We start from the raw sequence: 144,179 nt of genomic DNA, 5'->3' as shown, positions 1-144,179 counted from the left end.
GATTTCACAGTCTTGTCTTAGCAAAGAACTGGAAAAACCTGTTACCATTATGTCTGAAGGACTCCAAAGCAGGAAGGTGACATAAGTGATCTGTGGTTTCAGAGTGTAAAATCATTTATGTATCCAGAACCTCGAGACCAGTGGAACTTGAAGCAGACAGTCAAATGCCTTTGACTCCAGGGACCTCGACAAATGTGCATAAAGTCAGGGTGCAGGTCAGCATGTCCGTTCACCCACAGCATGGGCACATTTGTGCAGGGCATGGCAGGTCGTGGGCTCCTCTCTTCTCCCATACCTCCCACCCAGGAGCTCAAACATGCTGCAGATGCCCCTAATAAAGGCCAAACTGGTGGGCAGGGCTCCCCGGACTATGCTGGGTGAAAGGATGATGGGATAGTTATGGGCACACAGCAAAGCTGAGACTGGACCAAAATCACTGGCACATCTGTCTCCTGAATGAATCCTCTTTCACAAGAGACTACCCCACAGCCCACCGCCAACCTGAGGTAGCCAGGTCTCTGCAGAAGCAGGACACTGAACCCCCCTGAACAAGCAATGAGAACTGGATAGACAGGGTGTGTCTGAAATACTCTCCCAAAGGGCGTGCGCCGCTGCAGCACAGCATGGAGTGAGCTTCGCCTGGGGATGCAGAATGTTTACAAAGTGCTTCATTGGCCGCCCCAGCCCTGATACAAAAATAAGAATCCAGGGCCCCAACATCAAGGCCTCTCTTAGATGAAGTCACCAGGGACCAAAACCTCCTGTGGTGAACACAATTGTTCTGTTTTCTTTTATTTCCATCACTTTTCTGGATTCACAGTCCGTATTCACTATGATAAGAAGGAGCTGTCACTCAGAAGTTAGGTGGGCTGCATCCAGACACAGACAGAGCTGGTGGCTGAAGTGCATCTGCCCTCATCCAAGGAATCTGGCCCAGAAACCATGAGGCATGGAGATCCCCTCACACCTCATGAGGGACATGGAAGACAGAATGGCAGTCTCCAGGCATTGGCCATCAGGGTACCTCTGGGCTTTATAACTACTTGTGAGGTATGAGGCACTAAATCCCAATGAAGGGTGTTGAAACTCAGCCTCAGCCTAACTCGCCCAAAGTCACGTGGTAAATGGTTAGGCTGCTGGGATGAAAGCCAGCTCTTTCTGGGTCCAGTGCTACCGTGAGGCCCCTCTGTGTACCATGAAGGACATCCTCCAATGAGAGAGAAAAACAAAGTCCAGAGTAAGCAAGAAGAAGAATAGAGCAGAGAAAACACATGCACCCCAAAACTCACACCCACCCACCCCATCTGCCAACCAGGTCTATAACCCTGCGCAGGTCACTCAACCACTCTGGGATTTAATTAACTTCCTCTGGAAATTCTGCACACCGATTCTCAGTGGGGCTCAGACATCTCACATTTTTAATGAATGTCCTTGAATGATTCTTACCATGAAGTGAGTTTGAAAAACACAACCATAAAGTGTCTAAAATTCTAGAGATTATAATTAAATATTCATAGTGCCCCATAGCTCCAAGTGCAAATAGACCCCAATTAGCTATTGTGATAAGACTTTGCACCACATTTTTGGGGACTGTCTGCACAGGACCGTCCCATGCCCCAGTGAGTCTCCCCCTTTAATGAACTCAGAGATTACCCAGGGATCTTATAAATGCAGATTCTGATTCAGAGGGTCTGGTGGGATGGAGGTTCTGCATTACTGATCTGCCAAGCCCTGGGAAAATGTGGTCACACTGTGGGTGGACAACATGCTCCCAGGTACTGTCAATCCTGCTGGTCCAGGGACCCCACACTGAGCAGCAAGGATGTGGAGCACCTCTTCCAAACTGCCTGCGAGGCATGGGGCAGTGGGCCCAAGCATGGATCCCCTTTGTCCTTGGGGCATTGGAGCAGCCAGGCTCAGGGGGCCAGAGCAACATCCTTTGATTACTCCCGGTCATCACAAATATTTGTCTCATAAATATTTATTTTTTGTGTATCCTGGCATGAAGGTTGGAAGTTCTGCATACACCTATCATTCTTAACATTTACTGGGGCACAGACTCCAATGAAAGCAATGGGTTCCCTTACCCTAAAGAAAACTCACATATATAGAAAGCTTTGCCTTCACATCCATCATTGTGGCCCACAGTGTCCCAGGCGGGAGTCTGAGAATGCGTTTCTAATTATAATCCCCTTGGCATCAGAACTTTGACCCTCATCACGTCTCCACCAAACAGCAGTGGAAATGCTCGCATGAACTCTGAAAGCAGTGTTGACGCAACCTCCATGTTGTCAGAGACAAAGTTGTTTCAGCAAAACACACCCACTGCAAGAAACTGTAAATGCTGAATTTAAATCGTATCGGGTTTATTTATATTTAATTTATAAATGTGGGTTGGTTTCACAGTTGTCTAAGGCCTGTACACCAAGGATTTACATCTACTTTGAGGTCTGTACAGATTTATATAAATTACAATAAAATAAGTCAACACCAAAAAGGAACAAAAATTCATTTCCCATTTAAAAGGAATTTGCACAACTCCAAATTTGAAAAACAATGCCCCATGAGTCCCAGGGTATGCCAGAAACTCAAACCCCCTCTCCCTGAGGATTTGCTGCAGAGCAGCCTCAGCTCAGCAGGCTCCACACCTACCTAACCTGAGGTGCTGGGTCCGCACCATGGTGAAGTGGACGGGGTGCTTATGAAGCTTAGAGGCTTATAAAGTGGATTTTGCCTGCCACTCATTCCCCATGTTTTGGCGTGGGAGGCTGGCCCTGTGATGTTGTCTGAGGGCCTCCAGCTGTCCTGATGCCCCTACGCCTCTCCCGTTCACCTCTCAGCCCACCAGGTATTTCCACCATGGGGGTCTCTTCTGTAGGAAACAGAGATCACCACCTTTGACAGAAAGGCAAAGGCAGCAAAGGAGAGGAAAGGAGTGGAATTCACTCTGCATCCCAGCCTCAGGACAGATACTTAATCTACACACATACACTAGCAGAGACTGGTTTATGAAGTTTAAGGAAAGAAGCCATTTCCATAATGTAAAAGCATAAGAAACTGAAGCAAGTTATCAAGATCCAGCTAACATAATTAATGATGGTGGCTAAACTAAACAGATTTTCATAGATGAAACAGCCTTCTATTGAAAGAAGATGCCAGCTAGAACTTTCATAGCTAGAGAGCAGAAGTCAATGCCTGGCTTCAAAGCTTCAAAAGACAAGCTGACTTCTGTTAGGGGCTAATGCAGCTGGTGACTTTAAAGTGAAGCCAATGTTCATTTTCCATTCCCAAAGTCCTAGGGCCCTTAAGAATTATACTAACTCTACTCTGCCTGTGCTCTATAGTTGGAAAAACAAAGCCTGGATAACAGCTCATCTGTTTACAGCATGGCTTCCTGAATATTTGAAGCCCAATGTTGATAGCTACTGCTCACACACACAAAAGATTTATTTCAAAATATGACTGCTCATTGACGATGCAGCTGGTCATCCAAAAGCTTTGATGGAGATGTACGAGATTAATGTTGTTTTCATACCTGCTGACACACTATCTGTTCTTCAGGCCATAGATCAAGGAGTAATATCAAATTTTAAGTCTTATTATTGGACTGGGAGCGGTGGCTCACACCTATAATCCCAGCACTTTGGGAGGCGGAGGTGGGTGGATCACGAGGTCAAGAGATCGAGACCATCCTGGTCAACATAGTGAAATCCCGTCTCTACTAAAAATACAAAAATTAGCTGGGCATGGTGGCGCATGTCTGTAGTCCCAGCTACTTGGGAGGCTGAGGCAGGAGAATTGCTTGAACCCAGGAGGTGGAGGTTGCGGTGAGCCGAGATCACACCATTGCACTCCAGCCTGGGTAACAAGAGTGAAACTCCATCTCAAAAAAAGAAAAAAAAAAGTCTTGTTATTTAGGAACTACATTTTACAAGGCTGTATCTGCCACAGATAGTGTTGCTTCTATGGAACTGGGCAAAGTAAATTGAAAACCTGTAAAGCATTCATTTTCTAGGTGCCATTAAGAACATTCATGATTCATGGGAGAAGGTCAGAATATCAACATTCACTGGAGGGTGAAAGTTGATTCCAAGCCTCATGTATGACTTGGAGGGATGCAGGACTTCAGTGGAGGAGAAACTGCAGATGTGGTGGAAACAACAAACTAGAATTAGAAGCTGAGCCTGAAGATGTAACTGAATTGCTGCAATCTCATGATAAAATTTAAACAGCTACAGGGCTGATTTTTATGAATGAGCAAAAAAAAAAAAAAATAGTTTCTTGAGATGGAATCTATTCCTGGTGAAGATGCTATTGAAGATTGTCGAAATGACAGAAAAGGATTTAGAATGTCACATGAACTTAGTTGATAAACCAGTGACTCCAATTTTGGGTTTGAAAGCATTGACTCCAATTCTGTTTTTTGTTTGTTTGTTTGTTTTTTGATCTTGTATCATAGTGTTTTTTTTAAATTTTGGAAATAAATTAAACTTAGAGTAAATTGCAAAATAGTACAAACAACATTCATATATCTTTTGTGCAAATTTACTATAGTCAACATTTTACCTTATTTGCATGTGCCTGTGTTCTTTCTCTCTCTGTATATATGTATACACACATTTATACATGTTCACACACATATATACACATATATTATTATTTTGTAAACATTTGAGAGGAAGTTGTAAACATTATAGCTCTTCGCTCCTAAATATGTCTTTTTTTTTTTAACTTGTCATACACAGCATCTTCATCAGGAATAGATTCCATCTCAACAAACAAATCTTTATGCTTATTAATAAGAAGCAACTCTTTATCTGTTTAGGTTTTATCATGATATTGCACTACTATATGAAAATAAAGATTAAAAAATGTATAAAGGAAAAAATAAGATCATGCGTAACAGTCCACTCAGAGACTGTTAGTATTCTCGTTTAGTCATCTAGTTATTTCTCTGGATGTTTTAATGTATATATTTAGGAGATACAGGTTCTTACATGTATATGTTGCGGGGCAGTGATGACTCCAATTTTGAGAGAAGTTCTACCGTGGGTAAAATACTATCAAACATCACGTGCTACAGAAAAATATTTTGTGAAAGGAAGAGCCAATTGATGAAACAAACTTTATTGCTGTCTTATTTTAAGAAATTGTAACAGTCACCCCAACCTTCAGCAACCACCACCCTGTTGGTGCCTCAGCCACCAACACTGAGGCAGATCCTCCACCAGCAAAAAGATTATGCAGAAGGCTCAGATGATTATTACTCGGATGCTGAGACCCGCTGGCCAGCAAAGCCAAAAAGACTTACTACTCGGCTTTTTAAGAAACAGTTAGCTGGACACAGTGGCTCACTTTCAGTTGGCCTGTGATTCCAACACTTTGGGAGGTCAAGGCAGGTGGATTGCTTGAGGACAGGAATTCAAGACCAGCCTGGGCAACATAAGGAGACCCCTGTGTCTACAAAAAGTTAAAAAATTAGCCAGAGGCCATGCACGGTGGCTCATACCTGTGATTGTAGCACTCTGGGAGGTGGATGCAGGCAGATTGCTTGAGCCCAGGAGTTCGAGACCAGCCTGGACAGCATGGTGAAACCTCATCTCTACAAAAAATGCCAAAAAATTAGTTGAGTGTGGTGACACCTGTAGTCTCAGCTACTTGGGAGGCTGAGGTGGGAGGATTATCTGAGCCCAGGGAGGTCAAGGCTGCAGTGAGCCATGATTGTACCACTGTACTCCAGCCTGGGCAACAGAGTGAGACCCTATATCAAAAAAAAAAAAAAAAAAAAAGCCAGATGTGGTGGCATGTGCCTGTAGTCCTAGCTACTCAGAAAGCTGAAGCAGAAGGATCACTTGAGCCTTGAAATTCAAGGCTGCCATGAGCTATGATGGTGCCACTGCACTCCAGCCTGGGTGACAGAGTGAGACTCTGTCTAAAAAAAGAAACAGCTGACCCCAGCTCTGAGTTTATACAGTGTGAGCTAGTGGATGGGCAAGCTGCATTTTGGGAACATTGTAAAAATTTCATCTATTTATAATTCGGGTGTCTATGATAAATTCAATTCTAATGGAACATACAACTCTTTGTTGAAAATTAGTGTTAAAAGTTGTTAGAATTGCCTTTTGTAGTCCAAAAGTATGTTTCCGTCAAAGCCTGTCAAATGCAATCATAATTCAATTACTGGATTATCATTGTTAGAAAGTGTCAGATCCTGTGTAGACTCTAGCTCACCTTGAGCATGTTTGAGTTCATTTTTCACTACGTTTTTGGTAACAGGAAAGAGAACTGACATTTAGTGGCCCTTCCCACATGGTGGGACTTGACCTACCAGGGTACACATATATTCTTCCATGTCATCTGATTTGTTTTGTTTTGAAGTTGAGTGGTCCAAGTTAATCTGGGTTTTCCCTATAAAGGAGCATAACCCTTTAGATTATATTACTGGTGCAATGAGATTCTAGAATGGGTTTTGTATGAATGGAGGAACATGTCTGGAAGCTTCTCCTAGGCCTCTTCCCAGACAAAAGCACTGGAATTAGCCAACACAGATCCTTCATCCAAGAAGATCAGGAACCTTCATGCCAGCAGGTTCTTTGATAGCAGCTTGTCTACCTTCACAGATAGAGAGCAGTCAGGTTGCTGTTGATACTCCCAGCTTCTACCTGGGCTCAACAAGTGTTTCCAGAAACTCAGAGAAGGAAGGAAAAGGCAAAGAGGAGGCCCTGCTTCAGTTCCCTTGCCCAGCTTGAAGGGAAAGTAATTTGGGCTGGGAAAGGAGGGCCATTGACACATAATCTTCTAAAACAATCAGTTCCAAAAAGTCCTTGGCAGGAGACAGCACAGAGCTCTGCTGCGAACTATTGTTTAGCTAAAGAAGTCATCTGTTCCTAAGGCCGGGGAACGGGCGCTGACGTGAAAGTAAGTGATAGCCCCTCCAAACAATCTGGGGCTCTCTGGAAACACACTGCTGTTAGCCCAGCCACTTGACCTCCTGTCTGAATGATGGGAGGGAAATGCTCATCATGATCTTTTACTGCATCTTCAGCACATTTCTCCTCTGTGGAACTGTTCCCAACCAAGAGTTAGAGTTAGCTATGATTTACCAAAAAAAGTTGGGCGGCTCTTTGGCCAATGTCCAGGGAGTATGGGATAAGAGGAATAGACAGTGTCCAAGGAGTAAAGCAGCCCAGGGCACTGTGCCCTGCCGTCCCGTCCATGCTGGGTTTGAGGCCTGCTCGGGCCTCATTCAGGTGCCTTCCAGCAGCTCAGACTCACCAGATGGGGCGGGACCTGACTCCTCCCCATCCCACTACTGCACCTGCCCTACAATCACCTACACCTCAGTGAATGGCAACTGCATCTTTGCTGAAGCTTGGAGCTGTCCGACTCTTCTTTCTCTGGAGTCCCACACCTGACACCTTCAACAACCCCACCCTCACCTGCCGGGGCTCTCAGTGCCTCCCGACTGGTCCCTCACCTGAGAAGTCCAGTTCCTCCCAGCCGCCTGGACGATCCTCTTACACTGCAGTCAGATCCTGTTACTCCCCACTCAGAGCCTGCAAGAGTGCCATTTGTCCCTCCAAGGAGAAGCCTCAGCCCTTGCCGAAAGATGTAACCCTCAGCCTCACCTCCCTGCTGTCTCCGTCCCCCTCCAATCCCATATCAGCCTGTGCTGGTTCTCAGATCATGCTTGGCACAATTCTACCTCGGGGTCTTTGCCTGGCTGCAATGATCTTCAGGGTGGGACTACCCCACTTCTTCAGGCTCTCAAACGTCACCCTCTCCAGGAGGCCTTTCCTCTTGTCAAACAGCAGCCACCAAATCCTCTATGGCTCCTGCCAGTACTTTCTCCACAGCCCTCGCCACGAGCAGGCATGGTGGAGATCCACGCATGTGCTGCCGTCTCTCCACCCCACCTCCACTAACATGGAAGCTCCGAGAGGGAGGCCCTGCCACAGCTTTGGTCACCACTGTATCCCTGAGGCCTGGCGTGGTGCCTGGCAGATGTGAGTGTCTGTGAATGAACGTAGAGAGCAACATTCAACAACATATTCTCCCCATGATGTCAAAGGGTATAACCTCTCTGCTAAGGAGGGCTGCACCACAGGGGCTTACAGGCACTCTGAACTTATGCACAGAGTCCACGAAAGGGGCATGATTTGCCTTTTTAAATGTCACTTCTTTAAAACAAACAAAAAGCTGCCTCATCTGAAATTGAGGCCAATATCAGGTTTAAGGGGATTCCACACCTGTTGATGAAATGCTGTTGACTATGTGTTATGTGTCCTGTGCTGTGAGTACAGGCCAGTAAAGGAGGGTTTCTGAAACTCTCTCCTCCTGGCCTCAGGGCTGCTTGACTCTCTTACGCCCAGATCCTTCGATGCAGAGAAGGCTGATATGTTTATTTTCTTTTAAATTTTATTTTGTGTATGTTTTAATAAGTGTTACATTTAGATGTCATAACACTCAAAAAATTCAAAAAGCTACACAGTACAAACTAAGTCTCCCTCCAGCTCGCCAGCCGCCCAATTAGCTCCCTCGAGGGGAAAACGGCAACCTGTTCCTTGTCTATCCTTCCAGATACTTCTATCAAAATGCAAGCCAATACATATTCTTTCTTTTTTTAAAAGTCTGTAAGTCTGATTTCAACCCCCATATCATTTAGCTGGCACAAAAGCCAATGTCATTGTTCCCCCTGCTCACCCGCCACCCTGCAGTCCCAGGGGAACCTGGGAGGCTGGCGCTGGCCAGAGGGTGGGGGGCTCCAGCCTCCTCATCACCTAGACTCTCACTGGCACCCTGATGGCACCCCCACAGCCTCTTTGCCAGCTGGGGCACATCCACCTCTCCCCACCCTGTGACACGGTACCCAAGGCAGCCTCTCCAGGGATGGCAGACCTACCATTTCTCTCTGAGTAGGGTGCCCATATCATTTTTCTTCCAAAGTGGGAAAAGTTTTGAGAGCAATTAAGAGTGCTCTTAATTACCGTCGGGGTCAGGACCAGGATGGGGCAAGAGAGGCGCCTCCAGCGCAACACTGAAGGAGGCACCAGGTGGCACAAATACAAGGTGGGCATTTGCATCACCCAAAGAATAGGTGCCTCCCTAAATTCTGTGCCCTGGGGTCTCTTGATGCACCCCAGTCCCGCCCTGATGACTGGCATGGCAGGAATGAAGTTGACCTGCCCTGGAGAAACCTGGGGGTAAGCCCCTTCCATCTCTGAGACCCTTGACAGAAACAAGACCTGCTCTTCGCACCTCAAGAACCCTTTCCGGACAGGTGAGAGCGACCACTGCCCTCTACCTAGCCACCGCTGCCTCTGCCTGTCTCCTCCCTGGCAGAAGTCCTTCTGGGATTTCCAACCAGAAAAGAGATGGGCTTCAATCCCGCTATAAATTCTCCTGATCTGATGGGGCAAAAATCCTGTCCTCACTATTGTTCTGGGGAAAGGAACATCAGGAACAGGCACAAAAATGAGTAGCTGTGTGAATTAGCTGCCCTGTTCACCCTGGGGGGCTCTAGGATCTTTGCACCATGAAGATGGCAGATGCCAACCCCAGCACAAAGTCTGTAACATCTTGGGTGCCAAAGGCACTCACATGCCAACCAACAGGAAGGAGATGTGGCACTGGTGCAGCCCCCCACTGCCCCCCTCCGGAGTGCCGGCAGTGCTCAGCCAATTTCCCCACCTGCTGCAATCCCAGCACCTGGAATTTCCAATGCACACCTGACCACGTCCTGAGCCAACAGCCTGCTCTTCACTCCCAAACCACAATGGGTGGGAGCTGCCCTGCAGGTGGGGAGGTAGAATGGGAGCTGCCACCTCCCTCCCTTGTGAATTCTCCTGTCTGTATTTCCTCCAGAGCCAGAGCTAACACTTCTCTGCTGAAGATACTCCACATCTGGAGCAGAAACAAGGTTTTCTGGAAGAGCTCAGAAAGGGGAAGTGCAGATATGGCGGGCCAGTGCTGCCTGGGTTGTGCCCTTTCCTGGAGTCCTGGCCCTCGTCAAAGCCCCCTGTCTAGTTGAAGATCAGGTACACCTTCTTGTATCTCTCACCAAAATCTGGTCCTCTGGATTGCCAACTCGATGTCTGTCCACGTGGAGTGGCATCGCCCAGTTCTGTCACCTGGCGTGGCAAGTGTTCCTGTGAAGCAGGTCACCGGGCACCAGGTTGTCTGAGTCCAGTGAGGCAGAGCACACTTACAGGTAACTAGTCACACGAAGCGGATTTACTACCAACAGACAGGCAGCGAGGGACAGTGGAGGCCGGGTTCATCATGAGAGGGTCCCCCAAGGCTCAGGACACTTGCTCAGGGCACATGGAGTCTGACTGTGTGCCCCATGTGCACCACAGCTAAGAGACCCCCAAAAGCAGCCCATCATGGGTGGTATACCTTAGAGATCACATGACTCAGAGGCTAAAACATTGAAGGACACCAATTTCTAGGGGGGACTAGAACCAAGCCTGGGCTGTTCCCACCCACTGTCCTCTATCTCAGGATAGTCCCTGCACATTCCACAGTTATTCTGAGAACTACAAGCGAGGAAGAGAGAAGAACCAGGCAGGTGCAGGTCACCCAGAGGACTGTCCTGCAATTACCCCCATCACTTTGCCCAAAGGAGTTGTGATTCTTCTCCAAAGATGGAGAAAAGAGAAAGCTTTGCGTGGTTTCTGTTGGTTAACAGTGGCAGGAGCAATACCCTACACTGTCTCACACTCATGGCCTAATTCCTTGGGTTTTCTGCAGATACAGAGGGGTGTAAAGGGCTAAGGGCCCTCGGTGGCCTGGCCTACTGGAAAGCATCACTTCTCCATGGCCTGACATACCTGGGAGCCCCGCATTCATCCTGCTCATGCTCTCCCCTGGAGAAATGGCTGCTCCTCTGTGGCAGAGCTCCTCCCTCCATGGACACACCCTCACTTTATGGTTTCCCACTCACTCCCATTTACCTTCTGCACTCAGCGTGGACCTCCTCTGCCAAGCAGGCTTTTCTGATGCCCATGCTATGCAGGGCCCTGCCTTCCGTGCTGTCTCTGTTGCAGCTGCCCTTTCCCATGCCTCGTCCCCCGTCTTGACACCCTCTCGCTTGTCTGTCTCCTGTGACTTCCATAGCTGCACTCACACCCCGAGCCCCAGGGGACAGGAGTGTGCGCCCACCATTTCAGTGCCAGCGCCCATGTGCTCAGCACAAGGGATATTTTTTAAATGTTGGATCAACTAACAAAACCCTCCGGACCCAGCTCCCAGATGGTCCCATGTGAATACCTGGCCCAGGCTGCTGCAGCCTGCAGAGGGCTGGTTTCTCCTGACTGGGAACTGGCTCCTTCATCAGGAGGGCCTGAGTGTCCTCCAAGGACCAGACTCAGACGTTCATGCGCCTCCTCCCAGGCCTGGCTACACTCAACAGTGGCCGTGGCTGACATTATGCAAAACAGTGTTTTCCTTAGGGGTCACTGGAGCCTTTATTCAATTCTCTAAGGAATTGTGTATTGGTGACACATGACTTAAAACACAAAATGGCTCATCCAGACACAGTGGCGAGGGTGTGGTGGTGCTGTGCCACCAGGCACCAAGTGTGCACAGCAGAGCCCCGGTGTCAGCATTGAGGCGAGTGCCTCTCCCAGATCTGAGAACATCGAGGCTAGCTGCAGACCAAAGCACTCCTTGAGTGCCTTGAGGTAAAGCCACCACAAATGTGAAGAGTTCTTTTGCGTGTGGTGGCCAGCATCCTGCCATGCTTCGGCATCCACTTTGAATGCAGGCTTAGCTTCCTCCTGCTAGAGGCAGGGCAGTCACCCTAGACAGTTTCTGGTTCTATACCACACCCAGATGGCTCAAGCCAGCGGCCAGAGCTAAGAACTTAGAGACATGTCTTCTGCCTAACAGATGGGGCTCCAGCTTTTCTGCTGCTCCCTCTAAACCGACCATTTAGCCATTTTCCCATAAACTCACAGTGACCCACACCCTATCCCCCAGTATGTTCCCAGTGACTTCTCCTCTTCACCCTCCCTGCCTGTGCTCCCTGATCCCCATATGTGTGTTCCCCAGGAGGGCCGTGTATGCCCAGGGCCCATAAGTAATAAAACTTAGAGGCCGGGCACAGTGGCTCATGCCTGTAATCCCAGCATTTTGAGAGGCTGAGATGGGTGGATCACTTGAGGTCAGGAATTCAAGACCAGTCTGGCACAAATGGTGAACCTCCTCTCTACTAAAAATACAAAAATTAGCTATGCATGGTGGCGCATGCCTGTAATTCTAGCTACTTGGGAGGCTGAGGCACAAGAATCATTTGAACCCAGGAGGTGGATGTTGCAGTGAGTGGAGACTGTGCCATTGCTCTCCAGCCTGGGCAACAAGAGCAAAACTCCATCTCAAAAAAAAAAAGTAATAAAACGTTTATTTCTGTCTGTGTCTCTTCTAATGATTAGGGGTGCTCTCCATGTTAAAGGTTCTAAATCAAAGCATGCACCGTGTCCCTCTCTGGGGTCTGCAGCTATGCCAGGATCTGTAGCCGAACTCTGCTGTCTTTATTAACGACATGGAGCCCCCTGTGCTTACGCATTCCCAGGTGAAGGGTGGAACTGGTTTTTGTTGAAGGCACCTGTGGAGGCTGATCTTTCCCGAGGACTGTGCAAGACATCTGTGCAGACAACTTCCATCTGCATGGAAATGCTATACTCTCCAGCTAGCATAGAACAAGAGAAGTGTGGGGAAGGAATAAACTGTGGGAAGCCAGGGTCAGGGGGATAAATGTGTCCACTCACCTAGAGTGCAAGCTGAGCGCCTCAGACCATCCCCGCGCTGGCTCAGTGGAAGGCACCCCCTCAGACCACCAGGCCTGGTTTCATCTGCAGCGTCATTTACGTTCTTGCTTCTGTTTATCTTTAGCTGACAGTTAATCAAGTGTTTACTGATCCAATGGCAGAGAACCTCAGAGGAAAAACTCAAGAGAACGAAGCGTCCACCAGACAAGGGAATGCCAAGGAGAACAAACACACAGGACGGAGTAGCCTACGTGGACCTGCCACATCTGTGTTTCATGAATGCCTTTTCCTGCTGTGAACAAACATAGATGGCTTAGAGGGTTTAAGTCAGGGACTACTGACCTGGCGTCTTGTAAGTGCTCAGACGCCCACTGAACTAAGCAGAGGGGAGACCATGCAAGATGCACACTCCCCCCTCACCATCGCAGACAGACTTGGGGATGATGGCTGGGGGAGGTGGGCCACCCATGTGGAAGGATTCCAGCACCGAATGCTTGTGCCTTTGACATCACCCCTAGAGAATCTTGGAAAGGTCATGATGCTTGCAGAGAAGGGACACGAAGTAGCTGAAATGCCTTCTCCACTTGGAGAGGTTACCTGACTCTAAGGTGAACTGGAGAGAAGCTGGTATGAGCTGAGAACACAGACAACAGCAAGGTCTACAAGCCTGTGTCAGAGCCTACCAGAAAGACAGAGCCATTTCCCCAGTGCTGGGCTGGGAAGACTGGGAAGCCAGCTCGGCATGGCCAAAGACACGTTCCACAGGGGCCTGTCACTTGTCACGGCTCATCTGTAGTCACGGAGGCTGCACCGTGCAGGGGACCATAGCACACAGAGAAAACAAAGCTGGCTGAACTGTGACTTCTGTCCTCAAGGCAGTCTGACTCTGATTAGGGAGAGAGCCTCATACACACACACACACAGGCACACACGTGGGCAAACACAGGCACACGCACACACATACACATGCACATATGCACCCCTACACACAAGCTAGAATCAAAAGATGCTACATGCTAGAAGAAAACACAGGAGAAAATGGAAGATTTCAAAGGACACAAAAAACAAAAACCATTTTTAAAAATTGACAGTTTAGACTTCATCATCACTAAAAACATCTACTCCTTGAAAGACACGGTTAAGAAAATAAAAAGACAAGCCACAGACTGGGAGAAGATATTTTTAGAACTCATAACTGGTAAAAGACTAGTAGACAGGCTATAGAAAGTTCTCAAACTCCATAATAATCCAATATAAAAGTGGGCAAAAGATTTGAATGAGCCCTTCAACAAAGAAGAAATATAGATGGCAAATAAGCAGATTTAAAAGATGCTTAGTGTCATTAGTTATTAGGGAAATGCAAGTTGAAAACAACTCTATATACTGGTGTCTGGGCCTGTCTCTAGATGCAAATTACACCTCAGTTTTGGTATAATTGTTGCAGCCGTCCTTGGGGCACGTGGCGTCATTGACTCTCACTGAAACCTCAGATTTCATGTGCTGCCTGCGGAGATGAAGCGACTCTTCCTGTGTCTGGCTGTTCCTACAGCCTTTGGAGGCCTTGGGGAAGTTGCTGTGCCAGAGCACCCAGGACCAGAGGTTACCCTGCACCTCCCCCACCTCCCAGATGCCTTCCTTCACCTAGAGGCCTTAGATCCAGCAGGCCCTGAGCCATGATGGGAGGGGTCATCAGGCCACCCCTCCGCATCCTCCACTCCAGCTGGGTGCTTCCAAACTCCCTGGGATCCAGGCCTCACTAGAAGAGTCAGAGCAGCCACTTGGGGTGTAGTCAGAGGAACGCTAGAGCAAGCACAGGGTGCTGGGGCCAGGAACCTCAAGGATGGGGGCCCTGGAGAGCCCAGACTGCCACTCTGCACCATCACTGTGGGCTGTGCCCAGAATACAGTCAGGCTTCTTCCCTTCTAGGAGCCCTCCCTGAGCTGCCCTGGAGGCTCTGGCCTGAACCCATCTGCAGCTCTGCACTGAGGTGCTGCTTACTGGGACTCTGTGTGGAGCCATCATGGTGCTGGCCCAAAGGGTTCCACTACTCCCCTCTACGTGGCCATCACCGTGGTAGAGCATTATCACCCCCCCTGCCTGATGCCCCACAGCTCCCACCCTGCAGATAAACTTGCTGCACAGACTCCAGGGGTCAGTGCTCAGGGCAGGTGCCGGGCGTGGTGGACGATGACACCAGGAAGTGATGGTACCGAAAGGAAGGGAAGGGTGCTCCGTTTGGGGAATGTGGATCTTGGAAGCAGAAAGAGAGCCCAGAGCCAACATATCCCAGAGGGCAGGCTGGCCACACCCAGACCTTAGCCCCAGTGGCTTCCAGCCAAGAGACAGAGCCTCCCAGGGGCGGCAGGCAGGGAGTGCTGGGCTCCCACAGCAAAGCCTAGGAAGGAGTGGCTCCCTGGATCTTGCAGGGATTCAGATGTTGGGGCCACAGACACAGAAGTGAGTCCCTTGGTACCAGATTGATTCAGTGGTAGCAGCATCCAGAGCCAGTCAGGCTCTAGAGAAAGAACAATTTCTTCCTTTATGAGCAGGTGGCTTTGGAAGCACATGCCAGGAAAAAGACAGTAATAACAGTCTGCAGGGGAACTCACTTGATAACTCCCTGAGAAACGAGATGTGTGCACATGCAATGCCGAGAACTCTAAGGAGCTGTCAGACGTGCAGGCTCCAAGCAGGCAGCTGACCGCACCTGTGTGTGCTGCGCCTGCCAGGACGACATACGCCCTGGAAACTACCAAGCTAGAGATCAGGTGTTCTGTGAGCAGGAAGCAGCTCAGCAGGCATTCTCCAGGGTGATTCCTGCTCTCCTCTCTGTGAGAAGGCCCATGCCCTGCCCCGTGCTTCCCTCTCTCATGACAACCAGGCACCCACTGACAACCTGGAGTAGGGGGGTGGTTGGTCCCTCCCACTGTGTCTTTCCTTCTGTGTAAGCCATAGTTCTCAGAATCAAAAATGCCTGCCCAAGCACTGTTTCAAATGGTTTCTGTCACTTTCTCAGACACATGTTCACGACAAGAGCCGTGTCTCGAATGCCAACTGCCTTTCATTCAACTGATGTAAGTATATAAGTCATCCCTACATTATACATGATGCTTAAAATGTACTTAAACATACAACCTACTGGAGGCATAAAAACCAGTCTTGATAATTCACAGAATCTCCAGCCCTAGCTACCTAGGCTTTGTGATCAGAGAGGTGGAATGAACGCAGGAACAGAACGCCTCCAACAGCTATGTTTGCAATTTGGAATCCACTGATTCCAAATAACAGATCCTCCGGCCCCCACCGGCCCCAGCAGGATTTCCAGGAGGAAGCCCCATGCCCTGAATGTTCAACAGCAACCCGGGAGACCATTATCATCAGAGAAGTTAGGAGGACATAGCCCCATGTTCCACCCCTCAGTGCCCTTCCCCTCGGCCCATCCTGCTTTGTTTCTGATTCAGGATTGCTGGCCCCACGTGCAGGTGAGGCTGGTCCAAATCCCAGGTGTCCTGCCCACTGGCTGTGTGGTCTCAGTCACACTCAACCCCAGTGAGACTCAGCCTCTGTATCTGTGAGGCAGAAAGGGCAAGCCGCCCCTCAGCCTGGCTTGATGGCCCAGGCAGAACCTGGCTGCACTGCCCATGGTGAGCAGCAAATAGACAGTAAGGCTGCTGCTGATGATGTTGGGAGTGGTGGTGTCAGAATCAATAGGCTAAGAAGAGCAGAAGTCAAATCGCACCACAAGGCCATGCCTGGGATCACGTCTGCTTGACTGCAGGACACATGGGATCTCACTTGCAGCACAGGAGCTGGCTGGCTGTCGGGTGATAAAAGAAAGAAGCCACCAGAGCTGCCAGCCACGTGCACGGTGCTGCTGTTGTTAGAAATAACAGCACCCGGCCGGGCGCGGTGGCTCAAGCCTGTAATCCCAGCACTTTCGGAGGCCAAGGCGGGTGGATCACGAGGTCAAGAGATTGAGACCATCCTGGTCAACATGGTGAAACCCCATCTCTACTAATACAAAAAATTAGCTGGGCATGGTGACGCGTGCCTGTAATCCCAGCTACTCAGGAGGCTGAGGCAGGAGAATTGCCTGAACCCAGGAGGCGGAGGTTGCGGTGAGCCAGATCGTGCCATTGCACTCCAGCCTGGGTAACGAGCGAAACTCCGTCTCAAAAAAAAAAAAAAGAAATAACAGCACCCAGTGACATAACTGGCTGCTCACAGGAATTTTGTTTTAAATCTTGCACAATCAGACACTGTCAAGTGTCACTGTTAAAATGTATGGGAATTGACCCACACTGGACCTGGCATCCTAAAAAACTCAGAATTGATGTCCCCAGCCTGATATTCAATTGTTCTCTGAAAACCAGGGAAGGTCACAGTCATCTGTGGCAATGTAAACACCACCCCAAAGTCAGTGGTTAAAATCAACTCCTGCAGCTCTGGGGTGACCGGGCTCAGCTGGGCAGTTCTCCCTCAGGGGCTTTCAGGAGACCTCCGTCAGATCGTCAGATGGTGTCTGGAGCTGGAGTTGTCTGGAAGCACCACTAGGCTGAACACCCATGATGGCTGTTATGGGTCGAAGTGTGGCCACCACCCAAAAAGTCATATGTTGAAGTCTTACCCCCAGTGTTTGAGAATGTGAGCTTATTTGGAAATTGGGCTGTTGCAGATGTAATTAGTTAAGATGGAGTCACACTTAAATAGGGTGGGCCCTGACCCAATACATTGGTGTTCTAATAAAAAGGTGAATTGTGGTTTTTATTAGGAGTGGAGGTTTAACGGGCAGTAGAGAAGAGAAAGAGAAACAGCTCTCTCTAGGGAGAGAGGGGTCTCTGAGGGGAAGAGACTGCTGGCAGATGTGCCAGATTTTATAGTCCAGCTTGAGGAGGCGGTGTCTGATTCACATAGGGCTCACGGATTGGTTCCATCACGTGTGACATTTATACAGCATGCGGGGAAGGCTGGTAACCCCCCACAATCTTAGGACCTTCTATTCCTAGAAACTCACAAAGACCACTTCCCTTGAGCTACACCCCCGCTTACTACAACATTTGCTGATTTTCCCAAACCAGATCACTTCCCTGAACTGTAAAACTTCCCACACACTGAATACGCAGAGGAGATAAGAGACATGACAGCCGCAGACGGGAAAGGAGGAAATTGTGACAGAAAAGTTGGAAATCCTGTTGCCAAACCCTATTGAGTGGTCAGAGGCTGCAGTCAGTCCAGAAGCCTTTGGATAACATGGGGAGGAGGTATTGTCAGCCAGAAATCCTCAGTTACCCCAGGACTTCTTCCAGCCCCATGCAATGGTTAAGTCCTCTGTGAAAGAAAGCTGGTTCAAACATGGCCAATATGACCAGCAACCCATGGGTGCTGGGGGATTCTCCATGTTCTCTCCAGTAAGTCTGTCCCCAAGTCTTAAAAGGCTGGCAGCCATGTTAATCATTTTTAAATGTCCGAAGGGGGCTCTGTATTTGGTTTGATTTGGTTCTAAAATGGAGGCTGAGAGCCTTGAAATGAAAGGACAGAGTTGGAGTCCGCTCCTCTACTCACTGTTTCGATTAATGTTATACCTTGGTATCCTGGACGAGGTCCCCACTATGAAGCAGATACATTGTCTGGGGTATATACCTTGGGGTTCGTTGTCTTGCACCAGGAAAATTTCGGATACGGACATACGCGAGGAATTTAGAAATGGAGGTTTAACAGGCAGAAGAGAAGAGGAAGAGAAACAGCTCTCTCTCTCTTCAAAGGGAGGGGTCTCTGAGCAGAAAAGATCTTAAAAAGGGGAAAGCCAATACAGACACACACAGCAGAATGCCATGTGAGGATGAAGGCAGAGGCTGGAGTCACGTGGTGTCTAGAAACCAAGGAACACCAAAGATGGCGGCAAACACCAGAAGCCAGGGAGGTGCAAGGAGCAGCCTCTCTCTCCAAGCCCTCAGGTGGAGCCAGCTCCATGGCAACTGGACCTCGGACTTCCCGTCTCCGTAACTGTGAGATTATATGTTTCTATTGTCTAAACCACCCAGGGCAGGTAGCGTTTAGGGCAGCCCTAGTGGATTGGCACAGTGGCTTTCTCACATGGCTCACCCTGGGAGCTCAGCCAGGGCTGCCGAAGCAAGGGCCTGCATGTGGCCTCCCCGTGGGACTGAGCGACTCACTGTGTGGTGGGCAGGTGGCAAGAGTGAATGTCCCAAGAGGGAACATCTGGAGAGAGAGCGGGGTGGAGACAGGCTTCTCGGCCGCCTCGGCAGTCCTGCAGCGTCTCTCTGCTGCAGTCTGCTGGTCAAGTGGGTCCCTGAGGCCAGCCCAGGCTCAAGGGGAGGGGACTGAGGCACCACCTCTCAGTGGACAGAGCAGCAAAGGGTTTTCAGCCCTCTTTTATCAGCCACAAGCAGCTGCTAACAAATGGATGTGACATCAACCTGTGCATCTGTGCCGGGAAGTGTCCAGTTGGCAGGAATCATGGAGGGAGGTGAGGTCAGAGGGGACCCAAGGGATCTACTCCCACCACAAGGAGAATCTTCGCACTTGAGACCCATGTGAGGCTGTCCCCAGGGGGACAGAGAAACGGGGGTGGCTATTTTAAGAGAAAGGTCCAGTGACATGAACTGCAATAGAATAACCGCCATGAACTAAAATGCAGCCACAAGGAAACATCATTAAATAACAATAGGCCACAGAACCAGGATTGGTGGCCCATACCTGTGGTCCCAGATACCTGGGAGGCCAAGGTGGGAGGATCACTTGAGTCCAGGAAGTCAAGGCTGCAGTGAGCCATGATCATGCTACTGCACTCCAGTCTGAGTGACAGAGAGCAACCTCATTTCCAAAAAAAAAAAAAAAATGTGCCACAGAGACCAAGCGTTTGTCTCAAAAGTATGAGCATGCATCAAGGACTTCCATACAAAACAGCACAATGTGAGGGCACCTCCTGAGTCTGAAGTCTCATGCTGCATCCACAAGCACAGGTGCTCTGCATGCTGCCTTCCGTGGGGAGCAGGGAGGTGGGCTCACCTCCTCCCTCCCTGTCCCTGCTCCCCACCATCATTCCCCCGCCTACTCCAGCCGCTCCACCTGAACCAGTGCATCACAGTCGCAGGCAGTGCTGCCTCACCAGGGCCTATCTGTCTTGGAGCCAAAGTGCTGGGGCGAGGACTTGCTGGGCCAGAGCCTCTGTGATGCGCTAGGGAGGACGTGGCTCGCGGCTCAGTCTTCCAGTGGACATCAAAGCCCCGCTTCTCCCTGCTGACGGGGTTGTGGAGAAAGCACCCTCCAGAGAGCTGAACAGCTACGGGGGTGGCAGCCAACAGCAGAAAGACAAAATTCCTGCAGCACTTCTGATGCTTCCTCCCACCTCTCTTCCTAGGAGTCTTTAAAAAGGAAAGTAGTGTGTACAGTGTGGCTGATGATGGACAGGTTGAAGGAGAAGGGACTAATGATAAGGTCTCAGGATGCTTCAGCAAGTCTGAACAGGAGTCGCTGCTAAGACTCCAGAATCCCCCACAAGGGCCCTCTCTTCTGGCTGCTGCAACACAAGCTGAAGCCCAGCAGCTGAGCATCTGCGTTTCCAAACAACTTTCCGGGTGCTGACTTGTGGCTGCATTCTCAAAATTATACACTGCTTGTGCCAGGCTGCCTGCACATCTAACTTGTTTCCAAATGACAAAGCATTCAGTGACCGATCAGGAACCTATTGTCCTTCTCCAGGGAGCAGGTGGGGCCCTCATCTTCTAGTGCACCTGGTGCGGGAATGATTGATGATAGGAAAGCTGATCTGGACAAGTTTGACCCAGGAGGGCAGTGATGAGAGCAGCCCCCACCTGGCCTAACGAGTTCAGACACACACACACACACACACACACACACACACACACACACGCAGGGCTGGGAGGTCAACTTGTCTAGGCTCCCTCCAAGGCATTGCCAAAATGTGATGGCTATGGAGGCATGCCACTCAGATCTCTCCAGCAGAGCGGTGAGAGGCCAGCAGTCCCTTCAGCTCCAATGAGGCTTCCCACTGAAGCCCCACTCACCCAATATGACTGAGCATGGCGGGGGACTACAGCCAGGCCACCTGCCCAAGGCAGCACCCCCTACCCCCACCCAGTGAGCAGCCTGTGCACCAGGACTCCCCACGGGGCTGGCTGAGGATCTCTCACCATTTCTTCCCCATCCCTCCTCCTTCACCCTCTCCTTGCCCTGGTATCAGGAGACGACACAGTTTCTCTGCAGACCTTCCACAAGTCACATTTCATGTTGGCATCTGCCTCTTGAACCAATGCATCATCCAAGTTCACCTTGAGTTTCTCCAATGATAAGAAACTCACTAGGGAGCCTGTTCTGCTTTGACGTGATTTAAAGTTTTTTGTTTTGTTTTGTTTTGTTTTGAGACAGAATCTTGCTTTGTCACCCAGGCTGGAGTGCAGTGCCGTGATCTCAACTCACTGCAAACTCCGCCTCCTAGGTTCAAGCGATTCTTGTTACTCAGCCTCCCAAGTAGCTGGGATTTTAGGCACACACCACCATGCCAGGCTAATTTTTGCTTTTTAATAGAGATGGGGTTTCACGATGTTGGCCAGGCTGGTCTCAAACTCCTGACCTCAAGTGATCCGCCTCTTCAGCCTCCCAAAGTGCCAGGATTACACATGATGTGAGTCATCATGCCCAGCCTAAAGTTCTTTTTTACTGTATCATTGTGATGCTGGCAGAAAACAGATTTCTACTCAGAGGGTTCAGATAGGAACCTTTAATGGAAGGGCACTTATCCAGGTGTGAAAGAGCCAATCAGAATGATGAGCACCTGGGATTGGCAATGTCTGGGAGCTGTTAAAGCCTGGCGCTGAAAGACAGAACTACTTGGCATTACTGCAGCCCAGAAAAGCAAGGCCACACAGGTGCAGCTGCTGTCCCCCAGGGTCTGAGGCAGAAAAAGAAGGGCCACACCATCTTCTCTCCCTGCTGACCTGCTCCCCGTGTTCTTCCCACTGACAGCCTCTTGGGGAAGGCAGCCTGCAGGAACACGGAGCAGAGACAATGCCCTGGTGTACAGGGACAGCCAGAGCAAGAACAGCACCCCATCTCCCCAACAGCCTCCCGCCTCCCCAACGGCACCCGCCTCCCCAACGGCCTCCCCCGTCCCCAACGGCACCCGCCTCCCGAACGGCACCTGCCTCCCCAGTGGCACCCCCCTCCCCAACAGCACCCACCTCCCCAACGGCACCCCCTCCCCAATGGCCTCCTGCCTCCCCAACGGCACCCCCTCCAACGACCTCCCTCTTCCCCAACATCCTCCCTCCTCCCCAACAGTACCCACCTGCCCAACAGCCTCCTGCCTCCCCAACAGCACCCCGCCTCCCCAACAGCATCCCATCTCCCTTCTTTGAGACCATGGGTGTGATCCTGGGCATCTCCTTTGCTGCTGTTCTTACCTGGAGGCTTACCTGTGATTCCCCTAGAATTCACTTTCAGATTTCAGCCTCAAGATTCCCTCCATCTCTCTCTGGGCTCACACTACAGGCATCATGTTAAAGCATCTGTCTCCCTCTGACACTCTCCTCCCAAGACACACTAACTGCTGCCAAAACCAGCTGTTACTGAGGGTGTGCCACCAACAGGGCCGTGAGGTCATCGCTGTCTGCTCTCTACTCACGGTGTCTAGTGTGGAAACACTTGGCCAACTGAAAATGTTTACCAAACCACAGAACTCTATGAACTTCTTGTTCACAGCCACTCATTCCAGCAGGCAGGGACGGCCAGAGCCTACCTCCTTCCACGCACTGTGTGGCTGAGATGAGATTCCAGCCTTCTTTATGCCAAGTTTGCAGACCTCTGGCAAGCATGCACACAGCACTGCACACCCAACTCAGTACTTTCAAACCAGAACCAGATCCCAGGGAAAGTCACTGTCATTGAGTTATAATATACAAAAAATGAAATATATAAAAATCCAAATTTACCCAAGGAGTCTCAAGGGAGCCAATTGCTTAACCACTGTGTTTTTAATGGAATCTTCATGTGATGTACAAGGCCTGGATTTTTATCCGCAATAGCAGCTTAACTGATGCACTGGTCCAAACATAATGTTGTCGCTTGCTCATGTAAAAGCCAGGGAGCCCCTAACAGGGAAAGGAATGAGGATCCCTTTTATCAGCACTGCCTCAGGTCAGAAGTGCAGTGCCCCAGACTGTGTGACTGTTACGCAGGAGAATAAGGGGATTACATTACAGCAAGTTTTTTATTCCAACGCTATATCACAGCATGAAATAAAGTCTCAAACATGACAACAGGCTTTGATTTTTAATGAAATTCTCAGACACTCGTTTTCCAGACATACATCTGCCGCCGAAGGAAAATGCACATCTCCTCAGTTACTGACTCCCACCTGAGAGTAACATTGAATTCCTAGGGGTTGATGACCAGAAGCGAAGAGGAGCTCAAGCCTTCCCCACTCCGGCCTGGGACGCTGCAGGGAGAGACAGCCGACCTGGAGACTTCAGGGAGCCCAGAGCTCCTGGCAACAGCTGGACCTTTAAGCCACAGGCGTTCATACAGATTGCCCAGCCCGAGCTGAATGCCTGCAGGGGCAAAACCCACTCCCCATGATGCTGAGTGCTGGGCAGGCAGGCTCCACTCGCCACCACATTCTCAGGCCCGGCCTTGCTCTAAGTGTGTGTAAAGGCAGTATCTCACACACGCCTGTCCTTTGGAACCACACAACAAGGCTAAACTTCACAGGAGCCCTGCGATCTTAGAAAACAGTGAAGGTTAAGAAATCGTCCCACTTTTATGTTCTGAGAACACTGTAAAAATCCCCTCATATGATTTAGATACACGTCACGGCTGCCCCTCGCTGTTTACCTATGATAAGGTCAGACGCAGACCCTCCAAACTCCCATTCCTTGAGTCATAAGTGATGCACTGAACTTCCTGTCCCACTGATCAATTGGAAGAAAATGCTTGCTAACCACACTTTGGCAGAGCGTCTCTCCTTCTCAGCCAGTGTACAGCCCCTCCTGAGAACACTCCTCTGCTTTCAATCAGGCCACCTCCGCTCCTTCAAGCCGCTTTCCCCACCTGGTTCTTTCTGGCCTTGTTTGCTCCGCTTCACAAAAGAAACACCCTCTTTGCCTCACCCTTGTGATGCTGGCAGACCCTACAGTTGGAGTGGTGATCTCCTTCCCTGTGGCAATAGCCCTCCTCCCCTTGCAAGAATCTTTTCCAATGACGTCTCTCCTTACTAAGGCCGGGTTAGTTTCATTTGGTGTGTAACAGCAGTGATAGTGACAGTAGTCAGCCCCATCCCCATGACTGCACACACACACACACACCTGCCATGCCCATGCATTGCCTGCGTGATCTAATTCTGCACAGCATTACTATTACCAATGAGCCAGAAAGAGAGAGTGAATGGCAGAGAGAGAAACTAAGGCGCCAGGGCACGGGAAAGTCAATAAGGAAGTGCAGAAGCCATCCCAACTCTGTCTGAGCCAAAATCTCCTCACTCCTCTGGCCGTGCACAATCCATCGTTTCTTGAGTTTTGCAGAGTGTTCCTCAGTGTCACAACACCCCAACACCCTCCCCTGCAAGATCTCAGAGGTCTTTCCTCTGTGGGTGAATGACGAGCATCTACGATGCTTGTGAAAGATTCTGCTCAGTCTCCCAGAAGATCTGAGATTCCCAGATTCTGAGAATGAACTGGGCCAACAAACGAAGTCAAACAGTGTGCGGCTCCAAAGAGTTGAGAGGGTGTGACAGAGAACTTGTTCCAACGGTGGCCATGGCAGTCCTGTCCTGAAGCTCTTCTCCTAATGTGACTGATGCTCCTCCCACCCAAGGTGGGTCTACACTCTCACCCCTGAAAATGCAGGCTCTTGATGCCCCCCCAGAATGGACACAACCCTGTGTGACTTCTCAAATGAGCAAGACAACAAAAGGAGTCAGCAGCCACCAGTGTCTTCCTCCCTTTCGCCCTCCTCCTCCTCTTCTCCCAATCCCTCCTGTCTCCCTCTCTCTCCCACCCTCCTCCTCCCCTCCCCCCACTCCCTCCTCTTTGTCTCCCTCCCTCTCACTTTCCTCCTCCCCTGCCTTCCTCCCTCTCTTCATCTCTCTCTCTCCCGCTGTCTCCCTCTGCCTGCTCCTCCACCTCCCTTTCTATCTCTTCCATGCTTGCCCATGGAACCAGCCACCATGTTGTGAGGAAGCCCAGTCCACATGAAGAGGCTCATGTGGTGTCCCAGCTGAGAGCCAGCACCCTGCAGGCTTGTGGCTAGATGAGTCTTCAGAGATTCCAGTCTATGGCCTTCACAGCTTCCAGCTGAGGCCCATGGTGGAGCAAAAGCAACCCATCCCACTGTGCCATGTCTGAACTTCTGACCCAGAGAAACTGTGGGAGATAGTAAAATGATCACTGTAGCTGGAAGCCCCCACCCTTAGAGGTCATGTGTTATGCAGTAAAGAACAACCAATCCAGGTGGATATGGAGATGATATGCCAGTGGGTCAAAGCTCCACACCCTCCTTCTCCTGCCTCCTCACCTCTTCCTCTGCCCAGGCCGCCTGCCGGCTTCTCCTGCTCCACCTGTCTCTCCTGCTCACTCTCTCACGAAAGGCCCCACTGCTCAAGCTGGTAAAGTTGCTCTCTTGTTTCTGGTGCCAGCTCTTGTGGACCCATTTGCAGTCATCACTGCCAGGTGTTCCTGCTTCAGCTGTCTCTGCAAGGCCACAGATCCAGCAGCCAGGAGCCAGGTACGGCTTGGCCATCTATGAGAGACACGTCACTGGTGAGCTGAGGGCTCTGCTGGCCTCAGGAACTCTCACCTGCACACATCCTCTCTGGGGCTGTGCCCCTTCCTTGGCCCTGGCCATCCCATCAGAGCTTGGCCTGCTCTGCACTTCTGTCCCACCCTGAGTGCTCTTTTCTTACCCCTGGAAGTTCTCACTATAGACACGTTCACCCATTCTTGTAAACTCAAATAACCCTATTAGCCTGGTGACTCCCAGCTATAAATCCAGACCCATTTCTCCCCTCAGCTCCAGTTTGGATTTCCCAGGGGCCGCCCCATGCAGATGCCTCATGAACTTCACACACAGAAGGGCTCACATGCACTCTGGCTTCCTTCACTCACGGTAGGTCAAGGCAGGAAAGGCGGAAATCATGGTTCCTCCCTTTCCTCACCCCCAACAGCAATGTCAGTTTATGCAACCCCCAAAATGCATCTCATCCCCGGCCCCTTTGCTCCATTTTTTACTCCTGTCACCTTCCCTTACCACTGTGATCTCTCTTCAAGTGCTTCAGATAGCCCCCATCCATTCCTACCCACCACCACCCCTCCCGCCCCTGTCTCCTCCCACCGCAGCCCTCCAACCCATTTCCCACAGAGCAGGGTGCAGGGGGAGGTGCCCTTTAATGTGCATGCATTACATCATGCTGCACCTGCAACTTTTCTGTCGGTTCCCATTAGGTACAAACAGCATTCCTCCCTGTGCCTTGACACACGAGGCCAGGCATGACCTGTCTCCAGAGGCTCCTCCAGCCTCATCCTATCTGTGGTGGGATTACCTTCCCGCCATGGGGTCCTCCTTCTGCTCCTCGAACACTCCCAAATCTAGCCCATCTCAGGGCCTTTGCACTAGCTGTTCTCTGCCTACGATGATCTTTCCCTGTTTATCTTCAAGGACTCGGCTAAAAGCCCACTCTCGAGAGGGCTTCTGTTGGCAGTGCTGTCTACAGGCAGTCTTCCCTTTCTTACTTGCTACTCGCTCCTTCTTTACAATTCCTTTATCTATAAATGGGTCATGCAGGTTCTAGGTTCTGTTTGCTTCATAACATACAATGTGTCCCAAATTTCTTTATCATCTCTGTCTCTGTGTGTGTGTGTGTGTGTGTGTGTTCTGTTTTTAGCACCCAGGGCCATGACTCTTGTTTATTGCTGTATTTCACATGAAAAAGTACACATCTGGCAGTAAGTCAATGCCCAGTTAATATCTGTTGAACAAGCAGGTGAGTGAATGTGTGTATATCATGAGCAACACCAAGGACACTGCAGGATTTTCCTTTATAATCCTGAATCCCAGAAGATTAAAAAAAAAAAAAAAAAAAAAAAAAGATGCCAAGTGCTGTCATCAGTAATATTTCCTGTTTTATGTGACTCTCAGGGACATTGATAAACAGGACAAAAATTTAGAGACTTGTTAATCACAGGAAAAGGGCTGCCCCTTCTCCAGGGACTCAAGGGAGGAGGCGTCACTCTGACTTGTGCACTCTGTCTACAACCTTCTGATAAACAGCTGACAAATCAGATCAACTCAGATGGCTATCATCTTGTGCATTAGGAGTCTGAGTTGACAGCTGTCTTTATTCCTAGGAGAGATGGGCAAGAAGGAGCTGTCAGTATTTCCCACACTGGAGGCTGCCTCAAATAAAAGCACTCCTGGGTTAGAACTGCCATAGATGTTACTGCACTAACAGCAACCTGGTAACCTTTGTCACCAGGCTTCTGAGCTAACAACATCCTGGTTCACTGCTTCTACTGATGAACCTCAGGAAACCTAGGTGGTATTTTCTGTTTGTCCTGGACGAGGAGGCAAGCAGAGAAAGATAAATCAAAAGTTCTTTCTAAAACATTATCAGGTTCCCAAAATGATCCTTGGAAAAAAGGATATAGGCTTATCCGTCTTTAATTTTTAGAAATAAAATTCATGACAGACACAGGCTATTTTAGTGTTTTAGTTTTTTAGGGAATCAGATTGTTCTCCCAAAGAGTACCCTGTTCATTTATTTTAAAAACATCTTGAGCACCCATCTTGAGTCAAACACTAAACCAGAGCTCAAGAAACAGAAATGACCAAGACACAATCCTGATCTCCCAAGAATTTGCCGGCAAGTGAAGAAGGCAGAGAAATAAGCAAACAATTCCAAAATGGCAGGATAGGACTGTGATGGAGGTGTCCCCAGGCTTCACCAGATACCCATGATGGAGGAGTGAGTGAGGGCAGCAATAGAAGAGGCAGAGAGAGCTCCAGGGAGGACAGATGACTGGAGGAGCTTCATTCTGGGCAGAGGTCAAGAATGTCAGCGCTGGAAGGTGATGGGATTCAGCAGACTGGCCTACACTCTTTGTCCAAGTCTTAGCATCTAACATGATTAAATGCAGAGCTCTGCCCATAGGAAGCCAGGCAAGGGAATGGCTAGAGGTGGAAATATACCCTTTATAGGAACTCGGTAGCCATAGTGTACAGCACCTTCTCTTTGTAGAGCACTCAATGAAGACATGCTTTGATTTTGTTATGTTCCATCTTCCCAAAGACCTGGAAAGCTCTTTCCTTCACCACCACCCCCACCACCAAACGTCTTTTGGAAACAATCCTAGCCCAGGCCCAGGGCCAGGTGTTGAGGGCACAAAGATGAGGAAGATACCATCATGGCCCCTCATGTACAACAATCAAGCAGATGTTGAAGGCCAGGACTTCCTTTATCTCCTTAAACTCCCACTCCATGTGTAAAGTGAAACGGGAACCTTACAAATCATTGTCGGCTGAGTTCCTTCCCCAACTCTGTCTTTCCCTTCCTCCCTCCTGAATTCCACCCAATGGGCAGATTCACAGGGAACACACTTCCAGAAAGCAGAGAGCACAGGGCAGGGGAGTGGGCAAAAAACAGCAATGCTAAAACTTTCACCATGTTTGGTGGATGTCACAAACACTTAAAAAATGATTATACCGATTGTGAAAACATTGGAATATGGAATAAAGAATTTTTGTAATTGTTAAATATATAAAGCATACTCCAGACACCATGATACATCACCCCTAAATACTTGGCATGAGGATATTTTAAAAATTGACTCTGGTAGATGCAGGGCCATGTCTCCAGAAAAAATAACAATAATAATCTTGGACACAGAAAGAACATGTAGAAGGAATTAGATTTTTGGTGTAGAGCTAAGCAGTTTAAATATATCTATATATCTATATATATAGATATATATCCTTCAAGTTTTTACATAGAGAGTGAATTCCATGGAGTGGTTAATTGCAGCTCTATTTATTTATTATTTTATTTTATTTTATTTTCTGAGACAAGCTCTCATTTTGTCACCCAGGCTGGAGTACAGTGGTGTAATCATAACTCATTGCAGCCTCGAACTCCTGGGCTCAAGTGATTCTCCTGCCCCAGCCTCCCAAGTAGCGAGGACTACAGGTACACAACATTGCTCCCAGATAAGATTTTTTTTAGAGACAGGATCTGGTTATGTTGCCCAAGCTGGTTTGAGACCTCAAGAGATCCTCCTGCCTCAGCCTCTCAAATTGCTAAAATTATAGATGTGAGTCACTGTGTCTGGGCAATAGCAGTTACATTTAGATTGTCATTTATTTACTTACTCTCAATATAGAGTAGTTGCTGCTGCTGTCAAAGTAGAAGAAATGGTTCCGGAGAACCTTTCAGCCACTCTCAGTAAGTTGGTCCAGTGTGTGTCTCTTTCAGTTGTCTATTGCTGCATAACAAACCAACCCAATGCTTGTGGCTTAAATAACAATGTACTATTTCTCACAGTTCTATGGGTTCCCTAGGCAATTCTCTGGTACTCATCAGAGCTTGCTCCTGTGGCTGTCTTCAGCTGATGGCTGGGCTGGGCTGAGCTGGACAGCCCAGCATAGCCTTGCGCCCACATCTGGCTAGCTGCTGGCTGGGATGTCTGTCTTCCCACAGGCTGCACCAGACTTCCACCTGTCATGGAGGTCTCAGGCTCCAAGAGAGTGAGAATGGGCGTTCTTGAGACCAGAACTAGAATGTCATTATTCCAGTCTGCCGGTCAAAGCAATTCCCAGGGCTAATCCAAATTGGAGGGGTAGAAAAGCCGGCTTCACTTCTTGCTGGGAGGAGCAGCAACATCACGTTGCAGAGAGGTGTGGCCATAAGAGGCTTCGCTTGGGACCATTCCACTATAAGCATCTGTCACAGTGCCAGGCAAAGCACAAATGAACCTCAGGATGTGCAACACTTTGACCTCTGCTAAAAGTTGAAAGGAAGGCAGATATTCCCCAAGAGATTCTCTGATGCTCAAGGGGACAGGCTGCTACACGTAGGAGGGGCACCTGGCCCCAGTGTCAAAGCTGCACATTTGCTGTGTCTCATTAAGGTATTTCCTTCAAACTCCTGGGGAAATGACCATCAGCATGTCTCTCTATGACCTTCACTAGAAACACTTTTTTACTCAGAAATACAATTGCAAACAAGCGTGCATCCAGGGGGTAGAACCCCAGCGGGCATGTGTCAATGCGTCAGCCGCCAGTTCAGTGAACAGGACTATGAGAAAATGTGTTTTTCTGGTCTCACTTTCGGCTGAAGGTCAATTTCATTCCTATTCAAAGAGAGCATTGGGTCACCCAAGGTTCCTCCACACCCTGGCTGACCCAAAGAAACATGCTGTTCTTGGCAGACCAAAAACTCCTGTCTCTGCAGGACTGCTCTCTGGAATTCAGCATTTTCATGCTCCATCTCCAGACTGGAGCCACAAGGGAAATTGCTCAAGACACAGAGTTCTGATCAGCACAAAATATCCCCCTCCTAAGAAGGTGAGCACACCTGGAGAGGCTTGTACACCAGGTGAGAAGCAGTTTCAGTCCCACCTCTGTGCCCTTTCCCATCAACCAGCCCTACCTGAGCAGGGACACTAGCCCCACTTTCTAAACAAGCACACTGAATTCAAGAATATCCAAGCAAGTCACGAAGAGCAAGTGTCTCATTCATTTTGGTCCACCATCACCTGGCAAGGCTTCAATGCGCTCTGGCTGCAGGACCCCCCCCACCCCCCACCACACTGAGATCATTCCTGTGTATCCCCCACACATCCACCCTCATTCATTTCCCCTGTCCTCACAGACAAACCCAGGCTACATGGAACAGTCAGGGACCTTGTTTGCAAGCAACAGGGTCTGAAGCCGGTTAATGCAGGCCAAAAGGGAAATTTCAGTAGAAAGCTGTCCAAGAGCTCACAAAATCAATGCATAGTTTGACAGCCAGTCTTACATGCTCCTCTAATATCGTGCACCCCTAACGTGGCTGAGAGGTTCCAAGAAGCCTCTGCTGTTTAATGACATCTACACTGAGACCTGAGAGATAAATGAGACCCACCAGTGCGAGAGATCAGGAAGATCCAGCAGAGCCACTCCCTGCCAGTCTCCCTCAGTTCCCGTCAGCTCGTTTGCACCAAACTTCACTAGACTTTCAGACCTGACACCACCTAGGGATGTCCTAGCCTGGTCTAGGGGAAAAGAACACTCCTTTGGGAGTCAGGAGATGGAAATGTTTTTTCCTGCCCCAGGATCCAGGGAATGACACTTCTCAGCTATGGGCTTAGTTCCTTCCAGTTATGGAAGCACGTGGACTTCATGACTCTGAAGGTTCACTCAGTCTTATGTTCCATCTAGCAGCAGAGAATCCCAGCTTTTCTATGTTTACCTCCAGCTTTATATAATCGTGGCGTGTTTTGCAGAGTAGTCGCTGTGACTACTACTGCTTACTGAGCACATAGTCAACCTCAGGCTGTGTCCTAATGAAAGTATCACTGAGGTTCCTAAGCTTCACAGCAACCCTGAGCCAGAAGTTCCCGGACTCCTGTTTACCTGTCTCCCAAATGTCTCTGGGATTCTAAACTCTCATGGTACAAATTATCCCAAAGGGCCAATAAAATGGCTCCAATCCCCACTCCGCTCCCAGATGACAACCATATCTGGGTCCACAGGCCATTCAGCAGCCAGCGCAGAGTGTCCACCATGTTCTCTGTCCCCTCGGTGGCTGTTTCTTGTTAATTCTGCTATCCACAAACCGCCTGCCACTTATGCCTGTCTCAGGCACACCACACTCCACATCCTGAGCTCTCCCAGCTATTTGGATGTCAAGCCAGGGCTGGGATCTGTGCAGGGGGAGGGGTTCTTCTATCATGTATGTGGTCCCTTGGGCCCAAGGCAGCTCGGCCTTCATCCAGATGTCCCAAGGGTTCTTTTCTCAAGACCAATTCTTCTACCTCTGCCTTGACCAGACCTCGTCCACAGCACTGAGTTCAAATGTCATGCCATCTTCTCTAAGAGCCACCATGCTCAGCCACATTGCCCCTTCCTCCTCTGATTAAAAAACCAAAGTCTTAGCAGAACAAGTCACATAATCTGCAGGGCCCAGTGCAAAATGAAAATGCAGTTTCCCTTGTTCAAAGCTAACTAAAAATGTCAAGATGATGACCACGAAGCATTAACCTAGCATGGGGCCCTTCTGAGCCCGGTGCGTCTGCACATACCATGTGCTGGGAAGTTAGTCCTGGAGCCAGGCACCTGGGTGGCCATGCACGGGTGGTGAGGAGGATCTCATGAGCATGTCAGAGGCCAAAAGGTCCTGTGACACATGTGCAAGGAAGCCAAGATGCTCTATGTTTGTGCAACTTTCCATGGCTTTCTTCCACTCCACCCCTCCAAAGTGCTCAGCAAATGAGTTTAACAACTGAATGAAGGCAGGAAGGAAGAAACCTACAAGTTGGCAGGAGTCAGGACTGGTGCTTGGGTTTTCTGGCTTCTTCTTCATTCTTTCCACGCTTTGCAACTGCCAGTCCTGTGCTGTAGGAGTTGTTTGCCTTAAGGGAAAGGTATCATTTTTAGTTTATAACTAGGTCAGAGTAACCCAGAAACTTTTTCTACCCTTACTAGGGAGCTCGTGCCCCACCCTCTTGACTGACCTTCTCAAAATATTTTGCAAACATTCTCTCCCATTTCTAGACTTGTCTGTGTCAACTCAAGATTGGCAAATTACCCAGGAAATATAGGACCCAAACTCAGACGCTCAGATTTGAGGTCCCTGCTTGAAAATGAAAACTCAAGCACCTTCAAAAGAGTCATAAAGCAAAATCAGCCAGCTGTCCTTCCACCTCCATGGGGGAAGATATTTTTGGAAGGGTTTTGATAATTTCCCTACAATATTTTTGCCTGTGTCACTACAGGACTCTGTCCTAAGCCCAAGCAGAAGCCCTTGTGAGAAGCTGCAGGAGCAAAACTACACTGGTATAGAGGAAGCCACTCGCTGACAGACTCGTTTTGCAAACTAGTTGTATTAATTTTATTTATGTATTTATTCATTCATTTATTTATTTTTGAGATGGAGTCTCATTCTGTCGCCTGGCTGGAGTGCAATGGTGAGATCTCCAGTCACTGCAACCTTCGCCTTCTGGGTTCAAGCGATTCTCCAGCCTCAGCCTCCCAAGTAGCTGGGATTACAGGTGCCCACCACCACGCCCAGCTAATTTTTGTATTTTTAGTAGAGATGGGGTTCCACCATGTTGGCCAGGCTGGTCTTGAACTCCTGACCTCAGGTGATTTACCCTCCTCGGCCTCCTAAAGTGCTGGGATTAGAGGTGTGAGCCACTGTACTCAGTCCTTTTTTATTTTTGTCTGCACTATTCCTCTAAATAAACAACAATTAAGCTAACAGCAGTGAGAGGATAAAATCAACATAATCTTTTCTGTGTTCTTGTTGCATCCCGACCTTACAGGCACTGTCCACCCTGAATCATGCTGCTTCATCCACCCCTTACCCTTGCCAACTGAACACATTATATTCCAAGGTGAGATGCAATGTTGTAAATGGGTCCTAGAGTGACGAGTGGCTGGGCTCTGCAAGAGAAGCCCACACAGAGAGCTGTGCACAGGGTGGGGCCGGTGCTGGAGGAATTCTGGTTTTCATTAAGTTTAGGCAAAGTTAACCACATGGACGTATTCTTTTCTGCTAATTTCAGACATTCTGAGTGTTAAAGTGTGAACATCTTAGATGCATTACATATCTAGAAGCTGTTGGAAGAAGGAAGAAGGGATGAAATAGTCTGTAGTGGAAATCCAGTAGTGGATTCCTCAAAGGGCACGTGGCAATGCAATTATGTCAAAGCATGGCTGCTGGAGGCTGAGCTCTTTAAAGCAGTCCCACTAATCTTGCTGTGCCTATATGGATCCTCATCTGCCTTCTTTCCCTGCCCCAGCCCTGCCAGGTGTATTTTTGTAAATCTTGATTTTTTCATGTGAAGAAAGACCCTGTTAATTAGAATAGCAGCAGCAACAATTTTCAAACAATATGTCTTTTGATTATTCATCTATCAGAAAGAAGAGAAGTTGATATCTGGGATTAACTGAGAACAATTTAGGTTTGGGTTTTCCCCATAAAATGGAAGAATAGAGCTTCAGTTAAATAAACTATCATGGAATGGGAAAGGCCATGGTGGGTGCTATGTTCTGGCCCCCCAGACACCCCCTCATCCCCTGACAGACCATGATGGTGGCTGCCAAAGTCTCCCTGCTAAGCCCCTCTCTGGGAAATTCCCTTGGCCCAAAGACAGCCACATGGCCCAAGGCCCAACCCTCCACCTGAGTTCCATGTTGTCTTCCTTCTTACATGAATTTATTTTATTCATTCTTAAAAGAGTTTCCATGGTACAGTAAGACTACAAAAGTCCAGTGACAAGGCCCAGAGGTGGGGTGTAGAGGGGAGCAGAGGTGGAGAGAGAAAGAAATAAGAATGCAATAAACCAGTATGCCACACACATGGGATATTCAATAAATGTTTGTTGGGTTATTGATCTATTTATGGAAACACTTGTAAATACCTAAGGACTGATGATCCTGAAACAAAATACAGTCTTCCTCACACTTCTTCTGAACTTGAAGAATCTCACAGAATTCTGTAGCCATACTGGCAGCATATAACATGATTTCAATGCTGTTATTTCATGAGCTGTGTTTAAATCAGACTTTCTCAATCTTGACATGATTGACATTCAGGGCTTGGTAATTCTTTGTTGTGGGGCACTGTCCTGTGCATCAAAGTATTTTCTAAGTAATGCCCCTGACCTCTACCCACTCAATGCCAGTAGCACCCCCAGTCCCAGTGTGACCACTTGTCTCCAGACACTGTCAAATGTCCTCTGGGAGCAAAATGTTCCCCCTTGAGAACCACTGATTTAGAGCAGTGACCCAGAAGAACTAAATATTTATTCAAGGAAAGAACCCTGAATTATTTAATTATTTTGACTCTGCTCTGCAAGACCCCTTTTTTCTTTCTTTTCTCTTTTTTTTTTTTTTTGGACAGGGTGCCACTCTGTCACCCAGATTAGAAAGCAGTGTCATGATCTTGGCTTACAACAACCTCTGCCTCCCAGGCTCGAGTGATTTTCCTGCCTAAGCCTCCTGAGTAGTGGGATTACAGGCACATGCCACTAGCTAATTTTTATATTTTTAGTAGAGATGGGGTTTCTCCGTGTTGGCCAGCCTGGTCTTGAACTCCTGACCTCAAATGATCCACCAGCCTCGCCTCCCAAAGTGCTGGGATTACAGGCCTAAGCCACCGCGCCCGGCCTACAAGACCCTTTTTCAATAACAATTGGCCAGCCAGAAATAAGACCCCAGACTCCACAGTGATCTATTCCAGGCATTCTAGTTCTCCATTGTTGTTGTGACCTCCTCCCCCTAAAAAGCTAGAAGCCCCTCCCAAACAGCTTATTTGTTCCTGCATTCATTTAGCTGAACGCCTGTTGCACACCAGGCACTGCTCTAAGTAATGAGGATAAAGCTTCACACAAGCCGAGGCAAGCTGAGGCAAGCCCAGCCTCAAAGAACCTTCCCTCTAGTGGAGAGGAAGGGGACAGCACACAAGGAAGTGAATATACAAGTATTCAGTTGTGTATTCACAAGAGAAATGGGAAGTGAAGTGGGAAGTTCATGTGAAATGGAAGTGTACCCTGGCCCCCCTCACATGATGTGCAACATGGGTGTGGCTCATCTCTTTGGCCATCTCACCTGCTCTAACCCCATACAGGAAGGGGAGCATGCAGATGAGCAGGTGCAGGAGCCAAGGCGAGCACCAGCCACATGGTAGCTTCTAGGAGTGGGTGCCTGCAACTCCCAAAGCCCAAGTAGGCATGTGTTACAGTGTGTTCTTTTAGCTTTGCTATCTGCAGATGGCTTAAGTGTTAACCAGCTCAATGCCCTCTTGGTACCTAGGTCTTTGTCCAGCATCCAGGAAAAATTAGGTCGCACACAGACTTGAGGATGGTGAATGCAGGGGTTTTATTGTGTTGAGTGGTGGAGGTAGCTCTCAGTGGGATGAATGGGGAGCTGGAAAGGGGATGGAGTGGGAAGATAATCTTCCCCTGGAGCTTGGCAGTCCTGCCTTCAATCTCCTCTCCAACCACCCCCAGCTGAATCTCTTGGCATTCAGATGCTCCTTCTTTTCTCTCTGCCATGCCATTCTGCTGTTCTTCTGTTCTACTGCTCATTCCCTCTTCTGCTTCTGGAGCCTAGGGTCTGGGGTTTATATGGGTACAGGATAGGGAGCATGGCAAGCCAAAAGGCAACTTTGGGGCTTGAAAACAGAAATGCCAGTTCCCATCTAGGGCCAGGTGTTTCCAGGCTTGAGGGTGGGGTCTTTGCTGGGGAACCACCCTCTTCTACCCAGTATTTCCCTGTCTACTGTACTTATCACATGTAGAGAAACAAGGCACCTGGCTAGAGAGGGATGGGGAAGGTGTGAGCTGTTTTAGGTAGGAGGGTCAGGGAAGGTCTCTCAGATGAGGTGATATTTGAGCAGAGACTCGGATGAAAAGAGAAAGCCTGCCCTGTCAGTGTCAGCTGCAAAAACAGCTAACCCCTAACCCTGAGCCCTGGGAAAGGAGCAAACACAGCTTGCTCTGAGAACAGCAAACAAGGCACTGGAGCTGAATTGGGGTCAACAAGGGTACAAGGGGGAGATGAGGTGGGGAGATGGAGGGGTACATGCTATACAGTAACTTGGCTTTGATTCGATTTTGGCTGATAGTCAGAGTGAGAGAGAAGTCATAGGAGGGTTTGAGCAGAGGGGGACCGACAAGTCTCTAAAGAACAACTGTGGTTGCTATGTTGGAAATAAATAGTGAGGGAGTTGGGTAAGGGCAGGGGCAGGAAACTGTATCAGAGATGTGGCTAATTAGGATCAGCTGCATGGGGCCAAAATTCCCAAATAACTATGACTTCAGTAACACAGATGCTTCCCTCTCTAATGTAAACCAAGTACAGAGATAGACTGATCGAGGCTAGTAATGCAGACCTTAAATTTTCTTTTAGCCTGCCTCCCTACCATCCAACATTACTACCTCACAGTCCCAGAGGGCACTTCAGCTCCAGCCAGCATACCTGTATCCCAGCCAGCTGCTGTAAGGAAAGGCCAAAGAGGAACCCACTCTGTCCTTTTAAGTGTGTTTCCTGGAAGTTGTATAGGACACTTCTGCTTATTTCCTATTGGCCAGAGCTCCAGAGGAGGCTAGCAAATGCAGGTCTGCATTCTGAGCTACCATGTGCCCTCCCACTTCAAAATAATCAGGAGTTCTGTTCCTAAGGAAAAAGGGAGGATGAATTTGAGGGAAACCATTAGCCATCTTTACCTTGGAGGGGACCGCACCAGTCCAGGCAAGAGATGATGAAGGCTCTACCGGGATGGGGATAGTGGGGGTGGGAGTGAAAAAAGAAAAAAGCTTCTCTGAGGAATATGAGTCTTTTTAAATGTCAAGACCACAACAAGCATATTTTAAAAAATGGTAAACATTACTAATTATCAGGGAAATTCATATTAAAACTGCAATGAGATACCAGCTTACCTCTGCAAGAATAGCATTAAAAAGTCAAAAAACAATAGATGTTTGTGTGGATGTGAGTGAAAAGGGAATGCTTATATTCTGGGGGTGGGATGTAAATTGGTACAACCTCTATGGAAAACAGCATGGAGATTTCTTAAAGAACTAAAAGTAGATCTACCATTTGATCCAGCAATCTCACTCCTGTGCTACCTATCCAAAGCAAAATAAATCATTATATCAAAAAGACACCAGCACGTGTATGTTGACTGCAGCACAATTCACAATTGCAAAGATACGGAGCCAACCTAAGTGCCCATTGACCAACAAGTGGATAAAGAAAAGATGGAATGCATGTACCATGGAATATACTACTCAGCCATTAAAAGGAACAAAATAATGTCTTTTGCAGCAACTTGGATGGAGATGGAGGCCATAATTCTAAGTAAAGTAACTCAGGAATGGAAAAACCAAACACTACATGTTCTTACTTATAAGTGAGAGCTAAGTTGCAGGTACGCAGAGGCACACAGAGTGGTGTAATGAACATTGGAGACTCAGAAGTGGGACTGTGAGAGGGGGATGAGGGATAAAAAACTACATATTGGGTACAATGTACACTACTCAGGGGACAGGTGCACTGAAACCTCTGACTTCACCACTATACAATTCACATATGTAACCAAAAATCACTTGTACCCAAGAGCTATTGAAATTTTAAAGATTTTTTTTAAATAATAAGTTGAGGGGAAGGGAGTACATGGATCTCACTGTACTTTCTGCACAGTTTTGCTGTGAACCTAAAACTGCTCTATATAAAAGAATAAAGTCTATATAAAAGAATTTTAAAAATATAAATAAAAATAAAAAATAGAAATAAATAAACATCAGGCCCAGAGAGATATTAAATGATATATTAAATCACATACGACTTCTGCCTCAAACTATCAATTCATCTCTTGAAACTGCTGGCTATTGCCACAAGTAGCTATAATGTCTTATGTAGCTAATTAACATAATGCTTCACCAGACACTAACCCACGCCCTATAGCTTAACAACGTGTAGCCAATCAATCACTAACCAATGTTATTGCTGTTAAACCAATGAGAATTCCTGACAAACAACTCTGTACTGACCCACTCTTTGTCCCTATTTTCTGCCTTTGAAAATCCCCTTGTAAGTGCTGCTAACTAGAGTATATGTATTCAGGCCAAATTGAATCCATGCTCCCGGGCTGCAATCCTCAAGCTTGGCCTGCATCAAATCTCTACTTATATTAATTGTGCCCCAGCTTCTTCTTTTTAGATTGACAGTGGATATTTAGAAGTGGTCAAGTTCTGGAAATATTCAAGAGGCAGAGCTGACCTGTTTTGCTGATGGCTTAGGTATGGATGTGAGTGACAGAGGAGAGCCAGGAACCAAAATTGTATTCGGTTTCTATAGCTGCACAACAAATTACCACAAACCAGTGGCTTGAACCAACACAGATTTAGTAAACAGCCCTCTAGAAGTCTGGTGCAGGTCTCACTGGGCTGAATTCTTTGGGCTCTAGAGGAGAATCCTTGGCTTGCCACTTCCAATTCTAGAGGCTGCCTGCATTCCTTGGCTCATGGCCACCTAACTCCAGCCTCTACTTCTGCAGTCACCTCCCCTTCTCTGACTCTGACCTTTCTGCCTTCCTCCTATTAGAACATCAGGCTCACCTGATGGGCAAGCCAGAATCATCGCCCCATCGCAAGAGCCTCAACTGAACCACACGAGAGGTCCCGTTTGCCATATAAGGTCACATAGTCACAGGTCCCTTGGATTAGGACATGGTCATCATTAGGGAGGGTTATTCTGCCACTGCAGAAGTTTTAGCGAAATAACCAGGAGACTAGACTTGTCATTTAGTAAGATGGAGAAGGTTTGTGGGGAGGGGTCAAGAGTCAAGCCCTGGTTTTGGCAGTGTTGATTTGGGACATCTTACCAGACGCCCAATGAAGAGAAGTGGAGCTGGTGGTGGGAGGTTAAACCTGAAATTCAGGGATCTGAGCAGGAAATGTAAGTTGCAGGGACAGCGACGATTGGATAGGATGTGTGAACCCAGGACGGGCTCTGTTTATATTGTGCATGGAAAGAAAGAGGTATGGGAACTGAACTCTGAATGCCAGTGCTTAGAAGACTGGGCCATGAGGAAAAACCAGCACAGGAGACTGAGAAGGAGCTTCTGATGGGGAGAGAGAGACCCAGAGTGTTTCTTGCTCCTTTTATGAATTACACTGAGAACAGTAAGAAACAGGACTTCCTCTCTGGCATTTGCCCAACACCCCTGCCACCACACCCCCTGCTCAGGAAGAAATGCAGTAGGTTGAGGCAGCGGAAACAGGACAGAGGGCAGCTGGGAGGTTGAATCCATCTTAGGAGCCAGCAGGGGTAGCAAGGTCCTTTCGGACTGACAGCTCCTGCCTTTTAGGTGGGGGCAGCAACTTCCCTGGCACCAAGTCCCATCCTTCCCTGCAAAATAGCTCTTTCTGTTGGATGTTACCTTTCCTGCAACAGTGGATCTATCTCAGCTGTGCAGCTTTGAAAAATGCTAATGCTTGGGAACCACCGAATGAATTTTGGATTTAATTAATCTAGGGTGAGGCCCAGACAGAACAAGCTTGAATGGCTCTCCTGCTGATTCCAGCATGCAGCCTGCTCTCCAGCTACAGCAACCCTCCATTCACTGCAGTCCCTGCAGGAGGCTGTTTTGCTAGCTGATACCTCAGATAAAGTCCTTTGTGTTTTAACTGTTCTTATGAAGTCCTGGTGAGGATGTGGAAGAACAAGAGCTCTTATGCTGTGTTGGTGGGATGTAAGATGGTACAAGTGCTTTGGAAAACTGGCCGTACACTTTGCCACAAGACAGCACTTCTACTCCTAGATACTTACCCAGGGGAAATAAAGGTCAGGTGTGGTGGCTCGCATCTGTAATCCCAGCACTTTCTGAGGCCAAGGCAGGTGGATCATTTGAGGTCAGGAGTTCGAGACCAGCTTGGTCAATATGGCAAAATCCCATCTCTAATAAAAATATAAAAATTAGTTGGGCATGATGATGGGCACCTGTAATCCCAGCTACTGGGGAGACTGAGACAGGAGAATTGCTTGAATACAGGAGGGCAAGGTTGCAGTGAGCCAAGATCATTCCACTGCACTCCAGCCTGGGCGACAGACTGAGATTCCGTTTCAAAGAAAAGAAAAGGGAAATACAAAGATAACATCGCAAAAGGCTTCTAGACAAATAACCCCTAGAAGCTCTATTTGTCATAACCCAAAACTGGAAACAGCCCAGAGGTAAATAAATATAGAGATTGTGGAACAGTCAAACATGGAGCACTACTCAGTGATGAAAAGGGACAGACCATCAATGCGTCATACATGGATGAGTCTTGAAGATGTTGTATTGAACAAAAGAAACCAAGTGCAAAGGACCACATACAAGTGCAATTCCACTCATGGGAAGCTCTAGAAGAGGCATACCCAATCCACAGTGACAGATGCAGGCTGTCTATCAAGGAAGAAAATGGTCCCTCAATATCCATTTCCTCCTTCTTCCCCAATATTCCTCTGAGCACATGGCCACTCAGCATAAAAGCCACATTCCTCAGCATCCTTTGCAGCTGTGGAGAGCCACGTGTCTAATTTCCAGCCAGCAGGAAGAAGTGTACAACTTCTTGGTCTTGTCCTTAAAAAGAAGAGTTAACGATTTTGCTGTCCGAGTGATGGTGAGGACGTTTCCAGCCACCAAGATTGCTGATGGCGAAAAAGAAGAGTTGTCTCCCATTTCCTTCCCTTCTTGGACAGAATATACAATCTTGATTGAGTCAAGAAGATACAGAATAGGACAAAAAAGTACCAGACACCGTGGACCATACAACCTGGACTTGCTAAACCTGCACTATTACATGGAGAGAATGCAAGTTATTTCTCATGAAACTTGTCTTACTTGGGGTCACTATCACAGCAGACAAATCTAGGTCATAACCACTTCAGGTTCAGGGGATGAAGGGCGTAGAAAGCACAGGTTCTCAGGAGGTTATCAAATGCAATTCCTTATGTCAGAGGACAAGAAGAATTGGCAAACAAGCTGTGGGGAAGGAACAGAGCCTCCCTGTCCACCAGGGCAGCCACTGGAAACCCAGGGCTTGGCATATCCCACATGTAAGAGAAACACACAGTGTCCTCCCTCCCGAGCCAGGCCTCTCTTGCACCCTGATGACAGCAGCAGCCGTACTGCTCTCAGGACCAAGGAAACTGTCCCACAGCTGCTGGGAGGTACTCTCAGTATCAGCCAAAACTCTCAGCTGTCAGCTCTCCCCAGGAGCCACCTCAGCCCAGCTGAGTCCACATGGAGCCTTGTCCCTCCTGGGAGCAGCTGCACCCAGTACTGATCTGCCTGCAGGGTGGAGGTCTTCCCCTGAGCTGACCTGCTCTGAAGAGCCATTATAGCCTGACTGGTCCCCAGGAGCTGGCTGAGGCCTCTGTGGAAACACCTGCAGCCTTGCTTCCCCTACCTGAACCTCCTGCACTCCAGTCTCAACAGAGCTGCTCCCCCTATGGAACCAGCCAGTGACAGGCAGACAGCTATGTGTAGAACACAAGAAGCGCTTGTAAACATTCTCTCCACACATACCCACAAGACCCCACAGACCACTGCTGCTGAGGTCAACAGGGAGTTCTACCAGTTTTTAAAAATTAGATGAGGTGGGCTGCAGTGGCTCACGCCTGTAATCCCAGCACTTTGGTAAGTCAAGGTGGGCAGATTGCCTGAGGTTGGGAGTTTGAGACCAGCCAGTCATGACAAAACCTACTTCTGTCTCTACTAAAAATACAAAAATTAGCTGGTTGTGGTGGTGGGTGCCTGTAATCCCAGCTACTTGGGAGACAGAAGGAGGAGAATCACTTGAACCTGGGAGGTGGAGGTCACAGTGAGCTGAGAACACACCACTGCACTCCAGCCTGGGTGACAGAGCGAGACTCCTTCTTAAAAATAAAATAATAAAAATAATAAATAATGAATTTTAAAATTAGATGAAAAATAATTTTAAAAATTAGATGAAATGAGGAAGAGCCAGTGTCCTGGGTTGGATGTCATCCATATACCAGATGAGGCACAAGGGGCACGTCACAAACTTACCCATCATCTTTGCCTAAGTTACAAGAGGGCTGTAAAGAGAGCTGGGTAGAGCCCCAGGCACGCAAAGGAGGCTGCAGGCTGGGAAAGCTTGAGGGGAGACCCTTAACCAGGGCCACAGGGGAGGATCTGGGGGAGGAGCCACCTCTGGTGGGGATGGCTTAGATGGCTACAACTTCCTGAATGACAGAAACACCCTTGTTTTCCCAGATGGTCTCAAGAAGATATCATTTCTCAACACTGCTGTAGCAAGGAATTTTTTCTGGGAATTAAGCAGTGCAGGGCAAGGAAAGAGGCAGCCACAGGAGGCCACAGGATCCCAGCAGAAGCCTAGGGATTCCAGTGTCACATGCATCTGGAAGGGCGAGGACCTCAAAGCTCTATACCACTCTGGTGCTGGCCACCATCCGAAGGTCTCACCAGCAGCTTGCTGGTGAACAGGGCTCATGGGAGGCTCAGTGTCTGCATAACACAGACTGCAGTGGGAACAGAGGGACACTACACTGGCAGCAGCTTCTGGGCCTCAGTGGGCCCCTGGAGATTAGGTTTCTCCCTTTTGGCAGAAGAGCAAAGTGGCTGTCTCAAGCTGCAGGTCAAAGAGTTCTATGTAATTGCCCACTTCTTACATTTAAGAACTCAAGGGAAAAACAAATTCTGCTCTAATTGGCAGTCGGACCTTGAACTGCCTGATGTTCATAGTTCCCAAGCCTGAGCCACTGCTGGGCAGCAGGGGTGGTGGTCAGGACAGGCTGGACCTGAGCAAAGGAGAGCCATGCCACACCAGGACCTGCCAAACATCTCTGCACCTGTCCATCACCATATCCTACCTAGACGATGCTTGAGAGTGATAACTGTCACCTTACTGCAGCTTCCTGGATCTTCAGGCAAGTTTTTCTCTGGCCAACTGTAACCTGGAGCCATGCAAGGAAGGGGTTCAGGTCACAGTTTGACCAGGTCAACAGGCATCATCCAGCCAGAGGCCTGAGGTGTAGCTGGCTGGTTCTTCAGGCATGTGCAGCCCCTCCCTGGAGCCCTGCTCCAACAAAGAGCATGACCTGCTCCTCACAGTGCCCCAACCTCACCTCTCAGACTCGATTTCCTCAAATCTGTACAATGGAGACAGTCATAAAACCCACTTGACAGGACCATTGTGAAGATCTTCCAAAACTACAAAGCCATACCCATATGGAAGCAGTCATTGCTATTTAAGATGAGAAAAGGAGCAATTAACTCAGAATCTTGAAGAACAATGTTCAGTTTGGAGCACCAGTTTGCTTTTTCCTCCCGTCCAAAAAACTCCACAATTTCAAAGCTGCTGCCAATCATGAATCCTGACAGTGCATAATGATAATTTTGTTTTACAGAAGTTATTTAAAATAAAATATCTGATCTAATTTCCAAATTACAGGGCTTGTTCCTAAGCAACAGCCCAGGCTTTAAGAAATACATACAAAAACAGAGAGAATCCAGGGCTATGTTTTAGCAGCAGCTGTGCTGGGTGAGGGTAAGCCATGGCCAAAGGTGTCTGCCTTTCCCTCACCATTGCCCTCTGCATTGGGGATCTTAAGAATAAAGTGGCCTTCCTTTCTTCTTTGTGGAAGCAGTTGACGCCGGTCGCATTGGCCTGGTGGGCCATTGGCTTCTACCTGAGTCCCTGGCTGCCCTGTTGCTCTCAGCCATTGGTCCTGCTTCAAACCCCCAAGGTTCGTGCACCACATTCTTATTCAGGGCTGGGAGTGCATCTCTGCAGGTCCCTGTACCTACAAAGTGCAGGTGGCTGACTTCTGGCTTGTTGGGGCCCCTGCTCTACACACCTGTGGGCTGAACTGCCCTCCTGAGACCTCTTGGTTTTCATGGGCCATGGTACCACCGAGGCATTTCTCAAGGCTTTAGAACCCCACCTCTTCCTCTTGCCTGTAGTTGCCCAGCAGGCTCCCATTTAGTCCTTGCCCATCCCTTCTTTGTGGGCCCGGACCTATCTCTTCAGTCTTCTTCCTTCATGGTACAGCTCATAACACATGGAGTCAACCAGAACCCCCACTGCGGCTTGCTGTTGCTGTGGTTAACAGTGGGTTCTATCAGTTTTTAAAAGTTAGATAAAATGAGGAAGGCTCAGTGTCCCTGGTTTGGATGGATACCATCTCTTTTGTTGCCCTGCTACCTACACAGATGTCTTTATTTGCCATCTGCTAAAAAGATGAGGTCCTTGAGAGCTGAAACGACTACCCTAGCTGAAGAATTGTATTTGGTAAAGTGAGATGCTCTTCTTGGCTCCAAAGTGCATATTGTATTCATTCTTTGTTGCCACAACCCAATGTTTGAGATGGAGAGAATTTCTCCAACAAGCATAATTTGTGGAACTCAGTCTGCTTTTGCATGGCTGTACCCTATTCTCAACAGTCCAGCACACACAAGTCAAGGTTATAATAAAACTTCACCAAGTGTGATGGCTGTTTTGTGTGTCAACTGGACTGGGTCATGGGGAGTTTCTGGTGTATTTGTGAGGCTGTTTCCAGGAGAGACCAGCATCTGAATTGGTGGACTGAGAAAAGCAGATGGCTTTCCCCAGTGTGGATGGGCATCATTCAATCTATTGAGTGCAGAGGAAGGGCAAACTCTTTCTCTTCTGGAATTGGACTATCCATCTACTCCCATCCTCAGACACCAAAGGTCTTAGTTCTCGGGTCTTCAGGCTCAGCCAGGTCTTAGAACATTGTCTCCTGAGTTCTTGGGTTGAAGAACTGCCTGACCACTTGAGCTGGGACATGGATCTTCTGCCCTGTGTGCTTTTGGTCCTCAGGTTTTCAGACTGGACTGGAATTCACACCATTGGCTCTCCAGCTCTCAGGCGTTTGAACTACAGCACCAGCCTTTCTGAATCTCCAGCTTGCAGATGGCACATGGTAGGACTCCTCAGCCCCCATGATCATGTGAGACAATGCCTTATAATAAATCTCCTTTTTCTAGATATTTATCTAGAAATACATTTATTCATATAATTTTTTTTTTTGAAGCGGAGTTTCACTCGTTACCCAGGCTGGAGTGCAATGGCGCGATCTCGGCTCACCGCAACCTCCGCCTCCTGGGTTCAGGCAATTCTCCTGCCTCAGCCTCCTAAGTAGCTGGGATTACAGGCACGCGCCACCATGCCCAGCTAATCCTTTGTATTTTTTTTAGTAGAGACAGGGTTTCACCATGTTGACCAGGATGGTCTCAATCTCTTGACCTCGTGATCCACCCGCCTCGGCCTCCCAAAGTGCTGGGATTACAGGCGTGAGCCACCGCGCCCAGCCCATTCATATAATTCTTATATTCGTAATTTATATTTATATAATTTATTATATTTTTAAATATATATTATATATAACAGCACCAATTGAAGATATATGTATTTGTATCTCCACTATCCTATTGGTTCTGTTTCTCTGGAGAACGCTGACTACTGTATCAAGTGTAGTAGCATTCTGAGTAGCCCGCAGTATCCCAGGGTGATCACCGACATATATACTACCACTGCTCCTTTACTGGCCTTACTTTTTTCTCTCTTTTCTTCCTTATCAAATATTTATGACATGGGATTACTTATACTTAGAGATAGGGCCAAGCTCGTCTCCCAGAAAGATGAAAGAGTCACACATATTCGCCTCAAAGATGCTTCTGAAAGGAAACCAAAACAGGTTCAGAACTTGAATAGGAAACAGGAAAGAATCAGTGTTAAAGTATATTTCTCAAAATACAAATCACCTAGGGTGGGAGTGGGGGCTTGTGGAATTGCAGATTGCCAGGTCCTGCCAAGACGGACTGAATCAAAACATTAGAGATAGGTCTTGAGTTCAACATTTTAACCAAACTTGCATGTTTTTTTTGCTTGTGGTTGCACATAAGTTTGAGAACCAATGCCATAGATATTTAGGAACAAGGACACATGCAGGAGCTGAATTTTAGGAAGCTCAGTCCAGCAGTTTATGTAATATGCACTAAGGGGAGGGAGTGCTGGACACCTGGAGAAGATAAAAGAAGGATGGAGGCACTTGCAATAATCCAGTGTGAGGGCAGAGCCTGGAGATAGGTCTTGTAGAAGCAAAGCCTGAGACAGGGCTGTGGATGCTCATGATTAGAGGGAGGACTCAGTAGGAAGAGAGGGAGGGAAGCAGAACAGGTCAGGGAAGGAGTGAGACGGCCTCATACCTGCTGCAGTCACACCTCAGCCTGGCCCCACTGGGGGCTCTGGAGCAGGGGCTGCGCTGTAGCATTGATCCACTTTGACTCACAGGCACCATGTTGGCAAAATGGCTATTTCCAGCCAGCACACACAACAGCTAGGAGTGCAACACTCAGTAACATGAATTGGGCAGGACATTTGCAGAGTTATAATACATCAGCCCTGGAACAACACATACCCCATCAAATTTACTGACAGGCCAAGTTTCGAGCCAAAAATACAATCCCCAAAAGGGTGTCAGTGGCTGGTCAAGGGAGGTATTGTTTGCATTAGAAGGAGAAAAGGAATCAGTCCCTAGAGAAGATGCTACTTCTTCAGGATGTGGTGATTTTGTTTGCAAGGATTTTTATTGGTGTTTTTTCTAAGCAAAGTTTACTGGAAATTTCTGCAAGAGACCCATGGCAGGGACTGTGAAAAGGAAGAAGGAAGAATTGACTAATGCTGATATTTTACACGTGACTGACTGGAAAGATAACGGTATCAGTACCGGAAATGGACCACATTCAAGTCTTCTTTTCTGTTTCTCAAATGTTCCCTAGAGCCATATCTAAGCAACCAAGGTCCTTCACAACCTGGACAACTTGCAGTCAAGACCAAGACCCTCCTCTGGTAACACAGTCAGATACTTCACAGCCTGCTACCGAGGGATGCTGTGGAGGTTCCTGGGGCCAGGGTCCTTGTTGGATCCACAACTTTCCAAGTGGCCCCCAGCACTCTGTGACCCTCCACGTGGCAGCTTCCTCCCAGGAGAGACTTGTAGACTGTATTAGCTTCATGACAGCCCTCCTGTGTGTCTGCTCATACAGCATGATGGCTGTGTTCCTTACCCAAAGCCTCTGCTCCCCATGGGCACGAATGCCCTTGGAAGAGAAGTACCAGCGGGCCCCAGGTCAAACACAGGGCAGCAACCTCATTAATCTCATCCTCAAGGTCTTTGCTTTCTCTCTTTTGGGACTTCTTCCACCCAAATCTAGCCTCACTGCTAGATCCTGAGAAGACACCATTTTTACACTCCACAGAGCCCTTTCCAGCACGTTATTCTTCCTCCAAACCCCTGGGGTAGCTTTGGTTTGGCCGGCTTACCCAGCACTCTATCCTTTACCTGGGATCTGACTTAACTCCACTAGTCACAGAGTGGTTGCAAGAATGGGTCTCACCAATTAAGTTACTTCATGCACTGTCACAGCTTAGTGCTTGCTGCAGCTCTGGCTGCATAATAAATATGCATTTGAAAAGGGCACAGCGGAGCCAGCTGAACACTCATCCATTGCACATATGACAACTGATGTTTGCTGTCACTGGGGCCTCACTCAGCTCCTCCCAGAATAAGCCTGTCTATATCCTCTTTCCAGCTGGCCTAGCCCAGGTTCCTCACAGCATGGTAGCTGCTTTCAAGGGTGAGCAGAAAGAGAGAGAGACAGAGGTGTGGGGGGTTGGGGGAAGAGAGAAAGAGGAAAAAAAAAAGGAGAGGGGTTGAGCACAGCCGAGCTGGGTGGAAGCCACATCACTTTCTATGACCCAGCCTGGGAACTCCTGTCTGCCCAGATTCAAGGGGAGGAACATAGACACCACCTGTCAGTGAGAGCAACGTCAGTCATGTTGTTAGAGCAGGAGGTCGGGGAGATCTAAAACTGTGCAGACACCCTTGGGCAATGGAATCTGCCACCAGGGACCTGCACCCAGTGCCTACCTGAAGGTAGGTACCGCGGGTGCATCAGGTCATAGCAACTCTTTGATCTTGACAAAGCCTTGAGGCAGGGTAACTAACTTGCCCAAGATCATGCAGCTGGTAAGTGGCAGAGCCAGGATTTGAACCGAGGATGCTCAGCTCCAGAGGTTTCCATGGACTTGGGCCTGTTCTCATAAATTTTGAGAGGTAACTGCATTCCTTACGTATAAAAGGCAATGAGCCAAAAAGGACAATAGAACAGAATACTAGAAAAAAGGACCAGTGAGGAACATGAGATCATGAAAGTAACCTTAGAAAATAAAGCTATAATTGGCAAGATAAGATAAATAATAAGTCAGTAGAAAGGATACAAAATAAAGTTGTTTGTTTGTTTTTAATTCCCAGGGCACAGGCAAAACAAAAAGAAAAGAAAATGAGAGAGAGGGGCCAAAATTGCAAGAACGAAAGAAAGAGAAGAGAAAGTAAATGGGAGAAAGCCATCCAAAAAAAATAAACTAACGTTTCCAGAGGGTGAAGGAAATTCAAACAGACTGGAAAGGAAGGATTGTTAGGGAATGACTCCAGGGGTAAAGGGCCTTTCAAGCAATGAGGGGTGCTTTGGAAAGGCGGGCCCACCAGACGACGTGATTAAGGCACATTATTTTGTCAACAGCAAAAGCAACAAAGATAAAAACAATTAGGAACTCCAAGAAAAATAAGATCCTGTTCCATAAAGATATAGCCGAATAGGAAGTAAACTAAAATAAGCATGGCATAAGGAGAGTTGAAAAAGAGAAGGCTGTATACTGGACTTTGAATCTGGGAATGTCACCCTTTAGGGGGTACAGATATTGTGGGAGAGAACAGAGCGAATCCTACACACGTGTGGTTCTGTAGTAATCAACAGTTAGGCCTAATAGTGAAAATGCTGCTTATTTCTTTTCAATGCTTAGAGTCAATCTAGACAAAGAATAAATCTAATCATTGCTGTAGAACAGAAGGTAAATGTAGTCATCCTTGATGCTGTAAATGTGAAGACAGTTCTTACTATATTAATTAGAATTAGTTTTGATGGCATCTAACTAATGAGCTCAAAATGATATAAACAAAATAAACTCATAGTTCTGACTTGCCTAAAAGAGAACTTATAGTACCTCTATGAAGTAAAGGAAGCCAAGTCCTTCTACCCTCCTCCCCACCATCCCTAGGATATGGCCCACATCTGCATGGTCCAAAACAGCAGCCAAAGCGCCAGCCATGACGTCTGCATTTCAGGCAGTTGAATGAAGACATGAGAGATGACCCAGCCTCCCTAGTTTTAGGAAGTCTCACACAACACTTGAAACTACATCTCATCAACCAGATGACGCACAGCTAGGGGGAGAGAAACTAGGAAACATGGTCTTCAGGCTGAGTGGCCACACGCAAGTCAGGGTTCTATTTCCACAGGTGAAGGAGAGCATGGAGGTGATGGCGGCTCACGTGTTAGTCACAGAGATGGAACTCAGGAAGAGATGGTTGAGAGAACTGTTATCCTCATCCCAGAGAGCAGAGTTAGACAACAGTCTCTGTCACCGATGGAATAAGAAGCAGAGAAGAATTATGTATTTAAAGTAGGGAAGAATTATGTCTTTAGCCACCTCTAGAACTAAATCTAATGAAATTAGCTAAGAGACTGTTTTGTAAGATTCCACTGTAGTAGAGTCATTGAAGATTGTCCAAAGTTGGTAAGTCAAGCAATTGAATTACAAGCACATTATTTAGAATTACAGAGGTAATTGTCAAAAGAACAAAAAAACAGGAACAGTTCCAAGTGTTTACCCCACGAGCCTGAATGGGAGGGAAAGCAAGGGGAAGGACAAGAGGCACCTGCTCTCCTTAGAAACCTTCTATGTTCTTGGATCACTTTGGTTTAAATTTTTAAATTAAATTAATGCAGCCTCTGCTTCCACCCAAGGTTGGGGACAGAAGATTTGCCAGCAAGAGGAGAGAAGCACTTGGCCAGTTGCTAACAGCTGCCCTCCCCAATCTCCATGAAGCCAGGGCCCCCAAGGAATGTGGAGGGCAAGGCTGGGGAGGCTTGGGGAATGGTCAGCTCTCCTGTCAGTGGGCCCCTTTCAAACCCAGCAGGAATGAGAATCCTCACCACCCTGAGTGCCCTCCAGGGGCCCACAGCTGGGAGCAGGAGTGGAAACTGGGGATGTTCCACCTGGGATGACCCTCTGATGTCACAGGAGAAGGGGAGGGCCCGTGGGGAGAGGCAGAATCTTCTCAATGACCCCAGCCCTCGCTGGTCCTAGGCATTGGCTGCCAAGAAAGGGCTGCCCGGGGCCCTGTGCTGGCACCCTGAGCTGATCCCCCACCCTCTATCAGGCTCGTCCCATCATACACTGTGCATTCATCGCCTCGGAACCATCCCGGGACAAAGTGCCAAAGCCAGCCATTAGTCCATAATGCTCACCAGGAAGCATTTTTGAGACAGCATCTCAGAAATTTGAAATAGCACCAAACTAAAAGCTGTGCCGCTTTAGAGAGGCAGAGACTTCTATTTTCCTGAGCGGTTTCTAAAATCTCCTAGGGAAAAACAAAAAGTCTCTCAAAACAACCACCTGTCAAGACAAAGGAGATTTCCTTGGACTTTTTAACATATCAAATTGTTTGATAGAGGGAAAAACACTGGTTTCTTGATCAGAAAAGAGGCAGCAGAGCGGCTCATGTCAAAGGCTAGATCACCCTCGTGTGGCTGCTTCTGTGAATGGCAATTCAGAATTGAAGAGTAAGATCAGACAACTTCAAAAACAGGAAAACTGGCTAGGCGTGGTGGCTCACGCCTGTAATCCCAGCATTTTGGGAGGCCGAAGCAGGCAGATCATCTGAGATCAGGAGTTTGAGACCAGCCTGGCCAACACGGTGAAACCCCATCTCCACTAAAAATACAAAAATTAGCCGGGCATGGCAGCACATGCCAGTAGTCTCAGCTACTCAGAGGCTTAGGCACGAGAACTGCTTGAATCCAGGAAGTGGTTGCAGTGAACCTAGATCTTGCCACTGCACTCCAGCCTGGGTGACAAAGCAAGACTCTGTCCAAAAAAAAAAAAAAAAAAAAAAAAAAAACTAAGCTCAACAGTCAAGCCTGAACTAATTGCAGAAGAGTGTAAAAATAATAATTGATTTCATTAAATAAGCTGCAGAGCACTATTCAACCCAGGCTCTTTTATTCTCTAGTTAAGAGCAGTTGTTTTCAAAGTGTGGTCACCAGGCATCCTGGATGCCTGGAAATTGGTTAGAAATGCAAATTCTGGCCTTGCCTGGGTCCTGCTGCAACTGAAACTTAGAAGCTAAGGCTCTGGCACCCTTGTGTTAGCAAGGATTCTGATGCTCTCTCACTTTGAGAACTGCAGTTAGCATTAGATTTGTTACTGTCTGGCAGCAAAAGAGAGCTGATAGCCAAGGCGTTGACCCTTCAAGGGACTAGGAAAACCCATCTGGACATTCTTCAGGAGTTTTAATAGTGAGAGAAAGTCCTTTCTTTGCTCCCTGGCTTAGGCAGAGTCCCCAGTGGCAGCCCCTGAGACAATAATTGCACTGCAAGCCATTTGAGATATGATCCCAGGGGCACCTGATGGGGTGCAGGGATGTGAGGCAGGCGGGGAGAAGAGAAGCCATCACGGGGCAGCACTGCAGGTGCCTGGGCTCAGTCTCTAGGGAGCTCCAAGATGGTGCAGGGTGTGCCTCAGAGATGTCCTGCCTGAGGAGTTGGAAGATGGGGTATTTATCCTCCAGTTCCCATCTGTCCTTATTGAGGGACACTCTTGGGTGTTAACTCTGGGCATTCCTGCCCTGACCTTGGTAAGGTCCAAGACTGTGGCCAGAAAACCCTGGTCTGGAAAGGAGTGAAGAGGGCCCCTCACTGCCTGCTCCACTCAGCTTTCCCAGGCTGTGCGGGAGAGGGAAAGTGCTTGCCATCCACTTCTGAGTCCCAAGACTCTAATTCCTTATTCAAAGCCCACTCATCAATCAAGGCCTCTCTCAAGTCCCATCTTTGCCAAGCACCTCAGCGCCTCCCAGTTGGGAGTGGCCTCTCTTTGCACACAGAGCAGCCCTCAGATCCATACATCATTCAAATGATTCTGCTGATGCTGGACAAACCAGGGCCTGGCCCTGAGCCCACATGTCCTGGCCTGCCCCCACCTCAAGACGTTTCCACTAATGATGAACACTGGGGAGAGAGTGAGAAATGAATGCCACAAAAGGGGTACAGGAATGTTCAGAGAGGAGGAACACCACAGACCTTTCCAGAAAGTGGGGATGGCTGTAAAGAGAAGGTGGCATCTGAGTCAGTCCCTGAAGGATGGGGGGAATGTGTGCAGAAATGGGGCAAGGTACTCAAGGCAGAGAGGGCAGCCTGAGGGCTGGAGCAAACACCACGGATTCCACGTGGCTGAAACATGGGACAGATGGAGAATGGTGGAAACCCAGCTCATGTCTCATTATGAAGGGCCTGGGGCCTGGGACCCTAGTCTAGGACACACTGCGGAATGACAGTTGTGCCCAGGCAAGTCCCTTTGAGGAGCATGTGTGGATTCAGGATCAGAAAAGCCAGTACCCCATTAAGAGAGAAAGAGAAGATGGGAGTGGAGTTGGGGTAATCGTGCCACAAGACAGGAGCTGCGCCCACTACTCAGGCATTGCTCAGCTATCCACATGCCAGCATTAGGAAGCGGGTACCCTGATCTTACAGACTCAGAGGGTTATATCTTTCATAGGAGGTCACGCAAGTCTATCTGGATCCAAGTTCACATGATCTTTCTGCTCTATCCACCTGGATTTTTCAAATGGCCCCAGAGAAAGACAGCTGAGCCCAGACTTCAGACCCACAGTAGGAGCTGCAGGGGTATGAGCGACTCAGCAAGGCTGAAGTAAGTGTGAGCCTCAGAGCATGAGAGGAATGGCTGGCTCCTGCCCTCAGTCCTGAGTCAGGAGGAAAGGACACAGACACTGGCCCCAGCACTCAGCACTCAGAGTCAGGAGAAAGGAACATATAGCAGCTGGGAGACAAAGCAACTAGAAGCAGAGGAACCCAGTGGCCATGAGGTCACAAAAGTCACCTCCAGCCACCTGGACCACAGGACATGCCTTTGGGCAGTTGGCATGTCAACTGAGCCTCGAGGAAAGATAACATTTTTTCTGTTTAATAATTTATTGAGGTGAAGTTCAACATAAAATGGACTATTTTAAAGCAAACAATTCAGTGGTATTTAGTAGTTTCACAATATTGTCCAACCTCTATCAGTTCCAGAACATTTCCATGATTCAAAAGCGTGGTACCCATGAAGATGCTTCTCCCCATTCCTCCTTGCCCACAGCCCCTGGCAAACACCAATTGGCATTCTCTCTCTGCAGATTCACCTACTCTAGATATTCCACAGAAATGGAATCTTATAACAGGTGACTTTTGTGTCTGGTTTCTTTTACTCAGTATGTTTCCGAGGTTCATCTACATTGCAATATGTATCGGTACTTCTTATTTATATATTTATTCATTTTAGAAATGGGGTCTCTGTTGCCCAGGCTGCAATACAGTGGCATGATCATTGCTCACTTCAGCCTTGAACTCCTGAGCTCTAGGGATCCTCCTGCATTATCTTCCCAAATAGCTAGTACTATAGGTGTGACCCACCACACCTGGCAATTATTTTATTTATTTATTTTTAATTTATTTTTATTTTTATTTATTTTTTTCTTTAAGGATGTTGAATATTGGCCCCTACTCCCTTCTAGCTTGTAGGGTTTCTGCAGAGAGATATTTTTTTATTTTTAGTTTTGTGGAGCCTAGGTCTCATGATGTTGCCCAGGCTAGTGTGGAACTCCTGGCCTCAAGTGATCCTCCTGCCTCAGCCTCTCAAAGCACTGGGATTAAAGGGATGAGCCACCACACCTGGCCAGTGTTTCATTTTTCATGGCTGAATAGTATTCCATTGTATGGATATACCACATTTTGTTTTTTCATTCATCCATTGGACATTTGAATTGTTTCAATTGTTGGCTATAATGAACAATCATGAATACGCCTCTTTTACACCTATTTTCAATTCTTTTGGGTATTTACCTAGAAGTAGAATTGCTAGGTCATATGGCAGTTCTTTGCTGAATGTTTTTTGGAATTATTTTTCACAGTGACTGAACGATTTTGCATTCCCACCAGCAATGCACAAGGGTTCCAATTTCCTCACATCCTCACCAACATTTGTTATTTTCCATTTTTTGATTCTAGGCATCTTAAGATTGCAGAGTTGGCACCTTATTGGGGTTTTGGTTTGCAAGCCCAGAGAAGCGCATTCCTGGTAAACAAAGCAGCACAGGCCATTTTACAAGGCCGTCGTTCCCTGAGGTTCTTGTGTTTTAAGTGCCATGCCTTCAGCTCAAAGCTCAACTCATTGAAAGCAAGGATCACACATCTGACCTTTTCTTCGTGTCATCAGCTCTGAGCACCCATGGCTTAATGAGGTTCACAGCCCCTTTCCACTCAGATTTACAGTTGGCTTGCATGGTTGGGTCAATAGGAATAGCCACCTCCAAGGCTATGCCCAAGGTCACCATGGTGTTGCTTGTGAAGGACACTGAATGTGCCAGGTCCTCCAGAGGTTGCTTGTGCAGCCTCTCACAATGACTGCTATGACTGACACTTCAGTGCCTGTCTGAGGCTTGGTACTTCCCTTCTCAGAGGGCTCCAGCTGATTTCCAAATGCCTAAGGGGTTTTTTCTAGGTCCTTGGAAGAAAAGATCCTCTGCCCCTCTTGCCAGACAAGAAAATGACACCCTCCCCGGCAGCCCTCAAGTCTCAAGAGTTGTGTGTAAATTCCCCAGTTCCGACCCCCTCCCTGCCCTCCAGGGGGAAGAATTCTGAAGCATGTGTTCTATGCTGTTCTATGAGGAGCTACAGAGCATGATTAGGATCTAGTCACCCACAGTGGCGGCAGCCTGGGTAATCTTCTCCTTATCTATCCCAATTCCCCACACCCTTATGCCTAGCAAATCAATGACTTGCACCAAATACCTGCTCTGTATCTGCTTCTTGGGGAATACAAACTAAGGCATGTGCCATGTGCTGGGTACCTCCTACACAGTAATTTATAAAACCTGCCTAGAAGCAGAGAAATAACACTGTCCCTGAGAGTTAAAAGTCAGTAAGACTTGGAACATACCTATGTAATGTAACCTTTAGAAGAAAAGAGGCTCCCAGCACATGAGGTGAACAAATTAAAATGTTCATCACCAGAATGTGGAAACACCCCAAAAAAAGGGTGGGGTAACTTACAGGGGCAAATGTGGGCAGGGCTGGTGGGAAGGGACTGTGGTCACCAGACTCATGTGGGGTATCTGGTCTCCCTGGTGGCCACGTTCCTTCCTGGGAACATAGACCTTTCAGGCCCTGTCAGCTTGTGCCCTTGGTCACTGGGATCATGCCATCGACTGTGTTTCCTTGTTCTGACCCATGCTCTTATAGCCACTTGCACCAGCTCACACAGAGAACACATGCCGCTTAGTCCCTGGGAAGTTGGCTCTGGCTGTAGGTGAACTGACTGACACCCCCTCTGGAGTGCAGCCTTGTGAGCTTATTCCTATGACTGTCCCTGGCCAATGGATCCATTTTTAGAAAGCCAGCCTCAGGACTGTGGTGAGTTCTTTAAGGTGGCATCACTATATAAGGCCTTGAGGTGCCCTATTTTCTTTCTCTTTTCCTTTTGTTTCTGAGATAGTGTCTTGCCTTGCTGACCAGGCTGGAGTGCAATGACATGATCTCAGCTCACTGTAACCTCTGCCTCCCAAGTTCAAGCAATTCTCCTGCCTCAGCCTCCTGAGTAGCTGGGATTACAGGTGCCTGCCACCATGCCTGGCTAATTTTTATATTTTTAGTAGAGATGGGGTTTCATCATGTTGGCCAGGCTGGTCTCTAACTCCTGAGCTCATGATCCGCCCACTTCGGCCTCCTAAAGTGCTGGGATTACAGGCATGAGCCATCACATCCAGCCAAGGGGCCCTATTTTCAAGTTTCCATTAGCAGCAAGTGGCAAACCCAAGTCACACATAAATTAAAAAGGAGTTATTGCCGGTACTAGGCTATTCCCTGGAGCCTTGGTGCAGGACCACAACGAGGACTTGGAGAAGGAAAGTAATGAGTAAGAACTCTGGCTGTCTTGCGGAATAGCAGAGCACTACAAAACTCAGTGGGTTAACATGACAACCATTATTTTGCTGACAAATCTGCAATTTGGGTGTGGTGTGGCAGGGTAGGCTCATTTCTCTCCAAGCCATGCCAGCTGGGTACCCAACCTGGGACCAAGGTGGCTCACACAAGTCACTCACACAACTGTTTACTGGGCACGCGTTGCTGCTGGGTGGCTGAACTGGAGCTGGGCTTTGCTTGCAGCACAACGCTGGGCTCCAAGGACATGTATAGCTAGAGAGCAGCACCGGCTGTATCTCCTTTTATAGGCCAACCTTGACAGCCACGTAACACCATTTAGCCCGAGCTGACACAGTCACAAAGCCCTGCCTGATCAAGGGAGGGACTCAACACTATCTCCTGATGGGGGGTGGCAAGCTAAGGTTCTAGATGAGCACATGGGACCAGAAACTTTTCTGCGGCCATTTTCAGAATATATGATCTGTCACAGTAAGGCATCAAGGCAATCATTCTCTATAGCTCATGTGTGTGCATGTAAGTGTGCATGTGAGTATCCATGTATGCATCTGTGTGTGCACGCATGTCCTACTCCAGCTCTGCCCTCTCTCTCTGGTCACACAGCCTTCACCTCTGCTTCATCCTCTGTCTGTGCTCATGGCCTCAGTTCTTCCTGACTTCTCAGACTCCCCACTCCTTCCTTTGGGAACAGCTCCTCCACTTTACTTCTTTTGAGAAACTTCCTCCCTAGGTGGTTTTGGTGGGACTGTCCCTCAGGCCACTCATCCCTTCTGGGCAGCAGAGGGGTGGCATGTGACTGAAGTTGGGCCAATCCAAGTCTCTCCTGAGAATCTGACTTTAGCGGAGATTCCCAGGTGCTGGACACTGGTCACAGTTCAACTCAGCACCTGAAGTATCCATTGCCCAGCTCTTGTTCCCAGACCCAAGGGGCCACCTTACTAGTGACTTCTGTAGACTCTGCAAGCATCCTGCAGTCTTCCATTAAACACTGATAAATATGCATAGTTAGTTCCAACCCCACACAGAGGCTTTGCAGCCATCTGACCTTTCCCACAATTTTAGATGGCTGGTGGCTAAGCTGGGAAGAGCGCTGAGATCCAAACCAGAAATGATCCCTACAACCTTCTCAGACAAATGGCATAATTGCAGGCTGGGCAAATGCTCCAGATGGTGCCTCTTTGATGCACTGCCATTTAATGTCTATAGTGCTCACATCCCCATTTTACAGAGGTAGTAACTGAGGGGCAGAGAAGGCAGAGCTCAGATTTTGCAAAACATTATCTTACCTCATAGAGTTTGCTCCTTCAGTGATCCTCAGAATCTCTTCAAAAGTCAGGTCCCCAGCTGATCTCCCAGAAATGCAGCCCCAGCTCACTCTGAACTGGCAGTGGCTCAGACGATCCTGTTAAGGCTGAGAGACAGAGGGAAAAAAAAAGTGTCTTTAGTGGCAGTGCATTAGAGTCACAACTGCTTTTCTGTCACTATAGATCACCTGGCTCCAAGTCACGCAGCCTTTCATGGCAAGCAAATGCTATTAAGATCCTGCTCCAGAGAACAACATTGACAATGAAGGAAAAGATCAATCCTGTGTTTACAGACTTAAAGATCCTTAAGTCAAGCTTGTCATCAGAGCTGCCAAGGACTCTGCATGTGTGACCAGATGTGCCCTTCCTCCCTGGATGGGCTCCACGCTGCACATGGGACCGCTGGCTCCATGGCTGCTTAAGCCACTGGGCTCATCTTCAGAAGGTGCCCATGCGATTTGGTGACAAATCCCACCAATTTGTCAATACACTTCTTCCAAGTTTAAAAGCCAGTCATTGGAGGGATTCTTGGCAAATAAGGAAGCTGCAGTAGAGGCAAAATGTCAAAGCATGATTCTGCTTTCCTAACGCTTTCTGGATGCTGCTTCTTGCTCACCCCGTATGAAGCACTTAGCATGCATTGTTTCCTTTGCTCCTCACATCAGCCTGAGGAGATGGGTACGATCACTGCCCCCATTTTACAGAGGAGGCAGCTGAGCCCCAGAAAGGCTCACTTGCCACAGCCACCCTGCTAATGCTTAAGCCACACTAGTCAAGTTGCAAATAACTTTATGTTTATGCCCAATTTTAAATAGTATAAACGATAAAAGGGATTTCCTGGCTCTTGAAACAGAAAAGTCCAAACTCGAGGGACGATTTGACTCCCAACATAGTCATCAAGAGCCTGACTTCTTCCCAGCTTTCCTGTCTGCCTCATTACCATCAAGGGTCTACCACTCAGGACAGCATGATGGCTGCAGCAGGGCTATCCACACATTACGGGTCCAGAAGGGAAGGGAGAAAAATCTCTTTTCCCAGAATCCCTCAGCAAACACCTCCAGGGTCAGTGTTCATAACTGGGCCTCCCACCACCCTCAGCTGGGCTCAGCGCATACAGTGCCAGTCTTGTGCCCCTTGGAGCCAGGGATGTCTCTGACCCCCAAACTCCAGGATCATAGGGAAATAAAAGAAAGGGTCGCTTCCAAAGAGAGCAGGGAGTGAGTGTTGAGGATTGATCATCTCAACTATGCAGTTGAGAAGCAATGATTTGAACCCAGGCTTGTCTGTTCATTCAAACAGTATTTATTGAGCCCTTGCTATGGGTCAGGCACAATTTTATATGCTGGAGACACAAACCTAAAAGGACTCTCACATAAAGGCAGACCCCACAAACCTAAAAGGCAGAACAGCTGCCTCTCAGGACTAAAGTCTCATATTTTTAAAAGGTCTTGGAGCTGGATTAATGTTTTTCTTTTCTAGCTATGAATCGACACTGTGACACCAGGATGGTTCTTTGTCTTTCAGCCTCCTTATCTATAAAATCAGAAATAATGGTACCTCCCCCAGTAAGTTATGTGAAAGAAATGAAAGGAGCTTATTATGTAGGAAACTTAAAAGCAGCACAACATCCAAACTGCTGAGCGTGCAATAAATCAACTCTTTCCCACTTCCATTCCATCCATGCTGATTTAGATCAAGTATAACTGCCCTGGAGTTTATAAAGCCGTTTTAGTCCATAAAGCCCGGAAGATGCTCCTTCACCCTCTCTGCTCAGCCTCCAACATGTCTTTTAAATAATCCAAACTTTCTACCTACTCAACTTAAGTGTGTGTGTGTTTGGGTGGGGGGAGCATACTAATAGCCCAACTGTTTTCAACTTGTCCTGAAATCTGAGACCAAGATTCTCTTAGGAATGCAAGCAAAGGAAGCCGACAGGACACCAAGAAAGCACAGCTTATTTCACTTCATCTAGCCACATCCAGTCCTCTCCTGGCTTTGCAATTAATTATTCAGCCTCAGACCAGCAGATGGAGCTGAGAATTTTCCGTCTGAAGAAAGGAGGTTTTTCTTTTACTTTACAAGCTAAGTTTCTCAAGCCTCCACAGTGGTTACATCTTGTTGAGCCTGTTTGTATAATTCTGTAAAATCCAGTCCTCATTCCAGAGCAGTTGAAATGTAGCTAAGGACCCGGAAGAACAGCATCTCAACCCCAGCCGGACCCGGGTTTCCCGGGGCTCCTCATGCCTCAGGGCAGTGGGGAGCCACCGTCACCCCCCTCACTCACGTCCTCCCCTCGCCCCAGTCCCCTCCCACTTTTAGCTACGTCTCCCATCTGACTAAAACTGGCTTCCTCGGTATCCACCAAGACGTCGCCTCTAAGTGGACTAAACTCCCAAGGAGCGTGATCGGCTCAGGAACTCAGACACGCGGATTCCACCGGGCGCGACCGGCGTTGCCCTCGCCATGGCCTCAAGCATCGCGGTGCCTCACACGCTGCCGGACAGAAGGTCTCGGTGGGGTCAGGCGGCTGCTGCTGGCCGTGACTGGAAGCGGCGACGTTTCACGAACCTTTTACCTGAAATCACTCCAACACAGGCGCATGCGGGACAAGGGGAAAGCGCCTCACCAGATCCCGCCCACCTTCCCCTCCCTCTCCCGCCAAGCGTTCACCGCGCCGCAGAAAGAAAAGCGAACGCCCCTCCCAGCTCCAAGGGCGAGACCTGAGAGGTTTAGCCCAATCAGAGATTCCACCTAACCAGACGGGCCGGAGTCTGTGACCCGGTTGGACCAATGAAAATTCGAGGGCGGATTCGCCAGGTTCTTCTGGAAAAGTGATGCTCCCGGAAACTACCGCCTCCTTTACGCCACACCTGGGCGGAGTTAGCCTGCCAGCCCGCAGTCCCACTGGCTTACTTCGCTGCCAGTCACGGGAAGGAGGGAGAGGGCGGGCCGGGACGCTCGCGTCTGCGCGGAGCCGGGCTGGCCGCGCGCGGGAAGCCGCGGAACTGCGCCGGAAAGTCCCCCGGTTCTTGGGCCCGGGTGACCCAGACTAAGCCTCCAAGAAGAAAGAAGAGAGAAAGGCAGCTCTTCCCGTGCCCCTGCCCTAGGCTTCGGTGGGCCCACCCTGTGACCTCCGCGACTGGCCCCTCCGTGGAGCTGCGGCCCGCGCGGGGGGCGTCCCGACCGTGGGCGCCGCTGCCGGCGCTGACCCGGGACGTCGCGGCGCAGGTAGGTTGCCGTCCGCTGGTGGTCTGACCCCCAAGTCAGCCCGTCGTGCGTACCCCACGCTCTTCTCCATTGGCGAGAATGAGACACGGCTGTGCCTTTGTCCACGTGGTAGAGTTGCCGCCGGCGTGAGGTTCTCGCCTGTGCAAAACGCGTGGCAGCGAATTCGCTTTGCAATGAGGAAAGGCGCGTCCCCGCACGGAGCAGCTCTCGGGTGTGAGGAGGGCGGGGCAGGGCGCGCGTCCGTCTAGTTTTGAATTAAAGGCGACTCGAGGGAAGTAAGGCCGTGCCACTGTGGCAGCTTCTCCCGTCCAGCTCTGGACACTCGACGGTGCGGGCCGTGGGAGGAGGCGCCAGTCTTCACAGTTTCTTACTCCAGTTCTCACGGTCTGGTTCTTTTTCTGATTAGACAGGCAGCGGGGCTGACGGCCCCATAGGTAACTGAGAACCAAAAAGTGGAGATGATCCTTCTATGGGGTGTGGGGGCGTGGCCGATCGTTAGATTGTGTTTGGAAAGATAGCCAGGGGCACAGCTGGAGAAGAGGGGCATCTCTGAGATGATGGGGGTACTGGTGCCATGGAGGGAGGAGGAGTGAGGTGGAGGTCGGGAATTCCAGCCAGAGAGAAATGGGGTCCCTGGGAGAAAATTTCCACGCCAGCAGTCCTGGAGTTGTGTTCATGGAGACTTGTTTACATAAGTAAAAGGATAGCATCGTCTTGACAAAATTTCAGCCCTCAGTCTGGTCTTGTGAATGATAGATCAGGAGTGTACTTACCGTCATTTCCTTGATACAGCCCTAGTTTTCCCTTTTCTCATTTGTAAAACTGTTAGATTAATACCTTTCTCATCCTTTTGTGGGGACATTTAAATGAGGTAATGTATGTGAAGCCCTTTACAAACACAGCGCTTCTTCTTCGTGGGTTGCTTGTGGGGTGGATTCAACTAACCTCAAATCAAAAATATTCTTCAGAAAAAGAAAAATGCGTTTGTACTGAACACGTGGAGACTTTTTTTTCTTGTGATTATTTTCTAAACGATACAGCATAACAACTATGTACATCGCATCTACATTATATTAGGTATTACACATTACCTAGAGATGATTAAGGTATATAGGAGGATGTGCATCGGTTATATGCAAACAGTACAAATTTTATCAGGGACTTAAGCATCTGCACATGTTGGTATCCTCGGGGTTCCTGAATCCAGTTCCTCACAGATACCGTGGGATCGGTGTACTCAGTTCAGAGTACAGTTGAGGCTTCACTTTGAGGTCTGTGGAGGGAGTGGAAATACCCACGACTGAAATTGGCTCTTAACTGCTCATTTTTAGAACAGCTTCCCTCCCAGCCAGGGCTTTACCAGAGGCAATGCACCACCACCTTTGTCAGCTGTTACAAGTACCTGGCTCTTTCCAGCTCTATGTGGAATGTGTTATCTATTTCATAAACTAATCGTTAAAAAAAAAAAGTTAAGGTCTTTGAAATAAATAAGTCATTATTTAAGTTTGTAAATATGAACTATTTTGGTAATGTCCTATATTTTAGTAATCCACTATTTTAGTAATGTTCTCTATTTGTTTTTTAAGTGAAATATTTCAGTTATGGAGAAAAGAACATAACAGTTGTGCCTGTACCCCAAAAAAAGTAAATATGATTTTTTTTTTATGGTTTAGGACTTTTTTATTGGAGGTGGCAATTCGACATTTCAGCTACAGTTCAAATTCTGTGCCCACACTCCAGGAACTTTGAATTCTAACATGTCTTTCTGTTGAGGCACTGGTGGATATTAGTACCCGTGTAAGCTGAGTGTCCTCCCTTCTAATCCCCACTCACCCAAGAGGTTTGCTTCTTCCAGCTTGTCGTGGGGATTATGGCTGCCATTTTGGTTCTGTCCTCATGTCACATGTGTTTCTACCCTCTTAAGAAACCTGCCTTCTCTGCCCTCCCGGTTCCTCTCGGGTGAGCTCATGATGGGCTTTCCCAGACTCAGCATCTGAGGAGCATTTCATTGGTGTGGTTGGCCTTTATGGGGCAAGTGACCATTCTTCCCTTCAACATGGTCCTCTATCTTTGCCCAGGGGCAGTCGTGTCTGTTGCAAGCATTCAGGAAAAAGTGGCCTTCCATAGTCAAAATAACTCCATTTTATAAAATGGGATTTTAAAAACTCCTGGTCTAGTCAGCCCTTCTTATCCTCTGGGAATTGATTCCAGCAACAGACCAAATCTGCTGATGCTCCAAGTCCTTGATATAAAATGGCATTAAGGCTGGGGGTGGCTCGTGCCTATAATCTTCAGCACTCTGGGAGGCCGAGGTGGGCAGATCACCTGAGATTAGGAGTTCAATTTCAAGACCAGACTGGCCAACATGACAAAACCCTGTGTCTACTGAAAATACGAAAATTAGCCAGGTATGGTGGCAGGCGCCTGTAGTCCCAGCTACTTGGGAGGCTGAGGCAAGAGAATTGCTTGAACCTGGGATGGGGGGTTGCAGTGAACAGAGATTGCACCACTGCACTCCAGCCTGGGTAAGTTAGACTCCATCTCTAAAACAAAATGGCGTAGCACAGTCATCCCAACATATTCGCAGTTTTCGGCCTGAGGTTGGCTAAATCTGTGGATGCAAAACCCTCAGATATGGAGTGTTGACTGTAACTAAATGTTTTTAACTAAACACTTAATGTATATTACTCATTTAATTCTCATATTACAGTTATGCCACAGTGGCAATCCCATTTTAACAATGGGCAAACGGAAGTTTAGTAAGATTAGGCATTTAGGCGTTGTATACTATTTGAGCCTCCAGTCATTGTTCTGCAGTTTGTAACTATTTTGCAGGTAGTAGGAAAGGAGGACTGTTGCATTGTTAGAGCAGAATGAACTTTGGCATTCACATGGGTTCTCTTCAACCTTACTTCCCTGCAGCCCTTGGTACCCCAAGGCCGAGGAAACACCCTGGTGGAGCCCTCCTTCCGTAGAACCAGAGATGGCATCTGTGGATTTCAAGACCTATGTGGATCAGGCCTGCAGAGCTGCTGAGGAGTTTGTCAATGTCTACTACACCACCATGGATAAGCGGCGGCGTTTGCTCTCCCGCCTGTACATGGGCACAGCCACCCTGGTCTGGAATGGCAATGCTGTTTCAGGACAAGAATCCTTGAGTGAGTTTTTTGAAATGTTGCCTTCCAGCGAGTTCCAAATCAACGTGGTAGACTGCCAGCCTGTTCATGATGAAGCCACACCGAGCCAGACCACAGTCCTTGTTGTGATCTGTGGATCAGTGAAATTTGAGGGCAACAAACAACGGGACTTCAACCAGAACTTCATTCTGACTGCCCAGGCCTCACCCAGCAACACAGTGTGGAAGATCGCAAGTGATTGCTTCCGCTTCCAGGACTGGGCCAGCTAGTGCGGGTGGTAGAGGCTCTGCTTCATTCAGCCTTAGCTCTGTAGAGAAATGCAAATCTCAACGCTCAAGGATGTGAGGAACACAAGTTCATTTCTGTTGTTGCGGAGACTCTGCAGACGCCACTGTGGTGATGCTGAACTCTTTGTTGCTCGAGTTCTAGGAGCCCCTTTCCTGAATATGTATTTGTTTGTCATAGTTTCCTTTTCAAAGTAGTAAACTTTTCTATTTTTCTACTTGCTCAGTAGAGACTCTGATTCTGGAAATTCTGACAAATAATTTAATACACATGTTGCTTCTTTCCCCTTACCTGATGTGTTTGACCAGGTTTTGAGGGGGGAGGAGGAGGGCTAAAGGTGGAAAGCATAATAGGAAGCACCCACACAGGGGTGACGATCAAGGCTGAGTACCTTCCCCAGGCACCAGTATGCACACAGGTGACCCACCTGAAGCTGTGATTCACAGCCCCCTGCATACTAGAATCCTTTGGAACACTGAAAATCTGCCAAGGCCATACTCCAGACCCAACGATGCCTGAGTCTGTGTATGTGTGTGGTGGTGGGTGGGGTGGTGGTTTTTGTTTTTTTTTTTTTTTTTTTTTTTGAGACAGAGTCTTGCTCTGTCACCCAGGCTGGAGTGCAGTGGCATAATCTCCACTCGCTGCAAACTTCACCTCCCAGGTCAAACAGTTCTTGTGCCTCAGCCTCCTGAGTAGCTGGGATTGCAGGCACACGCCACCATGCCCGGCTAATTATATGTCTGAATCTTTGAGGGTAGAGCTGGGCATGGGCAGTTTTTAAAAGCACCTAGGCCCTACCTTAGCACCTTAGCTGAGAACCAAATGATGAGAAAAGATGAAATACTAGAGTTAGCTAATAACTGCTTACAAATGAAGCCACCATATTAAACTCATTCATAAAGACAAAGTGAGACAAAGGGGCACTGAAACTGGGATGGAGGACATCAGAACTAGAAGCTGCTTTCACTGATCTTAAAGGCCAACCCCAATTGCATTTCTCCAAATTTCTTCTCCAAAGAAAGAATAGCAAACCCCGTAGAAGTTGGACCAATAGATGGTGTGCCATGCTGCGGCTTCCCCAGTTAAGTTGTCTTTGTTGAGAGTGTGCTAGGTTTGGGATAGGGTAGTCAGGATATTGGAATGGGAAATTTTGAGAAGGGTAAGAGTCCTGATGAGCACGATGGCACTGGTGGCCATTTCTTGATACCCTTCCCTTCCCTATTATCTGAAGCCCAGTGTTTTGAGGGACAAGGGACCCATCTGAAAGATGACTTTCTCGTTCAATTTGTAGCTAGGCCTGATGTGATTAATTTCTGGCCAGTGAAGTAGGAGGACTGAACTTGTGGGAATTTTGCTTCAACAGACCCTTCTTCCCTCCCTCTATCCTGCTGCTTGGAAAGGTTATGATGGCCTGACCACTGGCTCTGGCTCTGTCTTGGCCAAGAGAACAGTTCAGCTATACCCTAGAGGTAGGATTGTGCTGAGCTAAAAGGAACCTGGGTCCCTGGTGACCATGTGGAAACACAAAATAGCCCCAGCTCTGTCACCCTAAGACTTCTTTTTAAATGAGAAATAAATCCCATCTTAAGCCATTATCAATTTGGGGTGTGTGACACTGACACTGCAATAATCCTAAGTTAGGAAAAGGATTTGAATGGGGCAGACTGTTCACTATAGGACGCGTGGATGGCCCCGCCTACCGCCCCTCAGGTCCAGGCCAGACCCCCACATGGGCTGGGCCGATAGGGTACAGGGCGCTGCATCCCCACCCACACTAGCCTGGTTGCAGGTGGCATCCCGGGAAACTCCGCCCTCAACACACCCCCACCACCAGGAAGGCAAAACAAGTGTGCCTGTCTCCCTCCTAGGGTTCTGGGACACATCACCCAGCGGCGGTGCAGCAGATACACCCAGATTCATCCCTGCAGGTGGGGTTTCCCACTGAAGGAAAGCCCAAGGCCCTCCCATTCTATCCTGCACGCTGCCCGATGCCTTAATTATAAGGCAGATGAAGGTGAAGAGTTTACTGTCTTCTTATTTTTACAACTTTTTGTAAATTTTAAATTATGAAAAGTTGTTTTTAAGAAATTAATTGTGCTGTGGAGTGTAATCAGCACGAAATGCGAGTTCTTATAGTGAACATGTCCACAAACCACGTGGTGTGGAAGAACAGAAGGTGTTCTGCTTTCTCTGTGTTTCACCGTCTCTCCACTTCATCTTCCAGGGCCTGGAGTAGTGGTCACAGGCAAGGTCTGTTGGTTTCTTTAGTTTGGGTTTGATGAAAGGCCACTCCAGTGGGGTAGGGGGTGGGAAGGGAGAACAGGGGCTGGGGTGGGAGAGGCAGGAGCTGGGGCCTGGGGAGTGGTGGAGATGAAGGGGAGGGTGGCTTGGAGAATTCTGGAAGAAGAGACATTGGAAGGCCTCGGAAGGTGAAATGGACACTGAGCGAAGCTGAGGGGTCCTAGTGAACCACGTTTCCTCTGATCCAGATATTCCCAGAACACCAGGAAATCAAGAAGCTTCTGAATGTGGTCTGTTGCAAGCTTGGAAGGTGCACACCTGTTGCTGCTAATTTGAACAATTTAGGGGAAGAGCAGAGATTTAGATGCTGCTTTGGTTGACCTTAAACACCAGCCCTGCCTCCCCTACCACCTTGCCAAATTAGAGCCCAGTCTCTGCTTTGTAAAGAGCTAACAGAAAACTGCAGAAAGTTGCTTTGTCCTGTAGACAAAGGACTGGGACTAGGTAAGAGGAGGGACCCGGGATGCAAAACTTAAGATCAGCCTGGCCAACAGGGTGAAACACCGTCTCTGGGCGTGGTGGCAGGCACCTGTAATCCCAGCTACTTGGGAGGCTGAGGCGGGAGAATAGCTTGAACCTAGGAGAAGGAGGTTCCAGTAAGCCGAGATCGCGCCACTCTGCACTCCAGCCTGGGCGACAGAGCGAGACTCCTTCTAAAAAAAAAAAAAAAAAAAAAAAAAAACTTAAACATCACCAACGAACCTTGTGAGAAATGGTTTATCTTAACATTGTGACAACTTGCCTAATTTTAAGGCAGGTAAAAGGCGTGTATTAAAACTCAACTCTTGAACCCCAGCTGCCCTTTTGGTCATGCTTAATTTGATGTGGATTGTAACCTATTTTGCAGCATTGTAGAGCCCCCACGAGGCGGTGGCGTTCTTTCTCAATCGGAGCCCACACCCCTCCTGGGGCGCCGTCTCCTAACCTGGGATACCGTTGGCGCGGCCGCCGCCCCTCTGCGGGCTGCTCTTCCCTCGCTTGGGAGCCGAGGCCCCCGCGATACGAACGCCACGCCCAGAGCAGTTCTCGGAACTCAGAGCGCCCATGGGCAGTTCTCTCCAGGACTGACTGACCGAGGGTGGGCTGCCCAGCCGAGTGGGGCTGTTGGGGAATGGACAGCAGCTCCGCAAAGGAGCTGGGGGAAACCACAGCTCAGATCCCGCTGGCCACCAGCCAGAGACCAAGACGCAGGGGGTCGCGCCAGTTTCGCCCTCAACTGCAGGTTCTAGCATCATGGACTCGGCCGACAACATTACCCTGCGACCGCTCAGGACCCTTCGGAGGACTCTTTGTCAGCTAGAAATCGCTGTAGCGCGCTCCACGTGACTCCGGCGCCCTAGCCCCGCCCTCCGTCACCAAAGAGCCCTGGAACGACCGATCCCAGCAGCTCCAGAGGGCGGGAGGGGCGGGGCCGGACTCTGAGATAGCCAATGGGCGGGGAGTGCCGCCCAGCCTGAGCCAAGGCCGCGCCCCCACGAGCCTGTGGGCGGGCGCATAGTGGGCGGGGCGCTGGGGTTGCGCCTGCTTCAGCGTTCTTCTTAGTGGGGTTTAGAATTTGATCATTTCTTTCCAGTCTATTTCTATAGATTTGTTTTCAAATCAGATCAGACCCTGTGTAAAATAGTATAGCCGTCTTTACTCATTATAACATGGTGAGCATTTCCCCAGGCTGTTACACATATTTTTTAACGTTGTTTTGATGACCTCATAATAATGTAGTGCTTGCATACATCATCAATTATTCGGCCATCTCCTTATAGGTGAATAGATTGTTTCCAAAGTTTCACTAAGTGCACTGCAGTGAACGCCCTTCCATAAAAATTGTTCACTTCCGTGTACTTTTCTCATGCAGAGTTCTGCAGCATGAAACACTGTATTTGTCAGTTTGACGTTTATCAGTGGTTTATCGTTGTTTTTATAGTATTCCATTGTCAGTGAAGTATGCCATTCACACTCTTATGTGAATTGTCTATTGGTATTACTGACTAAAAAAAAAATCACAAACTTAGAAAGGCGAGCCTTATTTCTTTAAAGGGTGATATTCTGCAAGGCTGCCCTTCTGACAGGCTGGGAAGCTTAGCCTCTGGCAGAAGCTCCATAGGCACCTGGAAGGAAGGAGGCCCAAAACAGGAATTTAAGCTGAGAGGCTTGGCCAAGTATACATATGCAACAGGCCACAGGAAGAGCTATGAATATTCATGAAAGGGGTCCTGACCTATGCTTACTGGACAAACATGCATGTTACAGGTGACCCATGTTCATTTTGGGGTGGACTCTTAGCATTTGCATCTATTACACTTAGACCCTATATGTTAAAAGGTCTTTTCAGGACACTAATGCACTCGTGTGCAGCCTCTGTAAACCAGCCAGAATCAGCCCGTTCAGTTGTTTCCCATCAGGAGAAAGTTACTGTAGTCCGTCTCTGGTCCATTCAAAGCAGTAGTTATTTGTGGACCGGGGGTCAGTTAGTCAGCATGTGGAGGTGGATGAGATGCACATTGTTTTAACGTTGCTTATCTAGTGCTTGTTTGGCTGCTAGAGAAAAATTAAAACCTTGTGGCAGTTAGGGCATAGTTTGTTCTTTAAGAGTACAAGTGCATGATTTAACCCTTGCTGGGCATGGCCCCTGATTCTGTTTATAATTTAATATCTTATTGCCACAAAGAGTCTGTGAGTCTTATGACCTCTATTTTAACCTTAATGCTAGGATGGGTGGCACGTGGAAATGAGGCCCATCCAACCCCTTGTTCCAAGGGAACTGTTTTTAAGGTTTCTCTCGGGTAAAAAACTGTATTTAAGGTGTATTTTTTCTCTCTTAGCCAAGAGCAAGTCTGGTCAGTCAGTTGGGAGACTTAGAATTTTATTTTAATTTGCAATATACTTTGCTACTTTTGTATTGGCTGGTGTTTTTTACCTTATTGATTTCCAGGAGTTCCTTTGAATAAGCTTATTGTAATTTCTACCTTGGAACTTGATCTAGTTTTTAAATTCCTGTAGCATTTCTAAAGGTAATTTAATATAAAATATGACTATTATATGCTGTTTCTTTCCTTGGTTAGGCATTAAAGCTATAAAGACACCCAACTAACATATCAGAATGCTAGCTAACATAATCAGAGATGGCATCTTGTTCTGTTGCCCAGGCTGGAGTGCAGTGATGGGATCTAGGGTCACTGCAACCTCCATCTTCTGGGTTCAAGTGATTCTCTTGCCTCAGCCTGAGCCTCTGGGATTACAAGTGCCCAGCTAATTTTGTTTTGTTTTGTTTTGTTTTTTGAGACAGAATGTCACTCTGTTGCCCAGGCTGGAGTGTAGTGGCATGATCTCCACTCACTGCAACCTCTGCCTCCCGGGTTCAAGTGATTTTCCCGCCTCAGCCTCCTGAATAGCTGGGATTAGTGGCATGTGCCACCACGCCCGGCTAATTTTTGTATATTTAGTAGAGAAGGGGTTTCACCATGTTGGCCAGGCTGGTCTCGAACTCCTGATGCGCACACCTTGGCCTCCCAAAGTGCTGGGATTACAAGCATGAGCCACCGTGCCCGGCCACCTTTTTCTAATGCAAAACAAAATCATAAAACACTATTCTGGGCCTGCTGGAGCCACGGGCGAAAACTGCATTCATTTCCTCAAATCATGGAATGCAAATATAAACAGAAATCGGCCTAAGAAAGATTTCTGTTATTCATTCTTCAAATATTTATTGAGCACCTACTATGTGTGGGAAGCTGGCTCCTGTTCAGGAAATATAATTAAAAGTACAATCTCCCAACCCTCTTCAGAAAGGTAGTGGAGAAAGAAAACACTTTTTAAATGAATAAGCATTAAACTAGAATGTGATACCCATCACAGGCAATCCACTAAGAGACTGCAAAGACAGAAATCTCACTCTTTTGTGAAGCCAAGCAATCTATTACATACATGTTTTCAAGATAATAACTAGTTCTCAAAGGAACCTGGCAGCACTTTTCATCACACAGTTTATTTAATCTGATTTGGCGTGATCCTCTGTGTTAGCCAATTGGCTTTATCTAGACGAAACTTGTATCTTTATGATAGGAGATAATTTTGTAAGTTGGGGCAAAGGACCCACTGAGGTTAGGCTCCTACTCTCCCATTAAAACTGGAAGATACGGGCAGTTATCTCCTTTGATATTTAAAGAGATGGCTCCTAGGTCCTAGAGAAAGATATTTCTAGGTTATAAAGCAGACAAAAAGGCCTAACTAGTCTTCAAAAGGATTTATATATTTCAAGAGTGGAAAAAGTACTTACACTAATTACCAATTTTTTTAAGTAATTGTTCAAAGAAAAAGGGAGGGAAACTTCTTATATTAAGTTTGTATTTGTCCTGACATTCCCCAAACATTACAAACTCAACCTATTGATAAGACAAGGCTGAGTTAACTGCTGGTCTCAGTAAGGAACAGCATGGACCTGGCAAAGCTTTAGCAATGGCTGGGGGTGAAGAGCAAGGTCAATTTATGGAGAACTGGAAGGCTGACTTAAGGCAGGTGTTTCTAAGCGGGCTTTAGTACTGAGCAAGGACTGGGGGAAACAGCAAGATTTCGAAGAGTCAGCGAATCTTAAGGCACCAACAGTGCTTTCCTTAGAAGAGTAGATGGATCTCTGGGAAGTGCAGTAGTGAACAAAGCCTTCGCCGGGATGGGAACTCCTGGAAAAATAAAGTCCTGCAATAAAAACGGCAGCGTGCAGTCCCGGTTCCTGGAGCGCCGGGTCTCCCAGCAGGGGCGGGGCACCGCGGAAGAAGCGCCCCCAAGGACGCGGAGATTATCTGCGCGCGGCTGCGCCCTCAGTCGCCGCGGTGCGTGCCCGCTTCGAACCCGCCCTTCGGCGAGGTTCCTCGCGTGGCCACCGTGCCCCACGGGTGCGCTCGGCCTCGCGGATCTAAGCAGCTCTTAGTAGGAAACCAGCCACAAGCCACGCCCTGCCTGGAGCCCGGTAGAGCCCAGGTCTCGTGGCCAGATGCCCGGAATGGACCCAAAAATAACCACGCTACTCGGACGCTCCCGTGACCTTTCGCGACTGGCTCCGCCCCGCTCTGGCGTGCCGCAGCGCAGACGTCGATATCTCCTGCGCAGGCGTAGGCCTTGGCTCGCGGCGGATGACGTAATCCGACGTCGCCAGTCAGTCGCACGGCCCTAGCGTACGTCAGATCGGGTAACTCTGCCCTAACCGCTCCGCTGTCCGACGTGTGCGCGTAGCTCCTTCCTCAGCCCCGCGAGGGGCGGGACCAGCCGAGGGAGGGGAGGGACCTGCAGTGACCAATCGGAGGTGCCCGCGCCGGGTGCCGCGCCCCGCCTAGCTGGGCCGGCAGTTCCTACCGGCCTGGTCCAGCGGACAGCGGACCGCGGCGGTGGTGGGGGCGCCCGCTGGGAGGTGAGTACGCGGCCCGCAGGCCCAGCCCCGGCTCCTTGCCTCCGGACGCCACCCCACTGTCGTCCAGGCGCCAGGGCTGCTCTGAGGAGCGGCGGGCCTCGGGGATGCGAGAGCAAGGGACAGGGGGCGGCCCGAGGGCCTGATCCACGCGGCCGGCGTCGAGAGGCGGCGCGTCCGGCTGAGGAGGGGCTTCTCTGTGGCTGCAGTAGTTTGTTCACCAAATCGTCTTGGAGGGGCCAAGGGAGGTCCGGGCGCTGTGGCGGCGAAGTGGCGCTGGCTGGGTGGGAGGTGCCGTGAGGACGGCGGCGGCTTTAAGCCCCCTTGGAAACCCCGGCCCCTGTGGCCGTGGACGGGGCTGTGGGAGCAGCGTCTCCTGGGAAGGGCTCTGGCCCTGTGAACCCCGGGGACTCAGGGGCCGCCAACGCGGGTGCAGATGCCGGGCGCACTGGGAGGCGGCCAGAATGCCAATGAGCTTCAGCGGACACGCAGCTGTCACCGGCCGCAGAAGGCCCTGTCGCCACCTCCAGTGCCTGCACTCCAGTGGCCACACAACATAGGAAATCGTGCTCAGAACCCACTTTGTTGATTGACTGAGAAATCAGGTCCCCTCGAGGGCCCTGTTGGCAGAGGTCTGGGGAAGCCAGGGCTGGCCGTGCGTCTGGATGTCAGGCTAATAGAGCCCTCGGCATCCTCGTTTCCGCAGGCTGGGGCTGGGACCACTGAAACCCCGCCCCAATTCTATAGATCCTTTGCCAAGGCTTTGTCAGTGTTCTCACAGTTTACTGCGGAGTCCCCTTCAGGTGACATTGCTCAAGCCTCCTAGGTACTTGTTTACAGCAGAACTCCCAGAGGGTAGTCTTTTCCATGTATGGGGACTGGTGGTTGTGGGGAGCAGTATCATTGATGAGACTGGAGAAGGGGAGAGGGATGGGACTGGTTTTTCAGGAAAGATGATGACAACTTTTTTCCTAGACATGTTGAATCCGAGGTGACATCTGTGGTCTGGCGGAAGGAGGCTAGAAGGAAGGTACGTGCTTTGGATGGGTGGAGACAGGAATCAAAGAGGAAGGTAGATTCCAGAGCTGAATGGCAGGGACGAACCTCCTGGAGAAAACACATATTCAGGGAGTTTGTGGCAAAGCAGCAGAAATGATGATGGGGTGAAGGTATCTGGAGGCCTTAGGTGGGTTTGGTGAAATTTGCATGCCCACTGCAGTGGGAAGATTTAGGGGCTAAAGGTAGCCCTTTGCCTTTGGCGAGGCTGAGGGGAAGAGTGTGTTGAGTAGTTTGAGTCCCAGCTACTCAGCTGGTCCCAACCAGCCATTGACTGATACCTTGTTAGGTCCTCATCTATGAAATGGGGATCACTATATCACCTTGGCCTGTGTGTGGGAAACCAGTAACAACTAGCCAGCAGCTTTCAGGCTCATGGAACAGCCGGTCAGCCTTCTTCAGAGGAGGAAATGGGTTCAGAGAAGTTGCATGTTCAAAGTAACACAGCTTGTAAAAGCTGTGGAACTTTCATTATTTCAGTAGAGTAAGAATAATTCAAATTATGAGGTATTTAGGATGTTGGGAATGGGCGATGAATTGTGAACTACTTTTCCAGGAAGTTTTCCTCATGGAAAGTAGTTATTTACTTGGTTCTTTTCAAAGGCAGAAATGATTGCCTAAGGTTTTCGATTTGCTCCCAGATGGTGGTGGCTATATGTTTTATCTTAATTATCTGGTTTCCTGATCAGAGAACTAGATGTTATTGTTGCCATGAATTCTTTTACAATTTGCGGTCTATATTTGTAAGCAAATTGGACACTGACCTTGGTGAGCAAATTAGTGCATTAATGTATTTTCACTAATCACAACTTCCATCATTTGTTTATCACTGGAGGAAATCTTAGAATACACTATTTTTTTATGCCAATTTATTACCTTAGGAAAATGCACGAGGAAGTTCACTTTAGAAGACTGGGCTAAGAAGTAAAGTGTCATTCAGATCTTTACCTGAGTAAAGCTAGGTTGTTAATGAGTCCATATCCTTCCAAGAACTGAAGTAATCCTCATACATTTTAGTCCTTTTGCTTCAGTGATTGCTCATGCATAATTCTTGTTTCTTTTTCAAAGCTGTTTTTGGAAGGAAGAAAGATGGAAAGTGGTGCGGTTCTGCTGGAATCCAAATCCTCACCATTTAACCTGCTGCATGAAATGCATGAGCTTCGTCTCCTCGGCCACCTGTGTGACGTGACAGTCAGCGTGGAGTATCAGGGCGTCCGCAAAGACTTCATGGCCCACAAGGCAGTGCTGGCTGCCACCAGCAAGTTTTTCAAGGACGTGTTCCTTAATGAGAACAGTGTGGATGGTACTAGGACTAACGTCTACTTAAATGAAGTGCAGGTTGCTGACTTTGCTTCATTTCTTGAGTTTGTCTACACTGCAAAGGTACAGGTGGAAGAAGATCGGGTGCAGCGAATGCTGGAAACGGCTGAAAAGCTGAAATGTTTGGACCTATCAGAAACTTGTTTTCAGTTAAAGAAACAGATGTTAGAGTCAGTACTTTTGGAGTTGCAAAATTTCTCAGAGTCTCAGGAGGTCGAGGCGAGCAGTGGCTCCCAAGTTAGTGCTGCTCCTGTCCCCAGGGCAAGTGTGGCCACAGATGGCCTTCACCCCAATGGCCTCACTGATTCCTTGGGTGGCCCAGGAGAGAGAACCAGCAATGGCATGTCTTCAGATTTGCCGAGGAAGTCCAAGGACAAACTAGACAAGAAGAAAGAGGTAGTTAAGCCTCCTTACCCTAAAATCAGGAGAGCTAGTGGAAGGCTGGCTGGAAGGAAGGTCTTTGTGGAGATCCCTAAAAAGAAATACATGAGAAGGCTCCGAGAGCAGCAGAAAAGTGCTGAGAGTGATGTGGGGGACTACAGGTATCCCCAGGACCAAAGCCCAGACAGGGTGGGCACAGAGATGGAGCTGGTTATCAAAAATGAGGGTTGCCAGGCAGGTGCTAAGTTGGAGGAAGTGTTGAAGAAAGCAGGGGCAGAGGAGGAAGAAGAGGAAGAGGAGGAAGAGGAAGAGGGGGAGAAGAAAAAGAGCAACTTTAAATGCAGTATCTGCGAGAAGGCGTTTCTATACGAGAAGAGCTTCCTGAAGCACAGCAAGCACCGCCACGGTGTGGCCACTGAGGTGGTGTACCGCTGCGACACCTGCAGCCAGACCTTCGCCAACCGCTGCAACCTGAAGAGCCACCAGCGCCACGTGCACAGCAGCGAGCGCCACTTCCCATGCGAGCTGTGCGGGAAGAAGTTCAAGCGCAAGAAGGACGTGAAGCGGCACGTGCTGCAGGTGCACGAGGGCGGGGGCGAGCGGCACCGGTGCGGCCAGTGCGGCAAGGGCCTGAGCTCCAAGACGGCCCTGCGGTTGCACGAGCGCACACACACGGGCGACCGGCCCTACGGCTGCACCGAGTGTGGCGCCAGGTTCTCACAGCCGTCTGCACTCAAGACGCACATGAGGTACGCGGGGAGCCGCCCAGAGGAGTCTCTGTGCACTGGAGGGGTGTGTCAAGCACTGAGATCGTCCTGGGATTTGGACCCGGTGATGTCTTACTGCCTAATTTGTCCGCTCCAAACCTGGGGGCCTCTTTTGAGACAGCATTGAGTTCTCTGTCAAGGTAGAGGGGCTGCGAGTGATGGCTCTGCTCCCTTGTTCTGAGACCCCAGGGTGCTCCTGTGGGCTGGGATGTCCCCCTGGTGGGGCCTGCCACAGTGGCCGCAGGCTTGCCCTGCTGTGCTGGAGGAAGAGTTGGGCCTCGTTACCTTTGTTTCTCCTTTCCTGACTCTTCATTTAGATCTCGGGTTCTGTGACCCCCTGCCTGGGTCCCACAGTCTCAGTGGAGACCTCAGTGAGATGCCGTTTCTGGCTTCAGGACTTGTCTCTTGTCTTTGGTTCTCAGGCTTAGGAGTGCCTCTGTGCAGTCTACACTCCAGAATCAGGACAGAGAATGCTTTCTGTTTCTTAATACGTTTCTCAACTGTAGGTGTGTGGTGATGTTTTTAAATAAGTTTCCTTATGGTTGTTAGTATATTTATTCTTGAAATCCCAACAAGCAGTTTTTTCTGTTCTATTCTAGATCCACCCTCAAGCCTACATCAGTCTTGGGTTAGTAGCATAGTGGTCATCATCTTTTACTCTGTGTAATCAGTTACAAATACTTGGTTTAGGAAGTGCTCGGTAAATTATGGTTGATTGCTACTTCATACTAGTTGTGACATTAAAATGGTTATGCATTTTAAAAATGCCACCTTCAGCATTTTGCGAACAGTTCTCCTTTCTCGACTGGTTACATCATATTAGGAAATTAGAGTAAAATTTTTGATCATGTGACACTTAGTCAGCAGTAGTTCCTAAAGCGTTTGTGGCTGATTATTCCGTGTGAGACAACTTTACAAATATTAGATGGTGGTCTAGTGTTTTCAAAAACCGGCACATGCCTTATGGCATCAGCAGTAGGGCCTGTGAGCAGGTGTAGATGAACATTCTAGTCAGTGATTTATGGAAAATGTGTGGATGCATTGACCTTGTGCAGAAACTCAGTTTATTTTGGGATGGAGATTATGGGCTGTTGACCTGTCACTACAGTCATTCTCATTAGGTCTCTTGGAATAAATGATTTTTGCAGGATAGAGTGGAAATTGTACTGCAAAGTGAGCTTTGAAATACATCCTAAGTTATCATATGAATGTTGTACTTTCAGAATTCATACAGGGGAAAAACCTTTTGTCTGTGATGAATGTGGTGCAAGATTCACTCAGAACCACATGCTGATTTATCATAAAAGGTGTCACACAGGTAAATACCCATGCTGTTGTGATTGAATGTCTTTCCTAGCTGTAGAAGGAAATGCAATTGATTAATTTTGAAGTTGGCATCTACCAAGGTGGTGCAGGTTAAAGCCATCATATAGCTTGTCCATCTATTAAGTGAGCAAAATGAAAAAACATACACCCATTGCCTTTGTTGCTCGTGTGCACGTGGCCATGGCCATGGCTTTTATACCACCAGGCCATAGGATCTGGCACGCAGGTCTTAGGTATCAAGAGATATAAAATAGTTCTTACTGTTATAACAAAAAATTCCTTTTCTAAGACTCTGTCCTAAAGAAATTGTCCAACATGTGGGAAGAGCTATATGCTGTTATCCCCCTTCTTGCTATTTTTATTAACTAAGAATGGGAAACAACTTGATTGTCCAACCACAAGGAAGCGCTCCAGTAAACTCTGGTAAATCTATACCCTGGCTTATGACCCTGGCTATTCAGAGTAAGGGCTCTGGATGACATGAAAAGGTCTGTGCTTGGATATTCAACTTTAAAATGCACAGTTAAGCGTACAGCTAACCTCAGTTGTATTGAAAACCTGCACATAAAAGACAAGAAGAAAATAAGTTGTTATATATTAAGGTAATAAGATTATCTCATTATGTTTTCCAAAGTCTTTATGAATTATTATGTGAGAATTTAAGTTGGCTTTATTCTGCTTCAGCACAGTAACCCTGAGGTTCAGAATCTCGTGTAAGATACAGAAGCATACAGCATTGAAGTGTTCTAATTCTTCTAACCCAGGTTCTTCTTTGCTTGCATTTTTTACTCTTACTTGTAAACACTGGCTTATAAGCCTCACGTTCAAATGCAGGTGAGACAGAGATGACATGTCTGTCTCATGAGATACCATGTCTGTTTGATTAGACACCAGTTCTGCAAACTCTGTAGTCATCATTCACGTCACTAAATGCAAATCTCATTTAATGTCATGAAATTAGCATTTAATGACATGAGTTATGACTACAGAATGAGTAGAATTGGTATCTAAAGAAAGCTTGAGCTTGGGGACAATGTCAGGTTATATTGAAGGATTAAGTTAGAATTGGTCCTTTGATAAGAATATGAACATGGTAAGATTTTACTATTAAAGTCAATATTTTTATTTTGATGTCTGTGAAATCAGCACACCTAATAATTTGATAAGTCTGATTTGTGGGATTAAACTACAAAAAGTGAGCTGTTATTTATAACTTTTGACCTGTAATTCAATCAAGTTGATTGGAGTTCCTACAATAGAATAGTGATATATATCTATTGTAAACTTACGTCTCCTTTGAAGAGGGACCTTTATTCTGATAAAGATTCATAGAAGTGCTCCTTTGAAAATAATCCAGCAGTTTCCCCATACAGAAGTTGTGAAATTATTTTCTTGTTTGGAGTGACTACATTTCTAAAATGTGAGCCAGCTGAACAAACAATACCTCTTTGATTCTAGTCAAATGGAATTTTTCTTGTGATTTTCAAGGATATTTTATACCAACTTTCAGTAAGTAGCAAGCATCTTGCATGAATAAATATTTTACGATAGTTTTTACTAGAAAATGTAACATGCAGCCTACCTACCACGGCACTTTTGAGGAGTTCATGTGGGTTTTGAGAGTATAGACCGACTCTTCCATGTGTTTTTAATGCCGTATTGTTTATGACTTTATTTCATTTTTTCATGTAGGTGAAAGACCTTTTATGTGTGAAACATGTGGCAAGAGTTTTGCTTCTAAGGAGTACTTAAAACACCACAACAGAATCCATACTGGATCCAAACCTTTTAAATGTGAAGTATGTTTCAGGACTTTTGCCCAGCGGAATTCACTCTACCAGCATATTAAAGTCCACACAGGTATGGTTGGATTGTCCCAGGGAAGGGACAAATTTTTTTTAGTTTGGCCAAAAAAAAAAAAAAAAAAAATCCCAAAGCTTGTAGATTTACCAATAAATTACTTGGAGTTAAGCTTTTGAAGAAAACTGGAAAACTTTGTATATCATAATGGCATTTTTTTAGAGTTTCTCGTTTCTAACTCTGAGAAACTGAAATGTGGGAGCACTTACGTGTGTAAATGAGAAGACGAAGTCCCTTTGCTACTTGGAGTTTTTACTGAAAAGGACAGACAGCTTAGTCATGGTGTGAATGTTGGGAGTGGATGTGGATGTGTGGACACAGGGATAATGATCTCTACATGTTGGTATATGCACACACATACATGCTTATTTAGTTGTTAGGGGACTTGTAATTTTATACTCCATTACTGTGGAAAACAAGTGTCATTTCTGAGGCCGTGGCCCCTTTTTGGTGTAACGTAAACTCCTGGTATTATAGAGATGGTAGATTTGTAGCCCTTAAGTTGTTCCCAACATAACCTTTATGTTGGATGCTGAGGCTTCCCAGTGGTTTGCAACAGCATCATTCATTCAAGTGTGTATTCAGAATTAAGCACAGTAGGCCAAAAGGACCCACCAGCAGTCTCCTCTCTCCCTGCCTCAGGGGAGCGTCCCTACTGCTGTGACCAGTGCGGAAAGCAGTTCACCCAGCTCAACGCCCTCCAGCGCCACCGTCGCATCCATACAGGAGAGAGGCCGTTCATGTGCAATGCGTGTGGACGAACATTCACCGACAAGTCCACGCTTCGGCGGCACACCTCAGTAAGCAGTGGGATGGCTTGTTTGAGAAACAAACTGCTGCCCTTAGATACACAGAACCCAAAGAGAAATACCTACCACCATTCTCCAAGGTGGTTAGAGGTCGAGACAACAGGTACTTTCTCCTTGGGTTGTCTCTGCAGTGGAACATTCAGAGTGAATGAAGTGGAGCACCAAGCCCCAAGGCCCAGGGAAAGCACGGTCCACGACGACTACTCTGTAACAGTGAGGGTGGTGGCAGGGGGTACTTGTCAGTGAAAGTCGAAAATTGAAGTTGTAGAGGGACTTGTTTTAAAAGATGCACTTGTTCAGAGACACATTCAGTGACTTGTTTTGTGTTTGACTTGTAGATACACGATAAGAATACTCCATGGAAGTCTTTCCTTGTCATTGTAGATGGCTCGCCCAAGAACGATGACGGGCACAAGACTGAACAGCCTGACGAAGAGTATGTGTCGTCCAAACTTTCAGATAAATTGCTGTCTTTTGCAGAAAATGGCCATTTCCACAACCTGGCTACAGTCCAAGGGACTGTACCTACCATGCAGGACAGTTCTGCAGACACAGCCTGCAAGTCAGACGCCACTGTGGTGTCCCAGGACGCCCTGCTGGCCACCACCATCAGTGAGCTTAGTGAGCTGACCCCACAGACAGACTCAGTGCCCACACAGCTTCACTCTTTGAGCAACATGGAATAAGAGCTTCAAGTTAAGTGCCGAGCAGTTCCCATCCTGTTAGTCTGCGTGTGTGGTAGCTGAACTCAAGATGATGTGGGGCTAAGAAAAGTAATTGTCCATGTGCAAGGATGTGGGAAGAATGGCCTCTGCAGATTTTCCTGAACTTCTGCTAACTTGCACGGCTTTATCACAGCATTTTTAAAGCTTTCCCTCAAAAATCCTGATCTGCATGATCTCAGCTACACTTCACAAACAAGGCAGTGAACATAACCTCACTTAATTCTAGTGTAGGGTGTGTTAGTCGTTCTAAAGCTTATCTTGTTTAGACAACTGCTTGTCTTAATTGCAGAGTACAGAGCACTGAACCAGCTCCTGATGTTGTCATTAACGGTCTTCCTGGCTTCTCACCCTGCCTTATATTTCCATGTGGGTTTACTTCTCTCTTAACTACTTTTAAGGTTCTTTTCTTCCAAGCTGAAATAAAACTGGGGCCACATATTTTCAGCCATTTTTCCCTGTTGAACTGAAGCAAATCGGATTTTCTGTGGGGACCCTCAGATACAACTGAAGAAATGGATTGTTGCATTCATTCCTCCCCACCCCCCATTTGTAGGCAGTAAAGAAGGTATGACAGATTGAACACCTGCACAACTGCTTACCCTCAGCACGTACGCAGCTAGGGAGTTTGTCATAAAATCAACTTAGAAATGAGATGAGACCGTTCAGTTTCAGTCTTAAAAAAAAATCAGATTAGGTAAAAGCTGTCCTACCAAAGAATCTAGCAAAACAGTATAGTATTTTTCTGTAGAGACATGAAAAATTAAGACGTTTTAGAGTACTTGAAAGTTGTGTAGTCATTTTATTTGAAAAATGAGGTGACTGGCAAATTGTAGAACAGAGCATTAATATTTTTGCCAGGTTTATATGACTTGATTTCTATAATTTCCAGAAACCCAGACTTCCTCATTTCCACACCTAGAGGTGGAAACAGGCAAGTAACTGACACGTCTGTTTCCTTGGGAGCATGTGAGAACATAGCAGAAGGGACCAAAAGTCTCAGCACACTTACCTCTGATTATGCCTTAAAGAGTTGATTGTGACGAACCAGTAACTTTGTCTCAAATGCTCCTTTGGCTGTTTTATGCAGGACTTAATTATTGCTTTAAAAAATTCACAATGAGGCCGGGCATGGTGACTCATGCCTGTAATCCCAACACTTTGGGAGGCCGAGGCAAGCAGATCACCTGAGGTTGGGAGTTCAAGACCATCCTGGCCAACATGGCAAAATCTCATCTCTACTAAAAATACAAAAATTAGCTGGGCACGGTGGCACATGCCTGTAGTCCCAGCTACTTGGGAGGCTGAGGCAGGAGAATTGCTTGAGCCTGGGAGGTGGATGTTGTACTGAGCCGAGATTGCACCATTGCACTCCAGTCTGGGTGAGAACAAGACTCCGTCTCAGAAAAAAAAAAAAAGTCACAATGAAAAGATGATTCTGCTGTATTTGCTAAATGTTGACCTTTGGTTCTAGGGCCTTGAGTATGTGCCATGTGCTTGTGAAATGCTGATTCACATGTAACATTTAAACATATTAATTTAAAAAGAGAACCTTGAAGAATTCTTTTGTTCACTAGTTCCTTTTTTCCCTACATTTTTAATTTATTAAACTTGCTGTGAAAACACTTGGATTTTCTGAGTGGAAGGTACACTTTGTCCATAAGTTCCAGGATGAAGATGTAGCTGCACTATGCCAGAAATTAATGAGGGAAGACTTTCTTCCTAAGTGCTTCTCTTGTTTTACCTTTAGTGAAACCACTACAAGGTGTCAGGCTCTGATCACGTTTCACACCTGCCCTTGGAGGTCACAGTACTAATTTACTTAAAATTTACTTATGACAGTGTCACTGTATCCTAGTTATGTTTACAGAAGAAACAGTGACTGTCACACATCCAGAGGAGACTGAACTTGCCCAGCTGATGTACTGTTTTATGAAATAAAGTCACTTGATCAGAAGGAATTGAAACAATATTTTGTTACCTACTGGAGGGATTTTTGTCTTGAATTTGTTTCTTTAGAAATTTTACCAAAAAAATGGTGTTAATAAATGTCTGCTTTGTAAAAGTAGTTTTGTAATTTTTAAAAAATCTATTTCTGTTATAATTTAGGCTCTGCAGAAACAGGATTCTTAATTGAAACATATAATTTGCTTAATTACATGAATAATGAAATGTAAAATTAGGGCCCATAAGTGTTTATTTCATACAGTCCTAGGATTAAGCTGTTTAACTGCTCGGATCCCAGTTGGTCTCTGGCAGTGGGATCCTGGAAAGGAGAAATCCTAACCTCTGCTCAGGCACAGGCCGCAACCAGGCTGGGGTGTAAGTGCGGTGGAGCTCTCTGCCACTTCCTTCAATGTAATGCTAAAGTAGGCATCAAAGATATGACTTCTACTATAAATATTTCTCTGTCCCTAAGAACAGAGAAACCTAACTCTGTAGGAGACTGGTTACTGAGGACCTCCTGGGCGATGTCCCATTCCTCCAAATCCAAGCATAGCCATGCTGAGTGGAAGTGAGGCCACCCTCTGAGTTGGTTGGCCCAAGTGTGTACTGAGTAAAGTGCCCAGGTGCGGGTACACTGCCTCTCTCAGAGCCTCAAGAAAGGCCATTTAGGAGCTTACTTCAACCATTTTCCACCCATTTTCTGTGAAATACTGTTAGCCCACACTCTAAAGGGATGTACAGCCTTTGGTTTTACCAAATTCTTTGTTGCCATTTGGAAAAATGGGCCACGTGGTGGAGACCTTTATTTAAGGTGATTTTTACATTTTGCCATAAGTGATTATCCAAACAAGTAAATTTGAGTTTATATTATAATTTAATTTTTAAACTCTTAAAACTTGTCACTCCAAGGAGTTCATTTTTGGGAAAGAAGATGCATACTTGTCTATTTAATGAAACATCACGACATTCATGTACTCAGGAGTAACAATATTTCATTTGGGAGGAGGGCACTTGTGCAAAGGGCCTTTGTTCACATGGAGCTGCACAGGAGCAGATGTAACTGAGAAAGCCACACAAGTCAGAGGGTCATCTAGCACAGCAGTCCCCAACCTTTTTGGCACCAGGGACCAGTTTCATGGAAGACAATGTTTTCACAGGTTGGGGGACAGAATGGTTTCCGGATGATTCAAGTGCACTACATTTATTGTGCACTTTATTATTATTGCATTGTAATATACAATAAAATAATTATAGAACATCCTATAATGTACAATCAGTGGGAGCCCTGGGCTTGTTTTCTTGCAACTTGACAGTCCCATCTGGGGGTGATGGGAGACAGTGACAGATCATTACAACCTAGATCCTGTGCATGTGCAGTTCAGTAGGGTTTGCACTCCTATGAGACTCTAATGTCGCTGCTTATCTGAAAGACGCAAAGCTTAGGCAGTAACACAAGACATGGGAGTGGCTGCAAATACAGATGAAGCTTCACTCACTGGCCGCAGCTCACCTGCTGAGAGTCCCAGTTTCTAACGCGTTGGGGACCTGTGATCTATCACATCACCCTAAATGAGACTTGGAAATTATCTGCATACCTTTGGCAATCTGTATGTGGACTCTTAAGCTGACAAAACTAGGCTTTTAAACTACCACGGTGGCATCTTCATTAGGAAAATGATTCTGAGAAGAGCAACTTGATTTATGCTCTGAATGATCAACAACTCAGAATGCCTAGATGGGTCAGCTTGTTCTACCATTTAAGACATTTTGCTTGAAGTGTTGTGAATATACTTTAGGACATGAAATCAAGACTCGATGATAGGATAATAGGATGAGCTAGCCTGCACTACCCCACATGGGTCCTCTTCCTCACCAGAACTTCAGGCCCAGTGGTCAGTGGGGCTGACCCTTCCCCAGGGGCATCTCCTCTCCCTGTACAGATACTTGCAAAATTAAGATAAATGTCTACACTGACCAGATAGTTGACTAGTACTTTCTTGGGGTAAGAGAGTGTCAGGCCTAGGGCTGCCTCACCTCCCCACCTGTCTTCCAGCAACCATGCTTTCCTCAACTTTATAAGTAACTGTACACCCTAAAGGATTCAAGGAAGGGATAAGAATGTGGGGTCTGCAGAATTATCATGTACTTTAGTGAACTGCATCAACACAAGTAACCAGAGTTTCCTTCTAAACCCTCAGTCCGCAAAACCATTACAGTGCCCTGGAATTCCCATCAAATGACCGGAGCCTAGAGAATATTAACATCTGTTGCCTTAATCCTTTTCTTTTTTTTTTTTTTTTTGAGATACAGTCTTGCGCTCAGTCGCCCAGACTGGCACAATCTCGGCTCACTGCAACCTCCGCCTCCTGGATTCAAGTGATTCCCCTGCTTCAGCCTTCTGAGTAGCTGGGATTACAGGTGCGCGCTACCACGCCCAGCTAAATTATTTTTGTATTTTTAGTAGAGATGAGGTTTCAGCATGTTGGGCAGGCTGGTCTTGAACTCCTGACCTCGGGTGATCCGCCTGCCTCAGCCTCCCAAATGTTCCCTTAATCTTAATGAGAACAACTTGAAGCAATGGAAGCTACTTTTGACCTATGCCAATTTAGCAAGAAAAGACTTGTCAAAATATTACTGATAATTTCTACTTTACTGTACAGGTTAAAATAAAACAAACATATTATTTCTGCTAAGGTAGATTTATTGTTACACATGGTTAGTTTTCATAACGTAATCCCCTGCCCCAGAGCAACTCAGGGCTCCATGGGGCAGAAGCCTGCTCTTGGTCATAGCTCATAACACAGCAGGCAGGTCACGGGGGCATGCTGTGCTGCCAAATCCTCCAAAGGAAGTCACAAAGGTTTGCATTTGGACATTTAAATGCACAAAATCAGGAGAAACAAATGCACAAGGGCTGGTGCATATACTTTGGTTACAGTGATGCCACCACACATGGTCACGACTGTGCAAAAATACTGCTTTCAAATCATTAAATAAACTCACACAAGCTATAAAAATGTTGCCACAAAAAGCAAACCTTTCCTGTAAGAAATATTAACTGACTTTGACTATGAACTAACTCCAGATTTGCTAAAGTAGAAGAATTGTACCATAATTATATTTTGTTCATAAGTAACATTCTATACGTCTTGAAGACCTAGCTCACAGGCATCTTAAAACATGGCACTGTCCTACATCCATGGGACATTTAAAGCAAGGAAGTTTGCACACCACTGTCTGGGCTTTTCTCATTCTTTTTTTTATCTTCTGGCAGGTCTATTCCAGCCATTACAATTACTTTGATTCTTTTCATGTGAAATATTAAAAACAAAAATTAATTATTAACCCAGGAGCTGGTCCCAGTGTTTATTGCAATACAAACAAGTGACCCACTAATTGACACAACAAAATGTTACAAACACTATTGTTAAAAAAAAATAGCCCTTCAGACAGGGGTCTGTTGGGGTACCATGATAAAAGCTAAACAGAAACGCCCTACATAAATCATTTGATTTTCACTTTAAGTTGTCAGACCAGAAGATTCTTTAAACAAGTAGAAACAAACTACTTAAGGACTCAGAACCACTCCTCACACCCCATTTTCACAAAAGTGCATATGGCTGGTTGTAGGGTATATTATTAAGTAAGAAAACAAAACCCCATTTTTCTCTCTGATCATTTTTTCATAAGAGATTCTAAAAGGGAGTGAAAAAGTATCAACTGGACTCCATTCCAGATCTTACCTCCAGAAACAGCCAGCTCTCATTTAAGAATTTCAGAACTTGGAAGGAAGGAGGGGATCCACATTAGATTCTAGGGCCCATGGACACAGCATCCTCATTGCCAAGCCCAGTGGATGCTCTGACATCACAGAGCTTCCTGCTCTACCAGCCCACCTCATGCACATCACCACCATAACTATGGCCAGCAAGTCCTCATGGCCACCGGATGTGGATCCTCTACTATCTGGCCTTGGCTGGCCCTTCCCACTTCATTTTCTGCTACTTTCTCTTTCTTCCTAGACTGACCTACTCACCATTCCTCAAACACCCTGCACTCAACCCTTGGCCTGGAAACACTCACTCTACTTCAGCGCAATAAAATCCTACCAATTCTAGTTGAGAGCCACCAAAACTGAAAATGTCATTCCAACACTACTTACTACTACCTGACATAACATAGGAAGTTTCGTTATCTGTCATCAATGAAGATCCATGATATCAAAGTGTCTGCTGGGTTAAGTCTTGCAACAAACACATTTCAAATATAAATCATTTAACTATAAAATATGCAAAAGACATTCAGGGGACAAGTCTATGTCTAAAGTACAATATCAGCATATAAAATAATAGAATCAAGTTCATGAATTAAGATAGCACACATATATTATATAAACCAATTAAACATGACAGAGTTCAAACAAGCCAAAATATTCCATCAGCTAAGAGAACAATCAAGTCCTCTGAGAAATAAGTTGGGGTTCTTGCCCACTTGGGCATAAAGTCCACTCCTGTACCACATTCACCCCACCTAACCCATAATGTGCAATAAATGTGAAAGTTACATACATTCATTCTTCAGCCTGACTTAATCTATCCAGCCCTGACCAAGATTTCTGTAGCCATAGCACAGAATACATCACCTCAATGTAGTATATAAACATGAAAATAATGAGCAGGCTGTGCCAATTGAAACACTCTAATGCAAACATAAAGGGATTTTCACTCTAACTACAAGTGAAAATTATCTCCAGAAAAACAGAAAATTCCATTTCTAATAGATCTTGTGGTGGGTGTGTGCGTGTGTGTGTGTGTAAGTGCAAATCAAATTCACTTTGACACTCATCCATACATGAAGCAAGTACTTCCAGAAAGCTCCTTTCCTCACAGTGTAATGCCTACAGACCCTGGCCATTCTATATTTTTGCCATGCACATGTTAGCGTACAGAACAACACAAAAAGCAAAGAAACTAGTCACTAGCACCATCGAAATAATCACAGGATAACAAAAATACAAATGATTTCTAATAAAGTTATAAACTCATTCCTAGTAACTGTCCTAAACTAAACACACATTTAAAGAACATATCCAGATGCCAAAGCACAGAGAAAATGCAAAGCATCTACGAGAACAACTGGGCTGAGTACTCAAGTCCAACAAAAAGGACATAAAAACACGTGGCAACATTAAACACAGGCTCCACAAACACCAATGAAATATGAGGAATGAGATTCTGAAGTACTTCTCAGAAAACGCTGGGGGATCTGATAAGCATGAAACAACCTATCATTACCACAAGATGAACAGGAGCCTCTCCTTCATTCATTTCACAGCAATACAGACTCCGCAAGCTTAAACAATACACAGGCCATCTGGCTCATATGCAACAAAATTAAGCCATTAAATGGGCATCCCATAAAGATCACTTGACCCTAAGACAAAACTAAAGAGGAGTTAGCTGCATGCCACGAAGACAAAAACATTTCACTTTAGATCTCCATCTCCTTCTCCATCCCCTTGGATGGACTTTTTGATGCGAAGCAACATGGTGGTCAGCCACTGATCCAAGCGAGATATTGAGTCAAATTCCTTCACCTAGCATAAAAAAAGAGGAACAGGAATTACCCAATGTAAATACATTAAAAACACAAAATAATAGTACCCCAAGCTGTTTATACATTTACAGCCATAATCTACTTTCCTCATCACTTGAAATTCATCATTTCAGTTTATAACTTTCTTCATTAAAAAATTGTTTATTTTTTCATTATCCTGTTACTATTTTGATGGTACTAGTGACAAGTTTCTGGGCTTGACATTTCTCTGTTTTCTAACACGTGTATGACAAAAATTCATTAACAGTCATAATTAATGTGACAAAAGAAACAACATTATATAAAAATTTTAAAGGAATATGAAAAATTAATACTTCACTGAACATGGGAAAACATTAACTGCAGAGTTAGAATGTATGGAAGCAGAATTCCTTTAACACATTTCAATACATTACCAAAGATTAAAATTACAATAGGATGAAAATGATAGGGTAGGCAAAAGTTAGGAAAACATTCCTTTCCGCTATTACTCCTGAGCTGTGATGAACATGTTACAGGAGGCTACTGAGAAATTTGCTTGAGGATGGGTATAGTGGCTCATGTCTGTAATCCTTGCCCCATGGGAGGCCAAGGCAGGTGGATAGCTTAAGCCCAGGAGTTAAGAGACCAGCCTGGGCAACATAGTGAAAACTTGTCTCTACAAAAAATACGAAAAAAAAAAATTGCTGGGTGTGGTGGTGTGCACCTGTACTCCCAGCTATTCAGGAGTCTGAGGTGGGAAGCTCTCAGCTGAGCCCAGGAGATTGAGGCTACAGTGAGCTGTGATCACACCACTGCACTAAAGCCTGAGTGACAGAGTGAGGCTGTTTCAAAACATATTAAAAAAAATTTTTTTTGCTTGATTCTAAATACGAGATGGCAAAAGATGGAAAAACAAACAAATATAAAGAAAAAACCCTTCATTTTAAAAAAGATTTCTATTTATTTTTTATTTATATATTTATTTTTGAGATGGAGTTTTGCTCTTGTCCAGGCTGGAGTGCAATGGCACAATCTTGGCTCACTGCAACCTCCACCTCCTGGGTTCAAGCGATTCTCCTGCCTCAGCCTCCCAAGTAGCTGAGATGACAGGCACACTCCACCACACCTGGCTAATTTTTGTATTTTTAGTACAGACGAGGTTTTGCCATGTTGGCCAGACTGGTCTCAAACTGACGAGTAGCTACATCCAAAGTACAACCCAAGTAGCTGGGATGACAGGCACACTCCACCACACCGGGCTAATTTTTGCATTTTTAGTACAGACAAGGTTTCGACATGAGGTCAGACCTCATGAGGTACCCGCCTCGGCCTCCCAAAGTGCTGGAATTACAGGCATGAGTCACCGCGTCTGGCCACCTTCCATTTATTTTATGCCATAAATACAGCAAATTCTCACTACTTAGTTTTTATATTTTAAATTATATTTAACTAATTTTTTTTTTTTTGAAATGTAGTCTCACTCTATCACCAGGCTGGAATGCAGTGATGCCATCTTTGCTCACTACAACCTCTGCCTCCCAGGTTCAAGCGATTCTCCTGTCTCAGTCTCTCGAGTAGCTGGGATTACAGGCGCACGCCATCACGCCCAACTAATTTTTGTATTTTTAGTAGAGACAGGTTTCACCATGTTGGCCAGGATGGTCTCGATCTCTTGACCTCTTCATCCACCCACCTTGGCCTTCCAAAGTGCTGAGATTACAAGCGTGAGCCACCACGTCCAGTCTTAACTAATTTTACTTTATACTTATTTATGGGTCAGATTATTTTCAAAAGAAAAAATTAAAACAGCAAATTATAAGAATATGGAATATTTGCTCCTGAACTAGTTTCACAGCTAAATTAGTTTTGAGTATAAGTCAGGAAACAGCACTGAATACAACTGGAATCTCAGCATGGCTAATGGAACTGTTTAATTTGTGCGAATATATAAAAGGTGACCTTTGGAAAATACAACTTAGGTATGCTGAAGTCATGTTCAAATAAATGTTTAGAATTTACATAATGAAAAGAAGTTTCTCTAACTTAAATCTTCAAATAATGTACCATGTCCCAAAAGTATAACTTACGGCTTCAGTGTAAGCTTCACTGTTCTGTTCTTCATGAGCTTCTAGGAGTTTCTGGTAGCATAAAAATATTTTAAAAAACACTTCCGTAAGATGAAGTCCCATTTCTAAATAAATACTTTAAGTATAGCACTGATGTTACCAAATATTGCATGCAGTTGAGGAAATACTCAAATACAAGTCAAGATCCAAGTTAGGGATCTAGCTTTTGTACTAACATTTCCGAGTTGCCTATTTCAGAACACAACTACATATTCCTGACCTTAGTTGCGTTTGAATACCTATAATGATAAAGCGGGAAAGTACCAGGGCCCTTCAGTTAGCAGACTTCACAGATTAAAACTTCACCTCATACCCAATCCCACTTAGGTGTTGTCACCTGACACAGTAAATGCATTTTTCCTCAAAGTTCTAATATTACTTACTTTCAATAATTTACATTCTCTTGAATCAGTAAATGCTGGAAACATTTCCTCATATTTCTCAAGAGCAAGCTGAAAGAGAAAAACCACTCATCAATATCAGACTTACTAAACAAACAAAGCTTTTGGCATTCTATCAGCTTCAAATAGGATCTACCTATATCCTATTAAGTGTTGAAGAAGTATATGGTTAAACTCAACAGCAGAATCAACAAGAAAATCTTTCTATTCTGAATTTTCCATTTCAATTAATAATTTCTAAACCATTTTTTTTTCTGAGTTAGGCAGCTACAGAGAAGACAGTATAAATGAAAACGAATTCTTTTTTTTTTTTTATTGCATTTTAGGTTTTGGGGTACATGTGAAGAACATGCAAGATTTTTGCATAGGTGCATATGTGGCAGTGTGATTTGTTGCCTTCCTCCCCTTCACCTATGTGTGGCATTTCTCCCCATGCTATCTCTCCCCAACTCCCCACCTCCCGCTGTCCCTCCCCTATTTCCCCCGAACAGACCCCAGTGTGTAGTGCTCCCCTCCCTGTGTCCATGTATTCTCATTGTTCAATACTCGTCTATGAGTGAGAACATGTGGTGTTTGATTTTGTGTTCTTGTGTCAGTTTGCTGAGAATGATGGTTTCCAGGTTCATCCATGTCCCTACAAAGGACGCAAACTCATCGTTTTTGATGGCTGCATAATATTCCATGGTGTATATGTGCCACATTTTCCCTGCCCAGTCTATCATAGATGGGCATTTGGGTTGGTTTCAGGTCTTTGGTATTGTAAACAGTGCTGCAATTAACATTCGTGTGCATGTGTCCTTATAGTAGAACGATTTATAATCCTTTGGATATATACCCAGTAACAGGATTGCTGGGTCAAATGGAATTTCTATTTCTAGTTCCTTGAGGAATCGCCACACTGTCTTTCACAATGGTTGGACTAATTTACACTCCCACCAACAGTGTAAAAGTGTTCCTATTTCTCCACATCCTCTCCAGCATCTGTTGTCTCCAGATTTTTTAATGATCGCCATTCTAACTGGCGTGAGATGGTATCTCAATGTAGTTTTGATTTGCATTTCTCTAATGACCAGTGATGATGAGTATTTTTCCATGTGTTTGTTGGCCTCATGTATGTCTTCTTTTGTAAAGTATCTGTTCATATCCTTTGCCCACTTTTGAATGGGCTTGTTTTTTTCTTGTAAATCTGTTTTAGTTCTTTGTAAATTCTGGATATCAGCCCTTTGTCAGATGGGTAAGCTGTGAAAATTTTTTCCCATTCTGTTGGTTGCTAATTCACTCTAATGACTGTTTCTTTTGCCGGGCAGAAGCTGTGGAGTTTGATTAGGTTCCATTTGTCTATTTTGGCTTTTGTTGCCAATGATTTCGGTGTTTTGGTCATGAAGTCCTTGCCTACGCCTATGTCCTGAATGGTTTTGCCTAGGTTTCCTTCTAGGGATTTTATGGTGTTAGGTCTTATGTTTAAGTCTTTAATCCATCTGGAGTCAATTTTAGTGTAAGGTGTCAGGAAGGGGTCCAGTTTCTGCTTTCTGCATATGGCTAGCCAGTTTTCCCAACACCACTTATTAAACGGGGAATCCTTTCCCCATTGCTTGTTTTTGTCAGGTTTGTCAAAGATCGGATGGTTGTAGATATGTTGTGTTGCCTCCGACGCCTCTGTTCTGTTCCATTGGTCTGTATCTCTGTTTTGGTACCAGTACCATGCTGTTTTGATTACTGTAGCCTTGTAGTATAGTTTGATGTCCGGTAGTGTGATGCCTCCCGCTTTGTTCTTTTTGCTTAGAATTGACTTGGCTATGTGGGCTCTCTTTTGGTTCCATATGAAGTTTAAGGTGGTTTTTTCCAGTTCTGTGAAGAAGGTCACTGGTAGCTTGATGGGGATAGCATTGAATCTGTAAATTACTTTGGGCAGTATGGCCATTTTCACGATATTGATTCTTCCTAACCATGAACATGGAATGTTTTTCCATCTGTTTGTGTCCTCTCTTATTTCGTTGAGCAGTGGTTTGTAGTTCTCCTTGAAGAGGTCCTTTACATTCCTTGTTAGTTGTATTCCTAGGTATTTTATTCTCTTTGTAGCAATTGCGAATGGCAGTTCATTCTTGATTTGGCTCTCTGTTTGTCTGTTATTGGTGTACAGGAATGCTTGTGATTTTTGCACATTGATTTTGTATCCTGAGACTTTGCTGAAGTTGCTTATCAGTTTCAGGAGATTTTGGACTGAGACGATGGGGTCTTCTAGATATACAATCATGTCGTCTGCAAATAGAAACAATTTGACTTCCTCCTTTCCTATTTGAATACCCTTTATTTCTTTTTCTTGCCTGATTGCTCTGGCTAGAACTTCCAGTACTATACTGAATAGGAGTGGTGAGAGAGGGCATCCTTGTCTAGTGCCAGATTTCAAAGGGAATGCTTCCAGTTTTTGCCCATTCAGTATGATATTGGCTGTTGGTTTGTCGTAAATAGCTTTTATTATTTTGAGATACGTTCCGTCGATACCTGGTTTATTGAGGGGTTTTAGCATAAAGGGCTGTTGAATTTTGTCGAAGGCCTTCTCTGCATCAATTGAGATAATCATGTGGTTTTTGTCTTTGGTTCTGTTTATGTGGTGAATTACGTTTATACACTTGCGTATGTTGAACCAGCCTTGCATCCCCGGGATGAATCCTGCTTGATCATGATGGATAAGCTTTTTGATGTGCTGTTGTAATCGGCTTGCCAGTATTTTATTGAAGATTTTTGCATCTACGTTCATCATGGATATTGGCCTGTAGTTTTCTTTTCTTGTTGAGTCTCTGCCGGGTTTTGGTATCAGGATGATGTTGGTCTCATAAAATGATTTGGGAAGGATTCCCTCTTTTTGGATTATTTGGAATAGTTTCAGAAGAAATGGTACCAGCTCCTCTTTGTATGTCTGGTAGAATTCAGCTGTGAACCCATCTGGACCTGGGCTTTTGTTGGGTGGTAGGCTCTTAATTGCTGCCTCGACTTCAGACCTTGTTATTGGTCTATTCAGGGTTTCGACTTCTTCCTGGTTTGGGCTTGGGAGGAGGCAAGTGTCCAGGAATTTATCCACTTCTTCCAGGTTTTCTAGTTTATGTGCATAGAGTTGTTTGTAATAATCTCTGATGATGGTATAAATTTCTGTGGAATCTGTGGTGATATCCCCTTTATCATTTTTTATTGCATCTATGTGGTTATTCTCCCTTTTCTTTTTTATTAATCTGGCTAGTGATCTATTTTGTTGATCTTTTGAAAAAAACAGCTCCTGGATTTATTGATTTTTTGAATGGTTTTTTGTGTCTCTATCTCCTTCAGTTCTGCTCTGACCTTAGTTATTTCTTGTCTTCTGCTAGGTTTTGAATTTTTTTGATCTTGCTCCTCTAGCTCTTTCAATTTTGACGATACGGTGTCAATTTTAGATCCCTCCTTGCTTCTCATGTGGGCACTTATTGCTATATATTTTCCTCTAGAGAATGCTTTAAATGTGTCCCAGAGATTCTGGTATGTGGTGTCTTCGTTCTCGTCGGTTTCAAAGAACATCTTTATTTCTGCCTTCATTTCGCTGTTTATCCAGTCAACATTCAAGAGAAAGTTGTTCAGTTTCCATGAAGCTGTGCAGTTCTGGGTTGGTTTCTGAATTCTGAGTTCTAACTTGATTGCACTGTGATCTGAGAGACTGTTTGTTATGGTTTCCATTCTTTTGCATTTGCTGAGGAGTGATTTACTTCCAATTATGTGGTCAATTTTAGAGTAGGTGTGATGTGGTGCTGAGAAGAATGTATATTCTGTGGATTTGGGCTGGAGAGTTCTGTAAATGTCTATTAGGTTTGCTTGGTCCAGGTCTGAGTTCAAGTCCTGGATATCTTTGTTAATTTTCTGTCTCGTTGATCTGTCTAATATTGACAATGGGGTGTTAAAGTCTCCCACTATTATTGTGTGGGAGTCTAAGTCTCTTTGTAAGTCATTAAGAACTTGCCTTATGTATCTGGGTGCTCCTGTATTAGGTGCATATATATTTAGGATCGTTAGCTCTTCTTGTTGCATTGATCCTTTTACCATTATGTAATGTCCTTCTTTGTCTCTTTTGATCTTTGTTGCTTTAAAGTCTATTTTATCAGAGATAAGAATTGCAACTCCTGCTTTTTTTTGCTCTCCATTTGCTTGGTAAATCTTCCTCCATCCCTTTATTTTGAGCCTTTGTGTATCCTTGCATGTGAGATGGGTTTCCTGGATACAGCACACCGATGGGTTTTGGCTTTTTATTCAATTTGCCAGTCTGTGCCTTTTGATTGGGGCATTTAGTCCATTTACATTTAGGGTTAATATTGTTATGTGTGAATTTGATCCTGCCGTTTTGATGCTAGCTGGCTGTTTTCCCTGTTAGTTGATGCAGATTCTTCATTGTGTTGATGCTCTTTACCATTTGATATGTTTTTGGAGAGGCTGGTATTGGTTGTTCTTTTCTATGTGTAGTGTCTCTTTCAGGAGCTCTTGTAAAGCAGGTCTGGTGGTGATGAAATCTCTGAGTACTTGCTTGTTCGCAAAGGATTTTATTTTTCCTTCACTTATGAAGCTTAGTTTGGCTGGATATGAAATTCTGGGTTGAAAGTTCTTTTCTTTAAGGATGTTGAATATTGGCCCCTACTCTCTTCTGGCTTGTAGGGTTTCTGCTGAGAGATCTGCTGTGAGTCTGATGGGCTTTCCTTTGTGGGTAACCCGACCTTTCTCTCTGGCTGCCCTTAGCATTTTCTCCTTCATTTCAACCCTGGTGAATCTGACGATTATGTGCCTTGGGGTTGCTCTTCTTGAGGAATATCTTTATGGTGTTCTCTGGATTTCCTGGACTTGAATATTGGCCTGCTTTGCTAGGTTGGGGAAGTTTTCCTGGATAATATCCTGAAGAGTATTTTCCAGCTTGGATTCATTCTCTTCATCACATTCAGGTACACCTATCAAACGTAGATTAGGTCTTTTCACATAGTCCCATATTTCTTGTTGACTTTTTTTCATTCCTTTTTACCCTGTTTTCTCTAATCTTGCCTTCTCGTTTTATTTCACTGAGTTGATCTTCGACCTCTGATATCCCTTCTTCTGCTTGGTCAATTCAGCTGTTGAAACTAGTGCATGCTTCGCGAAGTTCTCGTGTTGTGTTTTTCAGCTCCATCAATTCACTTATATTCCTCTCTAAGTTGTCCATTCTTGTTAGCATTTCATCAAATCTTTTTTCAAGGTTCTTAGTTTCTTTGCATTGGGTTAGAACATGTTCTTTTAGCTCACGGAAGTTTCTTATTACCCACTTTCTGAAGGCTGATTCTGTCATTTCATCACACTCATTCTCCATCCAGTCTTGCTCCCTTGCTGGTGTCGAGTTGTGATCCCTTGTAGGAGGAGAGGTGTTCTGGTTTCGGGTGTTTTCATCCTTTTTGCGCTGGTTTCTTCCCATCTTTGTGGATTTGTCCACCTGTCGTCTTTGTAGTTGCTGACTTTCTGATTGGGTCTCTGAGTGGATGTCCTGTTTGTTGATGATGAAGTTATTTCTGTTTCTCATTTTTCCTTCTAACAGTCTGGCCCCTCTGCTGTAGGACTGCTGAGGTCCACTCCAGGCCCTGCTTGCCTGGGGATCACCTGCAGCAGCTGCAGAACAGTAAAGGTTGCTATCAGTTTCTTCTTCTGCTTTGTCCCAGAAGGATACCTGTCAAATGTCAGTCTGAGCTCTCCTTTATGAGGTGACTCTTTGGATATACAGGGGTCAGGGAGCTGCTTGAGGAGACAGTCTATCCTTTATAGTAGCTCAAGTGCTGAGCTGTGAGCTCTGTTGTTCATTCAGAGCTGCTGGGCAGGTACATTTAAGTCTGCTGCAGCAGAACTCATAAACCCCTTTTTTTTTCCCCAGGTGCTCTGTTCCGGGGTGTTAGGGCTTTATTTAGGAATTTCTGTTATGCTGCTGCCTTTTTTTCAGGGCTGCCCTGCCCAGCAAGGAGGCAGGCTAGTCACTGTCTGCCTGCAGAGGCTTTGCTGAGTTGTTGTGGGCTCCGCCCAGCTGCCGTGTGAACTTCCCTGCAGTCCTGTTTATATGGGTGTAGTTAGAACTGCCTTGGCAATGGTGGCCCACCTCTGTAATGACAGACTCTCTCTGTAATGGTGGGTTGCCTCAGCAATGGCAGGCTGCCTAGGCAATGGCAGACTGCTCCATAGTGGTGGAGTGCCTTGGTAATGGTGGACACCCCTCCCCCATGGAGCTGGACCGTCCCAGGTTCAGCTGTGCTTGCTGTGAAGCTCTCAACCCAGAGCGTTTCCAATTGCTGTCTTTTTTTTTTTATGGGGGTGGGACCAGCTGAGCCTGATCACCTGGCTCCCTGCCTCATAGCCTTTTTTTTTTTCTTTTAGTTGAACGGTCGACTCTCTCACCTGCTGAAAAGGTGCCGGGATCTGTGTGCTTTCCCGTGCGGCGACCCACTGAGTTGGCTGAAACAGCGGTGCTGAGATTCGTGGCACTTTTTTTTTTTTGCCTGGGAATCTCCTGGCCTGGCTCCCTGTTTCAGTCCCCTTTTTTAATCAGATGAATGGGCGACTGTGGCTTCCCGGACCTCCACTCGCCAGACCCAGACCAGTGTGTTTTTTACAGAGAACCACTACACCAGGGCGCCGGCAAAACAGCCGTGCCGGCCAAAACAGCCACATGGGCCAAAACAGCCGCGTGGGCCAAAACAGCCACGCTGGCGACCCATGGGACTCCTCCGCCTGGGATTCTCCTGGTCTGTGGGCAATAGAAATCCATCTGGAAATGCGGCGTCCACTCACCCTCTGCGCTTTCACTGGGAGCTGCAATCCTGAGCTGCTCCTAAGCGGCCATGTTCAGTTCGAAAACAAATTCTTAAACACTCACAGACCAGGTATCTGTGTCCATTCATTAAATGGAGAAGCTCTTAATATAGTCCAGATTCCAAATAAATTACATTTGGCTTCCTGCTTGAGGCTGGCAGAAAGAACACCTCTTAGCAGCTTAAATTCTGCTCTTCCAACTCCAGACACTGGCCACGCCAAGGCTGCTTGTTTTTGCCTCTTGGCTCCCCATGCTCACTGTGCTTTCCAACTTCTTTCCAGTCCTCACTCCAACACCGTTTCTGAGCTTGTTTTTTTGTTTGTTTTTAAAAAAGACATTATCCTACTCTTATCATTTCCCCTTAGTTTCTTAATTATTTTTTTCTTTTCTGAGTCTAACTCTGTCACTCAGGCTGGAGCACAGTGGCGCAATCTCTGCTCACCGCAACCTCCGCCTCCTGGGTTCAAGTGATTCTCCTGGCTCAGCCTCCCGAGTAGCTGGACCTACGCCCACCCACCACCACACCCAGCTAACTTCTTTTATTTTTGTATTTTTAGTAGAAACAGGGTTTCACCATATTGGCCAGGCTGGTCTTGAACTCCTGACCTCAGCTGATCCACCCACCTTGGCTCCCAAAGTGCTGAGATTACAGATGTGAGCCACCACACCTGGTCCCTTAATTTCTTTAAAGCAAAACTACTAAAGAAAAAAATGTGGTTACCAGTGAACATATACATATATTTAAGCCAAAAGCACTAAGTATTCCCAAGCAGTCTCCCATTCAAGTACCAGGCTCTACACTGTTTAGCTTCTGAGATCAGACAAGATTGGGCATGTTCAGGGTGGTATGACCATTAACTATCAGGTAACTTTAGAGAACAGCTTTGACAGCTGTTAAAAGATTACAACTGGGACACATACCACACAATAATACTTACTTTTAGTGTACCCAGTTTATTCTTGTTACTAAAATCCAAATGAAATGAAAACAAGAACAAGAGACAATGTATATGTGTACTTAGGCATGAAATCAGACAATCAGTGTTGAAGGACTCCTTACCTTGGCATTCAACTCGTCTACTATGAAGTGGCAGAGGGCAGCTTTGAAGAAGTAATCCTTTGCACTGTACTTCAACAAAGGATTATCCATTGTGTTTGCCCCAACCTAGGCACAGAAGAGAGGTTAAATTTAAAAGGTTTACACTGTTATATCAGGCAAAGTAATTCTCATCTGTTATCCTTTAGAAAATAATTATATGTTAGTTTACCTATGAAATATATTCTTTTAAACCAATACACACAGTAGAAATTTTACTAGACAAGACCATTAAATACATGAAGTCTTAACCAGTTAAAAATGGCTCAGAAGAATTCTGCTTCTAAGAAGATGGAATAAACATCCTTTTCCCTATTCCTCCCACTAAGCACTACTAAAAGCCCAGGACATTTTCTAAAAAATGAACATCTGTGAAAGGTGGACAGAAAATGGCAGACCAGCTAGGAACGAAAACATGGTGAATTCCCTGGGGTTTCTTTTCCCTTCCTATATCCATGGCAAGAAACTGAGGAAATCAGCAACCTAGAAATGCCAGTATGCACAGACCAAAAGAGAACAGATAAAAGCTGCTCTCTCTGGCCAAAGGACTAGAAAAGAGGCACATCAGCAAGAGAGAAAACACTTAAGACAGTAACCACTCTACTCCAGCCAAACACTGCAGAAAAAACTGAAGCTCTAACCCCACTGACATCATCAAAGGCTGAAGAAGGAGTCCTGAAGTCTATTCTTGAAAGACTGTAAGAAGGACCCTAATATCTTTGCTGAGGAGCTTCAGATAAGGTCAAATAGGGAACTGAGGCTTCATACCCACCCAACACCCTGCCACTAAGGCAGTGCAGACCACACTGGGAGCCTGCATCCTGTCTACCCAGAAGGAATGAGGTTCTCCTTTCCCCAGCTGTTGTGCTGTCAGAAGAGGTCTAGTGAAAAGGTGAAGACTTTCACCATCACCAAGAACAAACCAGCACTGTGCTGGCAGAAATGGATAAGAAGAGGAGATGCCACTTCTGCCCAGGGCTGACTAGGCCCCTCAGGTGTCAACAGAGACCTGGTGGGGAGCTGACACTTCTACCTCCACCTGGCACTAATGAGGCAACATCCTCACCTCACCCAGCCAGAGGAGTGTCAAAGAAGGCCAGATGAAAGAGAAGTTTTAAATAAGATCCAGTCTCATAACCTAATGTGCAAATGCCCTCTTTTCAATCAGAAATGACTCGTAATACCAAACACACGGAAAGATCTCAGGCTAAATGAAAAAAGACCATTAACAGATGATAGTTCCAGATAACAGAAATGTCTAAAATATCCAACAAAGATTTTAAAGCGGCCCTCATAAAAATGCTTCAACAAGTAATTGCAATAACACTTGAAACTAATGGAAAAATAGAAAGCATCCACAAGGAAAAAGGAAGCCACAAAAAAAAACAAGATATAAACTAAAAACAAATGAAAATTTCAGAACTGAAAAAAATAGTACCATATATAAAAAATGGGTGGGCTCAACAGCAGGATAAAAGGGACAGAGGAAAGAAGCAGTGAATGGAAGACAACAACAGGAACAACAAAGAGAAGACAGACTGACCAAAAAAAACGGAACATCAAGGACCCATAGGACAAGAAAACAGTGTCTTACTTTTGTGGCATCTGTGTTCTAGATGGGGAGGAGAAAGAGAAAGGGACTGTTTGAGTGCCATGGTTCATGCCTGTAATCCCAGCACTTTGGGAGGTCAAGGCAGGTGAACCACTTCAGGTCAAAAGTTTTAGCCCAGCCTGACCAGCATGGCAAAACCCTGTCTCTACTAAAAATCCAAAAATTAGCCAGGCATGGTGGCGAGCACCTGTAGTCCCAGCTACTTGGGAGTCTGAGGCAGGAGAATTGCTTGAACCTGGGAAGCAAAGGTTACAGTCAGCCAAGATTGCGCCATTGCACTGGTGCGCCTAACCAACAGAGCAAGACTCAGTCTCAAAAAACAAAAAAGCGGGGGAGCTGAAAAAGTACTTGGAAGAAATAACTGCTAAACAATTCTCAAATTTGACAAGAAACATAAACCTACAGATTCTGTAAGTTTAGTGAAACTCAAATAGCTTAAAACCAAATATATCTATTTAAGCCATATTATAATTAAACTTCTGAAAACTAAAGACAAAGAAAAAAATTATGAAAGTATCCAGAGAATAACACCTTTTTTATAGGTAAAAACAAGCTGAATGACAGCTGACTTCTCATCAAAAACCATGAAACTGGCTGGGCATGGTGGCTCATGACTGTAATCCCAGCACTTTGGGAGGCTGAGGTGGGTGGATCACTTGATGTTACCAAAAGTTGGTAAAACCAAGGAAGCCATAAAGTACACATTTTTCAAACTAAAGGAAAAGAACAAGCAACTTAGACTTGTACTCCCAGAGAAACTATGCTTCAGAAATGAAGGCAAGATCAAAACATTTCCAAATAGAGGAAAATTAAAATCTGTTAGCAAACCTACCCTAAAATGACAAAAGGAGGTTCTCTAAGTACAAAGGAAACAGTAATTTTGGAACATCCAGAAGGAAGAAAGAACATGGTAAGCAAAAATATGGGTAAATATAACAAGCTTTCCTTCTTGAGTTTTCTAAATTATGTTTGATGGCTGAAACAAAAATTCTAACATTGACTCCTGTGGTTCTAAATGTATGTAAAGGAAACATTAAGACAACTATATATTGAATACGGAGAGTAAAAGAACAGAAAGAGAGGAAAGATTTCTATATTTCACCAGAACTGATAAAATGATGACACCATTAATCTGTGACAAAGTTATGTAAATATAATGTAATACCTAGAGCATTTAACCACAAAAGCTACACAAAGAGATATACCATTGATTCTCCAACAACACGAGTTTGAACTGTGTGAATCCACTTATACATGGACTTTTTCAAACAAACGTGGATTGAAAATACAGTATTCTTAGGAATTCAACACCCACATAAACGGAAGGCTGACTTTTTGCATATGTGAGCTCCATAGGGCTGACTGTGAAACTTGACTTTGCACAGATTGTGGTATATGAGAGAGGTCCTGGAATTAATACCCTGTAGACAATGAGGAATAATTGTACTTAGAAACACTAGAAAATCAAGTGGGCTGGGCATGGTGGCTCACACGTGTAATCCTAGCACTTTGGGAGGCCATGGTGGGCAGATCACTTGAGCTCAGGTGTTCAAGACCAGCCTGGGCAACATAGCAAAACCCCATCTCTACAAAAAATAGCCAGGTGTGGTGGTGCATGCCTGTAGTCCCTGCTATTCTGGAGGCTAAAGTGGGAGGACTGTTTGAGCTTGGGAGGTGGAGGCTGCAGTGGGCCAAGACTGCACCATTTCCCTGCAGCCTGGATGCAGAGTGAGAGCTAGTTTCAAAAAAAAAAAAGCAACTCACAAAAAGGATGGAAAAAGAAAACAGAGAAACAAAAAGCAAAGAACAAATAGAAAGCAGAAAATAAAATGGCAGAAGGCAGAATTAAGCCCTAACATACAAATAACTTCATTGGCACAGTGGATTAAAAAACAGGATCCAGACCAGGTGCGGTGGCTCACACCAGTAATACCAGCACTTTGGGAGGCCGAGGCGGGCAGATCACCGAGGTCAGTTAGAGATCAGCCTGGCCAACATGGTAAAACTCCATCTCTACTAAAAATACAAAAACTAGCCAGGCGTGACAGCACATGCCTGTAATCTCAGCTATTCAGGAGGCTGAGGCACAAGAATCGTTTGAACCTGGGAGATGGAGAGTTGCAGTGAGCTGAGATCAAGTCACTGCACTCCAGCCTAGGTGACAGAGCAAGACTCTGTCGAAAGGAAAGGGAAAAGGAAAAGGGAAAAGGGAAAGGGAGAAGAAAAGAAGTAAGATCAGCAAGTTTACAAAAGAACTCAACAATGCCATCATCCAACAGGAGCTAATCAATATTTATAAACATCACCCAGTAACAGCATAATTGTTACAGAATATCCAGGAGATGGGAGAAACCACTGGGTGAACAGGAGGATTTTATTAAGGTGGCCACTGGCTCAAAGGATTAGCATCCCAAGTCTGAGCCCCGAAGAAAGAAAATGGGGTACTTTTATACATCCAGGATGATGTTGCAGCTAACAGGTATACAGAAGTCAGAATCAAGAACAGTTAATTAATTTGTAACATGTCTTATGATGTACGTTACATTTGAAAAATAGCATTTTGAGAAACGCATTGTACATTCTTTGGGTATTATCTTGCCCTGTGCTCTTGCAGCTGGTCAGCAAGAAAAACAGGAGTCTTGACATGCCTGGGAACTTTGCTGAGAATGTGGGGAGAATAGATAAGGTAGGTTTTACAGGGAGTTAGTTAAGTTTAAGCAGAGCTGGGGGTTAGGTTTTATATTAAACAGCACACAACAGAGCAAAATTTATTATATAGCAACTATAAATTATAAGGTTTGGTTTTTACTATTATTGCCATTATTTCTCTTCTTCATAATCATAAAACATATGCCAAAACACACCACCTTCTAGGCCATAAAACAAATCTCAACAAATGTGTAAGAATTAAAATCACAGAAAATATGTTCTCTAACCACAATGGAATCAAACAAGAAGTCAACAACCAAAAGATTACAGAAAAATCTTCACTAAACACTTGGAAATCAAATAAAACACTACTAAATAATCCATGGGTCACTGAAGTTTCAAGGGAAATCAATAAATACAACTAACTGAATAAAAATAAAAGTATGATGACATAATAAAATTAGGAAGTAAGCCAAACCTGTGAAAGGGTAACAAATGCATACACAACAAAGATTAAAATCAGCAAGCTATACTTCCACGTCAAGTACCCAGAAAAAGAGCAAAACAAATCCAAAGAAAACAAAATGGAGGAAATAACAATGAAAACAGAAATCTGAGGCCAGAATCACCTTGATTCCAAAACCAGATAAAGATACCACAAGAAAAGAAAACTAACAATCAATATCCTTTATGAATATAGATATAAAATCCTCAACAAAATGTTAGCAAACCTATTCTGGCACTTACAAAAAGTAAAGTCAGCCACAAAGGTAGTCAACATCTATGTCATTGGTTCCCAATAAAAACTCAAGACATCGGGTTTAGGGGAGCTTCCCTGGCTAGCAGTAGTCTATGCTTATTTTCACTCAGCACTGTTGGGGGAAGTAAGTATTATTTATGTAACTCCACTGAGATAGGACAACTGAAAGCTCTTCCTGGAAGTCTTCTGGACCCTGCCCTATGAGTTTCTCCTTTCAATGATTTTAATCTGTACCCTTTTGCTGTGATAAACCATAATTGTGAGTATAACAGCTTTCAGTGGGTTCTGTAAGTTTGTCTAATGAATTATTAAACTTTAGGGTGTTCTTGGGAAACCCCTTAAAGTTTGCAATGACCAAGTCGAATTTATTCCAGAAATGTAAGGTTGGTTCAACACATGAAAATCAATCAATGTAATATACAATGTTACACTGATCAGGACATTTGCTAACTCAATAGATGCAGAAAAAAGTTTGACAAAGGACAAAAACTATATGCTTATCTCAAGAGACACAGAAAAAAGTCTGACAAATAAAGGACAAAAACTATGTTTATCTCAATAGACACAGAAAAAATGTCTGACAAAATCCAATACCCTTTGATAATAAAAACATTCAACAAACTAGGAAGAGGGGGAAACTTCCTCAAACTGATAAAGGCATTTACGAAAACCACACAGCTAATATCAATATCATACTTAATGTGAAAGACTAAAGTTTTCCTTACAAGATCAGGAACAAGACAAGGATGTCTGCTCTTGTCATTTCTATTCAACACTGCCCTGGAGATTCTAGCCAGGGCAACTGACAAAATGAAGTAAAATTCATTCAGACTGCAGAGGAAGAAGTAAAACTATTGTTATTTTCAGGTAACATGATTTTGTGTATAGAAAACCTAAGGAATCCACATAAAAAAACCTACTAGAGCTAATAAACAAGTTCAGCATAGTTACAGGACAAAAAATTGATACAAAAATTCAACTGTATTTCTATACACTAGCAATTAACACTCATAAAAGGAAATTAAGAAAATTCAATTTGTAGTAGCATAAAAAAAACAAAATACTTTGGAGTACATTTCACCCAAAAAGTACAAAACCTGCACACCAAAAACTACAAAACATTGTTGAGCAAAATTAAATGCTGATCTAAATAAATTTAAAAAGCATTGTGTATTCATAGACTGTCAGAGTTAGTATTGTTAAGATGGCAATACTCTCTGTGATGACTGATTTTATGTGTCAACTTGAATGGGCTACAGGGTGCCCAGATATTTGGTGTTATTCTGAGTGTGTCTGTGGGGTGTTTTTGAATGAGATTAACATTTGAATCAGTAAGATGAGTAAGCAGATTGCCCTCCCGAATGTGGGTGGGCCTCATCCAATCTAATGAAAAGCTGAATAAAATAAAAGGTAGGGAGAATTCATTCTCAATGCCTGTCTTAGAGGCAGGACATATATTCTCCTGCTTGAGACTTGGACTCAGACTAGAACTTACACCATCAACTCTCCTGGTTCTGAGGCCTTTGGATTTGGGCTGGAGCTATGCCATTAGCTCTCCTGGTTCTTCAGACTACAGATCTTAAGCCTTCTCAGCCTATATAATCAAGTGAGTCAATTCCTTACAGTAATTTCTCTCTCTAAACACACACACACACACACACACACACACACACACACACACACACACCCCTACACCTCTTACTGATTCTGTTTCTCTGGAAAACCCTAAAAACACTCTCCAAATTTATCTACACATTCCATACAATCCCTATCAAAATCTAAGCTGGATACTTTGCAGAGATTGACAAGCTGATCCTAATATTCAGATGAAAATGTAAGGGATCGGGAATAGCCTAAACAATTCCAAAAAAGAACAAAAAGTTGGAGGACTCACACTTCCTGACTTCAAAACTTACTGTAAAATTACAGTAATCAAAACAGTGTAATACTGGCATAAAGATAGATAAATAGAACAATGGAATAGAGAGCCCATAAATAAACTCTCATATTTCATACAGTGAAATAATTTTCCACAAGGGTCCTAATACCATTGAATAGTTAAAAGCCTATTCAACAAATGATGCTAGAAAAACTGGATATCCATATATAAAAGAATAAAGTTGGACCCTTACCTCATACTATATACAAAAATTAACTCAAAATATATAAAAGACCTAAACCTAACAGCCAAAACCATACAATTCTTAGAACAAAACAGAAGGGAAAAGCCCCATGATATCAGATTTTGCGATTATTTCTTGTATATAACAACAAAAGCCAAAGGAAAAAAGACAAATTGGACTTCAAAAATATTAAAGACTTCTGTGAATCAAAGGACATTAATAACAGAGTAAAGAGAAAACCTACAGAATGAGAGTAAATACTTGCAAATCACCTATCTGATAAGGGATTAATATTCAGAATATATATTATTTTAGAACACTTAAAACTCACCACCAAAAAACAAAAAACTTAATTAAAATCTGGAGAAAGTACTGGAATAGAGATTTCTACAAAGATATACAAATGGCCAAAAAGTAAATAAAAAGATGCTCAACATCACTAGTCATTAGAGAAATAACAAGAAAAAACAGAATGAGACAACATTTCACACTCATTAGAGTGACTATTATTAACAAAAAAAAAAACAACAAGTGTTGATGAGGACGTGGAGAAATTGAAACCCTGTGCATTGCCGGTGGAAAGGTGCAACGGTGTAGCTATTGTGAAAAAGTCTGGCAGTTCCTCAAAAAGTTAAACATGGACTTACCACATGGCCCAGCAATTGCAATTCTATCCCCAGGTATATAACTAAGATAACTGAAAACACCCCACAAAAACTTTAACACAAATGTTCACAGCAGCATTATTGATAATAGCCCCAAAGTGTAAAAACCCCAAACATCCATAAATTGATAAATAAATAAACCAGGAGGTATTACTCAGCCATGAAAAACAACGACATACTGACATTTGCTATGACATGGATGAACCCTGAAAGCAATACACTAAGTGAAAGAGGGCAGTCACAAAAGGCCACCTTGTATTTGAGTTCATATATATTCAAGGTTCAGAACAGACAAATCCAGATAGTCAGAAAGTAGATTATGTCTTCCAGGGACTGGAAGGAGAGAACGGACTGCTAGGCTTGTTTTGGGGATGCTGAAAATGTTCTGGAATTAGGTAGTAATGAGTTACACAGCTTTGTGAATAGACTAAAAACCACTGAACTATACTCATTACATGATGTGTGGATTATATCTCAATAAAAAGAAAAATAAAAAGTTTAAAAAAATGACTCAGAAAATTTCTCTCCAAGAAAACAACAATATCCTCACCTGCTCATAGATCTCGATGGCTTTCTGGTACTGCTCAAGCTGGGCAGCATATGCTGCCACCTTCAGCAGACACTTGTTTGCTGAGCTGAAATCAAGAACAAAAGCAGAGTGAATAACAAGCCAATGGAAAAATAAAAGATGTGTGCTGGGCCTTAGTACATCTTCATTTGGTATAGTCAAATACACTCACAGAGTATGAAGAAGTATCTTTTATCACACATAATAAAAACTATTAAATTATATTAAGAAAAGTAATACTTGCCTGTTGGATTCTTCTCCTTTGTAATAATCAGCAGATTGTTCATAATGCGCAATAGCCTGAAAACATACATATTTTATTCACACATAATTTATTTGGAGAGTTGCATTTTAAAATTACATTTGCAAAGGTATTTTTCTGTAAATAAATCTACTCCACCAGTAAACGTTTCACAACTCAGCCTACTTTCTTTAGGAAATACAAGAAAGCATGTAAGCAGAATGCTTGCTGGCCATCAAACTCTGTTTCTCCCTCCCCATGTGGCATATGCCCAGCTACACCATTTCCTCAGCTTCCTCTATAGTAAGGGGCAGCCCGTGACTAGTTCTCTCCAGCAGATTGTAAACAGACATGCAAGGGGCCATATATCTCACTTTCCATCCTTCTCCAGGCCTTTTTCACTTCCCATGAGATAGGATGGCAATGACCAAGTCCAGAGTGACACTGGAAGCTAAAGATCGAAATGGCAGAACTGTCAGGCGGGTTCCTAAATAACTACAAAGGACACCATGTACTTCCCATCTCAGTGTCCCTACCACTGTCAAACCCTCAGCAGCCACATTGGATTGTTATTTTAGAGAAATATGAAGCCCTAATTACACTTTAGGTCTATGACTTGCAGCAAAGACTACTACTAATACCTTAAGTGTCACCTAAAATAAGGGTGTTGCCTTCAATCTAAAATACATGGCATTAAGTGGAGAGGAAACAGAAGTTACAGGCCAGAAAGCTAGAAGTCCCTGTCATGCTGTGATGGAAATCAGTGAAATCAAGCATGTGACAACTCAGAAAAAAGAATAGGTGCCTACCAAAACTAAGCAAAATGGCCAAGAAGAGCCAGATGATAGCGTGTACCACTATTTTTAGCACAGTTTTGTGAGCGCTGAACTCTGGAAAGAATCAGCTGCTTTGTAGACAGTTGTAAAAGGGAATAGACAATGTCTAGAAATAAGGCTCTCATAAGATTGAAAAAAATATTGTATACCCCAAATAACAAGAGGTAAGTATGAACAGTTCTTGAAACCAGAGCTCTAGCAAAGTTTTTCTCTAATAGGTCAGACAATAAATAGTTTCGATTTTGTGAGCTATACAATCTTTGTTGCTACTCAGCTCTCTTGTGGTAGCATAAAAGCAGCTATAGACAATATATAAATGAATAAGTGTGGTTGTGTTCCAATAAAATTATATGAACAATGAAACTTCTGATTTCATATAATTTTTACGTGTTGCAAAATACTTTTTTGTCTCAAGGATCCAAAACTGTAAAAACCATTTTTAGTGTGCAAGCATATAGAAGCAGGTAGTGGTTTTGCAAACTGCTTGAATTACAAAGGTTTCCCAGCAAATGCAAATAAGGGAGTTAGCAGTCTTCGAAAATCAGATTAAATGCGCTGCCTTCCTGCCCAAGCCCATTAGTTCAGTGGCTTCAAGACGGTTCCTAGGAGTTAGAAGAGAGCCACAGGGACAAGAAAACAAATAAAACAAAACAGGCCATGGAACTATGTTAGAAAATTACTTAGACCCATCAAACCCCATGCCCCAACCTCCCTGAAGACGGTGGTGGTGATAACCAAGAGCAGACGCAGAGCTACCAGAAGGCCACAAGCTAGAAGTGACAGAGCCAACATCAGCCTCTCTGGACTGCAGAGGATCCCGGCCTAGAACATTCACACTGAACAGTTCTGTGAAAAACAGGCACTCATACTGTGTTTATATGATGACATTTTGGATCCATGATTTCAGTCATTTAGCATAACCTAACTAATATGCTCCCCAAACATACATATTTTTAAGCATTATTTAGACTAGGACAAAAAGTGGAAAAAATTTAAGTGGTTAAATATAATGGGATACTGTGCTATGATTAAAGGTAATTGATGGAAAGTGTTAATATAAAAAGTTTTTCTTTCTTTTTTTTGAGACAGGGTCTCATTCTGTTGCCCTGGCTGGAGTGGCATGAACAAAGCTCACTGTAGCCTTGACCTCCTGGACTCAAGCAATTCTCCCACCTCAGCCTTCCAAGTAGCTGAGACTACAGGCATGTGTCACCATGCCCAGCTAATTTTTAAATTTTTCATACAAATGAGGTATTTTCATGTTGCCCACGCTGTTCTCAAACTCCTGGGTTCAAGCAATCCTCCCATCTTGGCCTCCCAAATGCTGCAATTACAGGCATGAACCATCATGCCTGGCCTTCATGGAATATGAATTTTTAAATGCAGCTATAGAAGAATAGGGACACTATGGTCCTCTTTTCTGCAAATACTTAGTAACATACAGAAACAGTCTGGAAGCAAACATTTCTTTGGAACACCTGTCAGAGCTGTCATGTACACACACGTGGGATTACATGATGAAGGTATATCTCCTCTCACTAAAATGTGAGCTCTGTGAGGGCAGGGCCCATGACTGTTCGGCTCATCATCATAGCCCCGGGCCTATCATGATGCCTATTACAAAAGTGGGTACTCAGTAACAGATGCTAAGTGAATGAAGGCAAAGTGCATCACAAATGAAGGCTGCCTATTAAACTACTGCCAATATCATGATTATGTGGAATGCTCAGGAAATGAAAGTTTTTCAGTGAATTTATGATTAATCAATAACCTCCTTTCAACTAGCCTCATTCTCTAAAGTGCTTAGCACCCTTTCCCATCATAATAAACTAGGTAAGTCATGATAATCCTGACCAAATCTTTCTGTGGAGAGTACTGGATTACATAACCTCTTTTCAGGGCAGACAGAGTATAGCTACTTATCTTCCTAATTCTTATAGCACCAGAACTCAATGAATAAATAGGGTTGGGTTAAACCATATGTAACTGCTGCTTTGGAGATAAAAAAGAAAAGGCAAGATGTTGACAATTTGGTGTAACTTAACACTTTACCAATAATCGTACTGGCTCATTAGAATTTTAGAGATCTAAACTACAGCTACATTTATGATAGTGAAAGAAAAAAATTCAAGTTTGGTTTTTAATAATGCTAATTAAAACCAATCATTAAATTCCATAGTTTTCCCAAGTTGTGACAGATTGTACTTGAAAAAAAAGCACAATTCGCTGGTTTAACAGAGAAGTTTCAGGGAAGAGACTGGCCACACGTTACCTCTAAATGTTCACATCTCGTTTGGAATTTTAACATGTAGTAAAATTTACCAGCTACAAGCAGATCCTTACACACCAGAAATCAGCCCACCTAGATATTTGACAATCCCACGGACTATAATAAATGTCAAAAGCAGAACACAGCCACCAATAACAACAGCACACATAACAATAAATCCAGAAACTAAGACCAGCTAGTTATCCTGTTATTTAAGTAGAGGGCCAAAGAGGTCACAACATTTCCACTTGGGGCACCTAGATGAGTGTCACGACACATGGAATTCTGGAATAAGAAACAAGGCCCTTATGATTGTATCAATGATGCCATAAAGCAAATGCAATTTCCAGGCTTAAGAGTCCACTATGCATGTGAAATAGTCTTAGGTAGCTTTAAAATGGGATCAATTCTTTAGAACAAATGCACCTAGATGAGACCTAACATAAATCTGCCATATACACCTATTCTATGCTGTAACAAACAGTATCAAATAAGCCTCTCCAGAGGATGAAAACAGAATTGAATTATATTTCCTCTAGATCATTTAAAAAATCATCTAAAGAGGACCCATTTATTATGTGGTTTAGCAGTTTAAAGTAAAAGAAGTAATGTGGGAAGGCGAAAGATCTCTACAATGAGAATTACAAAACACTGCTCAAAGAAATCAAAGAAAACACAAACAAATGGAAAAACATCCCATGCTTATGGATAGAAAGAATCAGTATCATTAATATGGCCATACTGCCCAAAGAAATTTAGATTAAATGCTATTCCTGTTAAACTACCAATGATCTTCTTCACAGAACTAGAAAACACTATTTTAAAGTTCATGTGAAATCAAAAAATAGCCTGAATGGCCAAAGCAACCCTAAGCAAAAAGAACAAAGCTAGAGGCATCATGTTACCTCACTTCAAACTATACTGCAGGGCTATAGTAACCAAAACAATATGGTACAACAGACACACAGACCAATGGACCAGCATAGAGAGCCCAGAAATAAGGCCACACACCTACAGCTATCTGATCTTTAACAAAGCTGACAAAAACAAGAAATGGCAAAGACTTCCTATTCAATAAATGGTGCTGGGATAACTGGCTAGCTATATGCAGAAGATTAAAGCTGGACCCCTCCCTTACACCATATATAAAAATAGACTCAAAATTGATTAAAAACTTAAATGTAAAACCTAAAATGATAAAAATCTTAGAAGACAACCTAGGCAGTACCATTAGGGACATTGGAACAGGCAGATTTCATGACAAAGACACCAAAAGCAGTTGCACCAAAAACAAATGTTGATACATGGAACTTAAGAGCTTCTGCACAGCAAAAGAAACTATCAACAAAGTAAACAGACAACCTACAGGATGGAAAAAAATACTTGCAAACTATGTATCTGATAAAGGTCTAATATCCAGCATCTATAAGGAAGTTAAAAATTTGCAAGAGAAAAACAACTTCATTAAAAAGTGGGCAAAGGACACGAACAGACACTTTTCAAAAGAAGACATATATGCAGCCAAAAAGCACTTGTTAAAGATCAGTATCATTAGAGAAATGCAAATCAAAACTATAATGAGATAGCATCTCACACCAGTCAGAATGCCTATTATTAAAAAGTCAAGGGCTGGGCATGGTGGCTCATGCCTGTAATCCCAGCACTTTGGGAGGCTGAGGCGGGCGGATCACCTGAGGTCGGAAATTTGAGATCAGCCTGCCAATGTGGAAAAACCCTGTCTCTACTAACAATACAAAATTAGCAGGGTGTGGTGGTGCATGCCTGTAATCCCAGCCGCTCGGGAGGCTGAGGCAGGAGAATCGCTTGAGCCTGGGGTCAAAAAACAAATGCTGGTGGGGTTGTGGAGAACACTTATACACTGTTGGGTGGAGTATAAATTAGTTCAACCATTGTGGAAAGCATATGGCGATTCCTCAGAGAGCTGAAAGCAGAACTACCATTCAACCCAGCAATCCCATTACTGGGTATATAGCCACAGTAATATAAATCATTCCACCATAAAGACACATGAATGTTCACTGCAGCAGTATTCGCAATAACAAAGACAAGGGATCAACCTAAATGCCCATTAATGATAAAATGGAAAAAGAAAATGTGGTACATATACACCACAGAATACTATGTAGCCATAAAAAAAGAACAAGATCATGTCTTATGCAGGAACATGAATGGAGCTGGAAGTTATTATCCTTAGCAAATTAATGTAGGAACAGAAAACCAAATACTGCATGTTCTCACTTACAGGTGGGAGCTAAATGATGAGAACACCTGAACACAAAGACGTGAACAACAGACACTTGGGTCTATTTGAGAGTGGAAGGTGGGAGGAGGGAAAGGAGCAGAAAAGCAAAATGCCTGGGTGATGAAATAATCTGTATGACAAACCCCTATGACGCAAGTTTACCTGTATAATAAATCTTCACCGGTAGCCCCAAACCTAAACATTAAAAAATTTTAGAAACTCCCAAAACATGTTATACATATTTTTAAGGTTTCACAAGATTTTTATTTGTATTGGGTAGGTTACATCTGCTTGATTTATCAGCTACTAAAATACTCTCTCAAAAAAAAGAAGTAATGTGAAGTTATGAAACTACACACTTCATTGTCCACTAGCTAAAATCTGTGAATGATCTAAAATCAAAAAAGAGACACTGGGTAGTAGAGCTGAAGGAGAAGAAAGTCATCTGTAACAATCCAGATATAAGGTCTCTTGGGTGTAACTGATTGTTCAAACATTAATTTCACAATCCACCAACAACAATTCTGAGTCCAACCAGGGAAGAGAAGGTAATAATGTTTCCTTTTATTTTTTTTTTTAAGAGGATGTCTCACTATGTTGTTCAACTCCTAGGCTCAATCAATCCTCCCACTTCAGCCTCCCCAAATACTGGAATTACAGGCGTGAGCTACCACGCTTGGCCAGGTAATGATGTTTCTAAACCACATAGGAGCTCAAACATTAGGGACCATAACAATCTAACCCTGTGCCTGCATGTGTGCACGCATGTGTGTGTGCACGTGTATGTGGGTTCAGTAATATTCTTAAATTGGTTTTGCTTTGTTTTTTTTTTCAGAGATGGAGTCTCGCTCTGTCATCCAGGCTGAAGTGCAGTAGTACCATCTTGGCTCACTGCAACCTCTGCCTCCTGGGCTTAAGAGATCCTCCAACCTCAGCCTCCTGAGTAGCTGGGACTACAGGCATGTGCCACCACTCCTGGCTAGTTGTTTTGTATTTTTAGTAGACACAGAGATTTGTCATGTTGCCCAGGCTGGTCTTGAACTCCTAGGCTCAAGCAATCCTCCAGCCTTGGCCTCCCAAAGCAGTGGGATTATCGGCATCAGCCACTGTACCTGGCCTTTTTTTTTTTTTTGAGAGAAAAAAAAAAGAGTATGTCACATTTCATTTTATCTGTTCTCAAGTTGATGGAGACTCATGTGTTGGAGACAATACCTGGGCAGCAGAAAATGACACAGCACTGCAGGCTCTTGCCCCAGAGTGCCCTTCTGATCACTATGAAAGAGGAAGCTGGAACCGGAGCCTCTGCTAGCAAAGACACTCTGTGCACAGTGCTTACCCCTGCGAGATTCACTCAACTTCAATAAAGATACTGTGCATCCCAGACACCCTTCCTAAATAAATACCCCAGCCACACCAGACCCATCTCCCTCCCATCCTGTCATCAATTCCACACCAGGGAACAAAGAAGGTTCAGATCCAGCTCCATCACCTTTCTCCAAGATACACATATAACCTTTCAAAAAGAAGGTTCACATGCACATGTCAATGCACAGGGTGTCCCTGATTTGATCAAGATCACGGAGTATCCTCAGAAAAGGGTGGTGATTACAAAAAAAAAGGAGTCAAATAATAAACTTTATGTAACAAATCTAAGCAAATTTTGTGCTGAATAACCGAAAGGTGGAGGTCACATAAAGTCTAGAGTGAACGTTAACAATGCTAGTCCAATTTCAGTACTGCCTAGGAGACCCTTCCCTGGACCAAGATGACTCCATTTGGTATGGTGGAGGTAAGGGTATCATTTGTTTATTTAGCAACTATTTAGACTCCACTAGGTCCTAGAGTTCTGGGCTCTCGGGACACATCAGTAAAGCAGAGATAAAGCTCTCGACACATGTGCCCATTCTAGCGGAAGGAGAGAAACAACCAACATAAGGATGATGAGCAAGCCTATGAGAGGGCATGTTGACATCTGCTCAGCAATATGAGAAGAAGTTAAGTGAGGTGTGTGGGGGTCTGCTATGTCTTCCTGCGGGGCTAAATTAAATAGGAGTCGTGATAGACTTCATGGAAAAGGTAATAAATGAGCAAAAATGGAAGGGCACGGGGAAGTTAGCCAAGTGGACTTGAAGGATGTGAGGAGTCAGCCACATGGATATCTGGGGAAGAGCTCTGAAGACAGAGGAAATCACAGGTACAGAGGTCCTGAGGCAGAAGCGCTCATCTGGCACATGTGCGGAGCAGCAAGGAGGTCAGCATAGCTGTGCAGGGTATGCCAGGGGAGGAGACTAAGAGAAAAGAGAAGAGGCCACACAGGTTCGTGAGGAGTGTGGGGCTGGGAGGAAGAAATTCAGTGGAGCCATGAAGGCTCTGCATAGCGCCAGCTGTTCCTCTGAGTGAAAGGGGTACTAATGAAAGGCTATGAGCAGTGGAGAAACAGAATATGATACAATGCTTAGAAGGCTAACTCTGGCTACTCTGTGGCATGTGGGTGTGGGGTTGGCAAGGTAGAGGGAGCAGGGAGTAGAAGCAGGGAGACAAGTTTGAAGGACCCTGTAGCAATCAAGTGGGAGCTGGGAGACAAGGTGGTGAGTTATGCTGAGATTTGGGAGCAGGAAGGAAAGCGCTCACAAAAATTGCTCAAAGGTTGGATGTAGAGAAAGAGAAAAGGCAAGGAAGCCTGTAGTTCAGAGGGGAACACTGGTTGGGGACAGGGCGTCTGAGTTGAGAAGCCAGTCTCAGACATGCTGGGTTACAGATGACTGCTGGACAAAGTTGAGAGGAGAGCAGGCAGATGGATACAGGAATCTGGCATCTGGAGATAGATCTGGGCTGCAGTCAGATTTCTGAGTCACTGGCCTACAGATGATACTTAAAGCTGTGATGCTGACTGTGTAGAGAGGTCACCTCTTAGGCTTTCTTCACTGGGCCTTAGAGTACTAAATAATACAGCTGAAGGTTCTTTTGGCAATGCTAATGGCCTGACATGAATCAGAGAGTGGAAACAATGGGTGATCTCTGTAAATCTTAACCAGCTCTCATCTTATATGCCCCCTCCAGGAAAACAGCCCATCTACTTAGCCAGCTAGACGCTGAAAGTCTCCATGCGAGGCCATCTATGATCACTCAAACTGAGGAGAGAGTTCTCTGAGTCAGCCTGCTTCACATCTGAGAAAGTGTGCCCACGGCTTACCTTCTCAATGTCTACAAGTTCAGTCTCATAGATCTCTGCAATAGTAATGTGGTGCTTGGCTGCAATTGTAAACCTTCCCTAGGGGAAAAAACAAGAAAGGGTCACACACCTATTTTACCTATCTGAATGCCAGTTTAGGAACATAAAAAAGAAAGATACAACTCTAAGCCATCTCAACTCCACCCCACAGCCACTCAAGCAATGCAATGTCTTACCATGTCTGTGTAAATGTCGATGGCTGCATTTAAGCAGTTGATAGCCTCTGAAGCGTAAGCATTTAAAAAAAACAATGAAAAATCTATTCAGTCAAAGAGGGTTCAGGTGAGGCTGTCTTCTTGGCTGTTATTAGAAGGTTAATGAGGTATAATTTTGGAGTGGAGGGTGTGCAGGTTAGTTAGTGAGAAGCAAACAAAAATCATGCACAAGTTCAGATTCATCAGCATGGCTTTGTTCCCAGAAGCTACATTATAATTTAGGGAACTGTAGCTGGAGTAATATTGACTTAGTTACTTTGAACCTTAAAGTGAGGACTCCATCCAGGCGAAAGACTGTATTTATAAAAGAAAACAAAACCATGGAGGTTGTCACCAACACTGATACATTTTATGTGCTAAAATACAAATGCAAACATATTCTTCATTAATACCATGCACATATATTAATTTTGGAACATGGCACCACATCACAAGAACGATCACCTCAACAGATTGGATTCTCCATGCAGCCAAAAGCAAAAGCACTTTGAAATGCCTATTCAAACAATTCTTAAGCAAAGCCAACATTCTGTATCATGTTCAAAGATGCTAAATTTTAGTATACTAACAAAAGAAACAAATCTAATAAAGAATAATGCTAATAAATTATACTAATTTTCTAAAAAAGTGAGCCAAAAAATTTCACCTATCATAAAATGATGATGTTTATAATGCTCGCATATAGTGACAGCTCCAAGTTTACTGCTTTTGGTTTAAAAGAGTCAGCAAAGTAGAAAGGCCTGACTACAGAATTCAAAAGGTAAGCAGATGAACAAAAATTGAAACAATTTCCCTCTAAACTATATAAAAAATGTGCATCTGTTATACCTTTAAAAATACAGAATATAAAGAGAAAAATAACCTATCTATAATCCCACTCAAATCCACTGCCAGTACTCAGATGTACTTTTCCTTGGTGTTTGTTAGATACATTTCTATGTGCACAAACTTTTTTCTGAAAATGAGATTAACAACATTCAGTCTCATGTGCTTCTTTAATTGCCACGTAAACATTTAACAGGTCACTGAAGATTCTCTGAAACCAGAGATTTTAACTGCACCATATTCAAAAGTACTGATACACCATAATTTTACAACTCTAACAGCTCATTTAACCTGTGTCCAGTTTTTCACTTTGGGAAATAAAATGTGATTATTCTTCATACAAAAGGTCTTGAAGATACCCTATTTCTTTATGACATATTTATTCTCAAAATTTGGGGTTTGTGTGTTAAACAAAATGGACTGCTAAAAGAAAAATGGAAAAATTCAAAAGTTCCCTCTGTGCACATGTATAAAAGAGAAGAAATTAATACTCTTAATTAACACCTTTAATTACACTCTTCTAACTAAAAAGAAATAACCTTTCCAAAATTTTACCACATTAAATATCCAACTGAATTCTTTCCTCAAAACAAATACTTTGAAAAACACATTTTAAAAAACCAAAGGGATACCATATGAATAAGACGTTTTTAATGATTGGATATTGCAATCTCCCAATAACTGGATCTTGAAACTCATTAGGTATTTAGGAGTAAGGGAATATGAGAGTTTTCTTTTATGATCAATATACATTTTCACAAAATTAACTATTTAAGAAGTCTTAGATAAAAGTAAAGGTAATTTCCAAAACTTACCTAAAATGCAGTATAAACGGAATTTAATTAAATGATGCTATGAACTAAACAGCCAGTATAAATTTAACATATTTTGTCCTTATAAAAGCTCCTAAATGATTAAAAGAAATCCCTAAGGTTATCAAAATTTCTCTATTATTCCAAAATACAAAAATTTTTACCAGGACTCGAATGGACACCAACACTGACCTTAACGTTGAGGGAAGCACTGACTGGTTAGTTATACACAGAGACAGACATGCTATGCACTTGGCTGGCTTACCTTGGGGATCCGCCTTTTTGTAAGCATTTCCAGCATCCACAAAGCTGGTCGCGGAGTCATGTTTGCTCTGAAGCTGCATGTGGAGCTTGGCTGCCTGACAAAATGCATTTCCTGCAGCTGAAGAAGACACTACAATTAAACACAGAGGAACAAATCCCCCCACAGAGCAGCCCATGCTCTAAGTACTGGGCCTCCCTAGGAAAGTTATATTCCACCGAAGAAGCACTCCAATCAGAAGCAAAAATCCCTGTGGTCCAGTGCATCTTGGGCAAATATCAAAATAACCAGAATCAAGTTAGACAGCGATAAAAGCTTCTCCACCTCTGCCCCAGCAGACTTTCCAAGTGTCCCTGGGCACTAAACCACCATTCCCTGGTCTGGTCATTCAATAGCCAAGTCTTAGGCTACTCACTTTGATTCCACAAACATATAATAAACACCAACCAAGGGCTTCAAGCCACAAATGATTATCAAAGAAAGGTAAAATACTGAGCTCAAGGATTATTTGTTCACTTTTCTTAGTGTCTACTGGACTTAGCTGTCAGCGTGGAAGAAATTGCTAATAATGGCTTTATGGATAAAGTAAGTTTCCTAAAGAGCCAAAATCAGGCCCACAATTTTGAAATCCAAAAGTCTAAAAATCCAAAATTTTTTCTTCAGTTTATAGTAAAATCTGACTGAAATTTATAAGAGGTTTAATCTATTTTACCCCATTTAATATGAGAATTTACATATTTCCCTGCAGAATCACCGATGGATCTGGTTGTGGAATACTGGCCAGGTCTCCAACTGAGGACATGGCACAATGTATAACGTACATTTCTTTTTCAGAAAAGACTTTGGATCAGGGACCATTGATTCTGGAGTGCTGAAAAAGAAAGAAGAAGGAATCACTAGCAGAGGAATCACATGAACACGGAAGAAATGCTTGAAGGTAAGAAAGGGATGAAAGTAGAGGCCACTGACAAGCCTGTCCTGACTGGAGGAGGGCAGTGGAAATCAAGGCTGAAGCTGCATCAGGCCACTTCCAAGAGGGTTTAAACATCAACATGCATAAATTCCTGAGTTCAGAGAAAGCAACATGGAGGAGTGCCTCCGGAAAATGAGTCACACTGGGGAAGTCAGTACAGTAGAAATAGAGAAGAAAGAATCTGCTCTACCAGGAAAAGCATAGTTAAGAATATCACAAAGCCTTTAGATTTCTAAAAAAATTAATCATAAAGCAGTACTCACTGCTGATAAGTTTGCTATAAATTTCTTTGTGAGAAAAAAAGTCCAATTCTTTTCTTTTTTTTTTTTTTTTTGAGACAGGGTCTCACTGTCACCCAGGCTGCAGTGCAGTGGCAGGATCACAGCTCACTGCAACCTCCACTTCCTAGGATCAAGAAATCCTCCTGCCTCAGCCTCCCAAGTAGCTGGGACCACAGGCATGTGCCACCACATCTGGCTATTTTTTATTTTTTATTTTTTTTTAATTTTTGTAGAGACGGGCTCTCACTATGTTGTCCAGGCTGGTCTTGAACTTCTGGGCTCAAGCGATCCTCCAGCCTCACCCTCCCAAAGTGCTGGGATTACAGGTGTGAGCCACCACACCTGGCCATAAACATCCAATTCTGCTAAAGCTTCAGTTGCATCTCTTGTCCCAACTCCCTCTCCCCAGAGAACATGCTTAATTCTCACATGGGTTTCTGAACCTGAGGGCAAAGGGACAGTACAAACTCTGGAGCTGACCTGCTCAGGTTCAATTCTTGCTCTGTACCTCAGTTTCTGATCAAAAGAATATCCAGGCAATTTTCAAAAATATGTAACCACCAGCATGACATGGGTACTGCTATGATCTGCACGGTGGTATCCTGCCAAAATCTGTATTACTGGAGCCTGATATCCAATTAGACAGTATGAAGAGGTGGGGTCTTTGGGGAAGTGATGAAGTCATGAGAGATCCACCCTCATAAATGGGATGAGTGCCCTTATAAAAGAGGCTGAAGAGAGCTGCCTTGCCCCTTCCACCACGAGGACACAGCAAGAAGGCGCCTTTGTGGAAGCTGAGAGCAGTCCTCATCAAACAGAATCTGCTGGCACTTTGATCTTAAACTACCCAGCCTCCAGAACTCTAAACAATACATTTATTTTCTTTATAAATTACCCTGTCTAAGGTATTTTGTTATAGCAGCAGGAAGAAACCAAGGCACTGAACAATCAGAGTAGATGCCAGCCACAGGGCTAGAGCTGGAACTAAAGAAGCTCTGCTGGCCCCTGGTGAATCATGAGAGGCTACGGGGCATCCAGGAGGGGCAAATACCTGGGGTACTAGGGGCAGCACTTAACCATAAAGTGGCAGCTCAGGAAAATATTTACTAAGTGGGAGCTTTGATGGGCTCTGCCTCAGAAGAATGTAGTAATAGCTTGGACTTTGCATGTAAAGTGCTAATAGAGGGGCCGGACTCACATTCTACACAGTGGTCACTTTCATTATTATATGCAAATCTAGCCTTAGATCATATCTGTGGTTTGGCATATCTAAATGCCATCATTTTTTTTTTATAACTTACACCCTTATTCTCCTGCTGGCATTTCATTTTTGATAACTTATCTATGTTTCTTGACCCAGAATCAGTCATGGTCCACCCTTTTCTTGCTCAATAATACCACAACACCCAGGCTCTTCTGGGCTCCTTCCATTTCTTCAGATTATAGTAAGGGCTTTAATTTTACATTTTCACATTCCCACATTCCAAAAAAAGTTGCTGGCTTACTTTTTCACTCTGAGTACTCATTCCAATCACTGATAGCAAATGCTAGCTTGGTGTATCTAAACTTGAAGTGTCTTTAAAAGAGCATAAATTAAATTAAATGGCCTCTGGGAAGCCACACAATTTAGGTTAAATTTGCTCACCTGCAAAATTGGTATAATACCTGTCATGATGATCTCTCAAAAGCTGAGTATCAAACAAATTAGATCGTTATAAAAGAACTTTAAAACTATAAAGAGATGCAATGCTGTTACAATCACCATCGATGCAGTATGGATAGAACTTCAAAGAGTCTAATATTCATTCACTCAACAAATATACTGAGTGCCTATGACTTTGCAGGTAATGATTTAGGTCCTGGAGATACAGCAGAGATAAAACAAACATCCTAGCCTTCCAAAGTTTACATTTTGTAAGAGAATCACCATATAATAAAAACATGTAAATATAAATGAATAAAACATTATGTGATTTATTTTTGCTAGATGGTGATAAGAGTGTTGGAGGAAAAAAAAAAGTGTTTCCAGGAAGGAGAAGATTGTTATTTTTTAAAAGGGTGGCCAGGGAAGACCTCACCAAGAAGATGACATGTGAAGAGGGAACTGAAGGAGGCAGGGACCCAGCAACATTCTGTTTGAGGGAAGAGTACGGAGACAGAGGGAACAGTGCACGCAAAGGCTCTGAGGTGGGAGCTGGGTGTACAAGGAAGGTGATAGTCTTTGAGGGCCACTATAGGGATGTCAGCTGTTATTTAGAATGATATGACCTTACTTGTGTTATGTTACTTCATTAACACATTTATGCCTAGTGTTCCATTACTGGAACACTAAACATGTAGGAGTTATTTATATCCTACCCTACTGCTCAAGGTCATCGCCAAGGTCTGATTTCCAAAATTCAAAAAATTACAACCTCGGGCATAAATGGAAACAAACTGGGAAAGTGCAGAAATATGGCAATGTCAGGAGGCCAGAGCATCACCCCAGGTAATGACAGGGGGTGGGGGGGTTGTACACACAAAGCCTCCTTAGTTACATACATGATCAGTGGCCTCTCTGAAGTGGAATTTTCCAAAGGTTAGAATATCTGATCACCAAATACAATAAGTCATAAGTGGTCTCCACTGGGCATGGTGGCTCACATCTGTAATCCCAGAACTTTGGGAGGACGAGGTGGGCGGATGGTCTGAGCTCAGGAGTTCGAAACCACCCTGGGCAACATGGTGAAACCCCATCTCTACTAAAATATAAAAACTTAGCTGGGCATGGTGGTGCACGCTTGTAGCTCCAGCTACTCGGGAGGCTGAGGCACGAAAATTGCTTGAGCCCAGAGGCAGAGGTTGCAGTGAGTCAAAATTGCACCACTGTACTCCAGTTTGGGTTACAGAGTGAGACTCTGTCTCAAAATAAATACATAAATAAATAAATAAGTGGTCTCTTCAGGTAAGATCACTTTCTACTTATGATTATAAGACCTGAACAAAACAAAAGATGGAATATGAAACAAACCATTTTCTCCTCCATTTAAAAAATACAATTCAGGCATAAGTATGTTTTGAAAAATAGCATATCCTTTTATACTAAAGCCTTAGCTAAAACTAAACTTCTTATTAAGATCTTTAAAGTCAGAAGAGATCTTTTAGATTCATCTAACTCAAAAGCATTTTCTCCTTTGAAATGATTTTGAAGTGTCTGCCTTGAAACAGCCCCACTTCCATTCCCACAACAGCTGTGAGCAGAATTCAACACCCACGTCCCCTGCTCTGGTCAAAGGTGGTCTCCATTTCACTATAGAAATATATCATTACTGAGCCATGAAAGATCTCTTTTGCTGAAGGAAGAGAGATGATTTCTCTGAAAGAGCCATCCCTTCTCAGACCAATGACAATAATCATCCTGTGAATTTTGTTATGCCTGGACTCACCGGGTAGAAAGCTTACTTTAAAAAATAACCATGAGTCTGCTGAGGTTGATGATTTTAAATCCATCCCCCGACCCCAACCCCCAACTCCCATAGTTCTCAGTGGAATTAAAATCAGTTATCGAACAGCAGGGAATGGTCATTCTCAACCAATGTTCAGGTAAAGAAAACCAGGCATTTCTCTTTATCTCACTAGTTTTAATGACTTTTATTCCAACTTTCATTTCTTATAGCGCTGTATTTAGTTGAGCATATTAGTAAGAAGCAAAGATTACTCTAATTCCAAGTAATTTTTAACTATTATTAGTTACCACATGCTTACTGTATTAAGAAGTGTATGGAAGCTAAGACAGACACTGTCCCTGTGACTGTACTTAAGCCAGACTTTCAAGCTTCGTTCACTCAGACACACTCCTTCAATCTCCATATGTCAGCAGCAGCCACACCAGTTATTCAGCACTGACACCTGTCTCTGGGGCCAATAGCCTTGCTCTTTAAGGTGAAAACAGTCATTTCTTCCTTCAAAGTGTTTTTAAACCATTTGCCTAAAAAACAAACAAAAATTTTGTACATACCACTCCAATTTTTAGCCATCTTGAACATATTTGCAGCTCTGGTATACATTTCACAAGCCTCTTCTATTCTTGTGTTTCCTCTGAGAAAAATTCAAAAATTAGGTTACATTTTAACAACCATCCACATCTCTAATTCTCCCTCCCTCAAATGATAAACATTTAGTACATACTTGCTATGTGCCAGACAAGCATTACAGAATCTTAACCTCTGTTTAAAGGAGATACTTTTACTATCCTTGTTTTCCAGATGAGAAAACTGGGGTGTTAAGTGGTAAAGTAACTAGACCATGGTATCACAGAAAGGATAGTTCAGAATTAAGACAAACACAGGGCCAGGAGTGGTGGTTCATGCCCGCAATCTCAGAACTTTGGGAGGCAAAGGTGGGTGGATCACCCGAGGTCAGGGGTTTGAGACCAGCCTGGCCAACATGGTGAAACCCCTTCTTCTACTACAAATACAAAAGCTAGTTGGGCGTGGTGGGATGAGCCTGTAGTCCCAGCTACTCAGGAGGCTGAGACAGGAGAATCACTTGAACCTGGGAGGCGGAGGTTGCAGTGAGCAGAGACTGCACCATTGCACTCCAGCCTGGGCAGCAAGAGTGAAACTATGACTAAAAGAAAACAAAAAAAAAGACTCAAACTCAGATATGGCTGAACACAGAACCAGAGGGCTCACAGACTAAAGATGTTACCCTGATTACATCTTTGATCAGAGTCCTTTCCATCTATTAAAGCTGGAAGTTTCATATCAGTCTGAGTAGTTAAAAGTATGTTTTTCAAAGGAGATTAAATTTTGAAGGATAAAGACATCTTTACCCTGTTATCTCCCAAGAGTTCAGCACTATGTTTATTCAGAAGCCACATCATATGAGAAAGCGGCATGCCATTCTACAGCTGTATTATGTCAACTCTGGTAAGGGCAAATAGTTCCACAGTGTGGGTCCAGCCCAGTATAGAAATGCATTTTATAACATCCTCAGAAATGCATTTTACAACACCCTGAGAGAAGGGTACCTCCACTGTTGCTTGAACATATACAGTTCTAGGAAGTTCTTCACCAAGCAGCTGATTCCACTGAGGGACAGCTTCAAGCTACTTGGAAATTTCTTCTCACATAAAAGCCAAAATCATCCTCCATAATCTTCCCAGAGTTTTCTAATTCTACTTTGCTTTTACTATGCTAAGGCCCCTCCATGAAAGACGTTTATCTATCTTGTCTATATATAATCATAAAATATCCAGTGGAAAACTGAGATGCAGTAGACTCTATACAGTACACATAACAAGGAACTCTGTGGGTTATGGACATAAGGACTCACAGACAGGAGAGGTCAAGGCTGACACTGGATGCTGGCCTGGTAAGAACACATGTACATGAAAGAGTGCACACACATGTGCCAGGAACTCCAATAAGCTCCAAGCTCCAGGAGAGGGGCTTGCAGCTCTGTGTCAACACAAATCCTACTACAGACCAGAGGCTAGGCATACAGCAAGGCTCAGGTGTGACTCAGACCTTAGGCAATAACAGTTTGGCCCTGGACTATTTCTTTAACTCCTTCACACCTCAGTTTTGGCATATGTAAACTGAATATTACGTATACCTAGGAGTTATTATGAGGCTCAAAAGAAATAATCCATATATAGCTGCCACTGCAGAGCTTCACTCAGAGTAGGTACTCAAACAGAATAGTTATCATATCTAGATCCATGTATGGAAGGCATAAACATCTTTGGAAATATTACATCATATGTTTCATAAGGAACACGTATCTGTAATAAATGCAAATCAAAACCACATACGTGATACCACGTGGCTCATGCTAGGATGGCTAGGACAGGCTACTGTCTGTCAAAAGACAGCCAATAACAAGAGTCAGGGAGGATGTGGAGAAACCTTATATATAACCAGCAGGAATATAAAGGAAAGCCACTTTGGAAAATGGGTTGGCAGTTGCCAAAAAGGTTAAATCTAAAGTTACCATATAACCCAGCAATTCCATTCCTAGGTATACACCCAAGAGAAATGAAAACACATCCCGGCGGGGCGAGGAGGCTCACGCCTATCACCCTAGCACTTTGGGAGGCCGAGGCAGGTGGATCACCTGAAGTCAGGAGTCTGAGACCAGCCTGGACAACATAGCAAAACCCCACCCCCACTAAAAATACAAAATTAGCCAGGCATGGTGGTGCATGCCTGTAGTCCCAGTGGTTCCAGCTACTTGGGGTGGGGGGACTGAGGTTGCAGTAATCCGAGATCACACCAGTGCACTCCAGTCCTCTAGCCTAGGCGACAGAGTGAGACTTCGTCTCAAAAAAAAAAAAAAAGAAAAAAGAAAAAGAAAAAGAAAAGAAAACATATCTCCACACAAAAACTTGTATACAAATGTTCACAAAAGTAGTAATCATAATAGCTAAAAAGTGGGCCAGACGCAGTGGCTCACGCCTGTAATCCCAATACTTTGAGGGCAGGAGTTCGAGATCAGCCTGGCCAACTTGGCAAAATCCCATCTCTACTAAAAACACAAAAATTAGCTGGGCATGGTGGCAGGCACCTGTAATCCCAGCTACTTGGGAGGCTGAGGCAGGAGAATCACTTTAACCCAGGAGGCGGAGGTTGCAGTGAGCCGAGATAGTGCCACTGCACTCCAGCCTGAGCGACAGAGCAAGACTGTCTCAAAAAAAAAAAAAAAAAAAAGCTAAAGAGTACAAACAACCCAAAAGTCCATCGACTGGTTAACACAATAATAAATAAAATGTGGTATACACATACAATGGAATATTAATGGACAATAAAAAAAAATGAAGTAGCAATACTTGCTACACTATGGCTGAGAAGCCACAATGAGATACCGTTTATATGACAGGTCTACAGTAGGCAAATTTTTAGAGACAGAAAACAGGTTAGTGGTTGATAGTGCTATGGTTTGAATGTGTTTGTCCCCTCCAAAACTGAGTTATAATTTAATCCCCAATGCAACAGTGTTGGGAGGTAGGACCTACTGGCAGGTGTTTAGGTCATGAGTGCTCGGCTCTCATGAATTTACTAAGGCCGCTAATAAAAGAGCTTGGGAAAGGGACTTCCATTCTCTCTGATTCTCTCTTCTACCATGGGAAGACAAGGCAAGAAGACCCTCACCAGATACCAGACACTGGTGCTTTGATCTTAGACTTTCCAGCCTCCAAAACTGTGAGAAATACATTTCTGTTCTTTATAAATTACCCAGGCCAAGGTATTGTGTTACAGCACCACAAAGCAGGCAAAGACATTTAGAGGTGGGAGTGTTGGGGAAAAATGTGGAGGTGAGGGAAAATGACAGCTAAATGGTACAGGGTTTCTTTTTGGGTTGATGAAGATGTTCTAAAACTGCTGTGGTTGCATAGCCCTGTGAATATGCTAAAAACCTCTGAATTGTATATTTTAAATGGGTGAATTGTATGGTATGTGTATTAAATCTCAATAAAGCTTCCTCCCCAACACATGCATACAAAAATCAAAAAACAAACAAAAACCTTTGGGGACTATGTTACACAGTGAAAGATGGAAATGGCAACAAGCCATACCAAAAATGAAGCGTCAGAATAAACTAAAGCTTTCTCTCACACCTTCATGTCTCTTTCTCTCCACTTCAAATCTACACATTAAAAAAAAATAGCTAATAACTTTCCTAAATGGAAAATTCCTGACATGAAAACGTTCTCAACCTTAGCCATACCTCCCCTGAAACAAAGTCTTGCTACTTTCTGTGTCTTGTTTTTCTATAGAGTACTGGGAATCTTGAACTGTAATTATAGTGCACTCACTCTTATTAAAGGTTTCTAAATAAAACTAGCTTAATTAAAATGTACGTTATCCACTCATTTTCAGAGACAGAGCTAGAATTAACAGAGCTCCTACATTATTCTAGGTTTTATGCTAGATATTTCCATATATGTTATTACAACCATGAAAGACACTATCTCCATTTTACAGAATAGAAAATGGTATCTAGAGGTCAATAGCTTATCCAAGGCTACCCAGCCAAGGTCAGTAGTGTACCCAATACTTGACTTCAAGTTCAGTGATCTTTGAACCTTGCTAAACTATAAGAGTCTCATCTCTCCTGAAATAGAATCTCCAGAGGTAGTCTCACTTTAAAAATTTACTAGTCATAAACCGACCATAACCTTAAAACTTCATGAAAAAAATGTACTTTTGAAAGTATCCCGGATGCTTATTTTATATGAAAGTTAATTTTTATAAATTTTATGAACAACTTTTCAGAATTTGCATTCAAAGTAACTCAACTGTTATCCAGAGGTCACGCAGTGAAGCAGAAGATCCTTGGAAACAATATTCTGTGAGGAATCGATATTACACAGCGACCTAAGTACATGGCACTCAGTTGATATTAAGAAGCTAAACTGAATTAAATTAAAAACTATTTTTTTTTTATTACAGGATTCTGATTTGGAAGAAGAAAACACTTTCCTCACCATGAAAGAAACACTGCCCAGCTAGCACAAAAACCATTGCCACCTGGCTGCCCCAGCTGAACCACCTACCCTGCATTTCAGAGGCAAGGCAGGCTCTCTTCTTCTTGACCATATTTATTCAGGAAATCTTTACTGAGATCCATATATGCCAGAAAACACTAAGGAAAGAAACTTCTCGCCCACAAAGAGGTCATAACATTGAAGAAAGAATACAAAGCTTCATGGCTAGAAGGGTCTGAGAAAAAGCCTATCCACTCCCCATGTTCCCCTGAAGAAACATGGTCAAAGCCACAAATGTCCCACCAGGAGCCAGTGAACAGCAAAGCCGTGAAAACCAATTCATCTTCAAATAACTAAAATCTTGATTTTCCCCCATCCTGAATAATAACTATTTCAGAGCACTGTAAAACTCTGACAACTATAGTCTGTACTATTTTAAAACTGTGGGTGGGAGGAGGGAGACATCGTAGAATTGTAAGAACTAATGACACAGACATCCTGAGATGTATCTGAAAGAAAAAGGTGACAACTCCTGAGGTAGAAATAAAGTTGCCTCTAAAATCACAAGCTATTAGGGTAGAAATATCACAAAAAGTAACAATGACAATACTATAAAGACAAGGACATAGATTCAGAGGCAAAATTCAGCTCTAACATCAGGATGCCACGAAAGGGTGTGTCAATTTCCCACCTCAAAAAAACTGAAAAGGGACTTGCCCAGGAGGCTAAGGGGAACCCAACTAAGCAGGGTAGCTCCCTCTTCTCATTATTTACCAGCAGTATGTCCTTTCCCACTAGACTAATGCTCTGGGGAGAGGAAGCAGCACAGAGCCTGGCACACAGGCCACACACTGCTTAGTGTCTGGATGGAAAAAATTGTCCACATTAATTTTTTAAGGTTTCTCAGGTATCCCTCAAAATAATAAGCAAATGTAGAAAGTATCCAGAAGAGAGAAAAATTCAAAATCTGTCTAAAAGTGCCTCTGCCATACAGAACTACTGTGTGATATTACAGGCTCTATAAACAATCTATTTCCACCTGATGCTTCACTTCTGGAATCTTCATCGATTCTAAAAACTTGGAGCTTTCCTAGATAAACTTAACCCTTCCAAGATTACTTCATTTCAGGGCTTAATAAATTTTAAAACAGTACAAATCTTTTATGTGATGCAGAAGTAGAGATTTCTTCAGTGGGGGAGACACAGAGACCGCAGGAAGACACAAAACCACTAGAAGAGAGATTTTTGCATGTTCTCAACACAGACATGATAAATGCAAGATGTGATGAGTAGGCTAACTAACCTTATTTGGTCATTATACAACATAGACATACATAAAAAAATCAAATTGTACCCATCAATATGTGCAATACAATGTGTCAATTTTCTAATAACTTTTCACTTCACTTCTGTTTAATTAAGGACAAAAATCATACCTTCTCACACAGAAAATAATCAGAGACATTTAAGAACTGTTACCAAAGTATATGTATTTAAGCACAATTTCCTGAAATAAAGCTTATGAGAACAATTATACCAAAGGACGCTAGTTAGACTTTATTTTGACAATAGTTTTCTAATGCCTCAACTTTATATGGGAGGAGCCATCTTTATAGAGAAGAAATAGGTATAAACTGGACCTATTAATAAAACAAAAGAAAGGTATTTCAATACTTAGAAAGATAATGGTAACTGCTAGATTAATTCAGAAATGACTGTTACACACAACTTGATTTGCCAAGAGCAGTTTTTAAATTGAATTTCAATCTTTATGTAATTCAATCTTTAGGCTGAATTTCCGTCTTTAGAAAATACTGATGAGATAAGTGATTCCCAAAGATGATGGTAGCTGCTTAAAGATAAATTTATCCACATATCCTCCAAAAACCTTACAGATCAAGAAAGAGCAAACACAACCACTCATAATCCATGCCCATAGCAAAAGAAGGCATAATTCAGCAGTCCTCCATTAAATATATTTGGGTAAATAAAAAATCCAAAACTAGCAGAGGCAGCAACACTGCCTCTGCTGCAAGTCAGAAGGGAGTCTGTGGACAGGAGAGGGGAGTTTAACCTGGAAATGGCTGTCCAGGGAAGAACACTCAGCAAGGAAGTATCCTACCAGGGTGGGCAAACACCCCAGACCAGGTGGAAGACCTGGCAGGTTAGAGCACTGCAGCTGAGAACTGAATGGAGGGGCTTTGCCAGAGGTGGCAATTTCCAGAAGACACTGCTTCTGGGAGAAGGCAACTTAGAAGGTAGGAGGCTTCTATGGCGGCTTGGCAGTGAAGGGAAAGAAGGTAAGTGATGGAAATAAATTCTTGAAACAAGAGTATCACAGAATTAGAAGTCACACCAACCCTCTACATACCCCTCCACAGCACCATTCATTAAAGAAACCGCATTTAACTGTACCTACACAAGACAGCATTTAAACTAAGAAACCTGTGAGGTCACACAAACCTCTCATCTCCTGTCACAGAAACATATGGTATTGTGTGTCCAAGAAACTCTGACTCCCTACACTAAACAGAAAGGAGAAAGAGCATCCATATGAAGCTACTATATAAGAAAGAAGATCTTAAGTGAATTAATGCAGGAATAGAAAACAAATACCCCATGTTTTCACTTATAAGTGGCAGCTAAACACTGGATACGCATGGGCATAAAGACGGAAACAGTAGGCACAGGGACTCTGGAAGGGGGTTGGGGGAAACGGTTGAAAAACTACTGGGTACTATGCTCAACACTTGGGTGACAGGATCATTTGGACCCTAAACCTCAGTATCACACAACATACCCAGTTAACAAACCTGCACATGTACCCCCGAATCTAAAATAAAAGTTGAAATAAAAAGAAACAAATAAATATTAAAATAAAAATGAATCATCCTAAAAAACAAAAAATACATTTTAAAAAAAAAACAAGAATTAAAATATGTTCCCTAAAACAATCACAAGGCAGAGGAAAACAATCCCATATGACTGAAATAAAATTAAACCGATACGAAAGTACACCATAAGCTAGAAATTTAAAAACTCATCACAGAAATACACACACAAAAAAGATGATGAACTCTTGTTTCAAATTCTAGAAGAACAGAAATAAAAAGACAAACTGATCTCAGAAGTAAAACCTTTGTTACAGCATAACTAAGGGGAGAGCAAATTCTACTGACAATAAGGAAAACTATGAAAACAGTCAAGAGAAAAGGAAAGGGATCTAAGTAAAAGTGATAGAGGATGGGCAAAGAGCCAATATCCATGTAATTAGAGTCCATGAAGAAGGGAGGAAAAAAAAAAAACATTTTCAGAATATCAAAAAATTTTCTGGAAACAAAAGGCATGAATCAAATACTGAACAGGTCTATATATACTTGGAAAACTAACCCAGAATAGTCTACTATGAAACATATCGTAGTAAGATGACTAGATTCTATAAATAAAGAACATTTCTGGGCTTCCACATAAAAAGGCAAAGTTATTTACAAAACTAAGAAAATCATGCTAAGACTTCAACAGCAATATACAGAGCAAAGTAACAGTGGAACAATGCTTTACCAAAAACTCAAGGGGGAAGAAAGTGTGAGCCAAGGATTATAAAACCATGCCAACCGTCAAGCACCCCCAATGTAAGCCACGACCCAAAGGATAACTAAGAGATGACTAGGAAACACAGCTGAAATGACTGATGGTGTTGTACTGTAGGTCTACAACAAAATGTAGGGACAAGTGTAGAAAGGTAATAGGGAAACATTTCTGTGTCTGACAAAGTACAGGCTTTTTAAAAAAACAGGCACATTAGAGAAAAAGAGATGTAGAACATGCCCACTGAGAAGCACATAGGTAATAGGAGTTTTCCAGAGTGAACAAAATAATAGGCACCTAAATAAAGAAAAGAAGCTAAGGAGATTTAAAAATATTTATAGCATAAAAGTAACCAGTAGAACAAAATTACAAACCTTCCTAAATAAAAAGAGAAAAGAGATGACATGAAGACAAAAAGCAATGAAAATATAATAAATATAGTCGTGAATTTTACGTATGACAGTTTTTATGAATGAATTTTATGTATGACACAATATGACAGTTAAGAATCAATCATACACAAGTCATTTTCAGATCTGCTCACAAAACAAAACCCAACTTTATGCTCCATATAAGAAACACAACTAAAATATCTATTCTGAAAGGCTTAAAATAGATAGTCAAAAGTATACAAAACAAATCAAGCAGCTCTTGTTAGAGCTGTCACAACAGCAAATAACCCTGACATCTCCCAAAGGCTTATCTCGCTCTCTTGACTTGTTACTGCAGGTTGGCTGTGACTGCTGGTTTTTTCTCCATGTGTCATTATTCTCTACTGTGGAATACAGCATTTATCTGGTATATATACTCTTCTTAATTTCTTAAAGGGAAAAAGCCATGGCAGAAGTGCAGGGTGGCCCCTGCATCCCTTCAACTCATACTTCATCAGTCAAAGTCAGTCACATGGCCACGACTGGCAGCACAAGGCACACAGCAACAGACAGCATGTATGATCCTCTTACATAATACAATCCTAAGGAATGCAAATACAAGCAATAAGAAAACAGAGATTGCTACCTTGCAATCAGACAAAGCAGAATTTGGGCTTAAAGGCCTTAAATGAGATAAAGAAGTTCACTTCATAATCCTAAAATCTTAATTCACAATCAAGTAATACTAGTTGTGAAAATCTATGTACCAAAAACACAGTAGCCCCTTTTATAAAGAAGAAATTGGAAAAGTTAAAAAAAAAAAAACACTTATAAGAAAGCAGATATTAATATGCCCCTCTAAGTTCCAAAGCAGATCAAGTGAACAAAAAAATATAGACATGAAAGATATAGACAATATAATCAATAACTAGATATGAGGGATCCCTATCAAAATTTGATAAGAGAATATCCACCTTCTAAAGTGTACATGGGAAAGGATGTGGTGGCTCACACCTGTAATTCCAGCACTTTGGGAGGCCAAGGCAAGCGAATCATTTGAGGTCAGGAGTTTGAGACCATCCTGGTCAACATGATAAAACCCTGTCTCTACTAAAAATACAAAAATTAACCAATATTTACCACGTGGCTACTGCATGCCTCGGGCTGGGTGAGGGGTTAGCCACAGCAACAAAACAGGCAGACTTCCAAGGAGCCACACATGACCACTGGCCCTCCCTCTCTCTCCTTACATTCTTACAAGAATGTAAGAATATGTGGAGAAAACTGAAAGAATGCAACAAGAAAAAGGCCAGTCTTGTAACAGCTTATCATTTGATACCAAGATATAACAACCTAAAATCAGAAAACTAAACAATTAACAACCGTGAAAAGTAGATTCTGTCCCTCTGTCCTCTGAAAACTAAAAAAAACAAGTTCTGAGTATGATTTTCTTGACTAAGGTCACCAAACTAGTAAATGAGAGAATTCAAGCCTCCACCTGGTCTTCCAATGCATAATAATATAATTATATTTCTTATGTATATTATATAATTTATAAAAATTTTCAAATTCATAATCTATTTCGTATGAGAAAGATACACAAATACACGTATATATCTCTTACACTGTATCACCTGTCTCTATAAGTAAACCTGAACCTAATGATTTTTTAAGAAGTTCGAGCTGCATTTGAACAATTGTAACTGAGGAAAACCTAAATGCTTCACCTATGTTATCACATGGCTCAACTACATTTTGGTAAAACTTAGAAGCAATCTTTCTTGAAATAAAAACCAGTGAAGAATGCTGATAATTTACAATCTGCAATGCTTAAGAAATATTCCCAATTTTCACAAAGAGCTAATAAATTATAGATTCATAAATATTTCAAGATAACCCGATGGGGCCCTTCATTAAATTTACATTGACATTGCCAGATTTATAGCTTTTGTGTAAACTCTGAGACTAAAGAACACTGAAAGGCAAAGGAAGACAGCATTAACCATAAAGAACATTTTTCCACTGTCATTCATTTTTTTGTTTTTGAGACAGAGTCTTGCTCAGTGGCCCAGGTTGGAGCACAGTGGCACAATCTCGGCTCACTGCAACCTCCTCCCGGGTTCAAGTGATTCTCCTGCCTCAGCCTCCCAAGTAGCTGGGATTACAGGCGTCTGACACCACGCCAGGCATTTTTGTATTTTTAATAGAGATGGGGTTTCACCATGTTTATCAGGCTAGCCCAAACTCCTGACCTCAAGTGATCCACCCGCCTCAGCCTCCCAAAGTGCTGGGATTACAGGTATGAGCAACTGCACACGTCCTCCACTGTCATATTTAAGCACTTTCTTCTGTGCACATTGTGCAGGTTATTCCCAATTGAGTCTCCTAGCAACGAGATGGAGGGGAGAGTATTATAAGAGGCTTTCCCAATTCAAAACACTCTTACTGTCAGACTCAGGCCGATTTAAAATCATACTAGCAGTTCATTAACATTCTAAGTTGGAATTTGAAATTAACTACAAAATTCCATTGCTCATCCCTGGCAACAAACTAAAGGACAATACAACTACATTGTATTGGAAGTAGTCTTACTACATGTACTATACTACAAACTGGAGAAAAAGGTTTAATTCCACAACTACAAAAGCACATCACTGTTTAACTGGAAAGTAAGCAGAAACACAAACTACCACAACAGTGATGTCCTGCGACATTTGCATCCCTTGTCAGCTCTTTTCCTGGGGAGGAAGGTTGGGGGTTGGGAAGGAATACTGATACCTTACTTATCAAGCAGATAAGGCAGAGGATTTGTGCCTTACACGGAGAAGAAATATTTGACTAGCACGTTCTCATAAATATATATGCACATTTTCATCTAATTTTACTGAAAGCAACAACAAAAAAAAAAGCTATAGAATACTACTAAGAACACAGTATTGCCACAAAACCAGTGTGAGTGGTAAACACTAGAGAACTCATGATAGGCTTTAATCTGCAGAAAGAACATTCATAATGTCTGTGATGTGAAATATCTGCAGTATGCCAAGCACCTTTTAATGACTGCCACAACCTCAAAACAATATTGCTTGTCCTCTTTAAAGCACTAGCTAGTCAGCTCTTAAATACATGAGCTCTGATGATAATCAAGTCAGTATGTGTGTTTTATTAATTTTGTGTTATGTTAATTCAGGAGTCTGACTTAATTCAGGAGATGGGTTGCCCTGTGTTTAAATAAAAGATTACAGGTAGACCTTTAGGAATGAAAATGGGGACATTCTATAACTAACAAGGCAGGGGCAGGGTGAAGTAACATGTATTCCAGTCTAGAAAGGTGATCATAGCTGCTATCTATAAGGTAGGATTCCAAACATCTAAAAGTGATACAGAATCTTAATTTTCCTACTGTCACAGAGATACTACATCTGTTTTATGGCTTCAATAATTATATATTACTAAACTCAAACTCTATTCTTCTTCCCGAAGAAGCTTTCGTGGAGCAAGTATTACTGGAAATAATCTTCAAAGTACAAATCACATTTGCATGGTACATGAATGATTAAAGCTCTTTCACATATTTTATTTCATTAAAAAGATCAATGATGGAGTCTGAAAAGTCTTTTGGCTCTGAAATTCTGGAAAAGTCATCTGTCTAGCCTACTACTTCTTTGATAAATAACTGGAGTTGACAATTTTGATGAATATGCTAATTAACATTTCATAGTCACTGTCTCCAACATCCACGGTTCTAAATGTTTTACAAACATAAACTCACTGAACCCCCATAAATTTTGAGATATATTATTATTGCCTCCATTTTTTTTTATACACTAGAAACTGAAGCACAGAGAGGCTAAGTAACTTGCTGTAGGTCCCAAAGCTAGATAATAGATTGACCTGTTGTACCCAGGTAAGAAGATGCACTAACTTTTGTGTAAACTGAGTGTGAATGGTGACGATGGGTCATCCTATATGTCCTGTCGAAAACACAGGTAGCAACAGTTAAAAGGGAGATATTTCTTTAAAAACAAAGGCTTTTCAAAATCCTTTAAGGATTATAAGCTCAAGATCCGGCCTAGTTTCCTAAAAACATTGAAAATCTCTTTCCCAAAAGGAGTGTTCTTCAGAGACAAGCACCAAGTGCTGTCATGCTTTTTCCTCTGCCAGTTACAGACTCCCAGGGAAGCACTTCCTGAGTTGAAATACGTTGTAACATTAAAATAACCTCCTGGCATGAGGTACTATGACATCAAATTTTATCAGACTGGTGTGGCGCTAGACTAGACGGTAGTCATAACTTTTAAATGTGAAACAAAACATAATTCATACCTATGTCTCCTACACATCACATGAGAAATTTAAAAACCAGCTATGATAAATGTCCTCTGAGAAGTTCTTGAGAACAGGGATCCTTATCTTCATGCATCTTTGCAGCCCTTTATACATTACTGCAGTTATGCGGACTGCATGAAACTTGTCCTTAAGCATGTCCTAAAGATGTATCAATAGTGGTAAAGTATTATAATTTATAACCAAAAGAATAAGGTTGGCAAAACAAGCTAAGAGCCCATTATGTGTGTCTTCTGAAATAAGAGTCTGAACTGAAGGTGTACAGAAATAAAATAGTGTCTAATCATGCAATGGGTTAAGTATCTGCTCCTGGTAACAGCAAAGGATCTTTCATTTTCAAAAGTAAAAAACGAAACAGGCACACACGAAATTTCTGCCTTTCTCTTCCTAAACAGCTGAATCATTCACATATTCAACAGCCCAGAATTCTTTCGGGCTGTCAGTGCGGGCTCTGCTTTTTGAGAGGCTGGAATTTAAAATCCTCCTTAGGAGAGCACGGAAGAATTACAGGAAATTAACGGGATTCCCAAAGGGCGCTGACTGAAACCGGAGCTGCGTTACGGTTAATCAAACAAGAGGCCCTGGTTATCAATCAATCTCTGGCAAAGGAAAAATACTATGCTAAGAAAATGTATTCGTTTATTATTCAAGTATTTACTAAAGGTGTACTCGGCGCAAGGCCCCTGGTGGGAGGCCAACAAGCACACCAGCTCTGGAACTGGGCGCCAGCCCGCCCCGCTCCGGGGACGCCCCCAGATGCGCGTGCCTAGCGGCAGGGCGCGGTCCCCGTACGGACCCCTCCGGCTCCTCCCTGGCGCGCCTCACCCGGACCGTTCTCCGGAGCGATGCGGGCTTCAACGTGGCGAAATGCACCAATCCGACTCGCCACACACGGAGAAGGGGGCCCCACGCGCGCCCCGGGCAGCCGCGCCCGCGGGGCTCAGGGCGACGCTGACCTGCGAGGTCATGGGACCTCCGCACCAACTCGGGCCAAGGCGAGGGGGGATCCAGGGTCTACAAAGGGCTCGTGGCGCTGACAGCTCCCCAGGGTGTTCTAAGGGCTTCATGGGGCGCTTGGGGGGCTCTGGGGGTCCTAGGAATTCTCTGAAAGGCGCGTGGGGCTGAGGGTCCTCCTGAGACTCTGGGGATCCCAAGGGGGCGTGTTAGATCTGGAGGGCGCCTAGGCGCTGAGGAACCCTGGGGAGTTCTGCCCGCCCTAGAGGGTCTCTAAAGTGCGCGTGGGGTCTGAGCGCCCCTGGGAGGATGCGGGGTTTCCAGGGACCCTGAGGGGGCCCTGTGGGGGTCTCTGGAGGGTGCGTGCGACTGCGGGTCCCTGGGCGTCCTAGGGGTTCCAGGGGGCGCTGGGGGGCCCTATAGGATTTCTAGAGGGCGCCTGCAGGCTGAGGGCCCCTAGGCGTGGTCTGAGGGCGCCAGAAGCTGCGTGGAGAACTCGGGGAGTCAGCCTGAAGGAGAGGGGGCCAAGTACGGAGACCCCTAGGGCACGCACGGTCTGGCGCTCACCCAAACAGCCCTCGGAGGAAGGAGTGGGAGGCCTTGACTCGCTTCTCGGCCTCCGCCATCAGCTGTACCGCCTCACGCTCCTTCCCCGCGTTGTCCATGTCGCCCGCAGCAGCCGCCACAACCCCCTCAGCCGGCTTGTTACGCGCCCGGGGCGCCTCAGCCCACCTTCTGGCGGCCGCAGGGGCGCAGGCGCAGGAGCGACGCGCGAGTCCTGTCGGGAGTTGTAGTCGGGACCTGTCATGGCGGCAGGGATGCGCAAGCCGCCTACTACAGTTCCCAGGACGCCGCGGGGCGGGAAGTCTGTGAGCCGAGCTAGCACACCGCCGGCTCCTGGGGCTTCGGCGCAGGGGGCGTGAGCCGCCAGAGGTGTCCTGGGCGAAGGTGAACTTTAATCTTTTATATATGCGGAAATGGAAAATGATCGGTGGCCTCAAGTAAAGACCACCTAATCAGTAAGACTCACATGGCAATGGTATGAATGAAGGAACAGGGGATAACAGATTGGGTGGAACCCACACCCTACAGGCAAGTTCTGCAAAAGAGAATCGGGTGTAGCCACCGAAAGCCTCACTTGCTTGATACCGCCCACCAGAAAACGAGCAACAGCTGGCAATAAGAGCCATTTTTATCTCCAAGAGCAAGACGTCCCCAATATAAGTTCAGTTATTTTTGAATCTCCCCAAACTGCAACTTTATGTTGGTCCTCTCTTCCTTAGTTATAAATGAGTTGCACATATGCAATATATGCATAATCCACTCTTTTTATTAATTGAATTATTTTCAATGGATGTGAGCCATTGAACTCTTATCCTTTACATAATGCTGGCCATAGTGGATGGATCTCCAGGGACAAAATTTTTGCCTGCCAGGAAGACTTCTAATCTCCTAGGAGAAGAATCCATAGATAGATGGAATCCTGTGCCAGAGACTTTCAGGCCTATCCCAGAGGGAGTTATTTTTGAATACAATGTCTAGACCATTCAGACTTGGCAGTGCTAAGGCAGAGATGCTGAAGCTAATAAGAAAATCACTGCCAAGTGAGATTTATGACAGTTTCAAACTATTAATAAATACACTGTGGGCACTGGAAAGCAAAATTTTTAAAAGTGAAGCCTGTCTGTAGAGAGCAAAGGCAAGAGGGGCCAAACTTTTAGAAAGAAAGTTTACTAAAGCACATGTCGAGTTCATACATTGCAGGTCTCTGTAGAGAGAAATCTCAGCTCTTCATGAAGTTTATTTGCGATTACTACATGCATTATTCTAACTTTGAAAAGTTGATCTGTGCACTTTTGAAGAAAGAAAGAGGCAGGAAATTGGAGGTGACCGTAAATGCAGGAGAGACCAGAGAAAAACTGTAAAAAGTGAACATAAGCATTTGGAAAGCAGAGCAGTCTATGGGGGATTTAATGGAGTGAGGCTAAATCAAAAACTCCTAAGTAAATCAGTGTGCTGATTAAATCAGTTCCCAATCGTGGTTCAATGCAGAAGCTCTAATGGATATTTAAGAAATACCGATTGCTAGACCACTACTGGGTTTTGGTATCAAGATCTCTAGCAGCTGGGATCTAGAAAATGTACATTTTGAAAAGAACCCTCCACCCCTATTCTAAAGCACACAGTTCTACATTCTCAAATTTGCTGAAAGTCAGTTGAAAAGGAGCTGAAATGGACTGCCTCCTCAAAACTAGTACTTGCAATTAAGAGTGACATTTTTGGTGGTTTCTGGTAATTTCCTTCATTCTCTTTTTTTGTCCCAGGAAATTTGTGGGCACTCCCACCATTCCGGCAGTCCACACCAAAGAGGGAGAAAATGTTCAAACCTTAATTATTGTGTAGAGCAAGTGTTTTCTTCTCCCAGAGACTGGGAGAGGAAAGGAGGCAGGGCAGAGAGACGAACCTCACAGAATAAGGCCTGACTAGAGGGACAGATGAGGAATCCTTGAAACGAGGGAAAAGAAAAGGAGAAGCAACCCTGGTGTGGATCAGAAAAGGAGGAACCATCGTAGAGAAGAGCCGAAGGACCCACTGCCCACACCTGCACTGTCCGGGATGGGGCCGCTAACCACTGGTGGCCATTTACATTCAAATTAAATCATATTAAATAAAATGTAAAATTCCATTTCTTGGCTACACTAGCCACATTTCAAGTGCCCAATAGCCACACATAGCCAGTGGCTACTGAAAGAGTTGAAAATACACTACCTTGTGGATTGACTAAGACACCTGAGGGGCCAGCGAGGTAGCTCACACCTGTAATCCCAGCACTTTGGGAGGCTGAGGTGGGTGGATCACTTGAGGTGTGGAGTTCAAGACCAGCCTGGTCAACATAGTGAAACCCCATCTCTACTAAAAATCCAAAAATTAGCTGGGTGTGGTGGTGCATGCCTGTAATCCCAGCTACTCAGGAGGCTGAGGCAGGAGAATCACTTAAACCTGGGAGGTGGAATGAAAGTTGCAGTGAGCCGAGATCATGCCATTACACTCCAGCGTGGGCAACGGAGTGAATGAGACTCCATCTCAAAAAAAAAAAAAGTTAGACACCTGAAAAATGGGCAGTGCAAGAAGATCACTTTGACCTTTTCTTTTTTACCTACAGAATACACGCTGGACACTTCGGCCTCTTGTTTCTTAAAAGCAAGAGATGAAATTCCCATATGAAAGATGTCCTTCCTATACTAGAAATAAAGCAACATTCTTATCACCAAAGACAGGAAATTGAGGCCAAGAGAATTCGGTAAAAACAACCCTGTTAAACTAACCCTTATCTTCCTAGTCATTTCTCTATCCAATTAACTACCCTAGCCCAAGCCCCTCTGCCTCATCGCATTTTCAGTTTACCATTCTTTGTCCAATTCAATAAAAAGTAACACACTCTAACTGCTTCTTTGGGTCTTTATTTCCTTATGAGAACTCCCATGCCATGTAAAACTTTTATCAAATACATCTGTGTCCTTTTTTGCTATTTGTCTTGTATCAGTTTAATTCTCAGACTCCACCAGGAGCCTAGGTAGATGGAACATAGGATGCCCCCTACACTAACATACTGGACTGTGCAGACAGAGAACATTTTAATCTTTGCACAAGTCCTAGTGGACGGCACTAGCCTCTATGTGCCTTGCTTTTCAGCAGCTCTGGACACGTGTAAGAAAAGAGAAAAAAGGCTTTAGGGAATTTCTGAGAAGGCAGAGCAAGAAAGGACCCTGTAGCCTGAACAAGGCAGAGCCAACAGTACTGCTGGCTTTTCCCTGTGAGCAGATGGAGGTGGACACCTGGATGCTCAGAATGAATCAACACACACCCCGAAAGATGGTCTATCAAGACAGGGCTGAAGCTACTTGAGAACCCCAATTCTGGCCAGGTGCGGTGGCTCACACCTGTAATCCCAACACTTGGGGAGGCTGAGGCGAGTGGATCACCTGAGGTTGGAAGTTCAAGACCAGCCTGACCAACATGGAGGAAACCCTGTTTCTGCTGAAAATACAAAATTAGCCAGGCGTCATTGCGGGCTCCTGTAATCCCAGCTACTCAGGAGACTGAGGTGGGAGAGTCTCGAACTCCAGAGGTGGAGGTTGCAGTGAGCCAAGATGGTGCCATTGCACTCCAGCCTGGGCAACAAGAGCAAAACTTGGTCTCAAAAAAAAAAAAAAAGAAGAAAAAGAAAAAGAAAAGAGAACTCTGACTCTAAGAAAGCCAGAGTCAGAAAACAACAGAATTGATATGGGAAGAGGGTGTAGCCATCTGCATGTGTTCACAGAAGGGGAGCAAGCACCAGGCAAAGATCCAGTATGGAAAGTTACAGGGCATGACTGCTGGTTCACTGAAGCAAAGCAAGAAGGCTCACCCACATTAAAGGGGGGGGAAATTAGATGCCATCTCCTGATGGGAAGGCCACTGAGGATTTGCAGATGTTTGCAAACCACAACAGTTAGGTCAGAGGGAGTCCGTGTTTAGCCTGGTCTACTCTGATTGCACTGACAAAGCTGGGAAGCTGGAGCCCCCAGGCTGGGGTTAGGGGACAGCCCTCACCTCACATGGCCCTGCTGTCCCAAGGGTCCCTGCCCAGGTCTGCAGTGGCCTCCTCTAATGACATCTCAGATTTGGTTCTTCCTGAAATGCTAAGCATGGCTCAGTCATCGAACAAGGTCAAACCACCTAAAGCAGAGTGTTGTGCTTCAGAAGGCAGGGAAGGAAGAAGTCCATTTGCGGAGGCTCTTCACCCCAAATCGTTAAAGGAATGCATTAATGAAAATAAATCCTCCATCTGTGCATGAGGTTGTACAATTCTAAAGATAGAATTTAATTGTTCTATTTACAGTAATTCTTTTCATTTTTCTCATAGACTAACAAAACCCAAGAACATTTGAATGGCACATTTCAGAGAAATAATTAAATAGCTGTCTTTTATTAATCTTTAAAAAGTTTTTCGAAACAACATCAGTTTATGTGTTTGTGTGTAGGTGTATGGGGCGACATTTCACACAATGTCAAAATTGTTACAAGTTGCCCCAAATCTAACTTTGTTAATCTTACTTAACATTTCCTTAAAAAATTACTCTATAAAATTCAGACCAAAAAGTTAGAAAATGTAAAATTAAATATACACAAATATCTGTTAGGGTAAACAAAAAAAAAACGGTAAATTAAGTTAAAATAAATTCTTATGAGAAAATTCTTATTGTCATTAGTAAGTGTTCTTCTTCTTCTTCCTTTTTTTTCTTTACTTTTTTCTTTTTTGAGGCACGGTCTCACTCTGTTGCCCAAGCTGAAGTGTGCAATCACAGTTCACTGCAGCCTAAATCTCCCAGGCCTAAGTGGTCCTCCCACCTCAGCCTCCTGAGTGGCTGGGACTACAGGCATGTACCATCACACCCAGCTATTTTTTTTTTAACTTTTATTTTGAATAGAGACAAGATTGCGGCGTTGCTCAGGCTGGTCCCAAACTCCTGAGCTCAAGCAATCTTTCAATCTCAGCCTCTCAAAGTGCTGGCGTTATGGGCATGAGCCACTGTGCCCTACCAAATATTATTATTTTTATTAGTTGATATGAAAGTCTACAAACAAATTTTGAAATTAACTTGATGACTTTATTAATGGCAAATGGGCATAAGATCATATTGACAAGTTTTATTTATATTATATATTCTAGGACCTTTCTTATCTATGCTTAATATAAGTTATTGTTGTGAGCCTGACACAATTGCTTAAGGAGAAAAATGGTTTATTTCCCACATAATCTTTGAATTCCTAGAAGAAATTTTAGGAAAAAAAAAGATGCTCATAATCCTACCTACCCAATGAAACATTTATAATTTTTTATACATATGTATTCCTATCTCATTTTTATCCAAATAACTTATATACACATGTATTATTAGGATATATGTTTGTAGTTTGTATTTTTTGTTTGTTTATAAAACATGTATTTTCTCTGTTGTAATAAGTGTTTGTAATTAATTGTTAATGGCCAGTAGTTGAATGAATCAAATTTTACAAAACCTGTTCCCACTGTGGCATATTTGGTTTGCATCACATTTGGCTCTTATGGAAATATCTAGGACTGGAAAGTGAGACAATTTTCCCATCACTAGATTACACTGTCCCAGGCTTATTTAGCGTGCAGTGCTAGAATTTCTTCACAATCAGGTGAGAAGAACTGAGTCTTCACAAATCTACTCTACATGGTAGTAACTAGCTTTGAAAACACAGTCAACCCTTATTATTCAAGGATTCCATATTTGCAAACTCACCTATTTGCTAAAATTAAGTTGCAATCCTAAAATCAATATTTGTGGCACATTTGCTGTCATTCACAGACACTCTCAGAGTGGGAAAAACTGTGGGTGGCTTGACACATATTTTCCAAGCTGAGGTCAAACACAGCAACACTCTGCCTTCTTGTCCCAGCTGTTCTTTTTTTTTTTTTTTTTTTTTGAGATGGAGTCTTACTCTGTGTACCAGGCTGGAGTACAGTGGCTCGGTCTCAGCTCACTGCAACCTCCACCTCCCAGGTTCAAGCAATTCTCCTGCCTCAGCCTCCCAAGTAGCTGGGATTACAGGCACACACCACCACACCCAGCTAATTTTTGTATTCTTAGTAGAGATGGGTTTTCTGCATGTTGGCCACGCTGGTCTCGAACTCCTGACTTCAGGTGATCCACTCACCTTGGCCTCCCAAAGTTCCGAAAGTACAGGTATGAGCCACCACTCCCAGCCTTGTTACAGCTCTTATACTGTAACACAGTTACACTACAGTCTGTGTAGTGCCACATTTTCGTGTGTGTGTGTGTGTGTGTGTGTGTGTGTGAGGTCTTTCTGTGTTGCCCAGGCTAATCTCAAACTCCTGATCTTACATGCCTTCAGCCTTGGCCTCTCAAAGTGCTGAGATTGCAGATATGAGCCGCCACACACGATCTGAGTTTTGTGCTTTTTTTGTTGATGATTTTGCCATTTAAAATGGCCCCAGGCATAGTGCTGCAGTGCTATCTAGTTCCTAAGCACAAGAAAGCTGTGGGGTGCCTTATGAAGAAAGCGTGTCTTCAATAAGCTTCATTCAGGCATTTACAGAGCTGATGGCGGTGAGCTTGATGGTAATGAGTCAACAATGTATATTTAAAAAGACAGCTCTAACTAGAGACACACATAAAACAAGGTTATATACTGATGGATTGACAAAGAGTGTTGTAACCAGAGACTCAAGGAAACCAAACCTTGCATTTTTCCTGGGGACCATGGTTTAGCAGTTACTACTTCTGTGTT

The 144,179-nt window shown here is 44.6% G+C and overlaps 3 protein-coding genes and 1 long non-coding RNA gene across 6 annotated transcripts; 2 read left to right on the top strand and 2 right to left on the bottom strand.

Annotated features, from left to right (window-relative positions):
- Nucleotides 1–26,126: 26,126 nt before the first annotated feature.
- LOC135274215 (uncharacterized) lies at nucleotides 26,127–60,659 on the bottom strand. Its single transcript, XR_010341997.1, has 4 exons — nucleotides 60,468–60,659; nucleotides 57,960–58,084; nucleotides 40,335–40,463; nucleotides 26,127–32,407 (listed from the first exon to the last, which is right to left on the bottom strand). It is a non-coding gene; the product is annotated as an uncharacterized LOC135274215 (long non-coding RNA).
- A 278-nt stretch (nucleotides 60,660–60,937) lies between these two features.
- NXT1 (nuclear transport factor 2 like export factor 1) lies at nucleotides 60,938–64,852 on the top strand. The gene is made up of 2 exons (XM_012438551.2): nucleotides 60,938–61,205; nucleotides 64,128–64,852. Exon 2 carries the CDS (start codon nucleotides 64,189–64,191, stop codon nucleotides 64,609–64,611), a length of 423 nt encoding a protein of 140 aa, XP_012293974.1. The 5' UTR covers nucleotides 60,938–61,205; nucleotides 64,128–64,188; the 3' UTR covers nucleotides 64,612–64,852.
- Nucleotides 64,853–72,282: 7,430 nt separating this feature from the next.
- Nucleotides 72,283–85,520, top strand: GZF1 (GDNF inducible zinc finger protein 1). Of its 2 annotated transcripts, XM_012438545.2 has the most exons (7): nucleotides 72,297–72,326; nucleotides 73,299–73,353; nucleotides 74,448–75,829; nucleotides 77,071–77,165; nucleotides 78,866–79,033; nucleotides 79,676–79,833; nucleotides 80,181–85,520. In XM_012438545.2, the coding sequence occupies exons 3-7, from the start codon at nucleotides 74,469–74,471 to the stop codon at nucleotides 80,526–80,528; spliced, it is 2,130 nt and encodes a 709-aa protein (XP_012293968.2). In that variant the 5' UTR covers nucleotides 72,297–72,326; nucleotides 73,299–73,353; nucleotides 74,448–74,468; the 3' UTR covers nucleotides 80,529–85,520. The 2 variants fall into 2 exon arrangements, with proteins under 2 accessions (XP_012293969.2, XP_012293968.2); XM_012438546.3 differs by lacking the exon at nucleotides 73,299–73,353 and having other exon boundaries at nucleotides 72,283–72,326.
- On the bottom strand, nucleotides 85,143–137,578 carry NAPB (NSF attachment protein beta). 2 transcript variants are annotated; one of them, XM_012438543.3, is made up of 11 exons: nucleotides 137,424–137,578; nucleotides 123,124–123,203; nucleotides 117,876–117,992; nucleotides 115,935–115,981; nucleotides 115,720–115,797; nucleotides 107,162–107,217; nucleotides 106,900–106,984; nucleotides 98,505–98,609; nucleotides 90,598–90,666; nucleotides 90,176–90,226; nucleotides 85,143–88,107 (listed from the first exon to the last, which is right to left on the bottom strand). In XM_012438543.3, exons 1-11 carry the CDS (start codon nucleotides 137,519–137,521, stop codon nucleotides 87,997–87,999), a joined length of 897 nt encoding a protein of 298 aa, XP_012293966.1. In that variant the 5' UTR covers nucleotides 137,522–137,578; the 3' UTR covers nucleotides 85,143–87,996. The 2 variants fall into 2 exon arrangements, with proteins under 2 accessions (XP_012293966.1, XP_064230598.1); XM_064374528.1 differs by lacking the exons at nucleotides 115,935–115,981; nucleotides 123,124–123,203; nucleotides 137,424–137,578 and having other exon boundaries at nucleotides 117,876–117,935.
- Between the last annotated feature and the right edge of the window lie 6,601 nt (nucleotides 137,579–144,179).

This window comes from Aotus nancymaae, unplaced genomic scaffold, assembly GCF_030222135.1.
Source record: "Aotus nancymaae isolate 86718 unplaced genomic scaffold, 86718_ANA_hifiasm-v0.15.2.pri h1tg000001l, whole genome shotgun sequence".
In the NCBI taxonomy this organism is placed as follows: domain Eukaryota; kingdom Metazoa; phylum Chordata; class Mammalia; order Primates; family Aotidae; genus Aotus; species Aotus nancymaae.
The sequence above is the reverse complement of the archived record's forward strand: the minus strand, read 5'-3'. Positions and strand labels throughout refer to the sequence as shown.

Bases quoted from the DNA above. Each gene is read 5' to 3' on its own strand.
- NXT1 (XM_012438551.2), top strand. From the start codon at position 64,189: ATGGCATCTGTGGATTTCAAGACCTATGTGGATCAGGCCTGCAGAGCT.
- GZF1 (XM_012438546.3), top strand. From the start codon at position 74,469: ATGGAAAGTGGTGCGGTTCTGCTGGAATCCAAATCCTCACCATTTAAC. The intron at 75,830-77,070 runs GTACGCGGGGAG...TTGTACTTTCAG, and splicing joins GCACTCAAGACGCACATGAG to AATTCATACAGGGGAAAAAC. The intron at 77,166-78,865 runs GTAAATACCCAT...TTTTTCATGTAG, and splicing joins TCATAAAAGGTGTCACACAG to GTGAAAGACCTTTTATGTGT.
- NAPB (XM_012438543.3), bottom strand. From the start codon at position 137,521: ATGGACAACGCGGGGAAGGAGCGTGAGGCGGTACAGCTGATGGCGGAG. The intron at 123,204-137,423 runs GTGAGCGCCAGA...AATTTTTCTCAG, and splicing joins TTCCTCCGAGGGCTGTTTGG to AGGAAACACAAGAATAGAAG. The intron at 98,610-106,899 runs GTGAGGATATTG...TTCTGTGCCTAG, and splicing joins CCATCGAGATCTATGAGCAG to GTTGGGGCAAACACAATGGA.